The sequence below is a fragment of the Microplitis mediator genome, chromosome 9 (assembly GCF_029852145.1).
Source record: "Microplitis mediator isolate UGA2020A chromosome 9, iyMicMedi2.1, whole genome shotgun sequence".
Lineage (NCBI taxonomy): Eukaryota > Metazoa > Arthropoda > Insecta > Hymenoptera > Braconidae > Microplitis > Microplitis mediator.
In genome coordinates, this window is record NC_079977.1 from 13,595,923 (window position 1) to 13,713,854 (window position 117,932).

Sequence of the window (117,932 nt, forward strand, 5' to 3'; positions counted from 1 at the left end):
AAAATAACGTCAATGAGAGAAAAAAATTATTTTTTTTTAAAAAATAACAATTTCTTGGACGATAATCACTTGAAATTCTCCAATAAAATTTTATTTTTCACTTCTTGAGGTTTCACGAGGAAATAAAAAAAATTTCATAACAAAGTTATATAAAATCAGCAAAAATTCAACAAAAATTTTTTTATAATCAAGAAAAAAATTAGAAGCGATTGTCGTCACATCTTTTGATTAACGGGGATCATTGCAGAATTAGTTGAAGTATTTTTAGAGCAAAAAAAAAAAAAAAAAAACGGTCGGACTTTGAGAAAATTACGGTTTTTTCAAAAAAACGAAAATATTTCATATATCTGGGATTCTGAAAATTTTTTCATATTTTTTTTTTTTCGAAAATTACATTTTAAAACAAAAATTTTGAAAAAAAAAAGTTCCCAAACGGTCAATTTTTGAAAAAGTTCTGGCAATTTAAAAATAAAAGAGCGGTTTTTTTCAAAAATTCATAACTTTTTTTGAGTCGGGAAAAAAAATTTGAAAAAATTCTGAAAAATAACTTTCGGGGAGTAGAAAATGATAGAAAATTTTCAGCGAAATCAAAGGGGGTCAGGTAAAAAATTAGAAAAGATTAACATTAGTTATGATGACAATTTTCTCTATAACCACACGTGGTTTGATATTCTTATATGTTTTTTATTTCAAATATGAGTACTAATTTAAAGTATGACACTTTGATATATCACAATCAAATTTTAATCTTAGATTATTTTATTATTGGATTTCATTGAAAGCAAATTGTTGCTTTTGTCCTTATGGTAGAATTTTCGAGGACTAAAACCATAATCTATCATAATTCTTCGGATAGGATCCGAAATACCATTGGTCCGATGGTTTTAATATATGCATAGTGTTCAGTCACGAGCTTAGGCAATTTGAAAAGCTACGTGCATTTCCGCTACGATCGGGAGTAGCCGAACTCGCTACTGACTTGAATGTCATAATAATGCTGGGTCACTCGCTATTTGGGCCCGACACCCGATGAAAAAAGATTTTGTCTAATCATATATGATCATGCATAATTGTCTATGTATGATCAGATCCAAAAATTGGCCAGGTCTGATCATACATAACTTGATCTGTTTATACATGATCATATATGACTATATTTAATCATGCCTGAACGAATATAGTCATTTTTAGAATCTCATTTAGAATATCTGTAAATTATTAATAAAGTAGTTTAATTAGGATTTATTGTCTTCATCAATATCAATGTCGGTTAAAATTAAATAAAAAAAAAATTATTAACCATCGACAATTATTTTACTACGAGGTCACCCATCCAATTAATGTCCATCACCGATGCTGCTTAACTTTGGTTATCGATGGTTTGTAGTCTGATCCTCTAGTCTGTTATACACTTACAATTAAGGAACGTTTATGGCATTACTTAACTCAAATAATCAAATTGATACTTTATACTTTTAAATTGCTGCCGAAACCTTTGAACATATTTTAAGTATTGGGGATTTAAGTTTGATTGATAGTTGACAGAATAAAAATTTAATAACATTGATATTAAAAAATTGTCATATTATTTAATATATAAATATATATATATATATATATATATATATATATATATATATATATATATATATATATATATATATATATATATATATATATATATATAAATATATAGGTTTCGTATCAATGAAATCTGATCAGATTTAATCATACATAGACATATATAACTACATATAGGTTTATATCAGTCACGTCTGATCAGATCTAATTATATATAGGCCTATATCTAATTATATATGGGTTTGTATCAACCATGTCTGATCAGATCTAATCATGTATAGACTTATATATGATCATATATGGAGTTATAACAACTAGGTATGATTATATCTAATTATATATAGACTCATAGATGATCAGATCTGATCATATATAGACTTATATATAAATAGATCTGATCATATATAGACTTATGTATGGGCTTATAACAGCCAGATATGATCAGATCTAATTATGTATGGGGTCATATATAATTATATGTGACCCCATATATAATCATCCATGATTATATATAACTTCATATGTGATTATATATAATCATATATGAACATATATAATCATATATGATTAGACAAAATCTTTTTTCATCGGGCACATACAATTTCTTGCTCATGACCGTGTCACGGCGGCATGAGAACCCGCTACCAGCCGACCAATCAGAGAATTTGGCAGCTAACTATTTCCTGTTGGCGCGCTGTTAAGCCAATGGGAAAATTTGTTAGTGCAGCCATGCTGCCACGTCACCACCGAGCAGCCACGAAGGAAGAAGACGCCGTCTCAATATCGAATCTACATCTCGCAGTCTTACTAACCACCACGCGTTTTTAACCGCTTTACTTGTCGCATTCGCTATCGCTTATCTATCTTGTCGCATTCGCTATCTAATGTTAATTCTTACAATATTTAACTGTATAAAGTATAAATAAATAACCTAATTATTTATTGATAAAATCTGTGTAATTTTTATTTGTTAAAATTCCATCACACCTAGACCAGATCCTTTTTTGCGCATTCGCTCACTTTACACATAGGTATCTTTAAATAACGTCAAATCAAAACATATAATGCATTATCATCAAAAATTCTTCTGAAGCTCATTTAGTTAGCTTCGATTTTTGGCATTTTACTTATAATTTGTTGATATTTTTTGTTTTATCATCTTGAGAATTTTCAAGAAAATGTAAAAAAAAATTTAATTTCGTTATTAACTTTTATTTGAAAGGTGAAAAAAAACAAATAATGAGAAATCTACTTCCATTTCGGCTGCCGAATGGCCTTTTTTTTCAGGGTCAGGTCGTAGACCCTCTCTATCTAAAATAAAACCAAGAAATTTTACCTCAGATCTCGTAAATTTGCACTTAGTTGGATTTATTAATAAACCCGCCTCGCAAAATATTTCGAAAACGAGAGTTAAAATGGCTTTACGTCCGCTATAGGTCTCACTTATTATTACCCAGTCGTCCAGGTACGCGAAAACTTTATCTATCCAAGACGTCGGTAGATTTCTTTTAGGTACTCTATCTACAAACCTCTCGCGGAGCTTGTCCATTGCTTTTTGGAAAGTGGACGGCGCAACCGCGAGCCCATAAGCCATGCGGACCCATTAGAATTGCCCCCTACCTTCCACGGAGAAGGCAGTATAAGGGATGGACTCCGGTGCCATTAAGACTTAATGGAACGCCTCCTTGAGGTCCATCGTAGTTATATATTTCGCATTGTGTAAAGCACTTAAAATACGTAGCATATTTGGAAGAGGGTGAGCGGGTAAAATAGTGTATTTGTTGATTGGTCGGTAATCGACGCAAAACAACCAATCACCCGAGGCTTTGGTCACCATGACCGGAGAACATGACCAGAAACTGTTACTGGGTCTTATATAACCCTTCTCGAGCAGCTCGTCTATCTGTTTATTTAATTCCGCCGATATAACGGGACTACGCCGATACGACGGATTTGTATGGGTTTTATTCCCGGCTGAAAAACGATCGTATGCTGCACAAGGTCAGTTAGACCTTGGTTAGGTAACTCCGCGAATTTAGACATTTCCGATTTTAAAAATTCATCGAAATCTTTCTGTTGATCGGAAGTTAGTGTTTGACAACGAGTTTTATTATCATTACAATTTATTAACTGAAAAGGATGACTTTCATCAGTGCCTTTAAATTTCCAAGTTTTGGTTGCACAGTCAATCAATAACCCAAAATGAAGAGCGAAGTCCATACCCAGAACTACTGAATAACTCAGGTCCTCGAGAACACTCAAATATTGCTCTCCGGCTATTGTACTAATTTGAATAATAAATGTAGCCCCACCGATAGTTTTACATTCGGTGTGATTCGCGAGAAGAACTCCCCGACGGTTCGTATCGTCCGATTGTAATTGACCAGAGCTTAACTCACGTATTTGGTCATAAACTCGCCGATTGATATAGGACCTTTCACTTCCCGTATCAATTATACCGTTTACTTGCACCCCGAATATTCAAATAGACACAGGTATTCGTGCTGTAATCATAGGTGGTCCGGGACCAGAACCGGAATAAAATTTGGTCCGAGATGCAATCCGATTTGCGATACGTGAGGGTAATATTTTTTTTTAATCTTTTTTTTTGTCTTATTTTTTATTTTTATCTTTTCTTTTTCTTTTTTTTTTATCTTTATCTTTAATTTTATCTTTATCTTTAATTTTATCTTTAAATATGTCCGGTAGATACGACGCGCGCGGGGACGAAGGACAAGATGGTAGAGAGTCAGTCAGCGCGGGATCTTGTAACGGGGTGACCTGGTGTTCGACTGCCAGGTCAGCAAAAATTAAATTTCGCGCCCTTCTTTATCTGCGCAACCGCCCTCGCGTCGAATTTTGGTTTAACGGCGCGAAGGTAGGGGTAAACTGGACACCTCGTTGCCAGACGACACAACCGAAAATTAATTATCGTCCACTTGTCGAACCGAGCAGTCGCTCAAGTCTTTCAAGCACAATAAACATTTTCTACAGTCTATTATTCAGGCAGACGCCACTAATTTTGAGTATTATATCTTCAGTCTAAGTTCCACTTTAAGTGTTTTTCTCATTGGAAGGAAGAGATCCTGCTATTCTTGTCATCAAGATGTCCAGCATCCCGAAAACACCTGGGACAGGTCGACGTAAGTTCTTCTAGATAAAGGTTTTGAGATTTACCATTGTATATTTGTCAAACACGTGGAGGAGATCCCCTCATTTATTTTATCGTCTTTTTATTCTAAATTCTTTTATTAAATTTGTCAAAATTATTTTCTATTTTCTGTGCATGCGAAAATTTATTACCGGTTAATTTTAGTTGTCAGGATTTTCCCTCGACATCGTTGAATCTCTTTATTAGTCTAAATTAAATAAAAGACTCGGAAATATTATTATAATTAAACTGTTGAGAAAATTTATATTAATAAAGTTGGGACTGGTATCCCGGTGAAACGGAAGCGGCACATGCGCAATAAAACTATATTGCAAAACTCTTGATTATTAATTGTTCGTTATAATTAAATTTAGCATTAAGTGTATATATTAAACAATTAATTAATTATCTATAATAAAAGAGTCACAATTAAATTTAGAATCATTGTTACATTATTTTAACGACCTTTCCCCCTATTCCAAATCGAGCTGCGTACTCAGCTACGTCAGACATTTCAGAACCCGAAAATTTCGAACACTCAATTTTCTATCGGAGGATTGTCCGAACTTCCTGGTACGGGGAAGCAAGGGCAAACCCTTACAATCTTTAGATTCAAAACCTGGATCCAATTCTTCCTTCCACGTCTCTTCGGTCTCCTCATTATTTACAAGTGGCTCCAATCCACATAGATATGGCATTCCAGGAACATTAACAGAACCTGGTTCCTCAGATTCATCAGAACCAATTGACTTAATAAAATCACTAACTTCTAGAATTTCCAAAATGTTTAGGGGGATTTCATAAGAATTATTCCGATCAAGATTTTCACAAATATCTTCAATTAAATTATTCGACTCTAGTAAATTAGCCGTGGGCTGTGCTTCTTCCCTCAAGCCTTCCCATCGGTTAATTTCGTCAGTATTTATAACAAATAAATTATTTAAAATAGGGCAATCTTCATTTAAGACAGACAAGTTGTTAAAAACCGATAAACCGTTAATGTTATCGTATATATTACAAAATTCCATAAAAGTGTCCTTTTCGACACACAAATTCTCTACTCTATCACCACTACAAATATCGTCCTCATCATCGAAGCTAATTAGATTATCTACTTCTAGATCAAAATTATTTCCTACTGTAGCTGGGCCGCGTAGGTCGATTAAATCGACCTCAGTCTCAAAGTCATTATCATTAACTATATCGGAGCCAGTAGAATTCAACCCTTGATTTTCTAATATAATTTCACCTACTTGTTCACCACTGGTTAGAACAACCGGACCGACAGTACGCTCTACGCTGTCAGGTCTTACAATTAAATCTTTTTCAATTAAATTTACATCCACAAATTCTTCAAACGAACCGACAGTACGCGCCGAGCCGCCGTCAGGTTCTAAATTTAAATTTATTGAATCTTGTGAATCATTTTGTTTACTCGGATCGACAGTACGCACCAAGCCGCCATCTGATTCCGAATTTAAATTTATTAAATTTTCTGAATTAAACTGTTCAATCGGATCGACAGTACGCATTAAGCCTCCGTCTGATTCCGGATTTAAGTTTATTAAATTTTCTGGATTAAATTGAACATTTGGATCGACAGTACGCACCAAGCCGCCGCCTGATTCCGGATTTAACTTATTTTTATTATTAAATGCAGTGTTCTTAAATTTATTTGGTTTGTTTAACCAGTTCACGTGTGAATTAAAACTACTAGGACTCCGATTTCCCCATATTATTCGTTTTTTAGATCTTCTAGATTTCGCGCCCTTTTTCCTCGGGGAATAGGAGGGCGAAATTAGTTTTTTGACGACTGATTGTGACTGGGATCGCCAGCACTAGTCGACTGAACTTCGACGCAATAGGGGTGGTTGTTATTATAATTACTATTTACATTACTTTCAACATGAGGATTAAGAATTGAACGATTATTATTAAGAGACTGATTACCGCTATTATTACCCGGAGTAAAATTTGGGTTTTCTCTGTTAGTATTTATAAAATTAGATTGCCCACGATTCGAATTAAAATTATTTCTATTTACATTAGGATTATTATTATTATTATTTCTATTATTGTCATTAATTTGGGCAGGACCATTTGACCGACGGGAATTAAAATTTTGGTTAAACCCATTCTTGGGTGGACCACCATTAGCTTGAAAGCAATTTTGTCTAATATGTCCTGCTCTAAAACAAAAATTACAGACATCGACTCTAATATTATAACACTGCTCAAATGTGTGACCATTTTGTCCACAATTAAAACAGAAATTTTGGTCTAAATTACGACCAGCAGTAGTTTCACTACAGGAGCGCGGTGTAACGTTGGAATTGCCGTTATTACTCGCGTTATTGGAATTTCGTGCCCGATTATTTTGAGAACGATAGGATGAAAAATTCTGTTGAGGAGGTTGCACCGTTGCTGCCGACGCACAAACAATAAATTGACCGTCCTTACCCTCACGAATTTCTTCTATAATGAGTGGTTGTTTTCCATTCATCATATCAACTAAAATAGGGGTACGCGGTAACGTATGTACTACTGAAAAACGCGATTTATCTTTTGTTTTAGAGTGTGACTTCTCGGATGATTCAAACGTACGTTTATTCTCCTCTAATAATACAGCAGCTTCGTGTAATACTGCTAACAGGTCATCATAATTATTTACTGACCTAGAAAATACCAACGTTGATAAGCTTCTAGGTAGATGGTTGCGAATACACGTCACCTGTTCCGACTCGGGAGAGGGGTTGCGCATTTCACCGTATTTTTGCTGTACTCGGAATACGAAATCAATTGCAGATTCACCGGCTTCTGGTCTTAACTGAGCAATTTCCATAAATAGTTGTGTTTTTATTTCCATAAAAATTCCCGTTTAAAATGTTCATAATCTGTCCAATGCCTACTATACGTATCATACCATTTTGTGACTTTACCGACGAGAAGATAACCAAGAATTTTAATTAAATCTGTTATAAGCCAACCCTCACGAAACGCCATGGCTTCGAATGAAGCCAGAAAACTATTGGCTGATAAATCGCTATAACAGGGCTAAGCTGCTACTCTGGTCGTCTTTTTTAGGGGCGCCACTGGAAGTAATAACGGCCTCCCAGAGCCGGATCTTAGATCATCAGGGTCGGTGTAAATTAATTAATTTGTAAGAGAAGGAAGAGAAAGGATAATTTATAATTGTTAACACTTTATTTGAATAATACTTTTAACCTTTATTTATATGACTTTATAAACCTTTTGTCCTTATAACACTTATAAACCTTATTACTACCGTCAACTACCTTTGACGTTTTCTTTTAAAACTTATTCTCGTCAACTACCTTTGACGATTTCCTAAACCTTTATTAAGCCAACTACCTTTGGCATCACACACACACACTCACTCTGAGTCCCCTGGACTTATTATACACACACACGCGACTTAAATAAACCTTAACTTAATCTTCCCCGCGGTCACCAAGACCCTCTACGTGGCTAAAACCTTACATTTATTCCCGCGTGGTCCCCTGGACCCTCTACGCGACTTTTACCTTAACAATTAATTTATTCACGCGGTCCCCTAGACCCTCTACGTGATATAAAACCTTTACAATAAATTCACGCGGTCACCTTGACCCTCAACGTGATTTGAACACTAACAATTTTAATATCACTAACACTATTTTCACTTTTAACCCACACATTCTTTTAACAATTTTCCTTTTACCAATATTAAAATCCTTCGATTCAATTCACCGTTTAAAATTACAATCCAATTAAAATACAACCAATTAACCGTCCTTCATTAACAATAAAATTAATTAATCAAAATTTAGTTTGAAGATATTATTATTAATTAATTAATTTTTAATCAACTGTCTCACTATTCCTTTTATTAATTTCCCTTTTAGTAATTATCTGTAACCACAATGAATTTACGTCAGAAATTTTCAATACCACATTTACCCGATCCTCCAAAGTATGCGTCACTGACTACTTTTGACTTTCCTTGATTCTTTTCTGTTCTGTTCAGACACTTGATTTTCTTTTATTGTTATTAACTTTAATTACGATAATTTTTTAATTACTATTATTTGATAATTTTAATTATTGATTAATTAAATTTTATCTCAGACTTTTCGCGTCTGTTAACTTTGTCTTATTTAGTTATTTAACGGTCTCTTTATAAATTTCAATTTATTTATTCAATTAATTTTATTTAATTAATTTACTTAATTTTATTTATTTATATTAATTAATTACTTTTATTTAACGCGGACTCGACCACGAAATTTCTGACTTGTGTTGTCACACAATAGGCCTAGAATTTTCTACGACGCCATAATTCCGGCAATGGCCTAGAATTATCAACGACGCCCTATATCCGGCTAAAGGGCCTGGATCCGGTTAGACAAACGTCTGGCTTAAATTAATTTTAACAAAATTTACACTAATTAATTTATTACGGGCCTAGACGCGGATTTACCCCGACGAACGATTAAGGATTTTTATAGAATTGAATTAATATTCTGGCTTGGGCCTAGAAAATTAATTTCATTAATACCTGATTTTATTTTTGGTGTTTTCCGGTGGCTTTGTCTCCGTCTGGTGGTTCGTCTCGTCAGGTTCCTTTGTCTCTCCGTCTCATTCGTCAAAGATCCAAATTTACTTGTGCTCTCCTGCGTTAATTCAGCGTCTCAATCGTCGGTGGTCTATCCGGTTGTGTGTGTAGGTCTTGATGGTTACCCGGATCTGCCGGTTCTGTGTTTGTACGTCTTGATGGCTACCCAGCCCTGCCGGTTCTGTTTCCTCTCTGCTTCTGTCTTCCGTTTTTAATAATTTCACTCGAGTGTCTTCGGTTGCTATCGGAAAACCACTCCTCTACCAATTTATGATTGGGCCTAACGTAAGAGTATTTTCAATCAACGCGCCCGGTGACAAGTCGAAAAACTCATTAAATTGCTCGTTTGGGGTTGCGGGTAGGGTAAATGACCATCAGCGAAAAATCGCGATTTTGGTCGATAAAATAACTCATTTTTCCCTGTTACATCGCCTTGCGGATATCGTACAGGCCACTATCTCACGATTTCTCTTATATCCCGCCATTTACGTAACGAAACCGCCGCGACATCAGGTATCATTAAATTATTCGCTCTGGGTTGCTCGACAAACCCTTGGTATCTCTCACCGCCATTTTGAGTCAAATATCTATCACGATAGCCACTAGTTCCTAAATTTTTCCCCAATATATCGAAATTATCATCACCGTTGTTGCCATAATCATTCATCGGGTGATTATTATTCAAATTACTATTATTTATCACACCGAGATAATTATTATCGTTGGCATGATTGTTTTGGGATCCAATCGGGTAATTGTTGCTATTAAAATGGTTATTATCATTAATGTTATTATTTAAATTATTACTGTGGACATTATTGGTTCCACTGGTACAAGGTCGTTCATTAACCGGGAGGGCTGAAGATGTCATAGCCCCTGCGTCTTGCGTCAAGTGTCCTGTACTACACTCCCCGTCGCCAAAACTGTGAGTTATGGTGCGAACAGTTTGTGTATTAGATGGTATAGGCACTTGCGAAGTATTCTCCCGCTGCAAATTCAGAGCAAGGGTCAAATTCTGGATGCAACTCATAAGTTTGGTTATCGCGGTTTGAGTTACCCCTTGTTCAGCTTGTGCGGAAGCTAAAACAGTGCCAGGATTAAGAGCGAGTCCAGCATTAGGCTGAGTTTGATGTAATTGTACCGGTGGGGGGTTTTCAATCAATACCCCATCCACAGACGCTCGTAAATTATTATTATTTATTCTAGGATGTAATTGTTCATTTGGATTAATATTCGGTGGGTCACTCGTTTGGATAGACCCCGACACCGTTGCAACCGTGATCGGTGTAGCTGTAACGGTGACCGGTGTATTTGTTACCGTACTCGGTGTGGACGTAACGATAGTTGTGGTCATCGTAGTGACCATTGACGTGGTACTTGGTACCGTTGCTAGGTTGTTTCCTAGACTACGCCTAACTGGTGGTCTGTTCTGCAGTGGCGTACCTGCAGTAACAACCAGGCTTGGTATATTGGGTAACGTGGGGGGAAGACCCGACATCGTCGAGTTCGCAGACGCAACCGTAGTACTTGACGTTATCGTACTCGTCGTCGAGGGTGGCGAGTGCACTACCCTGGATTGGTTTCTTTGGTTCGATGAACCAACCCCATCAAAAATTACCTACCAGCTATCCGGCCTATTTAGTTGTTTGGAATTTTGACGCGTCAATGGTCGAGCGTTACTCATTATTTACTTTAAAATATTCAAATTAAAATTTTCAATTTTTTTCAATAATAGCTGGCAAGTTATCAGCTTACGAGCCCAAATAAGACTTAAATTTCAAATAAATTCTCGATATTTTATAAACATTATCAGAAATATTTATTTATTTCCGGATTAAAGTTATTTATTTTAGATGATGACTAATTCTTTAATCCCTAACAGTGACGGTATTATTTTATTTTATTTGTACTAAATTAAATTATTATTTTACCAGAAATAACTTCCGGAAACTGTTTATCCGATTACTTAGACAAATATTACAAACCCTACAGTGACAGTTTTGTTTTGTTTTATTTATTTATTTTGTACTAAATTTAATTATTCTACTAGAATGAATTTCCACAATCAAATTTCTTAACGAATGTTATTAACCGGTAATTACAGATTTCAATTTATAATGATTGAATGATTTATTTATGGTGACTCATCTACCAAATAAATTCATATTACCGGTCACACGAAAGATGGTTTATTTTAAACCAGTACAAACTAAATAAATACTAATTTGTTGATTTTAGGTCTTATTTTGGTTGAAATTCTCAACAAAATTTTATTTATTCATAATCTTATATTTATACTAGTGTATTTATCATTTACGTCTTAGTAACTGACACTGTTACAAAATGAAATTTTATTTTTAATCTCTTCATTTCTCTTCTACAAAGAGTAGCCGTTATTTCTATTTTCTTTTATTTTATTTTATTTTATTTTATTCTCCGGTATTTATTGTTTATATACGGATGATGCGTGCGACCAATGCGTAAGCCGGCGAGTTTATCTTTATCTACCCGGCGCCAATGGAATTTATCGATTTTTCTCGCACGCGTTAAATTTTAAATTTTTATCTCTTTTTATCTTTTCAATTATTTATTTAAATTTTATTAATATTTTATTTATAATTTAATAAATTTTTGGGCAACCAATGCAACCAGCACTGTTACGTTTTCGCTGCACGATGTTGATGTTGAGCTCAGCTAGTTCTGTAGTATTTCTAGGTATTGGGTTCTCGACAGCAAATCACTTCACGGTGACCTGAAATAACTGGTTGTATTTTAGATATAACAATAACTTTATTCACAATTGATAGTTATAGAATTTAGAAATTGAAAATATACACTTAATATATAAATGATGTATGTTCAATAGTCAAACTTACAGAAGGTATGACTATGGACTTGATAATTTAATAAGCTCTGATATCAAAGATCTGGTGTTCAGAGTCTAAGTCTAGAAGTGTCTAAGACTAAATGTGTCTAAATAATGATTGTTCCTGCTCTGAGAGCGAGAGTTTTTATAAGGTATTCTAATCACCAAAAATAGTGGGATCGAGAGTTATTAAGCGGGGTTGAATTGTTGATCAGAGTTCACACTCAGTGGTCATTGAACTCGTCATTGCTTATCAGCGCGAGGCGATTGGGCATGAGACCCATGCGTCGAGCGCGAGAAGGGATTTAATCCTCGGCTGATGTAATATCTGAGAAAATTTATTTATTTGAAAGTCAAAGTCCATTTTCATATCATCTGCGTTTGTTACAAATTATTACTAATAGTTTATACAGCTGTGTTTTAAAATGATTAAATTATCTCTAGTTGAATATACTTGAAGATTATTATGAAAAATGTTCTCATACGTGGGATTAAGTACATCCGGTGATAGTTTGTTATTTGATTATTGATTTGTAAAATACACGTATGTTAAAGATATTCTTATTTTATACAATTTAAATGATGGAGTAATTCTTATGATATATAATATTCTTACGTTATTATAATTATCTACTTAAGGTACTCTAATTGTTGGTAATTAGGGTGCCTTATTTTGGGAATAGACTATAGGTCGGTAAAATAATCAAGTGAGCTGAGAACGGGCCCTGCTTGACAGCCAGGATATAACAGCATAATTTTTGGTTGCATAAATTTCTCTCTTCAACGGTTATAGGGATATATTAATTTTAAAAACTTCTTTGTAATTTTTATAATTATTGGTCGATATTATTCAACCATTATCACCAGGTCTAAAAATTTTCAGAACGAGGAACACGAGTTGGGCGCCAAATATAACGGTGGGCCTTGGCTACTTCGTGTCCAGTAGCCACGAACCACAGTTAATTAATTTCCCCGAATTAATTCAATTTTATTCATTAATTATCTTAAATATAAATTTAGATGTTCTGCTTGCTGGTTCTGAAATCGGGAAAATTTGATGTAATCTCAGGAAGCAGGTACTCGTCCTGAGCCAGACACGCGATTAAAATAGACTTATATATATATAGGACTCTGGTGATAATTAAGGTTGAATGCTCGATAGAAGTTTAATTTACTAATTTTATTTAACCAAATCCCCGTATATACAGTTTCCCCTTTTTTACTTAAAATTATAATAAATTTACATATTTACAAGACGTCCGGCGAGTAATTTATCGATCCGGGACGCGTGGATTTATTCGTAATGAGCGGAAATAAAATTTAGCAACAAAATATTTAACCGCGTTGAAGAGAGAGAAAATATGCGTATGAAATCATTTAATTTTATATAGATATATGTCCATCAAAGTGTACGACTTACAATTAGCGGCGTGTATTCATACCGTACCTGGTTACAAGCCTGCCTTTTACTTTTCTACTTTTAGTACTCTACCAACATACAACTCTCTTAAATAGATTTCTATGCAAAAATATCAATACTAAATATATTTATGTTGCAAAATAATTCTATGTAAAATTATCTCTATGTAAACTTACTCTATTAAGTATAAATATATGCGAAAATAATTCATGTCCAAAATATCTCTATATTATATGTAAAATATTAACTTAAACTACATTAAATATTGAGTTTGCTGGATCGGGATGGTGAAAGAAATAAAGGTCACTTTTACAATGTATTGTCCATATTTAATAAAAATAAATCACAGATAATAGCATAGAGTACAAAAGTTGATCACGAGTTTATAACAGAGCACTTATTAAATATAATTCGATTGCGTTTAAGTTTCGTTGAGTTCAATATAAATTACACGGCACCGTACACATGAATTCATATAAATTTATAGAGCGCATTGACATGAAATTGGTTTCAGTAGAGTTTGTATAGAATAGAGTTGAATTTAAGTTACACGGCACCGTACACGTGCATTGAAAAATCATATAAAGAGCGCAGAATTGAACTAAATTATTAACAATTAACAATTCACCAACATAATAATTATTTATAGTATAAATGAAAGATCACAAGTATTTGTTCGATGCGAGTATGTCGAGTATAAGTTTGAACCGAGTACATGAATTTAACGATGTGTCGAGTATCGGGTTTTATCGGAAACTAGAAACTTGATTTGCAGTCACAAATAAAATGTGGTGTTGATTTTAGAGATTATGACTGGATGAATTAAAAGATGACATCAACCATACCAGTCATCACGAGCACAAGAGTAATCACTTAAGAGATAAGTAATAAGAAAACGATTCTAAATTATTTGAGCATGAGTTTGATATTAATTATTTGTGACTGCACGATCACGTGACTATATATTGATATAGCTTGCAGGTTAAATTAGCACGTGGTCAACATAACATGATCACAGAGTTTTATATAAATTTTAACAAGAGAATTGACAGATTAAGAATGACAGAATTTACCTGATGAATCAGCGAATGTTGATTGCGTTGATTTATATTGTGACGAATATTAATTAGTGAGATGTAAATGGATTTATATTATCGAATTAACTTTAACACGTAGTGTACGGGAACATGTGTTGCAGAATAGTGGCAGTTGCCGCGTAGCTGGCTATCGAGTTGACATTCCGAGTATTAGAGGGCGCGTCGATAGCAGCACCTCTGGAATAGTAGAGCGTAGAGTTATCAAGTGTTCTGGCGCGAACATTTGATATTTACGCAATATTATATATCTCTATGAAAATTAAGTCTCTACAAAATTTACTATAATATGACAGAATTAGATGTTAACATATTTATATCATGGAATTTCTCCATAACTATTCAACTCTCCTTAATATTTCTCTATTCTGCATATCTCTAGGACACAACAATTCTATGAAAAAATTTTTCTATTTAAAAATTTTTCTATGTTGACCAAAGTCAGTTTCAACATTTCTCTCATCATAAAAAAACTAAGTTTTATGAATGATTTTGTATCTTACCACCAGCAATCACGTGGCGCTACCATCCAATTCTTTTAATGTAAAATTTTTAAAAGTTTCTACAAATATTTTATGTTTTATCAAAATTAATGCATTTTTTTAATGCCTGCTATTTTCAGTATAATACTCATGCATTAGATAAATATTTTTATTTCTATTCTATTTAATTATAATAAAATACTGACAAAGTCACGGTTCAAATTTAATGACGCCATTTTCTTGTCATTGTTGTTTTTAATATCTCATTTTTAATGTATTGTTGTTGAAATTTAATGGTAGCGCCACGTGATTGCTGGTGGACAGATACAAAATCATTCATAAAACTTAATTTTTTTATGATGAGAGAAATGTTGAAACTTACTTTGGTCAACATAGAAAAATTTTTAAATAGAAAAATTTTTTCATAGAATTGTTGTGTCCTAGAGATATGCAGAATAGAGAAATATTAAGGAGAGTTGAATAGTTATGGAGAAATTCCATGATATAAATATGTTAACGCCTAATTCTGTCATATTATAGTAAATTTTGTAGAGACTTAATTTTCATAGAGATATATAATATAGAGATATTTTGGACATATATTATTTTCGCATATATTTATACTTAATAGAATAAGTTTATATAGATAATTTTACATAGAATTATTTTGCAACATAAATATATTTAGTATTGATATTTTTGCATAGAAATCTATTTAAGAGAGTTGTATGTTGGTAGAGTACTAAAAGTAGAAAAGTAAAAGGCACGCTTGTAACCAGGTACGGTATGAATACACGCCGCTGATTGTACTGGTGGTATTGGTCGTCTCTGCATGCTACCTTCCTTGATCTCCAGCGGCAGAGTCCTGGTGCTTGAAAATCCACGGCTGTGGTGATGACGAACGAAGTTGATGCTTCCTCGATGAGATCGCCTCACAGGACCACTAACACCCTTGGTTTAATAACTTTTACCACAAAATACTTAAACTCACTATATATATCTATACTGATAAGCCCGAACAGAATTATGTGTCGCAACAAGGGATTTAGAAATAACTGGAGAAATTTGACCGATCGGTTGAACCTTCTAAGGTATAAAAAAAATTCCCTCTAAAGCACAGCTTAATATTTCAATTCTCCACGAAGCTCAATAAACTTGTATTTTGCCATTTAAACAACACGTAAAAAATGTTTTTTTTACGTATTTATTCGGTAAAACTACGAAAAAAAATTTTTTCTGTATTTTCCATCAATTACTCTTGTAGGAAATTTAATTTTCTACAAAAAAGTATTGAATGAATTTTTTCGTAATCTTAACGGTTAAAAAGTAATTGAGCTTTAAGTCCTCGTTGCTAAGTAAATTTGAAGAACGATAGTTTTAGAGCAACTCATTAATGGCATTGTCACCATTACTGGATAATTTATTTAATTTTCATAGATTTGAAATAATTTTTAACTTTTTGAAAACTTTTTTAGTGACTACATGTATTTATTTTAATCAATTTAATCAACAAAATTTAGATTATTTCAGAAAATTTTCATTTAATTAAGCATAGCTTACGACCTATGAGAAATATCGAAAATTTTCTCTAAGATAAGTTGTAGGAAATAAAATGCTCTACAAAAAATTTCATCTAAAATTTTCGGATAAAGTTGATGGTTGTGTCAAAAATTTAAAAAAATTTGAAAATTTATCGTCAATCTAACTTGAACTTCGAATTACTTTTGAAGAAATAAAAATATCGAAAAATTATAAGAGACCTTTTTTGTGGAGCGTCAACTTTCCCATAAGAATATGTCTTGAACATTTAAAAGTATTGGTCCCACCGTGAGCTACAAAATTCCAAACTTAAAAAAATAAATTTTCCCATGTTATTTAAACGGGAAATAGAAAACTGCGATGCGGCAGTTGTTAATATTAATATTAAGAGCTCAAACTTTCACAGTATTTTTTTTTCGTTATTTCCAATAATATTTTCGATATAATGAAGAAAAAAAAAATTCGTCGATTTATTTGAATCAGTCTAATATATATATATATATATATATATATATATATATATATATATATATTTTTATATATATATATATACATATACTAGCCGTTACCTGCCCGCTTCGCTGGGCGTAAATTACAGTTAAGTGATGATTTTTTTATTTCATGATTAAGAATATTTCTATAACTATGGCTTTGACCGATGACTTCCTCGGCAATTGTATTGATATTATTGTAGTAAGCTATAAAGAACTAATGACAAAATGCAATTAGAAATAATTACACCACAATCATAACGATGAGACGAAAATGTTATTTGCTTTTTTTTTTTTTTGAGTTGAAAACATACGCGTCTCCTTTATCAGATCTCGGATAAAAGACGGAGTTTATAATATTTTGATTGAAATGTAATTATTTTTTGTTTTTTCTTTAACATAGATTCATTGAAGTAATTCAGTTAAAGGGTGTATAAAAAATTAATATCGTACCTTTGAAACCCATTTTACACTGAGAAAAAAAACTTTTTTCAAGTATATAAATGCTTGTATCATACCGAGTGAATATTTGTTTAATCTCAGTAAAAATGTACTCCGATCAAGTATATTTTCTTAAAATAAGTATAGAAATTCTTGAATCAAGAAAATATTACTCGGTTGAAGTACATATTTTCTATGATTAAGAATATTATTTGTTTGTATAGTGCCGAGTAAATATTTTTTTAAATGAAGTATTTATACTTGGGAACATTTTTTTTTTTCAGTATAGTACATAAGTAGACGATACAATTAATCGTCATACTTAATTTAAACTCTGTAACACATATATTTAAAAAACGGGAATACACTAACGTTTGACACTCCCCCAAACTCCTTTAGGAGTTGAATCTATTAAATCCGATTTATGAGAGATACTTACACAGAAACTAAAGTTATCTTAAATTAAGAAAATATTTTGGAAGCCAAATGTTTTCGGGAATCAAATCAAGATTTTCTTGAGCCAAGAGAATTTGTCTTGGTTAAAAAAAAATTTGCCTTGGTCGGAGAAGATTTCTACTTTATCTGAGAAAATTTAGGTTTCCAAAAAAATTTTCTTGAATCAAGAATATTTATCTTCAGTCGAGAATTTTTTTTTCTGTGTACATGACAAAGTTAACGTTCATGCCGAATTTAAGCTCTGTACCATATATATTCAATGAACGGAAGCATATTAACTTTTAACGCCCCACGAACCCTCTTAGGAGTTTTGATTTTATTAAAGTCGTTTCATGAGGGATCCCTAAATGACATAATAAACGTTCATGCCGAATTTCAACACTGTAACGTTTGTATTTGAAAAACGGAAGCATATTAACGCTTGAAGCCCACGCAAACCCTGTTAGGAGTAAATTTTATTAAAGCCCTTATGAAGAATACCTACATGACATCCCGGGAAAAAATGATTTTGCCTAATTATATATAATTATATATGATTATATATGGTTATATATAGACCTATATATAAGTATATATAGTCTTATATATAATTAGACCTAATTATACCGGGAAAAAAATGATTTCGCCTAATTATATATGATTATATATAGAATATGTATGGTTATATATAGACCTATATATAAGTATATATAGCCTTATATATAATTAGACCTAATTATACCGGGAAAAAAATGATTTTGCCTAATTATATATGATTATATATAAAATATATATGGTTATATATAGACCTATATATAAGTATATATAGCCTTATATATCATTAGATCTAATTATATCCCGGGACAAAATTATTTTGCCTAATTATATATGATTGTATATGGAATATATATAATAGTATATATAATAGTATATACCTATATATAGTTATACACAGGTCTATATATGATTAGATCTGATTAGACCTGACCTATATAGACCCATATATAGTAATTTTTATTATATTTTAGATCTTTAGATCTATATATAATCAAATATAAATTAATTATTTATATATATATATATATATATAAGTTAATATTTTATTTATAGAATATATTTAATTTCTTTAATATATTAGTAAAAATGACTCTAGTAATTTACGTTTGTAAGTACTAATAGTCTAATGACATGATTATATTATCTATCTATAAATACATAATAAAATGTTATATAACAAAAATAAATATATGTAGTAGCACAGTCGTTAATTATACTCTATATTTATATTTTGAGGGAAATATAATTTGTTATGAATAATTGCAAACGTATAATTAAAAAATAAACTTCCCTCTGAATTCTTCAATATTAATCGTACATGAACATACGTAATTGTATATAAATTACACATAATCATATATATGATTAAACCCGCCTAATTTTCGGATCTAATTATATATAAAATATGATATATATATGTATTATACATAATCATATCTAATTATATATGAGTATATATAACTTATATATGATTATATATAATTAGACCTGGCCAATTTTCAGATCTAATTATATATAACGTATTATATATAATCATATATAACCTATATATAATTATATATAAATTATATATAATTAGACCTGGCCAATTTTTAGATCTAATTATATATAAGGTCTTATATATAATTATATATAATTAGGCAAAATCATTTTTTCCCGGGATCACAAACGTTCACGCTGAATTTTAAATCCGTAAGCCTTATAGTTCCAGAGATACTATATTGAATAGATTTACATTCTTACTTAGTTACAAATAAGTCAGATTAGACTCTTTTATTTTGACTGTTTAATAAACTGTGATATACGATTCAGTTGACAGAAACAATTGATAAATGAAACAAAATCTAATCGATAAAAAAAATATAAAAAACAATTAACGCTAATGGAATAAAAACAATTGATGGCTGTAATTTAACTGTTTTTTTCTTATACTTTTAGAAAAATAATTTAAATACTCGAATCCTGAGTAACAATTGATTCAAAAAGTAGCCTATATTTTAAATGACAGCATCTTGTATATGTATAAAAAATTTCATCTCAATCAGATAAGTGGTTAATTAGTAATAAAGGTACAAACCGACAGAGAGACAGACAGACGAAAATTCCAAAATGGGTAGATAATGTATGAGTAGGTCATAAAAATGATATTTGACACATAATTCCAAATAAAAACACCATGTACAGACAGAGCCTATAGATTTATATATTAGTAAAGGTGCACAAAAACGGGTGATAAATAATATAAATGATTATTTATAGGTTATGATCTTCATTTATTTTACATATTGTGTAAGATATGTTATTTTGTCTTTTTAATCCCATATATCATACAACAAATTAAAAAAATTCAAGTAATAAATTAAATAGATTTACATTCTTACTTAGTTACAAATAAGTCAGATGAGACACTCTTATTTTGACGGTTTAATAAAGTTATTTAGTTCTTCAATAAGGCATTGGGATAACCTATCAATTTAATTGACAGAAACAATCGATAAATGAAACAAAATCTAATCTATGAAAAAAAAATATAAAAAACAATTGATATGCGTTATATAGAAACAATTGACGCTGATGGAATAAAAACAATTGATGGCTGTAATTTAACTGTTTTTTTATTGTACTTTTAGAAAAATAATTTATATACCCAAATTCTGATTTATAATTAATTTAAAAAGTAGCCTATATTCTAAGTGACAGCATCTTGTATATGCATAAAAAATTTCATCTCAATCAGATGAGTGGTTGATCAGTTATAAAGGTACAAACAGACAGAGAGACAGACAGACAAAAATTCCAAAAAGGGTAAATACAGTATTAGTAGGCCATAAAAATGATATTTGACGCATAATTCGAAATAAAAACACAATGTACAGACAGAGCCTATAGATTTATATATTAGTATAGATAAATTTTTTAACGAATGGTGTTTTCGAACCCTACTCAACTAATTATGATAGGTTGCGACTAAATTCCTTGAGAAATCGACCATGAGGACAAGTACAATAGTTAGATCCCACCAAAAACAGATTCTCTGTAAAAAATCGCGCCAAGTACACGTTCAACACTTTTTATGAATGGAAAAAATTTACTTTACAAAAAGCTATAAAATCTTGAAAACACCAAGTAACTGGTAGCATTGAAAATCATGAGAAAAATCTCAATCAAAATATATAATAAAAAAAAAATGATCCGAATGTACTTGGTGTGCGTCACGATTTGATTGAGTGAAGTAATTCACTGCAAATCCACTCTGTAAGTAAGTGTATTATTTTAACACACATGGTATGTATCCCATGTTTGTCATACGCTAACTATATTTTTTTTGTAGTCATTTGATACACGTTTAATGGCGTGTTAAATTTCTATAGCTTGCTCACCGCATTTCAATGTTTTTCGGTAAGTGTTTAAATTCTGACTACACGCTTGATTTTACAGTCAATTCCTGTGATCGATTCTGAATTTTAGTAAGCTGCAGACAAATAACGATAACAAGAAAATTTATTGTTTAAACGCACACCAAGTACATTCGGATCATTTTTTTTTTATTATATATTTTGATTGAGATTTTTCTCATGATTTTCAATGCTACCAGTTACTTGGTGTTTTCAAGATTTTATAGCTTTTTGTAAAGTAAATTTTTTCCATTCATAAAAAGTGTTGAACGTGTACTTGGCGCGATTTTTTACAGAGAATCTGTTTTTGGTGGGATTTCTCTCTTTTTTGTAGAGCAAAGCAACTTCATATATTGTCTGGGAGTTACATTGTTTTTTATATTTCTGAATAGAAACCTTTGATACAATAATTATAAATTTTTTAATATTACGAAACATTTACATGATATATATAATCTTAGCCACTAAGAAATACGACTTTCTTTTTCTTTTTGCCGTCCTATATCCACCGCAGATTGTGGGAAAATTGAATTCAGAGTTGCCAGAAAATTTTTGTCTAAGTCACCCCATCTATGATCAAAAGTAGCGAAATATTTTGTCGTCGTCCAATCATTTTTAAGTTCAAAATAGTTCTATTGGCTCTCAGTTTAATCTATATTAGCCGATAAGAGGACACTATAATTTACCGCATAAATTGAAATTAACTTTTCAAAAAGTATTATTGTAATAATTTTTTTTTGTAGTGAGAAATTATAGGATATTTTTAGGAAAAATTTGATGAAAAAAATTCTTAATCAATATTCCCCTTTATTTTTTTTGTAAAAAGAAAACATAAGCATTTTTAGCATTAGTTGGCCACCGTACTGGTTGTATGTTTTTATCATCTGCTTGGATCCATGCTGAGTTATCTTTCATCATAGCAACATAATGACAAGAGCTATCATCTTTTTCAGAATAAAATATTGCACTTACGACATTATACATTTCATTACACAAAGAAATCTTGGCTGTAGGCACTGATTTTATCAGTCCTTTTTTTTTATTGAAATTTTATTATTATCTTTTAAAGATGATTCTAACTTCACGACAATTATCTGCTGTACAGAGTTTATTACAATTTTAGTATGCGTTTCTTTGATCTCTTTACAATTATTGCAAAATTTCAATGTATTGAACCACTGTCTGATAAATCCGTAATAATGGCCGATATTCACGCAAAATTCTTTTTAACAACAATGACCACTATTGTTTTACTTTTAACCGCCACTTTTTTTTACATATGACACATTCCAACTTAAATAAACATCAATAAACTGATCAATCAAATTGTTGACTTGTATGGTAATTTTTAGTTATTATACCATTATCGAGTTTGACAAAACTGTAACTTCACACGAAATTATTTATATAGATTTTCTTATAAAAATTGCAATGTAAATAATTTACTGATATTTTCAGTTGATGGAATCAGTCATGATTATATTATTAATTTTGAAAATACTTTCGTGATCATAACTTATCATTTAGTCATGCAGTAGGATTAAAATCAAAGTTCAGTTGAGCGGGTAAATAACGATAATTCAAAATTACCACTTTGTGGTGGAAAATGTCACTTGCGTGTGACTAACAACATTGAAAACATAAAAATATTTTAGTTTGTTTCTGTTGGTCAAACTGAGTTCTTGGTAAACTTACCATATTATCAGATTCGCCGAACGAACTCCCTAATAGCACAGTTTGCTTTAGCAAAAGTTTACTTACAAAAGTTTCCTTGAATTTTTCGTCAAATATCCGTCAACTTCGGACTTTTCCGTTTTTTACGACTATTTGTATGCAACTTGATATTCAATTTGACGCCAATTTACTCTGCCCGATTTAGAATCCAAATTCACTTTAAAAGTTGACTAGAAAAAAGTTGTCGTCAATTTTTAAGCATATTTTTACTTCAATTCATGGTTAATTTGACTTAAAAAATTGTAAAGTATTTTTTTACCGTGAAATTGTAGAAAATTTGATTTATGATTTTGCTTACCTTCTGAAATGGTAAGAATTAACATTACCGACTTTTTTTTCTCCTAAAAAGTTACTTCTAAATTGAACGAAAATTAACCGAAAATTTTTCTTTCCAACTTCTGCTGTCAAATTGTCAGGAAATTCGGGCAACAAATTTCAGGCAATTTCAATCTCAAATTAGTGTCAATTTCAAGCTAAAGTCGCTATTAGGGAGTTTGCTAAACAAAAGTTTTCTTTATAAAAGTTTCCTGGATTTTTTTGTCAAATGACCGTCAATTTCGGGCTTTTTCGTTTTTGACGATAATTGGTGTACAACTTACCATACAATTTGACGTAAATTTACTTTCTGAGTTCAAATGCAAATTTACTTCAAAAGTTGTATACAAATTGTCGTCAAAAACAGAAAAGCTTAAAGTTGACCGACATTTGACGAAAAATTTAAGGATTTTTTCGTAAAGTTAAACTTTTGCTAGGCAAACTGCGCTAATTGGATTTTGTTTCGAGTAAAAAAAGTTACCTTTAAATTGAGGAAAAATTAATCGTAAATTTTTCGATTTAACCTTCGCTGTCAAACTGTCAGCAAATTCGGGCAGCAAATTTTAGGTAATTTCATTGTCAAATTATTGTCAATTTCAAGCTAAGTAGTCATTAGGGTAGTTAATAGTTAACCCAAACTCGCTCATTCATTCGTCATGGGTAAAATAATATTACGCATTAGGCCTCGTTGCTTGTGCATACAAGGCTGTGTCGGATAATGAAAGCGCTCTCTAGTGCTAAAACTCAAGACAGATTTTAAATACTTCGATGTTGAGTCAATCGTGCTCCTTCTTAAAACTATTTATTCTAAGACGGTAATAAATAAGCATAAATTATAGATGGAAAAAATTTCTCAAATCTCAAATTTTAAGGTACTATAGTATATGCTAACGTTTTTTATATTTTATGAGATAAATAATAATAAAATGTGATAACATTCAGTTAATAAAGTCTGAGTGAGACACAAATATTTATAAAAAACAGAAATAAGCCGTGTTTAAATTTTAATTAAAAAAAATGTAATACATAACCATAAAACACCACTCCGACTCGAGAAAAGAGACAGGTAGGCTCGCGCTACACACTCACACATATACATGTGTTGGACCGTGTACTTGGCGCGAGACACTACCGTGTCTCTGGATTTTAGAAAAATCTACCTAAAAATGAGCTAAATAGATAACAATCGGCATCTACAACTCGCACCTCTCGCAGTATCTCGTCCCTACACCTATTTCAATATATAACATTTCCAACATGTTACTTCCAACTCGGCGTCTTAGGTGGGGTATACGATAGACACACCTAACTGAGGAGTATCAGCTGTCGTATACTTAGACGAAACGCGTCTCTCTCCACAAATTCATTTTTCTATCTCTCCTCTTCTCATCCTCTCTCACAACATTTCACTCTTTGGTAGTTGGTGACTTAGGCAGTGATTATTGCAATCTAATCCTAAAATATCGTCGCCAAATATATATGTATATATTAACGACGTGTCACCAGGTGTCACGCTTATCGGAAAGACCTGAACATCTAATCCACCCTATGAAAGATAGAAGTCACTTTCTAGTACATTATATAGAAACAGTAAATAATGAAATTAGGCGGGATCCCGAGACTATCTCCAATAGATTCAACTCACATTTGACGAAACTTTTTATATATAAATAATTAAGCAAATCAATATAAAATTACATTATAGGTGTTCAAACAGAGGATTTATTTTTTATATTATTGCATTATACTATATTTAAGCATGTATAATATAACAATTATTGATACTTTCTAAAAGACATAATTTAAAAAAATAATTTTGCGATAAAAATATTAAAACCATAAATTGTCTTCCACAATTTACAGTGCTATGTTACGTTGGTTTATCTTTAATAATTATGGAATTTTTTTTTATTTGTCAGCCAGATATTTCATATTGTTGTGTTACCTCAGAACTTTTATCAGCCATCAAATCAGTATAAAAAAGATTAAAGTCCAATCTGTAAATATTTCATAATTTATTTTAGAACCGTCGAATACTATAACAATATTTCACACAAAAATTCAGTATGAACTATACCTGCATAAAACGTTGAGTAATTTTTCAAAGTCATTATTACATCCTAATGTAATAATACGATTTAATAAACGATGTAAGGCATCAGTAAATTGAACATCTAATAATTCAATTGTCTCTTTGAAACTTCCACTGACGATTGACTTTGTTTTATTCTCCTACAAGAAGAAAACCGAAATTTAAATGAATAGGAATTTTTGGTTCATAACAATACCATGAAAACTAAGGAGTAAGCAAAAAATTTTATCGTTTAATATGCAAAAAGTAAAACGTTAAATATAAATTGTGCCAATACTGAAATTGAGCCTGAAAATCATAAAGAAATAATAAAATAAGTAATAGTTTCATGCACTGAAATAAATAATGACAACAGTCGAAATAATGAAAACAGTTGACTGTGCAAGGCAATCTAGAAACCCTAATATTTCTGAGTTTACAGAATTCAAAAACTTCATTAGTTACACGTTTACGAGCTCAAACACTAATTGGTAATGACTGATGTTTATAATTGAGTAAGGAGAATAGTACTAACAATGGTTGGGAATGATAAAAATTAAATAAATAAAAAACTATTGCTTATTTCTTAAGCAGATCAATTGGAACCAATGAAGATAATTAAATCTGTCCATCGGTTGACCCTGCGAGCCAGCCCTAAAACTTCCCGCTGTTTTCGAGCTCAAGGAACTCTAAAACATTGTTGTGAATACATTTTCGAGCTCTTCGAGCTCGAAAAGATGTTTGTAATCCATTGTTTCCGAAAAAAACCGATTTTTACCATTTCTTCCTCCCACGATATCTCGCGAACGAATTAACCGATTTTGATGGTTGAGGCGGCAATTGACGTGTTTTCTTGAGTTCTAGAGCTAATCAGATTTTAGAATTGATCGGATGAGTCACCGTCTTCAAAAATAATCGAAAGAAACGGTTTTTTACCATTTTTTTCTCCAACGACATCTGCTCCGTCAAGAACGGAAGTCCTAAACTAATTGTTATCATAGTAATGTAAAGAATCTTAATAATTAGTAGAGTCACCATCTAGTGGTGCTCTAATTCAGTCCATCGTCAACTTGGACCGCACCACTAACGTGCGCGCTCTTTACAGCGTCGGTTATCGTTGTGCATCCTCGTTGCACTTACGCCTTCAGCGTATCTCTGTCACTCGGGTGTCTAATTTTCCGTTCCGTCGAAGCCGCACCCTGGCTTCGCCGCGTCTTTTCGTTAGTTGACCACGAGTCTTATTATCGAGAGCACACGCTTGAGCAATCCTTTTGCATCCACAAATACTTGCATTATTAAATATTCAATTAATTCGTTGAAATTAATTAATTATCGATGACGATTTCAAGTCATCGGGTAAAGATAAGTATCAATTAATACGGTACAATAATTTTTACTGATTATTTCATTGAGTTTCAATATTATTTCGTAACTCAAACATACCACCGGGTTATTGCGTCGCAATAAACAAGCCGGGACTTGTCACGCGTGGGTCTGACCCATTTAATTACCAGCTATCTATTCGTTTTCTCATTAAATATTGAATTTAATTGTGTTTGAGGTTTAATATTAATATTTCATATTAACATTAAATAATAATAACATCAATTGTATTTAATAGTTAATAAATATTCATATTGCTTGAAATGCATTCGATTTAACTAATATATTCAATTCTCATTGGATAAGTTAATTATTCATGTCGGATATTCTATATTGATATTTCATATAAATATTTGATGACAATCGCATGAATAATCTTTAATATTCAACATTTGTCCGCGGTTCATTACTATTAACTTGCTTTAACTGGATCGAGTACATCAAGGTTAACTTACATTCAAACAAAAGCCTTGTCACCGTCAATCATCTATCAATACAAATTGATTAGATTTCAAATTTAACTTCATTCAAACACAGGCCGCGTCGCCGTCAATAATCTATCAATATCAATTGATCAGATTTCAAACCTAACTGCAGTTAAACCATAGCCTCTGTCGCAATCAATACCAAATTGATTAAACATAATCTAACCTACGTTTCGAAAATGCCTAGTCGCACCATATTATCTCTGTACAATTGAAATAAGATTCATTATTTCTTGATCGAATCTCACTATCTTACTATGTCGCAAGATTCAAATCGTACAACCTACCCGATCGATCGGTAAACTCGCCTCTGCATACTCAACAATACAACCACTTGACGACACAAGTGCTAACAATCGATAGCCTTCAAACACGCATTCATTCTATAGTACCACGTACTATCCAATTGTTCCACAGTGGACAATTGGGCTCTCACTTACTCTATATACAGACGTGTATATTCTCTTACAATCGTTACGATCTAATATCGAACTGATTACGACGATCCAGCATCGCGTAATTTCTAACTAAGTGCGACGATCCAGCATCACGTACTCTCTAACTTATACAACGATCCAGCAGCGCGTAATCTCTAACTATATACGTTCTCACGTATACAGCACACATCTACATATCTACACATACACACACACACACACACACACACGTACATACATACATTCAATATCTTGTGATAATTGTTCAACGAGTTACTGTGACTCTGATTATCTCAATATTCTTATCTTTCTCAATGTAACTTCTTCAAAGGGTTTTATGCCGTAGCGCTTTCCCTAATTTTTTGGGTCAAAATACATTCTTCATTTTGTTACACCCAAACCACGACTTGCATTAAATTATACCTATCTTATTCTATCCGTCCTTATAATCAATTTAATTTAGATCATTAATTCAATATAATTTACAGGTAAATTTAGATTTGAATAAAAAATAAACAATAATAAAATAAAAGGAATATTTTCGTGCTAACAATATCTCTCGAACAAATTAACCGATTGAGATAGTTAAGGCGGCGATCGACGCGTTTGATAAAGTTCGAGAGCTGTTTAGATTTTGAAGTTGATCGTTCAACTCGTTTCTGAGAAATCTATAAAAAACTAAAAATAAAAATTTTTTTTTTCGTAATTCGCAAATATTTTTGAGTCTACTTGATCGAATGATCTGAAATTTTCAGGAAAGTTGACGGCTAACAAGCTCTTTCGATTGACACCTTAACCATCTAAATCGGTTCATTAGTTTAAAAGTTGTAAAAGCTTCACACACACACAGACACAGACACCACTCGGACATTATTGTGAAAATAGTCAGAATAGCTTCCTAGGACCTCAAGACGTTGACGTCTGATGAAAACTCGATTTTCGAAAATCGGGGTAAAAACAATAACTTCCCGAATTTTCGAAAATTTACAATTTTATGAGAGGGAAGTTAAAAAAAAGGAAAGTATATGTAGTTGAGATTTATAGAAAATCGACCCTCTAGTTAGCAAATTGTCTAATTCCATTTCAGAAAATCTTCCATTTATGCGAAAAAAAGTAATCTAACCCTTCGTCACACGCGCTAGAGCGTGGCGCCGTACTTTTTACATTTTCATGGTTTTTTGTTATTTTACCAAAAAGAAAATTCCCAAAAAATTTTAGTGCTCTTTTCAATCTTCTAGAAGAGATCAATATTGCACGACTCATGATGCGAAGCATCAGAGTGTGCTTTATGATCGAAAAATTTTTTTCGTAAGCGCCAGATCACAATTCAAATCGCGCTATTGCCAAGTCGTGTTCCCGCTCTTAATATACAGCTGTAAACAAGGTAACCTAACCTGTAATTGTTACTCACTGATTATTATAAAAAAAAAAAAAAATGACATTTTCTTAAAAATTCTCAAGATGATTAAACAAAAAAATCCAAAAATTAATAGTATAATGCCAAAAATTGGAGCTAACTAAATGAGCTTCAGAAGAACTTTTAATGATAATGCACTATATGTTTTGATTTGACGTTATTTAAAGATATCAATGCATATATTAAACTATCGGAACAATGGTACTTCGGATCCTATTCGAAGAATTATGATAGATTATGGTTTTATTCCTCGAAAATTCTACCATAAGGACAAAGGCAATTATTTGCTTTCAATAAAATCCACTAATAAAATAATCTAAGATTAAAATTTGATTGTGATATATCAAAGTGTCATACTTAAAATTACAACTAATATTTGAAATAAAAAGCCTATGAGAATATCAAACGATGATTAGATATAGAGAATATTATCATCATAACTAATGTTAATCTTGTGATTGATATATCATATCATTTATCCACTGTCGATAAAACAAAATTGTATATACCCACTGAATTAAGATGTTCGGATTTTATAAGTGTCACACTGAAATAATACAAATTTAAGTAGCTCCATGAATTTACTAAGAAGTAGGAGAACTAATGCAATAGCAAAATTTAATTAAATGAATGGTAAAATAAGTAATTTCATTGGTCTAGGGACATATATAGGCATAAAAATTAAAGCTTATTTGAAGAGCTTTCAGATGAATTTGATATAAAGTTGATAAGTTATCACATTCAAAAGATATTAAAGAAAGAAAAAGTAAAAATATGAATTTTGGACACTTTGAAAATTTTGAAATGCTATAACTTCTAAACTAATCGACCAATTGAGCTCATTTTTGAACTCGATCAGAGTAGTCACTTGCAGAATACGTATACCAAGTTTCAAAGGAATCGGTTTAAAATTGTGACTATAGTCGAAGTGACAAACTGCATAAAATTAGTTCTTAGAATATTTTGTAAATGTTCAAAACCATTTATCTATTAGAAAAAATGGTCAAATCGATGAGCTGTATAGTCAAAATTGTAGGCAATCGAACGAGCTTTCACATAGAACAAACAAAAAAAGCTATCTCTTTTCGTGTGAAAGTTACATCCAGTTGAATAAGTAAACAAATTTATTTTGGAAATTTGACAAAATTTCAATTAACCGTAACTTCTAAACTTATTGGCCGAATTGGCTCATCTTCGAACTCATCCAAAGTAACCGTCCATTGAATAAGTATAATAAGTTACATTAAGATCGGTGTAGAATTGCGGACGCTATCGTTGGAGAACGGCGCGTTATATTGTATATATACACTGATGCAAAAAATTAAAGGAGCAGAAAAATTTTATAAATTTTTTAGTGATTTTTGGAAGGCTGTAACTTGGTGAAAAATGATCGTATCGAGATTTTAAAAAAAGCATTTTACAGCTTGAAATCTCTAGTTTTGGTGCATTTTTTTCAAAATTGTTTAAAAGCTCCGGTTATTAATCATAATGGAAATGAAACAAATTTTTTTTTTCGACTTTTCTCTAATTTTGGCGTTGGTAACTCAGCAAATGCAAGGAAATGAAAAAAAAAATAAAAAATTTCCAAAAAATGTCAAAAAAAATCGAAGAAAAAAAATAATTGAAACTTGTTTTTTGTGTTCTAAATTTTTTTTTTTGACATTTTTTGGAAATTTTTTATTTTTTTTTTCATTTCCTTGCATTTGCTGAGTTACCAACGCCAAAATTAGAGAAAAGTCGAAAAAAAAAATTTTTTCATTTCCATTATGATTACACAATTAAAGGAACAAAACTTGCTCCTTTAATTGTTTAGCTAAACTTTGATCGATGATTCCTAAAAAACGGTTCGATAGATCAATTTAAAAATTTACAGGGGTCTTGGGGGTACATTGAGCTAAAAAATTCTCTGGCAACATTATTTTTTTTATCGATATTTGCAGAGTAGCGGTTGATTTACTAAAAAACCAAAAAAAGTCATTTTTTTGTACTTACTTCTCATGGATGTTGAAAATAAAAAAAAAATTTTTTTTCAAAAAATGATGACAGGGTCTTATAGGGAATTTATTCAAGTTTTTACCGCCGCCCTTAAACTTTCTGTGCGATCATTGGTACCTGAAATATCGATGATCAAAGCCAAAAGGATCATTTTCTGTTTGAAGGCTGATATCTCTGCGACAAATCGTCCTACGAGGTTAAAAAAAAAAACCAAATTGAAGCTGAATAAATTTGATAAACGAACTATGCATTCGTTTAGTTGAAAGAATTTTGTCGCGGTCCGTGGGCACTTCGGAAAAAAAAAAAAATTTAGAAATTTGTTGTCTCGCGGTATTTCTCATGTTTCCGTAATAACCGGAGCTTTTAAACAATTTTGAAAAAAATGCACCAAAACTAGAGATTTCAAGCTGTAAAATGCTTTTTTTAAAATCTCGATACGATCATTTTTCACCAAGTTACAGCCTTCCAAAAATCACTAAAAAATTTATAAAATTTTTCTGCTCCTTTAATTTTTTGCATTAGTGTATATATCTAAATACATATATAAACTTTTGAACCAAATGTATTTCCTGACTCAGCTCGTCGAGCCGAGTTGAGAGGTAGCAAAATTTTTCGAAAATTCAATCATGAGGACAAATACACTTACCCAAAAAATTAAAGGAACGAGAAAATTTTATAAATTTTTTAGTGATTTTTGGAAGGCTGTATTTTCGTGAAAAATGATCGTATCAAAAAAACAAAAAAAAAAACAAATTGAAGCTTGAAATTTCAAGTTCCAAGATCTTCCAGCAAAATATTTTTTTGAGCCACGGTTTTTGCGGAATCATAAGAAAAAGGTCGAGACAAAATTTTTCTAAATTTTTTAGTTTTGTTTTTAAGGTCTACGGGGCCGGAAAAATTTTTTGAAAAAAACGAATTCATGGTTCGCTTAGGAAATTTAATCAGCTACAATTTGCTTTATTTGTTTCTTTGAACGTCAATTCGCTGCTGAGATATCAGTCTTCAAATGAAAAAGGATCCTTTTGTCTTTGATTATTGATATCTCAGCAAATAATGGACGCACAATTTAAAGGGCAGTTTAAGAAACTTGAATAAATACTCTACAAGCACCATTTTCGATTTTTTCGTAAAAATAATTTTTTTCATCCTCGATATCGATTTGAAAAACCTATAAAAAATGGCCATTTTCGAAAAAAAAAAACTGAATAAAACGTAAAAAAAAAAGTAAAAAAAATTCTTGTTTTATCTCGTTTTTCGGAAATTTTTATTTTTTTATTCTCTTTACCTTACATTGACTGAGTAACTAACGCAAAAATGAAAGAAAATCCGAAAAAAATTGATTTTTTCATTTTGGTAATGATTACACAAATTAAGGAACAAAACTTGTTCCTTTAATTGTTTTGTAAAACTTTGAGCAATCGGCCCGGACAAACGGTTCAATGGATCAATCTGAAAATTTCCAGGGTTTTTGAGGGTACATTAAGCTGTAAAATTACCTGGCAAAATTATTTTTTTTATCAATATTTGCAGAGTAGCGATGAGTTGACTAAAAAACCAGAAAATGCCCATTTTTTAAGGGTTTTTCAAATGGATATCAATGATGAAAAAAAATTTTTTTTCGAAAAAATCGAAAATGGAGCTAGGAAGGAATTTATTCAAGTTTATTAAACTGCCCTTTAAATTACTTTGCAGCCAATATTTGCTGAGATATCAATAATCAAAGACAAAAGGATCCTTTTTCATTTGAAGGCTGATATCTCAGCAGCAAATTGACGTACAGAGAAACAAAAAAAAGTAAATTGTAGCTGAATAAATTTCCTAAGCGAGCCATGAATTTGTATTTTTGAAAAAATTTTTTCCGGCCCCGTAGACCTTAAAAACAAAGCCAAAAAATGCTACATTGCACATTGCTACATTGAACATAAAAATCCGTCTATTAGTTTAAAAGATATCGCCGATTAAGAGTTAAAAAAGTAACATTTTATGTCATTATCCCCGGATAAATCATGATATAATGAACTATTATGTGTTTGAGTTCGAAAAGCTCGTAAGAAACCATTGGCATCCAAGAGTATTTTCGAGCTAAAAGAGCTCGAAAATGTATTCACAACAATATTTTCGAGCTCTTTGAGCTTGGAAACAGCGGGAAGTTTTGGAGCTGGCCCGCAGGGTTAACCAATGTACAGATTTTTTTAGTAGATTTCATAGAAATCTATTAGTCAATTTCATAGAAATCTATCTTTTGCAATTGTCCTCATGGTGGAATTTTTAAAGAATTTTGCCGGTGTGCCAATTCTGGTGACACCTATGAGCAAAAATTTCGACTTCTACCGACCAATCGATCCAACGCATGGATTGAAGAGAGATCCGGGATAGACTCCGTACTGAACGGCCGCGTTTTTGTATTTTGAACAATTCGACTCCTACCAACTGAACAATTTTGATTCCGACTTGAACAATTCGATTTACACCTTTGAAGAAAAATCCGAGTTCTGATCAACGATTAATTAAACTGACCGACATTAAATAAATTCCGAGTGAACAATAAACCGGATTCTATGAACAAGCCGAAGCATCGGCGCAATACTGAACAAAGTGTACGATTTAATTTGTTAATGAACAAGTTCGCGTAATAATAACAATTAATTAATTAATTACGCGCAATAATTATATGATAGTAAAATTTAACGCGTTACCGAAATAAAATATTATTTTATATTTTATTTTATTTCATTCGAGCAATTCTGAGAATTAAGAATTATCTGTGTCTCATTCGCACCAGCAGTCTTGTCGCCTCGCCGTGTAAGAATACTCTGACGTCACTTGTCAAGTATTCCGTTAATACATATGCTGTATGTGTGTCTCCGGACAATAAAATAACTGATTTTTTTTTATTTCGTCAAACGACTATTTTTCTTTTGAGTAACGAACTGATTGTGTGTTTCGATCAAGTACGATTTCTACAAGCAATTTTTTATGATTATATCGAGTCAAGCCGACAACGACAATTTATATTTTGTTGTGACCGATAATTTTGTGATACCGATCAATTATTTTGTTTGTCTAATATAGACTAATTTTTTATAATTCTGATCAATCATTTATCGTTATCTTAAGAGCCTGACCTTTCCCCGATCCGCCACCCTGAACCGATTTTTGATGATTGTTTATTGGTGATTAAAAATTCACCTGGCTCCCAACTTTAAACATTTTGAACAAGGTTGCCAAATAGTACGTGTACTCGAACTTCACTCCGGTAGATCCCCGGTGGTGAGAAACTCGTTACAATATATATATGTCGTAGTCAAATAGTGAAAACCGTCAGATTGTGTAAAACCGCTCTGCCGGCAACTCGTGTATTTTATTTCACTTTTATTATATGACTTTAGTCATACTAATGACAAAGCACGAAGCAACTGACTGCCAGCAAATGATAAAACAGAGCGGTTTTACACAATCTGACGGTTTTCACTATTTGACTACGACATATATATTAGGGTGTGTCAAAACAAAATGATTTTTTTTTTTTTTTCAAGGTCTCATAGTCTCAAAAGTTTCTCTGAGACCTAAAAAAAATCCTCCTAAAGAATCAGCTCGATATCTCGAAAATTGAGCTGGCGGTTTACAAGTTCATTTTCCCGTTTAAAATACATGTAAAAAATTTTTTTTTTAGTTTTTCGAGGAAAAATCAAAGAAAAAAATTTTTTTCCAATCTTAAATTTCATACCCTTATAGTAAATGGAATTCCCTACAAAAATGTTCTTGATAGCCATGCTTGTAACTACAATATAAAAAAAGTTACAAGCCCCCGAAGTTAAAAGAAAAAATAATTTTTCTTTTATGTATAATTATTGTTTTTACTTTTTTGTTATTAATTGGTGGTATTTTTTTCTTCTACTTTTAATTTTCAATCTTCCATATAAAAGCTATTTTTATGCAAGAAATATTTATAAAATAATTTAAAACTGTGACGATTAACATTTTTTTGTATTATTTGTGTTAATCACTCGATAAAATAGATTTTTTTTATTATTATAAAGTTTTGTAGCAGTTGAGTGAGGTACTTAAACGTTTAAAATTTAAAAATTTTATTGAAGATTTTATATAGAAGATTGCAAATTAAAACAAGAAGAAAAAATACCACCAATTAATAACAAAAAAGTAAAAATAATAATTGTACATAAAAGAAAATTTTTTTTTTTTTTAACTTTGTGGGCTTGTAACTTCTTTTGTATTGTAGTTACGAGCATGACTATTCAAACCATTTTTATAGGGAATTTAATTTCCTATGAGGGTGTCAAATTCGACATTGGAAAAAAAAATTTTTTCTTTGATTTTTCCTCGAAAAACTAAAACAAAAACTATTACATGTATTTTAAATGGGAAAATGAACTTGTAAACCACCAGCTCAATTTTCGAGATATCGAGCTGATTCTTTAGGAGGATTTTTTTTTGATCCCAAAGAAACTTTAGAGACTATGAGACCTTGAAAAAAAACATCATTTTGTTTTGACACACCCTAATATATATATATATATATATATATATATATATATATCAGGGTGATTCATTTCCACAAAAGTTTTTTTTTAAATGCTCAAGCTAAATCTCAATCTACATCGAAAAAAAAAAATTCTCACCAAATATGAGCTCTTAATTCCAATGCTAAGTACTTGCCATTTGATTTCAAAGATTTCCCATTTTAAATACACGTAAATTAAATTACTTTTTTTTTTTAACTTTCTAATACTCAGCTGCGTTTCATGATATCAAGGCGGTTTTGATCGCAAATTGTAGGGCATTTGGTGTTCTTCAAAAGTGCCTATAGTTACTAAGCTGTAATTCCAGCTGTTTCACTTGTGTCCGTTGTGAAACTCATTTTTCCTATGAAATCGACATTTATTGGCTTGCAGAACATAAACCAATGAAAGTACACTAAAAATGTTGATAGAAATTTTATAGGAAATTTTATTCCCTTCAAAAAAAGTCCTATGAGTCAAGTCGCTAAAGTCTATAGTTTCCGAGTTATAATCATTCTAATAACTTGAAAAATATAATATAAAAAAAAATTAAAATTGATATTTTTTAAAAATTATCGGTTACAAACAAAATATAAGTTGCCGTTGTCGGCTTGACTCGATATAAACAAAAATATTGCTCGTAGAAATCGTACTTGATCGAAAACACTAAGTCAGTTCACTGCTCGGAGACACACATATACTATCATATAATTATTGCGCGTAATTAATTAATTAATTTGTAATTATTACACGAACGCATCTCACTTGTTCATTAACAAATTCACTCGTATACTTTGTTCAGTTTTCGCACCAAGGCTTCGGCTTGTTTACTTGTTCCGATGAGGCAGTTACTGTCGGTCGAAATTATTTCTCTGTCGATTAATTGTTCATTGGTCAAACGCGGAACGATCTTAAAAGTCGTAATTTAAATTGTTCAAACGTTGGAATCGCAATTGTTCGCTTGGTCGAAGTCGAATTGTTCTAATACAAAAACGCGGCCGTTCAGTACGGAGTCTATCCCGGATCTCTCGTTTCAATCCATGCGTTGGATCGATTGCTTGGTCAAAGTCGAAATTTTTAATCATAGATGGCTCTAGAATTTGCTCATCGGATAACGATTCATTATTTTTTTAAATAATATTGAACCACGGGTCGATGTCAAATTTCCTCATGTTACAATATATATATGTATTTATAGACAATATATATATATACACTAATGGAAAAAATTAAAGGATCAAAAAAAAATTCTAAATTTTTAGGCGATTTTCAACAGGCTCTAACTTTGAGAGAAATGGTCGTACAAGAAAAAAAAAAAAGGAAATTGTAGCTCCAAGTATCTACTTTTTGGATTAGAAGTTTAAAATTTTCTGGCGTCAGCAGTTTTTGAGTAATCTTAGAAAAACCAACGACAAAAAAATTTTCAAATTTTTTTAATTTTTTTTTTTTTTGGTCTCCGGGCGTGGAAAAAATTATTTTTGCTTAATCACTATGAGAATCGGATACCTTCATTATTCAGCTTTAATTTCTTTTTTTATGGACCTTGATACGTCCACTTCTCGCCGAGATATCGGTCTTCAAAGGGAAAAAAATCCTTTTGTCATTGATTATCGATATCTCAGAAACCAATGACCGCACAGAAAGTTAATGGTGGGTTTTAAAAACTTGAATAAATTCCCGTCAATAATTAGCCATTACTTTTTCGAAAAAAAAATTTTTTCCTATCGTCACATGAATTTAAAAATGCAACAAAAAAAGGGCTTTTTGTGGTTTTTTGGAAAATCAAGCGCTGAAACGAAAATATTGTGGAGATCGATAATGTTAACTGTGCATTTTACAGTTCAATATGTCCACAAAAACCCTGCAGAAAGCCAAATTAATCCAACTAGCCGTTTTTTTGTTTCACGCGATCAAATTTTTAAAAAATTAAAGGATCACGTTTTTTGCTCTGAAAAGCTCATAATCTTTAACAAGATGAAAACAAACATTTTTTCGGAGCTTTGTCCACAATTTTATTGCAGACAGTGCTTAAATTTCCAAAAAAGAAAAAACTTTGTTTTCGAAACAAAATTTTCAAAAAAAAAATTTTTTCAAAAAAATTTTTTTTTGGAATAACTTTAGGAAGTTTACAAAACCAACACCCAATAATTTTTAGCACGTTTACGTTGCTGCATTCCGTGATTTTACTGATCTCTCAGTCATTAAATTAAAAAAAAATTTTTTTTTTTTGAAAATCTTGTTTCGAAAAAAAAGTTTTTTCTTTTTTGAAAATTTAAGCACTGTCTGCAATAAAATTGTGGACAAAGCTCCGAAAAAATTTTTGTTTTCATCTTGTTAAAGATTATGAGCTTTTCAGAGCAAAAAACGTGATCCTTTAATTTTTTTAAAAATTTGATCGCGTGAAACAAAAAAACGGCTAGTTGGATTAATTTGGCTTTCTGCAGGGTTTTTGTGGACATATTGAACTGTAAAATGCACAGTTAACATTATCGATTTCCACAATATTTTCGTTTCAGCGCTTGATTTTCCAAAAAACCACAAAAAGCCCTTTTTTTGTTGCATTTTTAAATTCATGTGACGATAGGAAAAAATTTTTTTTTCGAAAAAGTAATGGCTAATCATTGACGGGAATTTATTCAAGTTTTTAAAACCCACCATTAACTTTCTGTGCGGTCATTGGTTTCTGAGATATCGATAATCAATGACAAAAGGATTTTTTCTCCTCGACGGGCGGAAAGCGTCAACTTTCGTCCCGCTGTGCAAAACGAAGTTGCCGCTTTCCGCCTCCGTCGAGGAGAAAAATAGCATACACTCCTCGGGAAGTAAACAAGAAAGCCTGAGATCACATGTTTGTTGACCTCGGCTTCGCCTCGGCCAACAATTACATGTGATCTGAGACATTTCTTACTTTACTTCCCTCGATGTGTAATATACTATTTTCCATTTGAAGACCGATATCTCGGCGAGAAGTGGACGTATCAAGGTCCATAAAAAAAGAAATTAAAGTTGAATAATGAAGGTATCCGATTCTCATAGTGATTAAGCAAAAATAATTTTTTCCACGCCCGGAGACCAAAAAAAAAAAAAATTAAAAAAATTTGAAAATTTTTTTGTCGTTGGTTTTTCTAAGATTACTCAAAAACTGCTGACGCCAGAAAATTTTAAACTTCTAATCCAAAAAGTAGATACTTGGAGCTACAATTTCCTTTTTTTTTTTCTTGTACGACCATTTCTCTCAAAGTTAGAGCCTGTTGAAAATCGCCTAAAAATTTAGAATTTTTTTTTGATCCTTTAATTTTTTCCATTAGTGTATATATATATATATTATATAAATACATATATAAATTTTTTTACGAATGGTATTTTTTAACTCTACTCAACTAATTATGATAGGTTATGACAAAATTCTTTGAAAAATCGACCATGAGGACAAATACAATACCTAGATTTTTAAAAAAATCTACCTAAAATCGTACTTTTTAAAATTTGGGGTTTGATGCAAATATTTTTTTTAACATGATTCAAAGTACAATGTGCACATAAAATTGGTAAAATAAATGAGACAAGAATTCGTGAAAAGGTGAAAATATCGTAATTTTTCTGTATAGTAAATAATATTCAAGACTAACAATAATGATGTCTAAATAATAATAATAGCAAAACTATGAGGATGGGAGTAATATCTAAAAAATTTCTACTACTTATGTTTGATTGATTTTCTTCGTTTAATAAATAATGAAATACCTCATAAATAAAACATTCACGGTGATGCTCTTCAATCATTGATGACAATTCAGCGTCAATGTAGTAACAACTCATACTCTTAATAGAAAAATTTTATTTAATTAAACTTAAATAATAAAACATGTATATATACTAGGGTGTGTCGAAAAAATCGACTATTTTTACTCGCTACACGAAAAAATGAGCTCTTAATTCCAATATCAAGGTCCTCCGCATTACAGTTTTTGATTTTTTCCTCAGTCCATTAGAAAAAATTTATATCTCACTCATTAATTGATCGTACCACTAAACATTGCCCGGGAAAAAATGTTTTTATTATGAAAAAACAAGAATCCTATGAAAAAATTCAGTTTAGCGGTCCGTACTACCCCACCCGTATGAGTCACGACTTCGCAACAATGGGCCCTTTTGTAGAGCATTTGATTCTAAAAAAATCCCGATGTTGGACGAGATGATATCATAAAATGCCGCGGAGTTATAGAAGTTTCAAAAATAAAAACCTAAGTTTACGTGTATTTTAAATGGGAAATCTTTACCTGCTCTGGGAAAGTACTTAATATTAATATTAAGGGCTCAAACTCTCAGGGAATTTTTCCGGGGGTACTTCCAACAAAATTTCGGAATGGGAGCGAAAAAAAAAATAGTCACAAAACAAAAGCACCCTAATATATATAAATATATATATATATATATATATATATATATATATATATATATATATATATATGTATATATATATATATATATGTATATATATATATATATATATATGTATATATATATATATATGTATATATATATATATATATTAGGGTGACCCAAAAAAACCGACTATTTTTTTTTCGAGTCTCTTATGAAAATTTGTTGGTTTACGATGTTTTAAAAAGCTTCTCAAAAAATCAGCTCGATAAAAAATTTTCAAGAGGTCGCTCACGAATTTTTAAAATATCAAAAATGATCAAAATTCGAATTTTTTACTTCAAATGTTTTTCTTTCTCGTGGCAGCAATAGTTTATATTTGTAAAATCATGACTACGCTGAAAATTCAAGCCCAAAATTTGAATATTTAAACGTCACTCAAGAATTTTGAATGTTTCCGAGTGCTGTCTTTTGGACGTTTTCGAGCGACCCTTGAATATTAATAATCAAGCTTTTCGATTTTTCCACCATCGATTTGCATCACAATGAATGAAAATATAACCCGAGAAATAGAAATAATAAGTTATTTACATACTTTTTTATTTTTTAATTCAATTTGTAGGTTTTTTCGCTTATTCAAAACTGACCGAATTTCATTGTTTAAGACTGTTCTGTATATTTTTGGGTATGCAAAAGTTATATTTAAGTGAAATGACAACAATTGAGTTATAAAAACTAATTCAAACTATTAATTACATATTATCAGTTAATATTCGAAATTCTTGAGCGCCGTTTAAATATTTATATTTTGGGCTGAAATTTTCAGCATAGTCATGATTTTACAAATATAAACTATTGCTGCCACGAGAGAGAAAAAATTTAGAAATAAGAAATCCGAATTTCGATCATTTTTGATATTTTCAAAATTCGTGAGCGACCTCTTAAAAATTTTTTATCGAGCTGATTTTTGGAGAGACCTCTTAAAACATTGTAAGCCACCAAATTTTCATGAGAGACTCGAAAAAAAAAATAGTCGGTTTTTTTGGGTCACCCTAATATATATATATACATATTGTTGTAATAATAATAAAATGAATGCATTTCGGGACTGGTTGGTGGTTAGGATGTTGGAAAAATACGCATATTTAAAAATTTAACAATATTTTTATTTGTCACAGCACAAAATATCACTGGGTTACAAATTAAATCGTTGATATAATTGATTAATACTTTCAATTGTCTGAGCTCATGAATACGGCATTTAAATGAATGCAAATTGTTAAATTGAGCTCGAGTAATTAATGTAAATAATTTAAGTAATTAATTCGAGTTTAGTTGAACACTGATTTGATTGTAGAAATGTCAGAATAATAAGTAACATGAAATCGGAGATTACCGAGCGAAGTTAATTATTGAACACGTTAATTACTATTTCTAATTAACACTAGATACATAATAATTTAATTATTGAGTTTTAACAATAATGATCACTGAAGTAAATGAATTTAATGAGCTCAGATTAAATTGCACTGAATTTAATTTATGTGTTGAACACGTGGTAGCATGATTGCAGAGGCTACTGAGCGAAATATAACTTTTTATTTATTTGAAAATATTGAGCATAATGATAAATAATTAATTGTAATATTGAGTCCTTTAATTATTTGAGCACTGGTAACAAGTAAATATTTATTAAAAAATGCACCAGTTGTTTCTCCCGAAGGAATTACCTCGTGGTCGATGATCGCTGATTTAGTTGAGTTCTTTGTTAATTTATAAATAAGTTTCTATGTTAGCAATTATAAAAATAATTATATTTTTATAAAGCTTACTGATCACTGATTGCTTTTAATTGAATACTTTTATTTAATTACTCGTGATGAGCGCAAAATGAATGGATTGAATATAACACGTGTTGTTACATGAATACGTAAACCGAAAAGATAATGGCATCAGTCTTCTCGACACGAGGCAAGAAAATTCGATGCGCATGCACCGCACTGCGCTAGTCAAGTTTGAATTGACAGACACTAAGCCCCAGTAGGTGCTGCCTCTGTTTGCCGGAAGTGCAACTACATTCAAATTTGAATGTAGTTGTGATTACGCAACATATATATATTGTAGTGATTGGTATCTTAAATTAATATCACTTATACATCACAATGATAACACACTTATATTAGAAATAATAACACCACAATTAACAGCAGTAAAAGAAAGCGAGAGCAATATATAGTTTATTGAGATACAATGTTTGCTGTTAAACTGTCAATATAAGACTGACTGACTTTTGTCGCGTATCTATAAAACAAGAGAAGAAGGCATTTGTTTTCTAGCTATTTAAATATTTAAAAGATCAGTTTCACATTCGTTACACTACCCCCTTCTCAATAAATTATCGTCCCGATAAAAATTGTGTTGGAAGAATCGAACTTAATTGAAATTAAAACCATTTGCAATCTTCGTTCGATTCCGCTATGGTCCTAACACACCCTATCTATCACCCCACAGGGAAAAAAACACCATAGCCAAAAAACAACCCTGTAGGCTAACGCAAAGATAATAAAAAAATTAAAAAATAGTCTATAGTTAAATTGAGCTAAGAATTGATAATAAAAAACAAAATATTCTGCTAAGAAGTTAATCAGTGCACGTGACTCTATTTTCCTATTCAACGAATCAAAATAAATAAAATTATGATGTAACCCTCCTCTTGATTGAATGGACCTTCAATGGGAATAGGATCAGGTACGGGATGGGAACAGGAACTCCTTCCTCTCCTCCTTGAAGGACTAGGAATTGATTCCTTCTTTCCTTCCCCAATGAAATTGGAAATATTATCTATACATAATAAACAAACCAAACGAGTATCTCCAACATTTTATTAAATTTTATACTTAAACATATTTTATCGTTACATTCCATTATTACCAATTGTTAATTTATAAACTTTCATTATCGTGATCAATTCAATAATTTCGATCTTAAATGCTCAATGTTCTACCGTTCGATTCATCCAGATCATTCTCCGATATGTCATCTATAGCTAACATATCAATGATACTGAATAACACACGTTGCAACGAATTTCATTTTTCTCCCTAAAAGCTCCTCGGAAACTCTCCAGGGCATCCATCTATCTCTCAGAAGTCATGGCCATCAACAAAAGAGAAATGTCGACTGTCTCAACTCCGGATGGATCCCAAAGCTCCAGTCAGGTTGCTCTTAGCCATTGATACGTCCTCAGAATCAAACTTTTGACCCTCGTTGAGCTCACTTAGATCAAAAGAAGTATCCAGACTCCGATCATTGACTGAGGAATCTCGGGAACCCCGCAACGATTAATCGTTCAAGGCCCACGGCCAGACTTCCCTTCAGCTAATATACTCAAACCCAGAACATTTCCAGTCCTTATAGAATCCCGGGAATCCCTTGAACAACGTTACCACCGAGATCGTTCAGAGCCCTCAGCCAGACTTCTTTCAGAATCTCGGGAACTCTTTAGCAACGTCTACACTGAGATTGTTCAGGGTCCCAGCCGGACTTCTCTTTTATTTTTTTTTATTGATATCACAATACGGCGCAAGACGATTTACATGTACGATTTTATATTTCCCGTTGGGAATTTTTCTGATTCTATAAACTACATTATTTAGCCTGTTTTCAATTTCATAAGGACCCTCCCAATCGCATTGAAGTTTTGGAGATTTTCCTTTGACTCTATGGGGGAAATAGAGCCAAACTAATTCTTTTTCCTTAAAAGTTAACATATTCATTTTTAAATCAAAATTTGATTTCGCTTTGTTTGATTTAATTTCAAATTTATTTCTTGTAATATTGTGAATAGAATTCATTTTCTCTTTCAATTGACTCACGAAATCAGACAGTGACTCAGATTCCCCTGAATTCTCCAGGTTTATCGGAGAACCTCGAAGAAGATCTAAAGGAATTCTGAGTTCACGTCCCATCATGACCATTGCAGGAGAAAATTCTATAGTTTCATGTTTAGAAGAGCGATAAGCTAAGAGGAAAAGTGGTAACCATTTACCCCAATCTTTTTGATTTTTCGAGATAAATTTTGAGAGGTATTGAAGAATTGTCCTATTCAATCTTTCTACCAAACCGTTTGATTGAAGGTGTAAAGGAGTTGTTCGAGTTTTCTTTATTCTCAAGTATTCCATCAATTCTTTAAAAATTAAAGATTCAAATTCTCTACCTTGATCTGAATGAATTTCTGAAGGAAGACCATGACGACAAATAATATGACAAACTAATGCTTCAACAATTGTGGATGTTTGGTGATTCGGAAAAGGAATCGCTTCTGGCCATCTAGTGAAATAATCTGTGACGACTAAAATAAAACGATTTCCCGAAGAAGATTTGGTAATTGGACCGAGAATGTCAATTGCAATCCTTTCAAATAGTGACCCTACATTATAAATCTGATATTCTGCTTTAGTTTTACGATGAGGACCTTTTTTCGAGAAACAGACTTTACAATTTTTACACCATAACTCAACGTCCTGTTTACAAGTTGCCCAATAGAATCTTTGACGAATTTTGTCAAGGGTCTTATTGATTCCAAAATGTCCACCAGATGAAGAGTTATGTGCTTCATGAAGAACATCGTTAATTTTACTTTTTGGAACAATAATTTGCCAAATGATTTTTGAGAGATTTGGAGATTCCCACTTTCTATAAAGTGTATCGTTTTTTAATTCTAAAGAATCCCAATAGAGTAGATAAACTTTAAAGGTGGAGTTAGGATGAGAAATAGACTGCCAATTTGGTACGAGATTTTTTTTTTTTTAAATCAATGATAACTTTCAATAATTCGTCTTCTTTTTGGAGTTTGTTTCAATTAATAGGATCTGCAATATCTAAATTTATTTGTTGGATATAGAGACAATCTTCTGAAATTTTCAAATTTAATTTTTGACATTTTTTACAATCACAAGGACGACGAGACAATGCATCAGCGTTTTGATGATTTTTACCAGGGCGATGAATAATCTCAAAATCATATTGAAATAGAACCTCTAACCAACGAGTCATTTGACCTTCAGGGTTTTTGAAAGATAATAACCATTTCAGTGCGGCATGATCTGTTCTAATGATAAATTTTCCCCCTATTAAATAATGACGAAAATGTTCAATTGATTTTACAACAGCTAATAATTCTTTCCTAGTTACACAGTAGTTTCTTTCCGCTTTGTTTAATATTTTGCTATAATAAGCTACTACTTTTTCAACCTCTTGTTCTTTACCATCAGGAGTTTTAATTCGATGAACTTGAGACAAAACTGCACCTAATTGGAAATAGGAAGCGTCAGTATCTAGAATGAAAAGAAGATTCGGATCTGGAGGTGTTAGAACAGGGGCAGTACTTAAAGCTTTCTTTAAGTTTTCGAAGGCTTGATGAGCTTTATCATCCCAAATAAATTGTATTTTCTCCTCAGTTAATTCATGACGATCCTTAGCGATTAAGGAAAAATTTTTTATAAATCTCCTATAGTACGAGCAGAGTCCTAAGAAACCTCGAAGATCGGTTTTATTTTTCGGAATAGGCCAATTGGTGATTGATTCAACTTTTTTTGGGTCGCATTTGATTTTATCTCTGGAAATTACATGACCTAAAAATGGAACTTTGTGTTGGAAGAATACACATTTTTTAGTATTGATCTTTAGGCCTGCTTGAAGAAGTCTATCAAATATGATTTCTAAATGTTCGAGGTGCTCTGAAAATGTTTTACTACGAATGATAATGTCATCAATATAAACTTCACAAATTTTTCCTATTAATCCTTCTAAAACAATATTCATTAATTCGATGAAAGTAGCTGGGGCATTACATAACCCGAACGGAAGAACTGAAAATTCCCAAAGTTGACCACCTATGCAAAATGCTGTCTTTTCTTTATCTTTTTCATTCATACGGATCTGCCAGTATCCGCTTTTGAAATCGACGACTGAAATCCAAACCGTACCTACTATAGAGTCGATAATTTCTAATTGATTAGTAATTGGAGTAGCCTTTTTCTTTGTCACGGAATTTAATTGTCGATAATCTACGCAAAATCTAAGAGTTCCATCCTTTTTCTTTTTAAATACGACTGGGGATGCCCATGGACTAGAACTAGGTTGAATAACACCCTGACTTTTCATGTCTTTTAATAATTCGGAAGCTTCTTTCCTGTAATGTAATGGAATACGCCTAGGTGATTGTTTAATGGGTTGAGCATTTCCTGTGTCAATATCATGTTCAATGTAATTACAAACGCCAATGTCATTTTTATTTTTTGCAAAGATATTTTTATATTTTATTAAAAAAATATTAAATTTTTTTTTTTTGTGAATCGTTTAAATTTTTAATTGATGAATCGTAAACTTCTTTTAAAAATTCTGGTAATAATAAATTTGTTGTAGTTTTTAATTGATTTACATAAATCTTTTTGTTTTTGTTAAATTTTTTATTTAAAAGTTTATTGAAATCTTTTATTAATTTTAATTATTTAGAAAGTCTTTACCCAGTTAACAATCCTCTCGAATTTCCGCAAAAACAATATCTAAATCGATGGAGAAATTCGAAATTTTAATCTGACTTTTATGAATAAATTTATATGGAAATTCTTCATTAGATGCCGTATAAATTTTATAAGGTTTGTAATTATTATTTTTTAGGTTATTAAATAAATTAACATTAGCAATAGTAATGTCAGCCGCAGTATCAATATTCATTTCGCAAGGAATATTATTAATAGTTCCGTGTAATTTAAAATTTATATCCGAATTGAAATTATCTAATTTAATTTTTCTAATAGAATAAGTTGATTCGTGCCCCGTCGAATCAACCCCATTTAGTTTCCCTGACGCTGGTTAGTTGTATTATTTTGGTTAAATCTAAACTTCTTAATTTGTTGAAAATTTTGTTGATTGTTAGTTTGTGGTTTTCTACAATCCTTCATAACATGACTTTGTTGATTACAATTCCAGCATTTACGAATATTATTATCAAATTCTAGTTTTCTTTTTAAATTAGCTTTATAATTATCTAATTGTTTAAAATTATTATTTGGATGAATTTTATTTCTTTCCTCACTGTCAATTAATTTTGAAATTGATTCTAATTCTAAAGCTCTTTCTAAAGCTTTATTTAACGTAAAAATTTTTTCGGATTTTGAAGAATATCGTAATTTTTTGTCTAGTAACCCGCTAATAAATTGTTGAGATTGACGTTCAATCACATCATCCGTTAGATCGGGATACGCGAGACGAGAGAGTTTGTCTATTGTTTCAGCAAAGCTGTCAAGAGACTCGTTAAATTTTTGTTTTTTATTTTGTAATTCATTTAAATAAACATAAGAAAATTTTCTTTCTCCGAATCACGATATTAAAATTTGTTTAATTTTGTCGTAATTTTTTAATTCATCTGACGATAATTTGTCTAAAATTGTTTGAGCTTTTCCTCTCAATGAAGCTCCTAAGTATGACGCTTTAATTTGTTCTGTCCATCCGTTGTGATTTGAAACGATTTCAAAATGTTTTAGATATCTATCAACAGACACAGAAGCATCAAATGTGTTTGGTTTAATTTAGTCAATCGGTTTAAAAACAAATGATGGGTTTGATGTCGCGATTATTTTCGGTTTGTTTTTATTAAATTTTTCGCCCGATTTATTTTCTAAGTTTTTATTTATTTCCGCGTCAACATGAATTTCTGCGTCAACATTAATGTTCCGAGGAGGAACCGCATCAAATGTTGTGTCGCGACTACTATTATTATTATTATTATTAGGAAGGGGTACATCACCGGACTTGTTTCCTTTTGATGTATCTTCTAATTTATTCATGATCCTGTTGAGGAAACCTTCCATCCTGGAGAATTTGGATTCCAGGCTGTCGAACCTCTTCTCATCCTCCTCTCTCTTCTTTTTATCTTCTTCACTCTTCTTTTCCAAATAACATGTAATTTGCTCGCGGAAATCTTCCAGTTTGTTGTCAAGCTCATTCCACAATTTATTGTCCCGAGCGTCTTCGATGATATCCGAGACATCATCGGAAATTGTTCGTCTTGTTTGTCGCGGCATAATTATTAATATTTTTTTTTTTTTTTTAAATATGTCACTTCACTCACTCACGCGCTTCTGACACCAAATTGTAGTGATTGGTATCATAAATTAATATCACTTATACACTACAATGATAACACACTTATATTAGAAATAATAACACCACAATTAACAGCAGTAAAAGAAAGCGAGAGCAATATATAGTTTATTGAGATACAATGTTTGCCGTTAAACTGTCAATATAAGACTGACTGACTTTTGTCGCGTATCTATAAAACAAGAGAAGAAGGCATTTGTTTTCTAGCTATTCAAATATTTAAAAGATCAGTTTCACATTCGTTACAATATATATATATATATGTATATATGTATTAGGGTGATTCGTTTTGAACGACTATTTTTTTTTCCACTCCCACTTGAAAATATTGTTATAGACATGGAAAAAAAAATTCCCTGCAAGTTTCAGCCCTCAATTTTAATTTCAAGTACTTTATAGTTGATTTTGAAGTTTTCCCATTTAAAATACATAGGAAAGTTGGGATTTTTTTTTTATGTCTTTATAACTCAGTCGCATTTCAAGTTATCGGGTCACCGTTTGCGGCATTTTGTAGGCAGTTTGATTCTCTTCAAAAGTCTTCTGAAGAGTTTTACTCGGACTCTAATTGTTTTTCCAGTATTGGTTCTGAAAATAATTTTTTTAATAATAATTTGGGATTTGGTTGATATTGACTAAATAACGAAATTTACAGAAAAAGTGCAGATAACGATTTTTTAGGAAATTTCATTCGCTACGAAAAGGTCCTCTTAGTTAAGTGGCTTAAGTTCTCCGTTCACGTGATATAGGGATTTCGATAATTTTGTAAATAAAATATTTGTCAAAAATTTTTCCCAAGTTCATCAATTTGACCCCTTCTGATTTCAATGACTGGATTAAATTAATGAAAGGAAAATTATTTACTGATTAAAAATTGAAATGAAATAGCATTGGGTGGAATTTTTTGACAAATATTTTATTTACAAAATTAATAAAATCCCTATATCACGTGAACAAAGAACTTGAGCCACTTAACTAGAAGGACCTTTTTTGTAGCGAATAAAATTTCCTAAAAAATCGTTATCTGCACTTTTTCTGTGGATTTCGTTATTTAATTAATATCATGTAAAAACCCAAATTATTATTAAAAAAATTATTTTCAGAACCGATACAGAAAAAACCATTACAGTCCGAGTAAAACTATCAATGAGACTTTTGAAGAGTATCAAATTGCCTAAAAAATGCCGCAAATGCCGACCCGATAACTTAAAATGCGACTGAGTTATAGAGAATTAAAAAAAAAATACCAACTTCCCTATGTATTTTAAATAGGAAAACTTCAAAATCGAATGTAAAGTACTTAAAATTAAAATTAAGGGCTGAAACTTGCAGGCAATTTTTTTTCCCATGTCTATAACAATATTTCCAAGTGGGAGTGAAAAAAAAATGGTCGTTCAAAACGAATCACCTTAATATGTATATATATATATATACTAGGGTGCACCGTTTGAAACGAAGTTTTTTTTTTCGTTCCCCATCAAAAATCTTGTTCTACACGTAAAAATAAAACTTCAGTAAAATTTTGAGCTCTTAATAACAATTTTGAGAACTGGAACAACGTCGTTGAAGTTTTCTCATGCTAAAAGCATGTAAATTTCGATTCTTTTCTTTTTCAGCGAATAAAACTCAGCTCCATTTTCACGTATCTTATTGGTTCAAAGTTTTTTTGGAAGAGAATTGTATGGTCTTTAAAAAAGCCTGTATGTGTTTAGCAGTACCTTCAACTACAGCCCTCGTGGAAGCCTTAAAAGTCTAATTTCCTACGAAATTAGTGGTTTTTTGTTGTTAACTTGTAAACGGTTGACTTTTGCAAAAAAAGCACAGGACATTTTTTGTAGGAAATTTAGTCTTCTACAATAATATATTACACAACTGGGGAAGTAAAGTAAGAAATGTCTCAGATCGCATGTAATTGTTGGCCGAGGCGAAGCCGAGAATATGAACTTTAAGTAATTAAAATTCAAAGTTTCAGCTAAATGTCGAGATTAACGGTTTTATAATTAAAAGCCATTACATAAAACATGTTTTTTCGAACATAATCCATCTGTTAGGTCCCAAGGAAATTGAAAATTCGAACGAGATTCTTCAAACCTGTGTTTTAATCATTCAATTTTTGAAAAGAATTGCAAATGAGGTTAGTACTAAAGAACAATTTCGATGAATAATTGCGGGCATTTTATTTTTTATATAAATGTATATTAATTGATACTTACCAAAAGTTAATAACTGAATATATTTTATAGTATTGAACATTGAAATTTTGAATTTTAATTACTTAAAGTTCGTATATCTTTTTAAATATTGATTTTAGAGATTTGACTTATGAAAATTTTTTCGTAGAACACTAAATTTTCTACAAAAAATGTCCTGTACTTTTTTTCCAAAAGTCAACCGTTAATAAGTTAACAACAAAAAACCACTAATTTCGTAGGAAATTAAACTTCCAAGGCTTCCAAGAGGGCTGTAGTTAAAGGTACTGCTAAACACATACAAGCTTTTTCAAAGAGCATACAATTTTGTTCCAAAAAAAACTTTGAACCAATAAGATACATGAAAATGGGATTGAGTTTTATTCGCTGAAAAAGAAAAGAATCGAAATTTACATGCTTTTAGCATGAGAAAACTTCAACGACGTTGTTCCGGTTCTCAAAATTGTTATTAAGAGCTCAAAATTTTACTGAATTTTTATTTTTACATGTAGAACAAGATTTTTGATGGGGAATGAAAAAAAAAACTTCGTTTCAAACGGAGCACCCTAATATATATGGGTCATTCCACCAAATAAAATTATTTTTACGGGGTGACCCTCGTCGATTTGGTTCAAACTTTGTGGAATCGTTCTATATATTAAAAAAAAAATTCTCTGAAAATTTGAGCCTTTTATATGCAGCTGTTTCAAAGTTATGATTTTTTGAATTTTTTAAAAATTTTTGTTTTCAACTTTTTCATTCATTTTTTTGAAGGAAAAAATTAAAAAAAAAAAATGAGCACATAACAGTTTTTCGTAGGAAAAATTCTCAGCTTCCCAATAAAAATATCCATTTTATATTTTATGTTACAGAAGACTTTTTAAAATTCGATTAAAGACGAAAAACGATTTTTATGACTGTGCGGCGCTTGATACATCTAATTTGATATTTTTTTTCGAAAGCTGAGACTTTTTCCCACAAAATATGTGATTTTCACGATGTGCATATTTTTTGTTTGAACAAAATCAATAATTATTTGAATGCAAGTCATTGATTTTATAGTTTTAACAAACTGTAATAGTTCATTGTGTGGCAAGAGATGAAACAAAACGATGTCAGACGAAAGTAGAGTAGGCTGCCCGAGCCGTAGGCAAAAGCTGACAATAACTGCAATCTGAAGTCGTGTTTCATCTAGTGTTATACACTATTTTTTTCATGATTACCTGCATTGAAAATTATTATCAGTGTCAGCAGCCAGTTAGAATCAAGTTATATTAAGGCCAATGCTGTGATCAACCATTAGTGTACGCCTAACTTATGATTTGCAATTTATAATTAAACAGAAACCATAAATACTATTTATTATGTATACAAATTTTTATAAAACTTGATTACAAAGTCAGAACTGTCATTAACGCAGATGACATCAATAGTCTGAAATCACTATTGAACAAAACACAAGAATCAAAGTTCAAATTATTAATTCCTAGACTTGAACCATTGATGCTGGTATCATGAAAAATAGTTTTAGAATTTTTGTTTTTAGAGCTTTACTGCAGATACATACCCGAAAATATATCCTCACACCGCAAAATTTATACACCCGGATATTCAAAATTTTACCAGCGTTGATTTCACTGTTATAAGCAACCCTTATTAAAAGAAACGACTTAAAAAGATTGGAAAAAAAATTTTAAATACTTTTTAATGCTTTTGAATACTTTTAATACTTTTGAATCACCCTTTTTATGGGCATTCAACGTTACAAATCGTTTCGAATCGTTTCGTTTAATCAGGAAATGATGACTTTTTATAGAAAATAAATGTTTTAGACGTACGATACTTGGAGTCAAAAACGGTGAAAGAAACACAAGCAGTGCACCCTATCTCACCTATTGTTGATAGCTTAGGATATATATGTGTTAAAAATGTATCAACATCCTCAAAAAAAATAAGAATTAACGTTTTTTAATCATGAAGAGTTTATATTTTATTTAATTTTGTTCAAACAAAAAATATGCACATCGTGAAAATCACATATTTTGTGGGAAAAAGTCTCAGCTTTTAGAAAAAAATATCAAATTAGATGTATCAAGCGCCGCACAGTCATAAAAATCGTTTTTTCGTCTTTAATCGAATTTTAAAAGATCTTCTGTAACATAAAATAAAAAATGGATATTTTTATTGGAAAGCTGAGAATTTTTCCTACGAAAAACTGTTATGTGCTCATTTTTTTTTTTTAATTTTTTCCTTCAAAAAAATGAATGAAAAAGTTGAAAACAAAAATTTTTAAAAAATTCAAAAAATCATAACTTTGAAACAGCTGCATATAAAAGGCTCAAATTTTCAGAGAATTTTTTTTTTTTTTATATAGAACGACTCCACAAAGTTTGAACCAAATCGACGAGGGTCACCCCGTAAAAATAATTTTATTTGGTGGAATGACCCATATATATATACATATTAGGTTGTATCACAAAAATCGGCTATTTTTTTTTCTTCATTATATCGAAAATGTTGTTGGAAATGACAAAAAAAAATACTTTGAAAGTTTGAGCTCTTAATATTAATATTAACAGCCGCCGTATCGCAATTTTCTATTTCCCGTTCAAATAACATGGGAAAATTTATTTTTTAAGCTTTGGAATTTTGTAGCTCACGGTGGGACCAATATTTTCAAATGTTCAAGACGTAATTTTATGGGAAATTTGACGCTCTACAAAAAAGGTCTCTTATAATTTTTCGATATTTTTATTTCTTCAAAAGTTATCTGAAGTTAAAGTTGGATTGACGATAAATTTCTACATATTTTAAATTTTTTGACGTCCAATAAATGTCCAATAAAATTTTCCGATAAAGTTGATGCACGGAAAAAAATAAATAGAACTGGCTACCATGTCAGATAGTAGTCAGTGCCATCTGTAGAAAAACAAAAATAGAGATAGCAGTGGGTCCTATCTACGTAGTACTGGCTACTCTCTACATTGTTCTCAGCGCTATGTCAGATGTTGCTCACTACTATCCTACATAGTACACTCTTACATATTGCTCAGTTCTATGTACATAGCAGCCAGTCGTATGTCAGATAGCATTGGTTACTTTTTAAACATATTACCCACTGCTATCTGCAGATAGCGCCTGCGTCTATGTCAAGATATTGCTGGTTACTGTGTAACATAGTAGAGAGTTCTATGTAAGATAGCAATGAGTACTATCTGAGATTTTTTTTCCGTAAGGACTTAAATAATTTTTTTCAGGGATGGTGCTAGTATTTATTATTGACAACGAACAAATAAAATTATTATCAAAACTAAATTAATTATGACTTATTTAACTACGTTTACGTATTTAAATATATAATTATTAATTATTATAATAATTATAATAATAAATAAATTATAATAATAATTATTATTATTATAAATTTACTACCGTAAATAAAAAAAACTTAATTTATAAAATAAAATTCAAAATTCAAGTGTTTATTAATTATAATTAATAATTGTAATTGTATAATAATTGTTGTTATAATAAATTTATTTTCATGAATGAAAAAAACTTATTTTATAAAATAAAATTTAAAATTTAAGTATTCAGCAATTAACGAACTCATATGATGTAATTATATTTTTTAATACGTAATATAAATAAATATAAACAAATAAAAAACAATATCATTTATAATTAATAATTATATATTTAAATACGTAAACGTAGTTGAATAAGTCATAATTAATTTAGTTTTGATAATAATTTTATTTGTTCGTTGTCAATAATAAATACTAGCGCCATCCCTAAAAAAAATTATTTAAGTCCTTACGGAAAAAAAATCTCAGATAGTACTCATTGCTATCTTACATAGAACTCTCTACTATGTTACACAGTAACCAGCAATATCTTGACATAGACGCAGGCGCTATCTGCAGATAGCAGTGGGTAATATGTTTAAAAAGTAACCAATGCTATCTGACATACGACTGGCTGCTATGTACATAGAACTGAGCAATATGTAAGAGTGTACTATGTAGGATAGTAGTGAGCAACATCTGACATAGCGCTGAGAACAATGTAGAGAGTAGCCAGTACTACGTAGATAGGACCCACTGCTATCTCTATTTTTGTTTTTCTACAGATGGCACTGACTACTATCTGACATGGTAGCCAGTTCTATTTATTTTTTTCCGTGCATCAACTTTATCGGAAAATTTAATTGGACATTTTTTGTAGAGCATTCCATTTTCTATAACTTATCTCAAAGAAAAATTCCGATATTTCTCACAAGTCGTAAGTTATTTGCAATTAAGTGAAAATTTTCTTAAATAATCTAAATTTTGTTGCTTAAAATTAATTATATTAAATTTTCAGTTAACTGCTAATAACTTACGACTTGTGAGAAATATCGAAATTTTTTTCAAAGATAAGTTATAGGAATTAAATGCTTTACAAAATATGTCCTATAAAATTTTCCGATAAAGTTGATGGTTGCGTCAAAAAATTTGAAAAATGTAAAAATTTATCGTCAGTCTAACTTCTACTTCGAATAACTTTTGAAGAAATAAAAATATCAAAAAATTATAAGATGCTTTTTTTGTAGAGCGTCAAATTTCCCATAAAATTGTGTCTTAAACATTTCAAAATATTGGTCTCACCGTGAGCTACAAAATTCCAAAGCTTAAAAAATTAATTTTCTCTTGTTATTTAAACGGGAAATAGAAAATTGCGATGCGGCAGCTGTTAATATTAATATCAAGAGCTCAAACTTTTATAGTATTTTTTTTTCGTCATTTCCAACAACATTTTCGATATAGTCAAGAAAAAAAATAGCCGATTTTTTTGATACAGCCTAATATATATACAAATTTGAATGGTCCTTATTAAATATGTTTTTGATTTTTTTTTTACTCCCAGGAGCATAAATTTAAGAAGCTTGAAAACATTATAATCATTACCTGTTCGAGCTCTTTGAGCCTTACAATACCTTCGAGTACATTAAAATTTACGAGCTCTTTGAGCTCACAAAAAGTTATGTTTCATATTAATCTCCTAGAATTCAAGAAATCGAAATTAATCAATAATGATCATTTTTCAAAGTTTTGCTCACGATTATCTGCTTGATAGATTCAATTTTTCTGGACAAAAATTATCCACTGAGAGAAAAGTACATGGTTGTGATAACTAGAAACGGATAAGTATGAAAAAGTAGTTATTTTAACTAATATTTATAGTTTCTTGTACTATATCATAGTGCCCAAGACTATTTGAAAGTAGTAATATCAACTGAGCATTACTAACATTTTAAACTTCCCGCTCAGAAAATTGAAAATTTTCAAAAATTCGGGAAGTTATTGGTTTCGGTCCGATTTGCAAAAATCGAATTTCTATCAGATTTTGACGTTTTGAGGTTCTAGGAAGCTATCCTGACTAATTTCACGATGATGTCCGAGTGTATGTATGTGTGTACGTAAGTACGTTCGTACGTACGTATGTATGTAAATATTCATGGCTCTTGAACGGATGAACCGATTTTGATCTTTGAGGTGTCATTCGATGCGGCTTGTTTGTTTTGTAATGGTAACTATATAATATTTTTTGTGACAGACACTTGAAATCTACGACATTTAGCGCCTATAGCCGGCAGCTAAAAATATTATATAAGATACAGCTGGTAAAAAAGATACCTCATCGTTCTAATAGTGACGTCATCATCGGATCAAAAAATATTTTTTGGTTACATGTGCGATAGCAAACGACCAAAAAATATCGAAGTAACTTAACGAGCCATCTTTTGACAAAATTTATCATCATTTTAATTCATCCACTTACCGACTTCTCTCTAATTTTCAACAAATACTCAAAACAATCTTACCAAATAAATAAACGCGTATTTATAACCTGCCATTTATAGGCACTAAATGTAGTAAATTTCAAATATCTGTCACAAAAACTAATGTATTTATCTAGTACAATCGAGTCTAAGACGCTCGTGTGTAGGTACCCTTGCCTTCGGCTCGGGCATCAATCTTGACACTTGCGTCTTAAACACGATCGCACTCAATAGATAAACTACTAATTTCTCAGAACTTATACTTTAGCAATAATAATAACAATACTTTTTTAGTTCACCCCTAAAAATAAAGAATGTATCAGTGACTATTTTAGTTTGTTTATCTTCGACAATGTAGTCACCATATTTAACTACGCATAAATAATTTCTCCAACTACAAACAAGGTAGATCGAATGAACTGTGAAACATTACTTTAATTAACATTAAAATAGCGATTAATAAATATTAATTATTAAATATTAAATAATTCGCCTAATGTATCAACGATTGTCAAATGTTTGAGGACAAACGTGTATATAGTTAAGAACACCAAGATAAAATTATTATATTGCAATATACAGAATTAAGCGATCATAATTTTTACTTATTTCAAGGAAAATTTCTGTATTTTCGGACCGTTTCAAGTTCGCCGCGGTGAAATAGTAATTTTATTTGAAAAATAACACATGTTATGAGATTTCATTCTCCTTGTTGCATATGTCGTATCCAATTTAATTATTTACATTAGACTATTGTCACTTGTAAAAGTTATTTAAAAAAATTATCGTGTAGGTACTGCCAAAATTGTTAAGATGGCATTATTGTCTCATTAATAAGTGTTGATAAACATGTCTCAACTAAAGTCAGTTGTATTTTGTTCATTGATATTTCTTTTCCGTTACATATAAATATGAATATATAAGATGAGTAAGTAATATTTATTTATTGTTAGTTAAACTATTAATATATCAATTATCGGTTGCATGTGTCTCACGTTTGTTGCTTTAGATCTAACAAGTATTTTCATAGCTATTCAAAACTCAGTCATAAATTTTCAGGACTATCTGTAAAAAGTTCGGAATCTGTATGTGGTTTTAAATCTTGATGAGCCTCAGAGATATTATTTCACAGTTGTGAGTCTGTTTTAAAAACATGGTATATTAAAAAGTTTATTTCTGCTTTTTAATATTACATGTGTAAAATTTTGAAAACGATTTCGAACACCTTGATAACACCTGACTATACCTAAAATAGGAAATCGTTATGTTTACCTACCAGTAATCTATCCAACTAGTTAATTGTTTTTTTTTTATGAAAAATAAAATTAAGAATTTATACTTAAAAATATCAAAATAAATAAAAGCCAGATCTTTTGTAGTTAAAAATTTTAAATACATCTGGAGGTCCTAGTTGTCGCATTCTATCCATTTCCTTCATTGAATCTTCATTAAACGGGGTTTTTTTTATCTGTCATTCAGTTGTGAGCTATATTCGAGAATTTAAGTCGTATCCAGAAGTTAGTTTTAGAATGATTATAAAAATTTTATACCGAGCAGACAAGCGAATAGATACGAATTTTTTTTTTAATTTTAATTTTTTTTTTTTTTATTTTCTTTAGTCCGGGAGCCAGCGACAGATTTATATAGGCAAGTTCCTCTCAAGCGATAATTAGAGGAATGCATCAGAGTGTTGGGTTATAAAGCTACGTGAACGTCAGCTTCGGTTCCGTGGGTGGGTTGAGCGGCGATAGCCTCCCACGCACGAAAAAAAAATATATATATTCAATCATTTCCTCCTACCTGAAAACACGTTAAATTGTCGCTAATCCAACATCTTGAAGAAAGATAACAATCAGCTGACTATAACACGGTGTATCATACGTCAGCTGATCGCTCGAACGCGAAAAAAAAATTTATACTTTCAATCATTTCCTCTCAACTAAAAATTTACCTGATGGTAGCTAATATACAACTATGAATAAATATATATGTCAGCTGGCTGTATCTCGATGGAAAAACCGTCAGCTGATACTTTGAAAGTTATAACGCAAGTGTTAGTTGGAAGCATCTAACGCCTATTTAAATGCATCAGCTGACGAGGTTTTCCTCGACTTACGGCCAGCTGATTTTTTTTATTCATTACAGCAGAGTATTAAAAATCAGCTCATAAATTTTTATCTGGGAGGAAATGACGTATCTTATTGTCTAAACATTTTTATTAGAATTTATTCTTAAAGATTGAAGCAACTCACGCTAGCATAGCGTAAAGTATCAAAAGGTATGCTTGGAAGGGATACGTTGTACCCATGATCTGGCTGCGAAGGCCCTTTTGTGAAGTGCGCTTGTAAAAGATTTTTGGGAGAAGTAGAAAAAAAGGGGAATAAACTGCGAGTAGAATAAAAGGGCTAACGTAGTCAGTCGAAAAGAGTGTTCAATAGTGTCTCAAAAAAATTGAAGATTTTATTTTTTTTTCAATGAACGTTGAGAAATCGTCAGAGTATCTCTAGAAGAAAATCATTTGAAAATATGAGCTCTTAATATTAATATTTAGAGGTGGCGTTTTGTAATTTTCTATTCCTCACTTAAATAACATAGAATAAATTTGTTTTTAACTTTGGAATCTTGTAACTTGACAACGAATCGCTGAAGAAGATTGATAAAAACATATTCTTTTAGGAAATTGAACGCTCTATAAAAAAGATCTGAATAAAGGTTTCCATAAGTTACGTCGTTTCGAAGATATCAAGCCTCAAATTTGGACCTATTCAAAATTTTTGAATTATTTTTTCAAATGTGACAAAATTAATTCATATCACTTAAATACCAAATGATTTTCTGATCAACTTATAATTAGAAATCTTTTAACAAAAATTACTAATATATCACTGATATACGGCAAAAATCATTATAAATTTATATATAACATATATAAATTATTTATTTCAAGTCATATTCGGTCTTTTGGGTAATTTATGAAACCATAAACAAAGTTTACTTTGTCTCTTTTATCCACTAATTTAGGAGTATTTTTTCATTTCAAATTCGATTATTCTATACTGCAAGTATAGAATAATCGAATTTGAAATGAATACTTAATGAATTTATGCGTGAATGAATGTACACTTAATGAATTTTTGAAATGACTATAGGTTTTATCTACACTTATCCAAAAAATTAAAGGAACAAGAAAATTTTATAAATTTTTTAGTGATTTTTGGAAGGCTGTATTTTCGTGAAAAATAATCGTATCGAAAAAATTAGAAAAGCAAATTGAAGCTTGAAATCTCTAGTTCAAAGATCTTCCAGCAAAATATTTTTTTGAGCCACGGTTCTTGCGAAATCATAAGAAAAAGGTCGAGACAAAATTTTTCTAAATTTTTTGGTTTTGTTTTTTAGGTCTACGGGGCCGGGAAAAATTTTTTCAAAAAGACGAATTTATGACTCGTTTAGGAAATTTATTCAGCTACAATTTGCTTTTTTTTGTTTCTCTGTACGACAATTTACTGCTGAGATATCAGCCTTCAAATGAAAAAGGATCCTGTTGTCTTTGATTATTGACATCTCAGCAAGTAATGGTCACACAGTAATTTAAAGGGCAGTTTAATAAACTTGAATAAATACCCTACAAGCTCCATTTTCGATTTTAAAAAAAAAAAATTTTCTTTCATCCTTGATATCCATTTGAAAAACCCACAAAAAATGGCCATTTTCTGGTTATTTAGTCATCTCATCGCTACTCTGCAAATATTGATGAAAAAAATAATGTTGACAGGTAATTTTACAGCTTAATGTACCCCCAAAAAAAATTTTGAGCAATCGGTCTGCACAAACGGTTCAATGGATCAATCCGAAAATTTCCAGAATTCGTTGTCAAGTTACAAGATTCCAAAGTTAAAAACAAATTTATTCTATGTTATTTGAGTGAGGAATAGAAAATTACAAAACGCCACCTCTAAATATTAATATTAAGAGCTCATATTTTCAAATGATTTTCTTCTAGAGATACTCTGACGATTTCTCAACGTTCATTGAAAAAAAAATAAAATCTTCAATTTTTTTGAGACACTATTGAACACTCTTTTCGACTGACTACGGTAGCCCTTTTATTCTACTCGCAGTTTATTCCCCTTTTTTTCTACTTCTCCCAAAAATCTTTTACAAGCGCACTTCACAAAAGGGCCTTTGCAGCCAGATCATGGGTACAACGTATCCCTTCCAAGCATACCTTTTGATACTTTACGCTATGCTAGCGTGAGTTGCTTCAATCTTTAAGAATAAATTCTAATAAAAATGTTTAGACAATAAGATACGTCATTTCCTCCCAGATAAAAATTTATGAGCTGATTTTTAATACTCTGCTGTAATGAATAAAAAAAATCAGCTGGCCGTAAGTCGAGGAAAACCTCGTCAGCTGATGCATTTAAATAGGCGTTAGATGCTTCCAACTAACGCTTGCGTTATAACTTTCAAAGTATCAGCTGACGGTTTTTCCATCGAGATACAGCCAGCTGACATATATATTTATTCATAGTTGTATATTAGCTACCATCAGGTAAATTTTTAGTTGAGAGGAAATGATTGAAAGTATAAATTTTTTTTTCGCGTTCGAGCGATCAGCTGACGTATGATACACCGTGTTATAGTCAGCTGATTGTTATCTTTCTTCAAGATGTTGGATTAGCGACAATTTAACGTGTTTTCAGGTAGGAGGAAATGATTGAATATGTATATTTTTTTTTCGTGCGTGGAAGGCTATCGCCGCTCAACCCACCCACGAAACCGAAGCTGACGTTCACGTAGCTTTATAACCCAACACTCCGATGCATTCCTCTAATTATCGCTTGAGAGGAAATAATTGACCAAATTTTCACCTCGCTCCCGGACTACTTGCACTGTCATCTAATTTTGAAATATGCTTCAAATTTCAAATCTCCAGTTTATCGGAAAGTTCGTTTAAAATCGATTACGAAATTCCGCCCGAACAGTTCATGAAAACGCTTTAATAAAAACGTGGTGAAATAATCTTTTTTATTCTCAAAATGGCATTTTTTTCTTAACTAGGGTAAATGCACCAATTATTGACAAATTAAGGTTTTTTTATTGTAATAAGCTATAAAATAAGTATTAAGCTATTAGCTGAATAATAATAATAATAATAATAATAATAATAATAATAATAATAATAATAATAATAATAATAATAATAATAATAATAATAATAATAATAATAATGCCTTGGGGTCAATCGTGATACAGTGGGATGCATACAGCGTACGATGCAACTTTGGCGAACACGGTTCCACATATCATGTGGCATCGACAAACGTGTGACCGAAGTTGTACAGTACAAGCGAGGTGTCTTCCAGGGAGATTCCCTAAGCCCTCTGCTGTTTTGCATCTCACTGCTGCCGATATCTGTTGCGCTACGCCGTACCCGTGGATACTCAGTGGGCCCACCAACTGATCGGAAATATTCGATCACCCACTTACTCTACATGGATGATCTGAAGGTATATGCTCCTGATGAGGAACACCTTCAGACAGCCTTAAATATCGTAGGGGAGTATACACGGGATGTCGGCATGGCTCTTGGGTTGGACAAGTGCGCGTTCGTTAATCTGGTGAAGGGTAAGTGCTCTGTTTTGCGCGAAGATATCGAGTTAGTAGATGGGAGCGTCATTGACCATCTTGACGCCGGAGAGTCGTACAAATATCTAGGGATTGACGGGAGTCCTATGCAGGATGTCTCGAAAATCAAAACGACTCTCTGCAGCGAGTATGGGCGGAGACTCCGGAAAATCTGGTCATCAGAACTTTCAGGGAAAAACAAATTCTCTGCAACTAACATGCTTGCTGTCCCAGTACTACTCTACTCTTTCGGTGTCCTTAAATGGACCCGAAAAGAGCTTAGAGATCTCGATATCAAGACACGCAAAGTCATGAATATCAATCGGAGCATGCACCCTAAGTCCTCAGTCACCAGATTATACCTTTCCCGGCACATCGGAGGGAGAGGTCTACAGAGCTTGGAGTGTCTACACGATCGTTTGGTTTTGGGTTTAACATACGAAGTTGTCAATTTCACTGCAGATGAGGACGACTTCCTTATGCAGATTGTTCATAGTCATGAGAATCTGCAGAAGGGAGCGTTCTTATATAAGGCAGCACGATACGCGGCAAAATCCCTCGGTCTCGGAAGAGTAAACCCTCTTATTAAACTCCCTAAGGAGGAATTTAAGAGTGTCGTCAGGAATGCTGAGCAGCAAAAACTGCTCAGTACACACATGGACAAGTCCATGCACAGCGTGTTCTTTAAACACGTGCGTGATCATGGCTTGTCCACCCAGCTGACGTTTTCCTTCCTTAGGTCAGCTGGCCTGATGTCCGAGACCGAAGGATATATTTTTGCCTGCCAAGATGGTGTAATCAATACCCTCGAATACCGTGCGAAAGTACTCCAGATGCAGCTACCCGACACATCGTGTAAGGTATGTAAGCAACATCCAGAGACGCTTATGCATCTCTTGTCAGCATGTCCTGTGCTGGCAAAAGGTGCATACATCCAGCGTCACAATGCTGCTCTGCGAGTACTTTATTACCACCTTAGACATACGCACGGTATCGATAAAACACCAGTGCTGCCTTATCTGCCAGGAGATATTCCGCAAGTTGTTGAGAATGACCGTTGCCGTATTTATTGGAACGTGCCATTCGCAACAACTCGGAAAATAGATCACAACAAACCTGATATTGTGCTCTTCGATAAAACCACTCGTGACATTTATGTCATCGAGTTCTCAGCACCTGCTGAGTATAACATAACGGTTAAAGAAGAGCACAAACACGAGATATATCAGGATCTCCTGTTCGAAATTGGCAACCTTTACCCAGGTTACCGTGTCAAACTTGTCGTCCTCATTGTTGGCGTCCTAGGAGGGATGAAACAGCCGTTTGTGTCTGCATCAGCTAGAATACCAACTTGTTCAGCGCAAGTTGAGTTTCTGGCATCGTGGATGCAAAAGGCTGTTATACTCGGGTCCCTCCGTCTCCTAAGGCAAAGAAACTTGGCCTGCTGCGCATGCCAAATTAGGAATATATAGGATAAACTATAATTAGGAAAATATACGGTGCCTTACTGAAATATTGAAAGAAACTAAATTAACTAACCAAAAAAAAAAAAATTTCAAATATCATTTAAAATACGAATATACTTTTTACATTTATAATATTTAGATTTACTACAACATTGAATGATTTAAGTAATTTGAGTACTTGACAGATCTACTTTCGAGGTTAGGACTCTTAATTATAAATATGCATTTATTGAATCTCGATAAAATCAGAAGTTTCAAGAAATGACCGAATGAGTTTTTGACTGAGTAAAAGATCTCTGACAGATCTAATTATTGACCCGTCTTGAAATAATATTAAAATTCATAATTTTACTTCAACTATTTATGAAAATTGATATCTGATCTTCAACTAACGTACTAACACACAAATATTTAATATTTAATCAATTAATGTCATTAAATTTATAATAAAGAGCACTCACCTTTCAAGTGTACGCTAGTTATTTTTGACCGGTTTATGGTTAGACTCGTTGTAAACAAACACATAACATTTATTTAATCGCGTTTGTAAAGGCGTAATGATCTGCACAATTTTTTATTGTGAAGATTAAATACTATATTTTATATTTAAATTACATCTAAAACCAAAATACCTTTGTAAGATATTAATAACTTATGTTGCGTAGTAACAACTACATTCAAATTTGAATGTAGTTGCACTTCCGGAAAATAGCGGCAGCACCTACTGGGGCCTATTGTCTAGTAATTAAAACTTGACTTGCGCAGTGCGACGCATGCGCGTATGAATTTCCTGCCTCGTGTCGAGAAGACCGACGCCATTATTCTTGCGTTCATACAATTTCAAGTGACACCACGTGTTTTTTATAATCAATTAAATTTGCACTCATCTTAAGTAAATAAATAAAAGTAACTAATTCATTATATTAAGGGGTAATAACTCTATAAAAATATAATTATTTTTATAATTGCGAGCACCGGAGCTCAGAAAATAAATAATAAAAACACCAAGCATTCCAGTGATCTACTACCTGTTCCTGAGGAGGTTAATTCAACGGAAATTCGTACAGGTGCTAAATTACTCTTTCATAAATTAATTCAAATGCTCATCAAAATAAAAGACTCAGTTTTATTATTTATTCAATTATCATTATGCTCAATTTCTCAATTAAATTAAACGTTATTTTTCGCTCAGTAGCCTCTGCAATCATGCTACCACGTGTTCAACAAATAAATTAAAATCAGTGTAATTTATTATGAGCTCATTAAATTCAATTAAATTAAGTGATCATTATTATTAAAACTTAACAACTAAATTAGTTATGCATTCAGTGCTATTAAAAATAGTAATTAATGTGTTTAATAATTAACTTCGCTCGGTAACCTCTGATTTCATGTTACTTTTCATTCTGACATTTGTGCCATCAACTCAGTGTTCAATTTAACTCAACTTAATTATTTTAATTCATTTATTTACTCGAGCTCAATTCAATAATTTGTATTTAATCATTTACGTATTCATGAGATCAGACATTTAACAGTATTGATAAATTAAATCAACGATTTAATTTGTAACCCAGTGATATTTTGTGCTGTGACAAATAAAAATATTGTTATATTTTTAAATATGCGTATTTTTCCAACATCCTAACCACCAACCAGTCCTGACATGCATTTATTTTATTATTATTACAACAACTTAACTTTTATACACATCGGTCAACTGATTGGTGTCCGGTCAACAATTGGTGCATTTACCCTATGCTAGACTCAGGGGTGAAAAAAAACAAAAATTTTTTTTTGCCAAAATTCAAAAATTCATAATTTTGAAACAAAGAAAAAATGCCTCTCTGAAATTTTCAGGATCTCTCAAGATTGTTTAAAGGTAGAGCAGTAAAAAATTTAAGTCCGAAATTTCGTGTCGCCACACAATTTTGACGGTTTTCGAAAATTCAAAATTGGAGAGCTTTCTCATTTTTCAAAATTTTTTTCCGATATATTTTTTTTTCAATAGCCCCAAGTGTCCCCTTCAAAACAAAACCAAGAACATTTCTGTATCTATCATCGTTTTCGAGATATTCAAATAATAAAGTTGAAAATTAGAAAAATAGTAAAATTTTGAATTTTGAATAACTCGCGCAAAAAATTTCTCTAATTTTTTTCCTTTGGCGAATCAAGGTTTTATGGTAAAAGAAAAGTTTTGACTAAATTTCGTCCAAATTGAAAGGGATCGATTTCAACTACTGGTCGATTTGACATGGAATGACCCATATATATTAGGGTGGTCCGTTTGGAACGACTATTTTTTTTTTTTCGCTCCCACTGAAAAATATTGTTGTAGACATTGAAAAAAAAATTCTCTGAAAGTTTTAGCTCTTAATTTTAATTCTAAGTACTTTACATTTGATTTTGAAATTTTCCCATTTAAAATACATGGGAAAGTTGGGATTTTTTTTTTAATTCTCTATAACTCAGTCGCATTTTAAGTTTTCGGGTCGCCGTTTGCGGCATTTTTTAGGTAATTTGATACTCTTCAAAAGTCTCCTTAATAGTTTTACTCGGACTCTAATTGTTTTTTCTGTATTGGTTCTGAAAATAATTTTTTTAATAATAATTTGGGTTTTTAGTTGATATCCCGGGAAAAAATCAGCATGCATGATCATGCCTGAGCAGGCTTAAATCTCATGCATGATCAGGCCTGAATTTTGGCCAGACATGAACAGGCATGATTTTGCCTGAGCAGTCATGATCATGCATGATTCTGCCTGAGAAGTCATGATCGTGCCCAGTCATGCATGATCAGACCTGGATTTTGGCCAGGCATGATCATGCATGACCATACATTATCATGCATGATCATACATTATCATGCATGACCTTCCCTGAGCAGGCATATGCTTTTATAATCTGTGATTCCTCTCGAGCACGTTTGGTCGTATTTAAATATCGGCTGCTTATGAAAAATACGATCAGGCATTCCCATACATGAGCACGCGTTGTTATGCATGAACATGCATTCCCATAGCTTATTTATTTGAAAGATGTTGCTGTAAGTATTAGAAACTAAGGTATATAATTAATCGTACTATACAAATGATAGAGAGTAATTTATCAATTTTCATTGGTTCTTTTATTTTGAACTTTCATTAAAAACTGTTTTTAACATATTATTCACTTAATGCATTAAACAATTAATATTTATGAATACAAATTGTTTTTTTATTTGTTTAACTATTAATATGTTTAGTTTTCCACTATATTTAAATGGTGTATTACCGTACGATGGACGGTGTGGCTCAATAAGTTATAGATCAAATTGAATGGAATATAGTATAGTGCCGGATAGCTCAACTGGTAGAGCACTCGGCGCGATACCAAATTGGTCTGGGTTCGATTCCCAGTTCGGGCTATCTATATTTTTCTCAATTTATCTATAAATTGTCTTATTGAGAGGTTTGCATGTTTAGGTTTTCACTATATTTAAATGGGTTTCCACTATATATAAAAAACTCGAGATACAATGATTTCTAACGTAAGTCATGAGCAAGGCTGATCTAGAATGAATCATGCATGATCATGCTTGATCACAAATGAGTTGTACATGATCAAGTATGAACCATGTATGGTCATGCATGACAGAGCATGCTCAATCATGACCTTTCCTGATAAATAATATCTCTGTAGACAATTATTCATAACGTAAGTTATGAGCAAGTCTAATCTAGAATGAGCCATGCATGATCATGCTTGATCACCAATGAGTCATGTCTGGCCATGAATGAGTTATGCATGATCAAGTATGAACCATGCATGGTTATGCATAATAGAGCATGCTCAAGCATGACCTTTCCTGATGGATAATATCTCTGGATACAATTATTTCAAACTTAATGCATGTGCAAGCTTGATCTAGAATGAGTCATGCATGATCATGCTTGATCAAGAATGATTCATGCCTGGCCATGAATGAGTCATGCAGGATCAAGCCTGAATTATGCATGAATCATGCACGATCAGGCACGAATCATGCATAAATCCTGCATGATCATACATGATCATGCATGGTGATTTTTTCCCGGGTATTAACTAAATAACGAAATTTACAGAAAAAGTGCAGATAACGATTTTTTAGGAAATTTTATTCGCTACAAAAAAGGTCCTTTTAGTTAAGTGGCTCAAGTTCTTCGTTCACGTGATATAGGGATTTCAGTAATTTTGTAAATAAAATATTTGTCCAAAAATTCCACCAAATACTATTTCATTTCAATTTTAAATCGGTAAATAATTTTCTTTTCATTAATTTAATCCAGTCATTAAAATCAAAAGGGGTCAAATTGATGAACTTCGGAAAAATTTTTGACAAATATTTTATTTACAAAATTACTAAAATCCCTATATCACGTGAACGGAGAACTTAAGCTACTTAACTAAGAGGACCTTTTTTGTAGCGAATAAAATTTCCTAAAAAATCGTTATCTGCACTTTTTCTGTAAATTTCGTTATTTAGTTAATATCAACTAAAAACCCAAATTATTATTAAAAAAATTATTTTCAGAACCAATACAGAAAAAACAATTAGAGTCCGAGTAAAACTATTAAGGAGACTTTTGAAGAGTATCAAATTACCTAAAAAATGCCGCAAACGGCGACCCGAAAACTTAAAATGCGGCTGAGTTATAGAGAATTAAAAAAAAAATCCCAACTTTCCCATGTATTTTAAATGGGATAATTTCAAAATCAAATGTAAAGTACTTAGAATTAAAATTAAGAGCTAAAACTTTCAGAGAATTTTTTTTTCAATGTCTACAACAATATTTTTCAGTGGGAGCGAAAAAAAAAAAATAGTCGTTCCAAACGGACCACCCTAATATATATATAATATATAATATATAAATAAATGTAAATATATAAGATAACAATTCAATGAGATCCTGGCGTACACTTTAAAAAGAGCGGTGTTAAACTGAAATTACACCAGTGTAGGAGGCGTAATTCGGCGATGTTAAACTGGTGTAAAAGCGGGGTAAACTGCGTCCGCTCAGAGTATTAGCTTTGGGAAGCTTATAAAACGCAAAAAATATCTTGACACACACACACACTCAAACTTACGAGCGCACACACGTTCACACACGAACGCACACACACGCAAGCGCACACACGCACACAAACACACATGCACACACCCTCACACGCACACATATGCACACAATTCCAAAGTAAAATATTTTAACACCGGAAAATTTCTTTTAATACCGGTAAAGAACATTTACACCGGCAGCGGCGTTATTTTCACACCGCTTTCGGGGTTAAAATTTAACACCGCCAATTTTAACACCTACACCACTTGGACTTACCCCGGTGATTCTGTACAGTGTAACAAAATTTTTCTTCAATGATCTTATTAGAAAAAATTTTTTTTTTTGATTCATAAACTCGTATCTGCAAAAAAGTTACCGGGATATTTGATATGAAAACGCGTATCTACACAAACTTATAAATAAAAAGAGAATATCGATGCGGCTGGTATAATTTATGTTCAATTCTATCAAAGTTATAAACAAAGAGTATAAATTTCTAATTTATTTTAACTACTTACAAAAGTTAAGCAATACTAGATGTTTTTATTGATTTCCCAAAAAATATGATTTTGCAGATGCGAGGCTTACGTAGAAAGGGGACGATATGTTCTAAAAATTATACGGGCTCTTTGCCTTCATAGGGTTGGATGATCGCTGAATAAATAACTGCAATCTATTCGTTAGTTTTAATAATATCATTATAAAAAATTACAAAAAAATACCAATTCCGACATTTTGTTCCGTATGGTTTTTATATCAACTCACTAGTTTTATTTCAAGTTCATGTAACTTTCCATCTTGATCATTCCTATTCATTTCTGACCAAAAATATTAAACTTATCAAGCTCAATCGTCAGCAATACTTTAGAAAACGACTCTCATTATTGATTATTTTAAATTTTTCGAATTCTCGGAGATTAATACGAAGCGTAACTTTAGTCGAGCTAGAAAATACCGATGCATCTAAATGTATTGTTGAACTCAAAGAGCCTGAACATGTATTTATAATCATGTTTTTGAGCTCTTCAAGCTCAAAAACAGCAGGAAGTTTCGATGCTGGTTCGCAGGGTCAACCGTTTTTCAGATTTTTTTATGTAGCGTTAATTGTTGGTTTTAATGTGCACTATTAGGAATCGACTTCTAAACTAAGCTCGAAAAACTCGTCCTTAAATAAAGTGCACTCATGATATATGACATGTGAGCGTATAGTGTTCGTAGTATTATTTTGTAGGCACAATAAAATGGCTTGTTAAAAATAGTATTTTATAAAATCTTTTCGTAGATTATAAAGATTCATCAAGTTTTAAGGAATTCATAAGAGTATAGAAAATCGGATCAAAATTTTATTTTGCTCGTCCACTAAAAATGTAGTCAATTAGATCAAATTTTGCATAAATACTATAATATTGCTACAAGCGAAAATTCTACGCAAATCATATAAATTTTAGAATTATTAAAGCTACCATAAAATTTCATTTAAAAATGATATAAGTGAACAAAATATAGCACAATTTTTGAAACCATAGCATAATATTTCACTCTAGCACAAATAATTTAGTTAAATCTTTAAGATATAAAATATAATTTTTGAATGAGGTTTAATCTTGTTTCTGACCGAAAATCGTAAATAATAGTCAATTATGAAGTCGTGAATTTATAATTTCTACTGCTATTCATTGGTATCTCAATGAATATACTATCCATTCCCGGAAAAAAATGTTCAAACATGACTATGCCTGTTCATGTATGACCATGCCTGATGTCAGATATGATCATGCCTGTCCATGCATGATTATGTCTGAAGCGTTAAATACTTCAGGCCTGATCATGCATGGCCACGTCTGACTAAGCATGAACAGACATGATCACATCTAAGGCGTTAAATACGTTCAGGCCTGATCATGCATGGTAATGCCTGTTCATACATGATCACATCTGACTAAACTTAAACAGACATGATCATGTCTGAAGCGTTAAATACGTTCAGGCCTGATCATGCATGACCATGCCTGTTCATGTCTGATCCAGTCTGATACATTGGTTTAAATTTAAAAAACTTAGTTATATAGCGATAATTGTAGATGAATTAACTCTACAATAAGTTTTCAATGATGGACAAAATAATTTTATAAATTGAATCATAAAATATATCCATCACTGTTATATATATATATATATATATATATATATATATATATATATATATAGATATATAATTTCTGATATACTAGCATGTGTACACGTACAGTATTTAAGTAGTTAAAAAATATGATGAGAAACGATTACCTGAATAAAATTACAGAATTGTTTGCAAATATTACATATTCCAGTGATAGATGATAATAACTCAGGATCGGTTAGCATACATTCTTTCAAATAACTGTCTTGTAAATCTTGATGAACAGTCAATACATCATCAACATTAGTTACCTAAAAAGAAAATTCATCAATGCTGATTAATATTTACCAATCATACGTAATGTCAATTTAACATTAATACACTAGGTTACAATAACCCTGTATTTTTCGACAGCCTGGTGTTTTGGGTTGAAATAGAGGAATCGAAGAGTTGAAATGATATAGAAAAGGAAGGCTTTGGTATCTCATCAACAATGTCTTGCTTCAAGAGATAATTGAGAGTAATTGTGAGTCAAGGGTTTTGGGCACTCACATAGAATAAAAAGTCATTAAAAATGCCACGATTTAGTAAATATTGAAATTCGTTTGTAGCAATATTTCATTTTGCCACTAGCAATGCTTCAGTCTGTATTTTTTTACCATACTTTCGTTGAGTTCTATCAAGTTTTTATAAAAAATCAAGTATCGATAGTTAAATTATCAATATCAGAATACGACTAACCAATTATTTTGTAGTATCGTCGGTAATATTCATTTAAAATTTCGAGTCTGTAGGTCTTTTTCCCTAAAAACGTGAAAATTTTTATTTCTTACGCCCCCACACATTCCTATAACAATGGATTTTACAGATACTGAGCCATCGATTTTCTCGTATCGTAGGTGGTTTTTATTTCAAATTAAAAATCTATAGGTCTCTTCTTCAAAAAACGCGAAAATTTTCATTTCTTACGCTCCCGCGAACACCTGTAACAATCGATTTTATAAAAAAAAAACTAGCTGTTACCCGCTCGCTTCGCTGGGCATTTCGTAATGTTGGATGACTCTTTATGTATTTTTTTTCAATATTGATATCGATAACTTAACGTTTACCGTTCAAACATTCGTAAATATACTTATTCTCTTGCACGTTTATATGAAAGAAAAAATGTTTATATGTAAGAAAAAAAGACATTTTAAAATACTCTGGCTAGCGCTATAACAGCTGAATTATAAAAAAAAGACTACTACTGATTCGAGAGTAAATTTTCAATCAAAAATATTTAATTGTATCGTTATTAATTTTCTTGTATCTTAACTAACATTCAATTCAAATTTCAAGACTGTAGGTATTTTGATCAAACCCGTTAAAATTTTCATTACTTACGCCCCTTCAAGGCCTCACCAGTGTCAATTTGAAAAAAAATTAAACCTTGTATTTTTTTGTATCCGAAGTAATTTTCATTTAGGATTCCAAGTTTGGAGGTCTTTTGGCCATAAAACAAAAAATTTTCATTTCTTACGCCCCCGCACAACCCAACCAGCGTCAATTGAAAAAATTGAATTCACACCATTTATTTTATGGTATTCTAGCCCAAGTCGAAATATGGAGTGTGATTCCAACGTCTCGAGCATTACAAACGTAACTCCAACGTCTCGGACGTTGCAAATGTAAAATCCATGTTTTAAAAGCATTACAAACGTGAATTTCATTTTGTAAATATAAAAAACGTATACTAAACATAAAATTTTCAGTACAGTGAAAATCCGAAATGGTTTCGAAAATCCAAAAATAGAGACAGAAAAAACGATTTACGTTAACCAAGCAAAGAATTTTCCTCAAACTTCTTTTCATGATCGAGGTAAATCACCATAAGCGAAGAGTTGAGGTAGTGCTTTACTCTCGACATGTCAAAAAAAGCAGTTTTCTTGAAACTGATATTGATTTTTTGTTAATTATATCGCACTTATAGGATGATATAAGTGCATTTATATAAAGTCAAATAATATGTCAAGCACATAAAATATATTTCAATAACAATTATTTTGTTTAACATGGTAAATAATAACATTAAAAATAATTTTTATCTGAACTTCCGTGTGTCTGTGTTTATGAATCCGTGTATGTGACAAGGAAATTGCTCGAAAAAATAATCCTACCGGAATAATTTTCTTTGATCATCTAAATTACACACACTAAGGATTTTCTCAATTAATATAAGCGTTCAATTCACTGTCGTTTAATTATTATTTATAAAAAAACTAAGATGCGACTGCGTATTTGTATCTATATATGGGGCATTCCACGCCAAATCGGACGGTGTCAAAAATTGATTTTTCCGATTTCCTTAATTTTTTTGTATTTTTTAGTACCCCTCAAAAGAGGTTCCCTGGTAAATTTTGAGATTTTTTTTATCAATGGTTCAAACAATATTAAATTTTCAAAAAAACCGCTCTTTTTATGGTTTTTTGATCATAACTTTCGTAATAATGGTAGAAATTCAATGATTTTTTTTTTTCAAAATTTTCGTTTTTAGATGGTCTTTATAGAAAAAAATACAAAACAAATATACGAAATGTTTTTAATCGAGATATTTGAATTTTAAGTTTTCAACCGTGTTTTTAAAAAAAGATGTATCCTTCGATTTTCTTGAAAATTTTCTATCTTAAACTTCTATCCATTTTGCAACTTTTAAGCCTGGTCCGGTAGTGGGCCTTCTATAATTACTATTTTATTTAGATTTTTGAAAATTGAAAAAATTTTTTTTTCGCTATAAAGTATTATCAATACCGATTTTTGACATTGTACACTTGTTTTTCTTGCATATTATAAATTGATTTCGATATTTTTTTGTTTTGAGTAGGGATTCAAAAGCAGTAAGTAAAAGTTAATGCTATTTATAAGCAGTTATAATAAATGTTTTTATTTATTACGAAGCAACTATTTCGAAGCAAAACAAACATTAGATTTGCTATACAATAAAGCTAAGACCATTACAGGAGCTCAAAAATTCCATATAATTATTCGAAAAAGCTACGAAACTGTATTACAAACGTTTTTAATTATTTTCGTGTTCTTTCGAAAATTTTACATTACCGATTGTTTTATAAACTAGAGTACTCATTAGCAAATATAGCTCCGTCGCTTTTTCGAATAATTATATGGAATTTTTGAGCTCCTGTAATGGTCTTAGCTTTATTGTATAGCAAATCTGATGTTTGTTTTGCTTCGAAATAGTTGCTTCTTAATAAATAAAAACATTTATTATAACTGCTTATAAATAGCATTAACTTTTACTTACTGCTTTTGAATCCCTACTCAAAACAAAAAAATATCGAAATCAATTTATAATATGCAAGAAAAACAAGTGTACAATGTCAAAAATCGGTATTGATAATACTTTATAGCGAAAAAAAAATTTTTTCAATTTTCAAAAATCTAAATAAAATAGTAATTATAGAAGGCCCACTACCGGACCGGGCTTAAAAGTTGCAAAATGGATAGAAGTTTAAGATAGAAAATTTTCAAGAAAATCGAAGGATACATCTTTTTTTAAAAACACGGTTGAAAACTTAAAATTCAAATATCTCGATTAAAAACATTTCGTATATTTGTTTTGTATTTTTTTCTATAAAGACCATCTAAAAACGAAAATTTTGAAAAAAAAAATCATTGAATTTCTACCATTATTACGAAAGTTATGATCAAAAAACCATAAAAAGAGCGGTTTTTTTGAAAATTTAATATTGTTTGAACCATTGATCAAAAAAATCTCAAAATTTACCAGGAAACCTCTTTTGAGGGGTACTAAAAAATACAAAAAAATTAAGGAAATCGGAAAAATCAATTTTTGACACCGTCCGATTTGGCGTGGAATGCCCCATATACATTATACTCGTGCTTCGTCCTCAAGATTAGTAACCTGAAATAATTTTACATGTAGTACCACGCAAGAGGTACCACAACACACTTAATTTGAGAGCATATAGTTTGAAAAAACTGACTGCTGCGCCCCTGCTTTCTGTTCCTCGGCGCCATATTCCTCATTCACGTTTTAGTGTTTTACCACAATACACGCATTCATCGCTATCATGGGAAAAAGCAAGAAAAGGAAGCATTCCAAGGATTCTCGATATTACATCCTTAAATAAATTAGGAAATTAGAGGAAAAAAAAAAGAGCAAATACGGAGATACATCATCATCGTCAGAATTCTGGGGCCGACCCACAATACCATATAATTAAGGTATATCTATGTGTACGTCTATTCACATGCCTTATATACCAACGACTATTTAGTCAAAGATAACTGAGAATTATCTCTAACAAAAATTAAAACATGAACAAAAATATATATATATATATATATACATATAATTATCGGTATTTAATTACGCAAAAAAAAAAAAAAAAAAAAAAAGTTTACATCGTTCGGCATTTACAGGGGGCCATATACCAGAGACGCCAAACGTCAGGTCTCCATCACTTCCGCCGATCACCAGGGAACCAATTTTACCGACTGACAAACCTTCGAACGAAAAGGACAGAGAGGGCACAACGACCGATGATCCGCCAAATTCAAATGACCAGTCAAACGTCTTTTCCGAAACACCTCCAGATATTATGAAGGAATCAGAGGTTGAAATCCCTGCTGTTGAGCAGGATATTTTGGAGATTCTTGAAGAAGATCCCTCGAAAATAGAAAAACATGGATCAGATTTCCACACGGAAATAGCCACACGATTTCAGTACTGGTCTACGTTGGGCATCAACAAGGAGAACCGAAAAGAAATAAATGAGAAATATTTAATTCCAAGAAACTGCCCTTGCATTAACGCTCCTTTAATTAACCCAGAAATTAAAGCAGCACTGTCAGATACCGTAGTGAAAAGAGACAAAGGCATCGAAGCCAAACAGAAACAACTCGCTTCAGCGATCTCTTGTGTCGGAGGAGCTATCTCTCACTTGATTAACTCAAAAGAGAAGGATAATGTATTACTAGGGCAACTTACGGACGCTGGACGTCTCTTGTGTGATCTTCAATACACAGAGTCAATTACACGCCGTAATTTCGTTTTTTATTCAGTTAAAAAAGAGTTTAAAGACCAACTATTGACTATAAAAATAGACAAACACCTATTTGGTGAAAACTTAGCGGATACGTTAAAAACAGCAAAAGCAGTTTCAAAATCCGCAGCTGAGATGAAAGACGATACCAGTCCTAGTATAAAAACCCAGAAAAAGACAGAAAACCCTCTCGCTTCCAGGGATTTAAACTCCAAAGCTCCGGTTCCGCTTCGCAGGCAATCGGGTCCAATGAGGAGCTCTGGGCCTGCTTCTCGACATCATCAACCAACAAACTCGTTCAAGAAATCATCGAGTCGTCAGAAGACATATCGACGTTAAATACGGTAAAATATGCTGGTCGTTCATCACTTTTTTATAAACAATGGACATTCCTCACAAATGATCAAACTATTCTATCCTGGATAAAAAGATATGAATTAAAATTTTCTCGGCCTGTAAGGCAAAATCTTATTCCTCAGACACCAGAGTTAACGGAGTCAGAGGAGTATTTTATGAAGGAAGCTATATGCAAGCTTCTAGCAATCGGAGCGATTTCCGAATGCACGCCCTGCAGCGATCAATTTGTGTCGAGTGTCTTTTTAACACCAAAACCGGGTGGAAAATTTAGATTTATTTTAAACCTAAAGGCTCTTAATAGATATATAGATACCGACCATTTCAAAATTGAAGACTTACGTACTGTTTTAAAGCTAATTTCTAGAGGCGACTTTATGTGCACTATAGATCTTAAGGACGCTTATTTCTTAATAAAAGTACACCCACAAAGTAGGAGGTTCTTAAGATTTATTTGGAAAAATAAACTATACGAATTTAACGCTCTTCCGTTTGGTTACAACCGGGCTCCACAGATTTTTACAAAACTAATTAAACCCGTAATAAGACTTTTATGGCTGGCAGGTTTTTTATCGTCAGTTTATTTAGACGACTTTTTCTTACTAGGCAGAAACAAAAAAGAATGTCTAGACAATGCCAATACTACCAAAAAATTACTCATTGCCCTGGGCTTCATTATTAATGATGAAAAAAGCAAATTAATACCCTCTATTTCTTGTAAATATTTAGGTTTCGTTATAAACTCTCAGGATTTTAAAATCACCTTGCCTTCAGACAAAAAAATAGCCATTAAGGCTGAATTACAAAAATTTATGAAAATAAATCGCTGTAAAATCAGAAAATTAGCACATCTTGTTGGTATTCTGGTTGCAGCTTGCCCCGCTGTAGAATATGGGTGGTTATATACGAAACAATTAGAGCGCTGTAAATTCCTAAGTCTTAAGATAGGTAACAATTATGAAAAATACATAAACATACCTAGTTCAGTCGTACCAGACCTTAAATGGTGGTTAGAAGTCATCGACAATACCTTCAGCAGTATTAAGGTTGATGAATATCAGATAGAGATTTTCACTGACGCTTCAACTACGGGTTGAGGAGCAGCTTGCGGACCTGATAAAACGGGAGGAAAGTGGTCAGAGGATGAACGAAAGCAACATATCAACTCTCTTGAATTACAGGCGGCATTCTTCGGCTTAAAGTGTTTCGCCAAAGACCTAAAAAATTGTCAAATTTTACTGCGTATTGATAATTCAACCGCTATATCATATATCAACCGTATGGGAGGTATCAAATATCCCCACCTCAATAAGATCGCTCGAGACATTTGGCAATGGTGCGAGGAACGCCAAATTTTTATTATAGCTTCGTACATAAAATCTTCAGACAATCAGGTAGCGGACGCGGAGTCGAGACGGATTCATCCGGATATTGAGTGGAGCCTAACAACAATGGCTTTCAATAAAATCGTATCAAAATTTGGACATCCTAAAATAGACTTATTTGCCGACAGACTAAATAAAAAATGTACCAAGTATGTAGCTTGGCAGCCAGATCCAGAGGCTTTTGAAATAAATGCGTTTACGATGAACTGGTCAAAGTTTTACTTTTACGCGTTTCCCCCTCTTTCAATAACATTAAAAGTCCTTAGAAAGATCATACTAGACAAAGCCAGAGGCATAGTTATAGTTCCAGTTTGGCCAAACCAACCATGGTTTCCGATCTTTAAGAGCCTTCTCGAATCAGATACAATAACTTTAATACCTAATGAAGACATTATTTCTAATTTCAGCAGCCGGAAAAAACACTCGACTCTTACCCTGGTTGCCGGAATATTATCCGGGAGGGATTATTGAAACGCCAAGTACCAGAGACATTAACTGAAATAATGCTGGCATCACTGGCCGATAGTTCAATAAAACAGTATGACATTTGCCTGAAAAAATGGTTTGTCTTTTGTCAAGAAAACTCAGTTGATATGTTCAAAGCATCAGTGTCATCAGTGATAGAATTTCTTACAAATATATTCAATGCGGGAAACCAGTACGGGTCCTTAAACAGCCACAGAGCAGCATTATCATCAATAAACCCAGATGTTTCAAAGGATGACAGAATTCAAAGATTCTTGAAGGGCGTATATAGGCTTCGACCCCCTTTGCCTAAGTATAATCTAACCTGGGATACATCTAACGTTCTGGATTTCCTCGCCACATGGTATCCAAATGAAAGTATCTCTTCAGAACAGCTTTCCAAGAAATGAATTACTCTACTAGCTCTCGTTACGGCACACAGAGTCCAAACACTCTCCAAAATTAATATTAAAAACATTGAAACTCAAGAGACACAAATCATTATAAAAATTCCGGACCCGATAAAAACTTCACGACGAAACTCTAAGCAACCAATCCTCGTGCTACCTTACTATCTAGAAAAACCAGAGATTTGCCCAGCAAAAACACTTAAGGATTACATGGAAAAGACCATGACCTTACGAAAGTGTGATAACTTAATGATAAGTTTCAAAAAGCCATATAAAGTTGTTTCTACGCAGACACTAAGCCGCTGGATAAAATCCAGCCTGAAAGACAGCGGAATAGACGTTACAACATTCACTGCACACAGTACCCGGCATGCGGCTACTTCCAAAGCCTATAAACAGGGTGTAAACTTGGACTTAATCCGTAAAACTGCGGGTTGGAGCGGTACTTCAGATACGTTTGGTAAATTCTATAACAGGACAATAGTTAACTCAGATATATCTTCATTAGCAAAATCAGTACTTGGCACATGATAAATATAAGAGATGTTAAACTTTATAAATTGAAAAGGAATAAAAGATAATTTATGTTATAAATCTAACGATTGGTGTCTTCCTATTGGATTAGGATATTTCCTGAACGCTCTAAAAATCTACATGTTGTAAAATTATTTCAGGTTACAAATCTTGAGGACGAAGCACGAGTATAATTAACGATTAAACGAACTTACCAAGTAAAGTTCTATCATAATTATACGGTGTGCTTCGTCCGAAAAGATTAGTAACTCCCACCCACCCCCATCAAGCGATTCCCAAAAAACCTCTGTTCAGGAAATATGTAGAAATAAAAATTATAAAACTTTGAACGAAATGAGGAATATGGCGCCGAGGAACGGAAAGCAGGGGCGCAGCAGTTTTTTCAAACTATATGCTCTCAAATTAAGTGTGTTGTGGTACCTCTTGCGTGGTACTACATGTTGTAAAAATATTTCAGGTTACTAATCTTTTCGGACGAAGCACATCGTTTAATTATGATAGAACTTCACTTGGTAAGTTCGTTTAATCGTTAATTTTATTATAGTATTTTTTTTCTTCACCTTAGAGTTATAGCACCACTAAACCATAGCAGAGTTTTCTGTTTTTTGTTACTTCGTTTTTTGTATTTTATTTTAATGACATAAATTTAGATGTCACTTTTTAATTTTTTAATTTTTTTTAACTACCATATTTGTTTTAAAAAATTGTATTTTTGATTTTGTTTAATTTTTACGTGTCAATTTTTTTTTCTAATTTTTTTTTTAAGAATTTAATTGTTACAAAAATTTTAAAAATTATCAAATATCTGCTAAATGAATTTTTATTTTATTTTAATCAATTTTATTGTGGAAAATGAGATTATGAGAAATGCACTTTTGAATTTTCCAAACCGTTTTTTTCTTTTTTTTTGTAATAAAAATTTTTTCTTTAATTTTCAAAATTAATTCACCCTGTTAAGAAAAAAAAATTGAGAACAATAAAAACGGTATCAAAAAGTATTGGTTGCATTAAAAAACCAAAACTTTTGAATCCTGCTTCCATTGTTCCGAAACTTTTTTTTAAACAGGGTTGAATCGCTGATTATATAAATATCATTTTTAACTTCACGCTTAGAAAAATTGAAAATTTATTAAAATTCGGGAAGTTATTGGTTTTACCCCGTTTTGCGAAAATCGAGTTTTCATCAGATCTAGACGTTTTGAGGTCCTAGGAAGCTGTCTTGACTATTCCCGCGATGGTGTCCGTGCGGCTATATGTATGTGTGTGTGTGTTACTAATCCGCTCTCAAACTTAAAAAACCACGTCGATTGCCACCAGTCCCGTCAAAATTGGTTGATTCGTTCGGAAGTTATCGAAAACAAAAAATTTCGAAAAAAGTGTTTTTTTAAACTTCTCGCTGAGAAAATCGACGATTTTCAAAAAATTCGGGAAGTAATTGGTTTCACCCCGATTTTCGAAAATCGGGTTTTTCTCATATGTCGACATTTGAAGGTGCTAGGATGCTATTCTGACATTTTCAGAGCGATGTATGTATGTATGTGTGTGTGTGTGTGTGTGTGTGTGTGTGTGTGTGTGTGTGTGTGTGTGTGTATGTGTGTGTGTGTGTGTGTACGGGTGTGTGTGTGTTGTTGTAAACCTCTCATATCTTTCTGATGAATGAACCGATTTAGATGGTTCTTGCGGCATTCAAAAGATATCTTCTGAACTTAGATTTTTAGAAAATTTCAGATCATTCAGTCAAATAGACTCTGAGATATTTAAGAAATACGAAAAAAAAAATTTTTTTTTAGTTTTTTTCAAATTTTTCAGAAACGGCTCGATCGATCAATTCCAAAATCTAATCAGCTCTAGAACTCGATGAAAGCTTTTGATTGCCGCCATGAACGCCTTAATTATATAATCCGTTCGAAAGATATCGTCGACGAAAGAATGAAAAAAAATCGTTTTTTTTTTTTTTTTCGTGAATATTTCGGAAACTATCGAATTGATCAATTCCAAAATCTAATCTGCTCGAGAACTCGACAAAATCATTCGATTGCTGCCAAGAACGTCCCAATCAGATAATCCGTTCGAGAGATATCGTCGACGGAATAATAAATGTTAAATCAATATCTGCTTTTTGCATTGAATAACATAATAACTACTGAACAAAATTACTCGAAACTAATATTTTCTTCTTTATATAAGTCATTAGAAGTGACTGTCTAAAAATCATCATATTCGCTCGCATTACGATATACTTACACGATATAGATACAACGTATCACGTAAATACTTATTTTTGAGCTAATAATTGAACATAATTGTGAAGAAATATAAAAAACGCTCATTTATGAATTATTTTAGATTCTAAATTTTTAAACTTTAACGTAACCCTTTTGAGCTTGAAAAGCTCATAAAAAAGGGAAACGAAAGTATTTTTTAGCTCGAAGAGCTCGAAAATGTATTTATACTAATGTTTTCAAGCTCTTAGAGATCGAAAACAGCGGGAAGTTTGGGGGCTGGCCTGCAGGCCAACCGATGCCCAGATTGTTTGCATAACTGCGACATTTCTTTTTGGATCGTTTTTGATTAAATAAAATAATTATTAGAGCCCAAAAAACCACGCCGATCGCCGCCAAGAATGTGAAAATCAGTTCATTGGTTCGTGAGTTATCGTTGTCGAAAAAATTCGGAAAAAGTGAATTTTTCAAATTTCTCTAAAATTCTCGGTTCGATCAGTTTGTGTTCAAAAGTATACTATAGAATTTGAAAAACTGCGTGGAACGCTGCCACCTGCGTGAAAATCGGTTCATTCATTCAGAAGTTATTGTGGTTTAAAAATTTAAATAATTCTGTTTTATTAAACTTTTATCAGATTTTTGAGCTCGAATAGCTTAAAAGCTTAGAACAGCTAACTTTTTGAGCTCGAAGAGCTCGAAAGCGTAATAAAAGTGCAATTTTAAGCGCTTAGATATGGAATTAGCGGAAAGTTGCAAGGATGGCCTTTAGATCAACCGTTTTCCAGATTTTTATTTATAGAAGCTTCAAAATTAAGTCATGTGATTCCAAATGTCTTTAAATATAATACACATGTATGCGTAGAAGCATGAGAAGCCAATATATGTTGGCTTTATAAAGTTGATTTGATTTCCAATTAACCTCGCGTAGCTTCGGAAGATTTCGTATTAATCAAGACAGTTATGCTTATACAATGCGTCATGGATAAACATTGTTATGAAATCAATTTCCTCGAATCAGGTGGTCCTAAATAGATGAAATTATCTATTGTGGTAGTAAATAATTATTAGTTTTGGTGTTTAATAAATGGTCGAGATCGAAACTACTCGTTGTATTAGACTTATCTACTTTTCGACTGATCGATTATATGAGGATCATTTGTGTATATTGTAGTATCGATTGTGTCCAATCGAATGTAATCAGCTGACAGGCTGACAGGCCTGATAATTGTTGTTAAAAGAAGAACACATATTCAAACTAAATGTTTATTATTTAAATGATTAAAATGATAAATTTCATTTTAAAATATTTGATTGAACATGATGATAAGCGATCAATAAATTTTCAGTTGCGTATTTTATATATGTATTTCATCTCCTAAGTTAGCCTGAAAAAAACTGTGTTTATTTTTTATTATTTATAATAAACAATTACAAAAAAGAAATTTTATGTTAATCCTAAAAAAGACTACCCGGAAAAAAATGATTAGATCTGACCATGCTTGTTCATGTATGATCAGGCTTGAAATTAGACATGATCATGCCTGTTCATGTCTGAAGCGTTTAATACGCTCAGGCCTGAGCATGCCTGATTATACCTGTTCATATCTGAAACATAATATTCCCGCAACATTCCAGCAATATTTTGAGCTCTTTCAGTTTATGACATCAGGCATGATCATGTCTGTTTATGCTTGCAGTCTAAATATGAACCAACGTATCAGGCCTGATCAGAGCTGCAGGTTTTGAACTTTGCAGGTAGGATCAGACATGAACAGACCTGGTCATGCATGATCAGATCTGGTGTATTTAAAATATTAGACCAGGGTTGCAAATTTTTTAATTAAAAAAATTATAATTATTATTGTTAAAAAAATTAATAATTGAAATGATTTGGATTATTAATTTTTTTGAAAATGGAAAATGAAAGTCATTTAAATTTTGATTTAAAAAAAAATGGTTAATGTAAATTATATTAATTAATTATTTTGTCCAAAATTGTTAATTGAAACGATTTAAATGATTAATTTTTCCAAAAATGGTTAATTAAAAGTATTTTTATTCGTCTTCCAACAAGTCTATAGGCTTCAATAAATTTTTTTGGATAATCTGACCTTATGACTCTTGTAGGAAATGCTATGCCCTTTAATTTGGCGGCCTCAAAAAGTATCTACGACGATTTGGCACCGAGTTATCATTGATCAAAGCAAAAAAGTCCATTTTGGCTTTGATAATCAATAACTCCGGACATATTAGTCGTACAGAGAATGGAAGTAGGGTTTGGAAAACTGCAAAACATTCTTCATAAGGCAAAATAAGTGGCTTTGGATGAAAAAATTTTTTTTGATGCGATAATGTTTATTAAAAAACAGGTAAAAATTCGCATATTTACACGGAAAGAATTTTTTGATAAAAATTGTTCTGTAATTTCGAGTAATCCTGGGCCGTTGCAAAAATTTGGTATTTTTTGTTTTAAATTTAATATTTTTTGTTTAAATATTAACGTTGCTAGACCATGTTTTACTCTACTACTGAGTAATTTTTCAAAAGTCTTATATATAATCGATTATTGTGAATATCTCATCTTAATCTATTCATTTTTACTCCATGCGATTAATTTTTACTCCCCAATATACCATTCTTTTAAACCCATTAACTTTTTGATGAAAAACTGCCTATAACTAAAATAAATTTTCTTATCTATGGAAGTAATTTTTACTCTAAACTGCAGAGTAATATTTCAGTAGTCTCCGTTAATCTTCGGTTAATATCGGCTTCAATTAAATGTCTTTTATTTTGCTCGCGACAACTTACATGTTAGGCACACAAACGTAGGGTTGGAAAAAAAGACGATCTCTGTATCTCTCTATAACTTAATATTTATTTTAAAATTAAAAAAAAATTTGCATCTTTTCTTTTTCAACACAAGAGAAATTTTTTTTTATTCTTTTTCAAAATATTTATTTTAAGTCATATTCAAAGCAATTAGATGATTTTTAGATTTTTTATGGAAATTTCAGCCTATTAATTGTAATTTTTATTGTAATTCAATATACATTTTATAAATTGAATCATCAACTTTTTATCACAACCTACGAGTAAAAATTGAATTAGAAAGAATTTATTTAGACAGCCGCTAGGTGTAATTTTTACTCGTAATTGTGAGTAAAAATTAATCTGATTGATTTTTACTCACTGAAAGGGTAAAATTTCGTTATTCGAAAGTAACAAGTCGTAATGGCCCAAGATTACTCGATTTAGAGTAATTTTTAGAATAAATAACATGGCAATATTCATACGAAAATTCTTTCCGTGTAGGGATATTCGGAAATCTTGGTATAACTTTGGATATAACAGATGAAGAAAGGATACCGTCGTTTTTTTTCAATCTCAAAGTGTCCTGAAAAAACTCTGAAAATTTCAAAGCGCTGGGATTTTTCTTTCTTAGTGTCCCGAAGCTTTAAATTTATCGATTTTGCCAATAATCACCATAATTGGTAGTTTCTCGGTTTTTGTTCATTTCTTCGATTTCAAAATGTTTTTTTCACCGATAATCTTAAATTCTTTTATCAAAGAGATTGATTATCGAAAGAAATTGAATGAAAAAAAGATTTTGTAAAAAAATTTTATTTTTTTTCAAATTTTTTTTTTTCAAAATTTTGTTTTTCGTTATATCTGCAATGATTCATGACTGTCAAAAAAAATTCCTCAATTTTTTTTTACCACCGGCATTAGCGTTAACTAAAGTGTACCACGTGGAGGTTGCTCAGTCGGATTTACGCTTGGCGGCGGTAAAAAAAAATTGAGGAATTTTGTTTGTTTTTAAATGAATTTTACAGAAGAATTATATGATAACTGAAAAAAATTTTTTCATACAAAATTTCCAACAAAAGCATCAAAAATATGTATTTTCGCACGTTATAAATTGAATTTGCTAATAATGAATTTTTAGATTTTTTATTGCCAAAAATAGGTGGAGCCGTGATTGTAAACAATTACCTAAATTTTATGTCATTACAATAAAATACAAAAAAACGAAGTAATAAAAAACAGAAAACTCTGCTATGGTTTAGTGGCGCTATAACTCTAAGGTGAAGAAAAAAAATAGTATAATAAAATGTATATATAGATACAAATACGCAGTCGTATCTTAGTTTTTTTATAAATAATAATTAAACGACAGTGAATTGAACGCTTATATTAATTGAGAAAATCCTTAGTGTGTGTAATTTAGATGATAAAAAAAAATTATTCCGGTGGGATTATTTTTTCGAGCAATTTCCCTGTCACATACACGGATTCATAAACACAGACACACGGAAGTTCAGAAAAAAATTATTTTTAATGTTATTATTTACCATGTTAAACAAAATAATTGGTATTGAAATATATTTTATGTGCTTGACATATTATTTGACTTTATATGAATGCACTTATATCATCCTATAAGTGCGATATAATTAACAAAAAATCAATATCAGTTTCAAGAAAACTGCTTTTTTTGACATGTCGAGAGTAAAGCACTATCTCAACTCTTCGCTTATGGTAATTTACCTCGATCATGAAAAGAAGTTTGAGTTCTCAAAATCGATTAGAAGACTACACAGAAAAAAAGAATATTTTGGCGCAAGAAATTTTTTCTTGCCACAAGAATATTTTTTGCAATTTTGAATGAAAACGAAAATTTTCTTGATTCAAGAACTAAATTTTCTTAAATTTAGTCATCTTGGCATAAGATTTTTTTTTTATTTAGCCGATATAATATATGTTTCTTGAAGTAAGAAATATTTTCTTCAAGAGAGAAAAATAAATATTTTGCCCCGATATATAATCAATTGTCCGAAAAGTAAAATATTCTTTCTCTAAGAATAATTTATTTTGAATCGCGATGATCTGTGATTCAAGTCAAGAATTAAAAGAACTCAACAGTAAAAAATATCTTGGTTTAAGTATTTTGTTGTGTTGCGGCAAGTAAGCGTAGACATTTGAACCAACAGCAACTGCGCTCACGACTGAATGCGAAAATTCTCTTGGGAAAGCTAAATGTACTATACTAAAGTGGCGGTAGTGTAGAATCTACATTGTACAGTGTGCTTACTGGATATGGGTAAAGTAAAAGAACGTTCAGAGAATGATCGGATAGCATAACTGGTAAAGCTCTCGCGTGATGCCGAATCGGTCTGGGTTCGATTCCTACCATGAGCAAACCATTTATTTTTCTTAAGTTCATAAACCATTAATCTAGGAAGTTTATTTCTTATCCCCTCTACTGCCGTATCGTGATATTCTGAATATACACATATAATTTCCTGCTTCACAACATTTAATATTTCTACTAGGTTAAATTCACTCAAAAATATAGGACAATATATATTTTTAAGTGAAGTCATTTATTTTCTTGAATCGAGACCACGTTTTTTACAAGTCAAAAATCATCAATTCAAAATATTATTTCTTCAATAAGGAAAGTAATTATATCCTTTTAAGAAGATATTTGTATTAAATGGAGGAAATTTTGTCTTCGGTTGAGAAAATATTTGCATGATTCAAGAAAAGTTATTTCATTAAATTAAGAATATAATTTATTTAAATCAAAATTAAAATTTTCTCATTCCAATAGACCGTTGTCTTGAGTCGATAATGTAGTTTTCTCAAACTGAGAGTAAATGTTCTTCTGCCACGCAAAAAAAGTTCTTGGTTTGAGATGTTGATATATATGCTGACAATTTACTATACTCACCAACCAAGACAGAAAAGTATCTTGTTTTGATAGTTTTTTTTACTTGGTTAAAAACAAAATAAATTTGATTTAAAATAAATATTCTTGAATCAAGATTATTTGACTTGAATTAAAATTTAAATATTCTTGACATAATATTTTTATAATATTAGTCGAAGAAAATGTTCTCGGATTAAAGAAACCCAATTACTCAGTCCAAGAATAAAAAAGTTTGATAAATCCAAAAGTGCACGACTCTTAATGCTCATTTGCAAAAAAAAAAGAAAAATGTACGATAAAAGTTTCAAGGACAATTGTTTTTTTCCTTTCTATTGCACTAGAATTTCAAATTTCGCTCCGAAAAATAGTTAGATGTATTTTTTCGCGCAGGCGCGACTGGTGTGACGAATGTATATGTAAAAAACGGTAACACGAATCGTTACCCGTGGACAATAGATCCGCGACGAAAAATCCGCGACATGAAATCCAAAGATATTTTATCTGATAGACAAAATGTCCTTGGACTAAATATTCAAAAGACAAAAAATCCGTGACAAAATATCCTGTCGATAAATCTCATTCAAAAAAACATGTTTTCAGTGAAAAAATAATTCATGGTTTTCGATAAACGGGTACTGTACCATTCCAAGCATATGTGTTGACCTATTTCCAAAATAATACTCACTCAAAATCTGTGAAAAAAGGGCATAGTACGATTTTAAGCATATGTGTTGATCTATTTTTAATATCACATACAAAATATTGTGTGAAAATATATTAAACATTTCTGATAAAAGGGTACCGTACTATTTATATTATAAGATATTTTGTCGGGGATGTTTTATTTATCTAGTATTTAGTCTGGGGATATTTTGTCTATCGGATAAAATGGCTTCGGATATTTTGTCGTGGATTTAATGTCTTCGGATTATGAGTGGCGGAACCGTAAAAAACATATATAGATATACAAAATTAGTTAAGTTCTTTTTAGGTAGATTTTTTTAAAAATCTAACTATTGTATTTGTCCTCATGGTCGATTTTTCAAGGGATTTCGTCGTAAACTATCATAATTAGTTGAGTAGAGTTCAAAAATACCATTCATTAAAAAATTTATATATGTATGTACACTTATCCAAAAAATTAAAGGACCAAAAAAATTTTATAAATTTTTTAGTAATTTTTGGAAGGCTGTATTTTCGTGAAAAATGATCGTACCGAAAAAACAAAAAAAAAAGCAAATTGAAGCTCGAAATCTCTAGTTCAAAGATCTTCCAGCAGAATATTTCTTCGAGCCACGGTTTTTGCGGAATAATAAGAAAAAGGTCGAGACAAAATTTTTCTAAATTTTTTGGTTTTGTTTTTAAGGTCTACGAGGCCGGGAAAAATTTTTTCAGAAAAACGAATTCATGGCTCGCTTAGAAAATTTATTCAGCTATAATTTGATTTTTTTTCTTTCTCTGTACGACAATTTGCTGCTGAGATATCAGCCTTCAAATAAAAAAGGGTCCTTTTGTCTTTGATTATTGATATCGCAGCAAATAATGGCCGCACAGTAATTTAAAGGGCAGTTTAAGAAACTTGAATAAATTCCTTCCTAGCTCCATTTTCGATTTTTTCGAAAAAAAATTTTTTTTCATCCTTGATATCCATTTGAAAAACCCTGAAAAATGGCCATTTTCAGATTTTTTAGTCGACTCATCGCTACTCTACAAATATTGATAAAAAAAATTATATTGCCAGGTAATTTTACAGCTTAATGAACCCTCAAAAACCCTGGAAATTTTTAGATTGATCCATTGAACCGTTTGTCCGGGCCGATTGCTCAAAGTTTTATAAAACAATTAAAGGAACAAGTTTTGTTCTTTAATTTGTGTAATCATTACCAAAATGGAAAAATCAATTTTTTTCGGATTTTTTTTCATTTTTGCGTTAGTTATTCAGTAAATGTAAGGTAAAGAGAAAAAAAAAAAAATTTCCGAAAAACGATAAAAAAAAAAACTAAATAAAACGTAAAAAAAAAAAAAGTAAAAAAATTCTAGTTTTATCTCGTCTTTCGGAAATTTTTTTTTCTTTCTCTTTACCTTACATTTACTGAATAACTAACGCAAAAATGAAAAAAAATCCGAAAAAAATTGATTTTTCCATTTTGGTAATGATTACACAAATTAAAGAACAAAACTTGTTCCTTTAATTGTTTTATAAAACTTTGAGCAATCGGCCCGGACAAACGGTTCAATGGATGAATCTAAAAATTTCCAGGGTTTTTGAGGGTTCATTAAGCTGTAAAATTACCTGGCAACATAATTTTTTTATCAATATTTGTAGAGTAGCGATGAGTCGACTAAAAAATCTGAAAATGGCCATTTTTCAGGGTTTTTCAAATGGATATCAAGGATGAAAAAAAATTTTTTTTCGAAAAAATCGAAAATGGAGCTAGGAAGGAATTTATTCAAGTTTCTTAAACTGCCCTTTAAATTACTGTGCGGCCATTATTTGCTGCGATATCAATAATCAAAGACAAAAGGACCCTTTTTTATTTGAAGGCTGATATCTCAGCAGCAAATTGTCGTACAGAGAAAGAAAAAAAATCAAATTATAGCTGAATAAATTTTCTAAGCGAGCCATGAATTCGTTTTTCTGAAAAAATTTTTCCCGGCCTCGTAGACCTTAAAAACAAAACCAAAAAATTTAGAAAAATTTTGTCTCGACCTTTTTCTTATTATTCCGCAAAAACCGTGGCTCGAAGAAATATTCTGCTGGAAGATCTTTGAACTAGAGATTTCGAGCTTCAATTTGCTTTTTTTTTTGTTTTTTCGGTACGATCATTTTTCACGAAAATACAGCCTTCCAAAAATTACTAAAAAATTTATAAAATTTTTTTGGTCCTTTAATTTTTTGGATAAGTATATATATATATATATTAATGTAATATAACGCACTTTTGAGGACACGATTGCGTCAACAATTTTGACCCGAACTTAATGAAATTTTCTCCACTTATTTTATGTGTAATTACCACGGTTAAGTTCGAAGATGGGCCGAATCAGTCGATTAGTTTAGAAGTTATGGCTGTTTGAAATTTTTACGATTTTCCGAAAAAATCAGTTTTTAATCACTTTTAAAGTCCATATAACTTTAAAACTAAAATTTATAGAGAATTTCTGTAAAAATTATTTTAAAGCTTGACTAATAAGCTTTAATTAATGACCTTAAACTTTACATTTTGACCATTTCTTCCAATAATTTGATAGCCTTGAAAATTTTAATGGAATCAAAAAATGTCGAAAGTATGGTTTTCATTTCACATAACTTGTGCTTGTCCCATTATAATCCAGTTTCGTCAGCTGTATTTTATTTTGCACAAAATAACCTGTAAATTTCACTGCTATTTTGTATTTTAAAAGTAGTTCTTTTATTATTTATGATGTATCAAATGTACCTCTAATCTCTATGATTATCACTGATCTTGTCATTACGATAGCACCCACAGTTCTTATCGGATCTTAATGAAATTTTTTACACTTATTCTATAGCAAATTATCTTGATCAAATTCGAAAATGAGCTAAATTAGTCAATTAGTTTTGAAGTAATAGTTGTTTGAAATTTTCACGATTTTTCGAAAAAATCAGTTTTTATTCACTGTTGAAGGTCATATATCATTAAAACTTAAACTGATAGACAATTTCAGTAAAAAGTATCATAAAGCTTGTTTAGTAAGCTTTAATATTTGACCTTAAACTTTATGTTTTAACCATTTCTTCCAATAATTTGATGGCCTTGAAAATTCCAATGGAATCAACAAATGTTGCAAATATGGTGTTAATTCTACATAACTTATGCATTTCCCATTATAATACAATTTTGTCAGTTGAATTTTATTGTGAACAAAATATCCTGTGAATTTCCGAATATTTTATATTTTAAAAGTATTTCTTTTATTATTTATGATGTATCAAATGTACCTCTAATCCCTATGATTATCACTGGTCTTGCCATCGTAATAGTGATTACAGTTATGATCTCATATTAATTAAATTTTCTATACTTTGTTTACGTGAAGGTTAGTTTAATACATTACCTATATAATGTTTTGTCAAATCAACTATCTGAAGTTCTCTATCGAAAATAGTCGTTGTCTTTTTTTACCCTCACTCTAAGAAAACGAGCCTAATATCATATCATCTCTATACACTAACATGTATCACAAGATATGTATGGATGTAACTTTTTATATAGATGAATTGGAAAATCTACCTTCCATTTCGGCTGCCAAATGGCCTTTTTTTAATAATTATAATTAAACGGGGCCGAATTCGATGGCCAATTTATGACACACTTCTTCTTCGGCCCTAAAATAATCTTTTTAAAAAAAAGGGATCCAAATAATGGCTTTTTTCTCGAGTTTTTGTGTTTACGGGTTACGGACACGTTTTCTACTGCTTGACGGGAAAATTTTTTTTTTACATTTTGATGTTTTCTTAGTAATTTAATACATCAAATTGGTCTTTATAAATAATAAACTTAATTCTTATTATATTATCTATCCGATAATGTGTAACTTGGTTAAGCTTTGCGGACTAACAAGAGTAAAACAGTAAAATCAGTAGCGAAAAAAAGGCAAACTGAATTTTTCGATCGTAAAGCACACTCTAATGCTTCCCATTAAGAGTCGTGCAATACATTATTTAGGTATCTTTATTGATTCGTTTATTTACTATTTGAATGGTATTAATCTTTTTCTTAGACTAGTAAGCCTTCTCTGTGCCTATTTAGACAGTCGATCTGAAGGAGTAAAATCCAATCGTGCGTCGGAGCTGACACACACACTTTTTTTTTTTATAATTTTCTAGCTCACAAATCAATCAACAGATTTTTATGTACAATAAATATTTTTGTAGGAAATTGAACGCTCTACAAAGAATGTCTCTTATCATTTTTTGATAAATCAATCTGTTCGAAAGTTATTTGAGCTTGAAATCAAATTAATAGTAAATTTTGAGATCTTTTTACTTTTCCGGTGAAACCATTAGACTTATCACAAAATGTCATCTTATAATATTTTCCTCTATGTCTTACTATACTCATTGTGTGGCCGTGACTACGTTTAATGAACAAATGTCACAGCGAGCCTAAGCCTCCCGCAATGAACATAATCTGTTTAAGTTGTAATCAACTAGAACTTAAATTTTATTATTAAATTACTACTATAAAAATTAGTCTCGACTAAGTATTGGGAATTTCCCGTCCCATTGAAAAAACCTCATTTTATTGTTTCATCTCCGACACATATATATATATATATATATATATATATATATATATATATATATATATATATATATATATATATTAGGGTGGCTCATTTGAAACGACTATTTTTTTTTTTTTGGTCCATTGACGGAATATTGTTCTAGACATAAAAAAAAAATTTTTCACAAAATTTGAGCCCTTAATTTTAATTTTAACAACTCGCTAATTGAATTTGAAATTTTCCCATTCATTTAGCATGTAAAGTGGAGGTTTTTTTTTTTAATTATCTATAGCTCTGCTGCATTTCACGTTTTTTTACTGTCCATAGGCAGAAGTTGTAGGGGAACCTTTATACTTCAAAAGTTCCTACAGTAAAATTTATGTGACGGGAACGGGGTCAGAGTTAAAAAATGTAAAAGTCGATTTTTAGCGATTTTTGCGTATTTTTTGAGTTTTTCGTAGAAAATATTGTAGTTACCGAAAAAAAGTAAATAACAAATTTGTAGGAAATGAAATTCGCTACAAAAAAGGTCCTGTAAGCCAAGGCTGTAAAATCTGTTGTTTCTGAAATAAATTGAATTATACATATGAAAATTCAAGATATCTTTGCAGTATATGATTTGTTAAATTAATAATTTAATTTTCATTTGTTAAATGTTTTTTTTGGACATCATATTATTTTTTCATGAAAATATAACAAAAAAAAATTTATCTATATGGGGCATTCCACGCCAAATTGGACGGTTTCAAAAATTGATTTTTCCGATTTTCTTCAATTTTTGGTATTTTTTACTACCCCTCAAAAGAGGCTTCCCGGTAAATTTTGAGATCATTTTGATTAATGGTTCGAAAAATATCGAATTTAAAAAAAAAAACCGCTCTTTTTATGGTTTTTTGATCATAACTTTCGTAATCTCGATCAAAAACATTTCGTATATTTGTTATGCATTTTTGTCTGTAGAGGCCAACTAAAAACGAAAATTTTGAATAAAATACATTGAATTTCGACCATTATTACGAAAGTTATGATCAAAAAACCATAAAAAGTGCGGTTTTTTTTTTAAATTCGATATTTTCCGAACCATTAATCAAAATAATCTCAAAATTTACCGGGAAGCCTCTTTTGAGGGGTAGTAAAAAATACCAAATATTGAAGAAAATCGGAAAAATCAATTTTTGAAACCGTCCAATTTGGCGTGGAATGCCCCATATAGATAAATTTTTTTTTGTTATATTTTCATGAAAAAATAATATGATGTCCAAAAAAAACATTTAATAAATGAAAATTAAATTATTAATTTAACAAATCATATACTGCAAAGATATCTTGAATTTTCATATGTATAATTCAATTTATTTCAGAAACAACAGATTTTACAGCCTTGGCTTACAGGACCTTTTTTGTAGCGAATTTCATTTCCTACAAATTTGTTATTTACTTTTTTTCGGTAACTACAATATTTTCTACGAAAAACTCAAAAAATACGCAAAAATCGCTAAAAATCGACTTTTACATTTTTTAACTCTGACCCCGTTCCTGTCACATAAATTTTACTGTAGGAACTTTTGAAGTATAAAGGTTCCCCTACAACTTCTGCCTATGGACAGTAAAAAAACGTGAAATGCAGCAGAGCTATAGATAATTAAAAAAAAAAACCTCCACTTTACATGCTAAATGAATGGGAAAATTTCAAATTCAATTAGCGAGTTGTTAAAATTAAAATTAAGGGCTCAAATTTTGTGGAAAATTTTTTTTTTATGTCTAGAACAATATTCCGTCAATGGACCAAAAAAAAAAAAATAGTCGTTTCAAATGAGCCACCCTAATATATATATATAATGATGTACTACCCCTGCAAAGTCACGTTATCCTAATCTATTTATAATGAAACTGTATAGTTCCAGGTAGACTAGGGTAGCTGCCCATCTAAACCTGCATTGTTTTCACAAAACAACTAAAGTATACATTTATTTTAACTACCGAAATTTATGGTAATTACTTATAATTAGCCCCGGACAATCTCATTAACATAATTCTTTTTAACTTAAGTCATTACATTTTCCAATACTTAAAATTATTCTTGATCAGTTTGAAGAGAAGGGGAATTGTTGACCATTAGTCCTATTGTTGATCGAGTATATAAAAGAACTGAAATAATTTTGTAACTCAGTTAAGTTTCAATTCTCAGTGCATCAAGTTGGTTTTCTGTGAATATAGTGACAGCTAAAAATGATTATAAAGTTACAATTTATAATAAATTCGTAAAAATGATTTCTGAGTTACACAAAATTTTGGAGCCTGTTATCAAAGAAGGTGACTTAGAACTTTTAAGGGGTCACTGATCTTTTATCAAAAAAACCTGACTGGACGGCTATAGGAGTGTGCATTCTCCATGTGGCAGCAGAAAATGAGCGCGAAGGAGTAATTAAATTTGTTGTTGACAAGTATCCAGAGTTACCAAAGAGTCCGGATCTAAGGTGCAAGTTACGGATTTTGCTAACGTTAATAATGAACTTGGACATCGATGCCGTCGAAATGGTTTTAAAAACTGGTTTTCCAATAGATAATTATATCAAATTTGATGCTATCCTTGGTATAGCTTACAATCTATACAACTCTCCAATGCTTAACGACGCGGATATCCAAAAAGTGAAAAAAATAATCAAGCTTTTAATAGAGTACAGTGATAATAATTTTAACAAGTATGATGTTACATTAAAAGTTAACGAGAAGACCTTAAATATTGAAGCGTTAATTAAACCTGAACGTGATATTAATACATTATATGGGACTCAAACTTTTATGGAAATAATTGTTCATTATTTGAGTTATTATAAATCTCTGGATGACCCTATTCGGCAACTAAGCTATTCAAAAGTTGTTGATATTTATCATTTTATTGGGAGATTGTTCATCAAGAAAATTGTTGTTCTGCTTGATTTGAACTTGCATGTGTCAGAAAATATTATAAACGCAATCAATAGTGATTGCCAACTTAAATGTTCCAAGGAGCAATGTGAAGAAGAACTGAAAAGGATGAAAAGTGATTTAATCGATAAAACGACGGTTACAGCTTATGGTATTTATAACAGGGCTAAGCTGCTACTCTGGTCGTCCTTACAAAGGGCGCCACTGGAAGTAATAACGGCCTCCCAGAGCCGGATCTTAGATCGTCAGGGTCGGTGTAAAATAGATTTGTAAGAGAAGGAAGAGGAAGGATAATTTATAATTAATTAATTTATTTCACAATTAACAATTTTAACCTTTATTTATTTAAACCTTGACAATATTTATTTAAACCTTTATTCTTATAACCTTTTATTACCTTATTAAACCTTATTACCTATAACTTTATCACCTAATGTCAACTACCTTTGACTATATCACACACACACTCACTCTGAGTCCCCTGGACTATAATACACACACAACTTTTCTTAACTATTTTCCACGCGGTCGACAAGGCCCTCTACGTGGCTAATATTTTCCCCGCGCGGTCCCCTAGACCCTCTACGCGATATAAAACCTTAACTAATTAATTCACGCGGTCCCCTGGACCCTCTACGTGATTACAAAACCTTAATAACTATTTCACGCGGTCACCTTGACCCTCTACGTGAATAAAACCTTATTTAATTAATTCACAAATTCCATAATTACACTATCCACTCCCACACACTTTACAATATAAAATTCCACTATTAAAATTTAACCATATTCAAATTCCTTATCAATTAATTTACCGTTTACAATTACCACATTATTATTTACCAAATTAAAATCACTAATCAATTACTAACAACTAATTTCTTATCAACGTTAAACTTTCTTTTAACAACCATTTTGTTAAGCCGGTTTTAGGATTTATTTTAGTTTACCGGTTAACATTTTATTCACTGACTCTATATCCAATACTCAAACTCGAACACGTTTTACTTAACGACACTTTTTAACGTTTATATATTATTTGATTTTGTTTAATTACTTAAATTAATTATAATTAATTTATCCTATTATTAGTGACTAGATAATTTTGACTAGATCGCAATTGCTTTTCCGGCGAATGCCTTACGCAACCTGCCTGGAAAATTCCAGAAGAATTTTCCGGCGATGCCTTATACAACCTGCCTGGAAATAACAAAGCTAATTATATTGAGACCAGTTTTCGATTGAATATTACACGAAAATAGACACGACAATACTTCGCGGACACGACGTATATCTGCGTAATTAATTAATAAATTATACTGGGAATATTTTGTAAAATACTTATTACGATTTATGCTGATTCTTACACCGTCGATTGTCCTGTATTAGTTGTCCTGGTCTGGTTATTGTCCTGGTCCATGTAATTGTCCTATTCCGTGTAGTTGTCCTGGTGGTTACTTGGTCCTCCCGGCTCGGTACTTCCCGGTTGTAACTTTGGGCGTCTGGATGTTTGCCCGATCCTACTGACTCTGTCCTGAACGTCTGTTCAGTCTGGTCGTTCCGGTCACTACTTCTCCTTTTCCACTACTGTCTTCTAGTTTTATTAATTCCTCTCGATTATTTTCAGCAATGATCGGAAAACCCCTCCCTGATTAATTATGATTGGGCCTAACGTGAGAGTATTTTCTATTAGCGCGCCCGGCGACAAGTCGAAAAACTTAATCGAATGCTTAATTGGGGTAGCAGGTAAGGTAGGTGGCCATCAGTGATAAATCACAATTTTGGTCAATAGAATGACCCAATTTACCCCGTTACATATTGCAACCGCTAGCATTAACACGTTGGTCAAGTTTACGTGCAATCAAAAATTAAAGGAATTTATTGTGTCAGAAGAAATTGTAGTAAACTATCCGATTTATGCCACTACTATCCAACATCGGTTTGAACGTTCACTGAAGAGACGAAAGGTGTTGAATATTTCGGAATCTGTATTCAAATCAACGTAGAAAAATTGTCCAAACCCTGGTGGAAATTTTTGGGAATTTTCTCTGAAAAAGTCTTCGGAACTTTGAAAAAGTCTTTAGAACTTTGGAACTGAGTTTTTCAGAGAAAATTCTCAAAAATTTCCACCAGGGAAGTTACCGCCAGAGTGCATTAGTATAATACTTGACAAATATAGTGATAATGATTTGATTAATTATATTGACCGTAATTGTAAGCATTAATTTTAACTTGTTTTTCTAGATTGAAATAAGTTGTTTAAAAATTTTAAAATAGAAATTTTTTTAGTTTCTAAAAATATAAATATTTAAAGTTAGTAATTTTTTTAAAATATGTAAAATAATTTGTATATATATTGAGACAAATCGCTTTTCGTCTTCGCGATTTTTACCAGCAGCCACCAGAATTCGCGGGTTGAACCCTGGCTTAGGCTGGCCTCTAACAAATTTTATTTTACTTGGACAGAGCAGTGGGCTGGGGTTCTTGCAAAGCAAAGACCCGCACTTATTCAAACTCGGCAACGTATGAGAAAACTTATCAACTTACCTCACGGCTTATAAAATTATAGAATATTCTTATTGATGGTCAAATTACTATTTGTAACTTAATTAATATTTATTTTATCAGACTATTCGATAAGCTTACCAGTAAAATAGGAAATAAATAGGATGAACAGATAAAAGATACAGTGAATGATTAACAAGTGCAATGATTGTTTATTGCCAATTATAATAATAAAAATTACTTACAAGAAAGTGCAAGCGCTGGATGTAATGTAGACAGATGCGTGGCACAGTATAATTTTGTATTGTGATTATATCGCCGGTAACGTACAGTAATATCTAATTGAACTAACTTTGTTTATAATAATCAGTAAACTTGGACAGTAAAGTATATCGCAAGAGAATTGCCAGTAATACAACCATAACGCAAGTTAATTTCCCGATTCACAAAGTAGTTATCCATATTAACAAAGTCGCAAATAAATTGCTAGTATATGACAGTAAAACTAAATTATACGTCTTATCGCTAATTGATCCAGGATCGAAGTGAAGTTCATTCACCGTAGGGTCTTAGGGCTGAGTTTTTAGGCTTGCTCCCCACTTCCCCTCACGGTCATGCGTTGAGGTGATAATTAGTCACGTGACCATGGCACTATGACTCTAGCTTTAGGTGGTTTCAGACGGCAACGAGACGGCGAAAAATGGGAACCGCAAGGCTGAGGGAGAAGATGACAATTCACATTGTCTCAATATATAGATTTTTTTTTTTCTTAGCACTAGTTTTATTAATAAATTTAAGTTGAGGATTTTTAGCAAAATTTTTTTCTAGTAAGTTTGTAATATTGCTTAGAGATTTAAGCAAACAAACTTAGATGTTTAAAAATATTAAAAAAAAAATTTTTTTTTTGTTGTAAATAATGTTTAAAATTATAAGTTTTTCTGTAAAATTAAAATATTTTAACTAAATAACTTTTAAAAATAGGTAAGATATTTTTTATGTACATGTGTTACTTTTAAAATACATGTTTGTTAAATTAATGACTTTTGTTTTTTTTATAACTATTTTTAAGTTACCGTTGAAAAAAAAAATTTTCATTTTCGTGGGCAAAATGGGGTACCCACTAAAAAAAAAAAAAAAATTCTGGATTTTAAATGAATTTGGTTAAATTTTTTTTTAAGTAAATTACATGAAGAAAAATTATATTTTACATGATTATTAGATACAAAACAAGAAAAACAAATTTTTAATAGTTTTCATAATAAAACAAAACTTACTATTGTTTTTCAAATGACCAATGATTTTTAAAAAAGTTTAACAAAAAAAAATCTAAATAACGATCAATTATATTTACAAAAGTGATTTTGAAATGTTTAAAAACCATTTAAAACATAAATTTTTTTTTTATAAAATTTTGGGGGTACCCCGTTTTGCCTACCCTACGCCCTTTTACCCCTCCTCCTTCTCCTATATGTGCGAGCATCACGTATCGTTTTATTTATTTAGTTTTATTTTTAATAAAAATAAGTTAAATAGATAAGTTAATAAGTTAATTAATTCATTTTATTACAATTGAGTAAAGATGGCTGATTGAAATGTAAGTATGTGAATATTTAAATAATAATTTTAGTAATCTAATAATTATATTCTAATAATCCCAGCATTACCCGAGGGAAAATGATGATATCCAACTATATATAATTATATCTAAACGGTTAGATATAATTACATCCAAACATTGACAGGATCCAACTATATCTCATTATATATAACCATATGTAATTATCAGGGCCCGAGACTTTGTGTGCTATACCACTACTTTTATTAGCATGAAATGTAATTTAGAAATTTGTTTTTTTATAATTCCGAAGTTTCGGAGAGCTTACCCACAAATAAAATGTTTTTATACCGATGAAAAATATTTAGTTATTATTATGAATTATTCAGGGTAAGATGAAAATTTTTTTGTTGATAAATAATCAGAGTTGCAAAAAATGCATTACTTTTTTTAGTGCATTACAATTTCATTACTCATTACCATTGTAATGAGAAGTGAATTCAATGTTCATTACTCAGTGATTTTTTTTTAATGAAAAATAAAATAATTTTCCAATACATTATTTTAATGAGTAATGTATTCCATCTTACAATACTCATTTTATTTTATAATGAATATTTTGAACTTGTCCATTAATATTTTATCTATTAATGAGTAATGTACTCCTCCCTCATTGCTCATTATTTTTTTATTTATTAATGGGTAATGCACTTGTTTCCCCATTGCTTAATTATAAAGGAGTTTTGCTTAATGACGAAGGAGTTTTTTAAAAATAGCTATAACCAGTATCATAAGAATAGACTTAAAATTATTCAAAAGCTGACTTAAAATAAAATCTGCGGGATATTTCTTTTATTGCTGACAGTTTGGTTGAAAATAAACCAAATAATAACAATTTTTTTCTCCTATTTTTTTCGTTTTTGAGTACAATTTTCGAATAAAAAATTCTAACTATTGTATTTGTCGCCATGACGAATATTTTGAAAAATTTACTATTTTCTGATTCTTAACTGAGATAATCGAACTGATTCAGAAAATATAGTTGGTTTAGAAGTTTATGTATGGTTATATTTATACACAATATAGAATTATAATAGAAATAAGAGCATTTTTAAATTTTCAAAATGTCAAAAAATTGTACTTCTTCCACTTTTTCTTGGACTAACTTTTGATTAGCATAAATTGTCGAGTTACTGTAAATCTCACTGAAAGCTTTTCGAATAAGCTTTGAGTTAAATACTCATCTATATCTCAAAACCGGAAAATTGTTCATCTTACTCTTTATTCAATGAAAGCTTACTCTAACATTCGTTATGGAATTGTTTTAAAAATCTTATTTTCAAACGTTTGTTTGTTTTAAGAGGTTCATGATTTTAAAGTAATCAGAACCCGGGAGAAAATTTTTCACGTCTACGTAGATCTACGCCTATCTCTCGCGCCATTTGTTAGATTTACGGAGATATACATAGATGTTCGTAGATAGAGTTGATCTAGGTACATCACGAGTTTCCTTTAGCCTAAAAAATTCGTTTTCATCTATGTAATCTATGTATATCTCAAACAATATTGTGCTTTATTTAGCGCCGAAATTCGTATGCACATTATATCTACCTTATGTAGATCTACTTTATTTTTTTCAACTTCTGACATTTTCATTGAACTTACGAAAATTGTTGGTTGAAAAAAAAAATTAAAAAATTATATTCAATTATAAAGTTTTTGTATTTTCTGCGGGCAAAATGGAGTACTTTCTGAAATGAGTGAAACATGATTTTTTTGGAAAATTACCATAACATTCTATAAAATTGCGTTTTTATCGACATTTGAACTGGAAAAAATTACTTCTTAACGAATAACTAAGAGCAAATTTAGAAATAGTACATTACACTCCTCGGGAAGTAAATAAGAAATGTCTCAGGTCACATGTAATTGTTGGCCGAGGCGAAGCCGAGGTCAACAAACATGTGACCTGAGACATTTCTTATTTACTTCCCGAGGAGTGTATACTATTTTTCTCTTCGACGGAGGCGGAAAGCGGCAACTTCGTTTTGCACAGCGGGACGAAAGTTGACGCTTTCCGCCCGGAGGTGAAAAAATAACTTTTTTTTTAAGTTATTCCATGCAAAAAAATTTTTTGATCGAATCAGTGTAAAGTTTTTGAATCTTTCACGAGAAATTATTTCCAATTGATAAGAAATTTAAAAAAAATTGGTAATATTTGTGCTTATTTAAGATGTGAACAGAACGATTTGATAGTGGAAAAAAAATTGTAATTATTTACAGTATATTCAAACAAATTGTTTTCTATATGTGATATACCTCAGTCTACACTGCTCGAAAATTCAATTTTATTCTCGATGAAAAATCTTAAACTAAGAAATGTATCATTATTTATTTATATACTTCTGGAAATTTGCCATCTGACCAGTAGGCTTGGCATACATGAAGTGAATTTAATCTAATCTAAACTAATCTAAGAAAACCATTTCAAATGAATTGATGTTCTTGAGTCAACAGAACGAATTCTTAAGTCACGAAATTATTCTAAATCTGAGTAAATTTTTCTTGGTTCAAGAATTTGTTCTCTTGACTCAAGAACAATAATTCATTTGAAATGGTTTTCTTAGTTTAAGATTCCTTCTAGTGGATCAAGTTGGATTTTTTAGCAGTGTAAATTAAACAGATAATAACTGACAAAAAATTTCACTTCGCAGAATTTATTTTATTAACAATTTTGAAGAAATTATGTCCAGAGTATATGTCACTGCAGGGAAGTTAAATTATGTGAAAATCATCAACTCAGCATCCACTCCGCATTCATTCCACAAATCACTTCTCAAATTTTTTACAACATGTGTAATTTTCAGGTATATAATGACCACCCGGGAAAAAATGATCAGACCTGACCATGCCTGTTCATGTATGATCAGGCCTGAAATTAGACCTGATCATGCCTGTTCATGTATGATTAGGCCTGAAATTAGACATGATCAGGCCTGATCATGCCTGTTCATGTCTGAAGCGTTAAATACAGTCAGGTCTGATCATGCCTGTTCATGCCTGGTCATGTCTGAAGCGTTAAATACGCTCATGCCTGATCATACCTGTCCATGCCTGTTCATGCCTAGTCATATATGTTCATGTCTGTTCATGGCTATTCATGTCTGCTCATAGATCTAAAATTTTGTTGACCAAGAATCTATCACGTATAAGATTTTTATTACTTGAAGTTCATACGAAACTTACTTTTCAACTAAATCTCTTAGGTCAGTGGGTAGCGAGTTACACTTTCGAGCGCAAGGTCCACGGTTCAAATCCTGCACACGCCCGAATTTATTATTTTTTGTATTTTTATAGCAATAATTATATACATGTATAATTGAATATAGTTATACATAATTACATATAATTATATAGGGCCATTTTTTATATATAATTTTTTTACCCGGGTGGGCATGAACAGACATGAACATACCTGATCAGGCTTGAACATGCCTGATCAGGCCTGGTCAGGCATGGTCATTTTTCATGTCTGATCAGGCCTAAAGACTCATGCCTGTTCATGTCTGATCAGGTCTGATCATTTTTTCCCGGGCATCTTGATCTGCTGAAAAGTTCTAGAGGTCCATGAATCTACACTTAAACTTTTTTATATTGATTAATGTGTAATTTTTCCCATTACACATTTATTTGTTAATGAATAATGTGTGGCCCATCAATACTCATTACTTATTATTTAATGAGTAAAGTATTTGTTTGCATTACCCATTAACTTTTTAATGAGTAATGTATTGCTCTACATTACTTATTCATTTTTTAACGAGCAATGAATAAAAACTCCATTACCATTAAAAATAAAAAAAAAAGGGGTTGCATTATTTTTTACATTAAGATTTTTGCAACACTGATAGGGAAGAGGTGCTGCAATTGTAACAAAAAATTCTAGTTTTTCTATTTCATTTATTTTTTTCAACTTCCCGCTGAGAAAATCGACGATTTTCAAAAAATTCGGGAAGTTATTGTGGTTTTACCCCGATTTTCAAAAACCGGATTTTAATCATATGTCGACATTTGAAGGTGCTAGGATGCTATTCTGACATTTTCAGAGCGATGTATGTATGTATGTGTGTGTGTGTGTGTGTGTGTGTGTGTGTGTGTGTGTGCGTGTGTGTGTGTGTGTGTGCGCGTGTGTGTGTGTGTGTGTGTGTGTGTGTGTGTGTGTGTGTGTGTGTGTGTGTGTGTGTGTGTGTGTCGATGTAAACCTCTCATAACTTTTTGATGAATGAACCGATTTAGATGGTTCTTGCAGGATTCGAAAGATATCTTCGAACCTTGGATTTTCAAAAAAATTTTAGACCATTTAGTCAAATAAACTCTGAGATATTTAGGAAATACGAAAAAAAAAAATTTGTTTTTTTTGTTTTTTTTTTTGGATATTGTGAAAACTGTTGGATCGATCAATTCCAAAATCTAATCAGCTCTAGAACTCGTTAAAAGCTTTCGATTGCCATCAAGAACGTCTCAATCAGATAATCCGTTCAAAAGATATCGTCGATGAAAGAAACAGTAGAAAACGGTTTTTTGCAAATATCGTCGAAACGACTAAACTAATCATTCTCAAAATTTTATCAGCTCTAGACCTCAATAAAACGCGCCAATTGCCACCTTACCTATCTTAATCGGATAATCCGTTTGAGAGATATCGTCGACGAAAGAATGAAAAAAAATCGTTTTTTTTCGTTTTTCGTGAATATTTCGGAAACTATCGAATCGATCAATTAAAAAATCTAATCAGCTCTAGAACTCGATAAAATTATTCGATTGCCGCCAAGAACGTCTCAATCAGATAATCCGTTCGAAAGATATTGTTGACGAAAGAAATAGTAAAAAACGGTTTTTTGCAAATATCGTCGAAACGACTGAACCAATCATTCACAAAATTTACTATAAATAACGAAAATTATCATATCACTGCACTGAGATTACAATTTATTTGAGCTAAATGAGATTTGTTTCAGGCAAATGAATTCCATATTTGAATGGACCCAATCAGTATCTATTTGAGACAAAGATATGGTTCATTTGAATAAAATAATGATTTGTTTATAGTTAACAAATCTGTATTTGGGTGGTAGCACTGTAGCGCAACCAGCCGGAGTAGAATTTTTTTCAACCAAGAGTTTTTAACTATAAACAAATATATATTTGAATGAAAAAAATCATTTTTTTCATTCAAATAAATCTATTTAGTTGGCTCAAATAAATTGTTCTTTCAGTGTGTTATATCAATCAATTCAAGTAATGAGGTTAAAAATGGTAACGAAACTAATAAACCCACTTTTACTGTCTCGGATGTTCCTGAAAACTATTTCAGAAAGTACCGACTACTATCTTAGATAGTATACAGTCCTGTCTTACCTAGTAACAGCTGACATCTACAGATCAACACACGTGCTATCTGCAGATAGTATCTTGTAATATCTTGGAAATGCACCTATACTTTCTGGCAGAGTACTCATTACTTTACAAATGCGACTGACTACTATCCAAGAGCGTACTATAAGAGATGTTATTGGTTACTGCCTGGGATAGTACTCAGTACTATCCAGAGAGTAGTGGATACAGTCTAAATAGCATACAATACTTTCTGAAATTCTTTCAACTTCCCGCTAAGAAAACTGTTAAATTTCAAAAATTCGGGAAGTTATTGGTTTCACCCCGATTTTTGAAAATCGAGTTTTCATCAGATGTCGACGTTTTGAGGTCCTAGGAAGCTATTTTGACTATTTTCAGAAGGATGCCCGAGTGTCTGCCTGTATGTATGTATATATATATATGTGTGTGTGTGTGTGTGTGTGTGTGTGTGTGTGTGTGTGTGTGTGTGTGTGTGTGTGTGTGTGTGTGTGTGTGTGTGTGTGTGTGTGTGTGTGTGTGTGTGTGTGTGTGTGTGTGTGTGTGTGTGTGTGTGTGTGTGTGTGTGTGAGTGTGTGTGTGTGAGTGTGTGTGTGTGTGTGTGTGTGTGTGTGTGTGTGTGTGTGTGTGTGTGTGTTTGTGTGTGTCACACAAATCCCAAATCAATAACTTAATTAATAATTTACAGATATTTTAAATGTATAACCGAGACCCCCAGTCCATGGTGTGACCCCCTGTCCAGGAAGCCAAGATTAGATTTAGTTGATAAATCAACTATTTTGTGTGACTAGCTCTTCTACAGGGTGGGGAATACCTGATCCTGGTCACAAGGAATATTTAGAAATCCTGGGAGTATAGGAAGCTTATAAAATAAGAGACATGTATAGGTGATATATATATAGAAATAAATGACAATTTTATTTAACCAATTTACCCAGACAACAGACCCCACTTTACAATAAATAATTAAATAAAACCACGACAATAATTAACGACACAAGCTAGTGAGAGTGAAGTTGATCTTGATGATTTACTGACGCCAAAATGGCGGGCACAGAACACTGACTTGACTTTACAATTTATCTTGAATTAACTTGATAATTTTTAGTTACAATATTGTAATAGATTTTCACTCTCGACTTTATAAAAACGTCCAATTTATTTTATGCTCTCCAACTGAGACTAATTATTTATAATAAATTTAATTTATATAATCCAAATAATAATATTCAATCTTACCAGAGTAAGAATTAATTTAGATAAAACTTTATTAATGGAAAACACCTACGTCTAGTGATTCAGCCATCTTTGCGCGTTTAGCGTCTAGATCAGCCCAGGACCACATCTCCAGGTTTCCGTTTGTGACAAAATTCCAATTTCCCAAATAAACTCCAACCAAACCAAAACTCCACTCAAACAAACTCCACAGGTTTTCCTGGACTCAAAATGACTTCCACCAGTTGTTGGATTGACGTAGACTGCTTCCCCAAGATTAATTAAAAGATATCGAGTAGAAAATGTATAGGCGTGATGGCAATTTCAATAATAGAAAGCGATGTGAGCTGTACTGCTGTTCACTCAGAATTGTCCGTTCTGCCCCTCGGCGAGTCAGTTACTACCTCGTACTCCAGACTAGCGCATGCGTCCTGCAACTTTGCCTCGTGGCAATTTCCAATTGGTGTAAGAAGATGTAAAATTATCCCTCGTTGTCCAGTTACCGTAGGCAGCCACCAGGTTCTAGTTATCTCCCGATCATGATGTTGTAATAATTACCAAATCCCGGTCACAAATGATTTTATGAATGACTATATGCGTCCATGCCTGATTATATCTAATTATATATAACTTATACATGATTATATAACTTATATATGATTGTATACAACTAGGCCTTGTCAATTTTTAGGTCTAATTATATGTAAGTTATTATATACACTGGTCGCAGAAAGTAAAGGGTATAAAAAAAATTGTAAATTTTTAAGCGATTTTCACCATGGTGTAACTCGGCGGAAAGTAGTCGTACAGAAAAATAAAAAAAGCAAATTGTAGCTTTAAGTTTCTAGTTTTCAGATCTAGACTTCGAATTTTTTTATCATGCACGGTTCCGGAGTAATCCTAAGAAAACCACAACAACAAAAAATTTCCAAATTTTTTCTCGTCTTCAAAATGACCTATGAGCTTTTAGAAACTCTTTTTAATAATGTAACCTTAGAGCTCTTTTACCCTTAAAAAGTCTCTACAACGATTTGGTGCGGGGTTATCATTGATCAAAGCAAAAAAGTTCATTTTGATTTTGACAATCAATAACTCGGGACATATTGGTAGTACAGGGAACGGAAGTAGGGGTATAAAAACTGCAAAACATCCTCTATATGATAAAAATAGTGGCTTTTGATGAAAAATATCGGTCTATCGGTTGACCCTGCGGGCCAGCCCTAAAATTTCCCGCTGTTTTCGAGCTCAAGAAGCTCGAAAATACTTTGGTATGCCATTGTTTTCGAAACAACCGTTTTTTAGCATTTCTTTCTCCCACGATATCTCACGAACGAATTGACCGATTTTTATGGTTGAGGCGGCAATCGATGCGTTTTATTGAATTCTAGAGCCACCTAGAGTTAGGAATCGATCGAATCAGTCACTTCAAAGATAAATGAAAAAAAACATTTTCCTCCATTTCTTTCGCCAACGACATCTCCTGAACGTATGAACCGATTGAGATGTTTGAGGTGACAATCGACGTGCTTTATTGTGCTCCAGAGCTGATTAGATTTTGAAATCGATCGATCGAGCCGTTTCTGAAAAATTTGAAAAAAACTAAAAAAAAATTTTTTTTTTTGTATTTCTTCAATATCTTAGAGTCTATCTTATCGATCGATCTAAAATTTTTAGGAAAGTTGACGGCCAACAAACTCTTTCGATTGCCACCTCAACCATCTCAATCGGTCAATTCATTAAAAAGATATGGAGAGCTTACATCCACACACACATATACACACACACACACACATACATACACACACTTGGACATCATTCTGAAAATAGTCAAAATAGCTTTCTAGGACTTCAAAACGTCGTCATCTAATGAAAACTCGATTTTCGAAAATCGGGGTGAAAAGATTAACTTCCCGAATTTTTGAAAATTTACAATTTTCTTAGTGGGAAGTTAAAAAAAAGGTAAAAATTTGCATATTTAGGGATATTTGGGAATCTTGGTACAACTTTGGATATAATGGTTGAACGAAGGAAACCAGCGGTTTTTTTTTCAACCTCTAAGTGTAACGAAGAAACCCTGAGAATTTCAAAGTGTTGCGATTTTTCTTTCTTAGTGTTCCGAAGCTTTGAATTTATCGTTCTCGCCAGAAGTCGCATAATGAGCGATTCTACGGATTTAAATCATTTCCTCGATTTCAAAAAGTTTTTTTTAGCGAAAAACCTTATTTCTTCAATTACAAACATTAGTTATTGGAAAGAATTAAAAAAAAAAATTAAAAAAAAAAAGAATTGATTTTTTCGATATTTTTTTTTCTCATCATCATCACAATGCTTTTGATGTTATGAAAATTAATGTTACGAAAATACGAAAGTTTGATTTGTTAATTAAATAATTCTAAAACTTTTCAAAAGAAAAAAGTTGAAAAAAATAAACAATGACATTAAAAATATAGAATGGTATTAATTATTTTTTATAGAGTATTCAACACCCCTGTTTAGAAAATCTTATAGAATCCAATAGATTATCATTAATTCCCATTGAGATTTTATAAGAATAAATGAGTTCTGTGAGATGTGCTATAGTTAAGTATAGGGCCTTGTACATACAGCTATAAGAATCTATTGGATTTTTTAAGCAGGAACACCACAAAATTTGTACAAACGTTTTTTCTAGAACGTCGATAGCTTGAGTAATAATAGCCATCAATTGTGATTTTTTAGTGCAAATAAAAGTTTTTCAAGTTTAAAGTCTTATAACTTTCGAATCGTTGAAAATGCATCCATATCACTTGAAGCAATTTTAAAGAAGACTTTGAGCATTATAAAACGAGCCTAAACGGAGTTGATTGCTCAAAAACTGCTGAGTAGGAATTTAAAAAGAAAAAATGTGATGTCATTCCCATGCTTTTTAAATGGGAAAACTTTGAAAATAGATCTCGACCTCTTAAAATTAAAATTAAGGGCTTAAATTTTCAAGATATTTTTTCTTTGTCGTTACAATAAAATTAGAATATAACTAAAAAGCTTTAATTTTCGTAGGCAGTGTATCAGAAAATCTTCATTATTTATGTAATTAAAATAAAATTTTGCAAGTTGTATTTTCATAAAATTTCGAAAAAATTCGCGACTATCCTAATTTTTAAATGCGTATAATTGAGGATTGTCGAAAAGTTCATGTACAAAAAGTTCATAAAAATTCTAATACATATTTGAATATACGAAATTTAAATTTAAATATTGATTGCACATAAAAGGACTTACTTTGCTCATTTTACTAATGAATGTTTGCCAGTTCGGTTCAATAACTTCAACCATCATATAATATTCTAAATGTTGAATGCAATCTAACATACGGTGTCGCAACGAAAACGCTTGCCGATAAGCCATTGCTGCAGTGTGGGTAAATGTTTTGGCTATTTTATTACTAATCCATACTCTGTCAATTTAAAATGAAAATATCTAAGTTGTTGCTGTTTAATAGTTTCAGTAATGAAAGTTACCTGCATAAAAGTCTTTCAATATGTTTGCAACTAAATAAATGACGGAATAACATTTGATAACATGCTATTGCTTTTCTATTAATCACTAAAGACACTGGCCACTTCACATCATAATTAAATGCAAACGCTTCAATACCATCCAATCGTTTTCCTGCTTGAAATGCGAATTCTAAAAGAGAAAAAATTAGTTTTTCTTACAAAACAAAGAAAAAGGACAAACCGATCAGGTATTATTTTAGTTTTTTTTACTATATTACCTTTTTCATCACTTGTTTGAATTGACAAAATACGAAACATCTGAAATTGCAAATCATAAGGTAAAAGTTCAGGCTTAAGATCATCTTTATAAGGATCTAAATCAGCCGTTGACGTTCTCAATGAAACTTCTAATAACGAAGCTAATCGATGAATGACAATATCATACATATTTTTACTCAATTCATTTTCACATAAATTCAAAAATTGTACTACGAAATCTCCTTGTGATAATAAAAAATAATTTTTAACACTTTTTAAACGGCCCATCAAATCATTTTCATGAATTAGTACTTCTAACAAGGTGCGGGCTGCTTCGTTATAGGCTTGATCAATAGTAAATATCAATTTCTGATCTCTATAATGATAAATTAGTGGTTCTTGCTTTATCCATTTTATCATTTTTCCACATTGACGAATAACATTGAAATACTTCCCAGTACGCAATATTGTATGAGCATGTTGATTAAGAAAACTAGGTATTCTTTCAGATTTCATTGTATAGCGCTTTTCCCAATAATCAGCAGAGTAATCCATTGGTAACTCTTCACGTTGGATTAATTCATTGTCCTCTACGAAAAACTAAATAACAAAAATATTTACTGTATCAATCCAGCAAAGAACACCGATGCTTGGATTTTGAAGGAAATTATTAGGGAGAAATTCAATTTTAATTCTGATTTAAATACCTCCTTAACGGATACGAATTACTGTAAATTACCGTATTTTATCGCTAAAAACGGTATGTTACTGCAAATTTGCCGCATTTTACGGTAATACGATTTCCATTATGATACGGCAAATCACGGTAGTTAACTGCTATTCGTAACATTTTTACCGTAATTTGCGGAATTCGAAAGAATTACGGTGAAATACCGCAATGTTACTGCAAATTTGCGGTACAATACCACACTTTTACCGTAAAATCCCACGAGATTGCCGCAAATTTACGGTGAATTAACCCACCTTTACGGCCAGATACTGCAAATTACGATATTTTACCGTAATTCTTCCAATTCTCGTAAATTACGATTATTTACCGTAATTAGGATCCGCAAGGGCCCCCAAAAAATCAATTCAAAAGAGATCCCCCTCTCCCAAAATATTTTTTTTGCCTTTGTAAAATTTTCGTAAAGAATCGATCCAGATCTGGTGATGGGCTAGTCCACAATAAATTGTTTACACGGAGTAAACAAAAAATTATCGTTATCTTCAATTTCAAGTTTTATCATTATTTTTTTTTTTTTTTGTTAATCAATTTTTATTATTACTTCTTAATATTTTCTGAAGTCAAAATATTCAATGAGAATAAAAACTTTCACTCATTCAGCGGCGTAAATCAAGCTAATTTGACACTATCACTCGTAGCCCAAGTACTTGATAAAAATATATATTACCTCTTGGTATGGATCACAAATGACTCCTTTGTAGACCCATTTTTCTAATATTTGCATGTATGGCAAACTTGCTGATTCAATTAAAAATAAGCCAAGCTCTTTACACTTTGCTTCACCACTCATATTGTTAATTTGCTCATAAAGTAAACTCAATACTTTGCCACCTTTAGCTTGAGCCTAAGAGAATGGATAGATATTAATTTAATAGTTGAAAGAATTGAATTTTAAGTTACCTTTGAAAGAATTGTTGTCATCTGGGCAAGTATCGACATCGTACTCATTATCGGTTGAATGTAAAACCATAAATTTTGTAAATTTAATTTATGTCGCAAATGTTCCATTTCCAACTGAACAATAAATAATAAATAATCCTTCAGTACATAATTCATCGCACCTCGCAGCGCATGGTTTACTTGACCATCGTTGGGTAGGATTTTATCTTCAACAAATCTGATAGTCGTTGAGTAACAAGAAGCAAGAGGTAAAATTTGTTGTACTAACTGCTTGTACGGTGTACTAACATCAGTTGAAATAGTAAATGTACGTCTATCATTAATATCACTTAATGGTTCTGATACGATATAGTTACCGTCAATTCCTTTTAAACAATTTAACAAATCCCAGATTAATATAGTTTCCTGAGAAACAGCCGGCACTACTCTTAGATAAGGATTCAGTTTTATATCTGAATAATAATCCCACGTTATTTTAGGGCGTTCAGAACACCAGTTGTATTTAATGACAGACGTTTCAGTTGGTCTGTTGAACCCATGCATTTTTTTTGTTGCTTGTTTCTCACGTTCATTCGCTGCTTTTAATATATTTTTATGTATTGTAGGTAAATCATCATTAGTTATTGTAAATGATGATGGAAGCTTTAAATTATTTTTAATTCTGTATTTTGCTAAATAATTTTTTAATGATTTGTCTAATGATATGTGATATAATACTTGAATAAATGAACCTAAGCCGTCAATTTTCTTTCCTTTCAATTCATTATATTTTTTCAAAAACAATTCATTAGTTACTGAATTTTTCTCTAAATAACAGATTGAATTTTTAGATGGAATATTTTCTAATGTAATAGCATTTAATGGAATGTTTTCAATAAATTTTTCTGGACTGTGTGAAGATTCTAATACTACAATTAAATCACTTATTAGCGTATGTAACTTAAATTCACTCATTGTATCAATTAAGATTATTTCAGATGAGGTTATTTGTGATTGTAAAATCTAATATACAAATTTTATGTCAGTGTTAATTATTAAAAAATTGTATTTATTTTCTTTGCCGACTTATCGCGATCTTTTACATTTACTTTTTAGGTTAGAATAAGCACAACATTCAAAAACCACAAGTAACCGATGATGTTATTTTTTTGGCGAATACTCAACTCTACTCAAAATTTCTTTACTCAAGCACAAAGACGACATCTATATTCAGTGACAACTATATTCAATGACAACTGTACTCCACTAAATTTTTGTAAACATCTCATCTACAATCAGCTGCGCGTATTCATACCGTACCCGGTTACAAGCGTGTCTTGCAGATCTCTACCATTATCACTCTACCAACATACAACTCTCTTAAATAGATTTCTATGCGAAAATATCAATACTAAATATATTTATGTTGCAAAATAATTCTATGTAAAATTATCTCTATGTAAACTTATTCTATTAAGTATAAATACATGCGAAAATAATTCATGTCCAAAATATCTCTATATTATATATCTCTATGAAAATTAAGTCTCTACAAAATTTACTATAATATGACAGAATTATGTGTTAACATATTTATATTATGGAATTTCTCCATAACTATACAACTCTCCTTAATATTTCTCTATTCTGCATATCTCTATGACACAAAAATTCTATGAAAAAATTTTTCTATTTAAAAATTTTTCTATGTTGACAAAAGTCAGTTTCATAACATCTCTCAGCAAAAAAAAAACTAAGTTTTACGAATGATTTTGTGTCTTACCACCAGCAATCGCGTGGCGCTACCATAAAATTCCAACAACAATACAATAATAATGATAATGATTTAAGTAATTATAATTTTTTCTTTTTAAATGTCATTAAATTTGAATCCTGACTTTGTCAGTATTTTATTATAATTTCATTTGAATCCTGACTTTGTCAATATTTTATTATAATTTCAAATTTAATGACATTTAAAAAGAAAAAATTATAATTACTTAAATCATTATCATTATTATTGTATTGTTGTTGGAAGTTTATGGTAGCGCCACGCGATTGCTGGTGGTAAGACACAAAATCATTCGTAAAACTTAGTTTTTTTTTTGCTGAGAGATGTTATGAAACTGACTTTTGTCAACATAGAAAAATTTTTAAATAGAAAAATTTTTTCATAGAATTTTTGTGTCATAGAGATATGCAGAATAGAGAAATATTAAGGAGAGTTGTATAGTTATGGAGAAATTCCATAATATAAATATGTTAACACATAATTCTGTCATATTATAGTAAATTTTGTAGAGACTTAATTTTCATAGAGATATATAATATAGAGATATTTTGGACATGAATTATTTTCGCATGTATTTATACTTAATAGAATAAGTTTACATAGAGATAATTTTACATAGAATTATTTTGCAACATAAATATATTTAGTATTGATATTTTCGCATAGAAATCTATTTAAGAGAGTTGTATGTTGGTAGAGTGATAATGGTAGAGATCTGCAAGACACGCTTGTAACCGGGTACGGTATGAATACCCGCAGCTGATTGTATATTATGTTTACTCAAAGTCCTCTATATTCAAAGACATCTTTACTCAATAATCCACAGATAAAAAAGACTGTCGATAATGAAGTAATTCATAGATAAGACCATTCGGAAATTCGATAACGAAGAAAATTAAAAAAGTATTTAAATATTAAATAAAGAAAAATTAATTTTTAAAAAGAGATTCGAAACTGACATAGTTATTGATAATCTTTGTAATGGTACCAATTTCTAGGGTAAAATATATGGACTGGGAGTATTTTTGTTCATCAGAAGCAATCCCAAGCAAATTTCACCGCTTTTATGAACATTTTAATTTTAATGATAGGATTAATAAGTTCAATTATTTATTTTTTTTTTTTTACTTTAAAAGTGATATAAAATTTTAATGACAGTAATAACGAATGTGTAAAAATTTGATTTTGCTTCTTGACCCAAATAAACTTTTTGATTCTTTGTTTTAAAAAAGAAACATTAAATTTTATCAATAAAGACTTAAAATATTTAATGTAACTGAGTATTAATTATTTATTTAATAAACCAAATTAAAAATTTATACGCCTTTTTGGCTTTAAATTTAATGACTAAAACAAATAAGACGAATAACTTGAATTATAAACCCTTTTGGTATTCAAAGTATTTTTTTTGATTTTTCACTTTACAATAAGTCTACACTATGATTGATAATAACAAAAAAAACATTGATAGACTCTTTTGGACTTTATGACTAAAGCCAAAAGGGCGTATAAGATAAATATGTCCTTTTGGAATTATTGACACGACATATTAGGTTTTATCTACATTAAAATACAAATTAAATAATGATAAGATAAAAAATAAAAAACCAAACTTCATAAATAATTAAAATTTGTTGTTCACATTTAATGTTTATTTCAGTTGCACGTACTAAGTAAAGCTATACAATCCAATGAAAGATGTAATCAATAAAACTTGAAAAAAATAAAAGTATCAAATAAAACCTCAAGAATTAAATAAAGTTATCAAAAATATAGTACAATTATGTTGTCAAAATTATTAATTAAACAACTGTTATATCTATTGTTATAAGTAAAGTCCTTCTTTATTGTCACATATATTTTTTTATAATTTTCCTTAATTAAGCAGCGACAATAAATAAATCTATTATTTTATAATTTAATAGTCACAATAATTTCGTTGAAAATTATTTTTTCACACCTGGTTGCATTTATATGATTTAAATTTAAATATTCGTCAATCAATGAGTTTATAGTGCTTCATTTGTTATTGACTATATAAGTTTGATACACTGATGCAAAAAATTAAAGGAGCAGAAAAATTTTATAAATTTTTTAGTGATTTTTGGAAGGCTGTAACTTGGTAAAAAATAATTGTATTGAGATTTAAAAAAAAGCATTTTATAGCTTCAAATCTCTAGTTTTAGTGCATTTTTTTCAAAATTGTTTAAAAGCTCCAGTTATTGCGCAAACATGAGAAATACCGCGAGACAAAAAATTTCTAAATTTTTTTTTTTTTTCCGAAGAGCCTACGGACCGCGGAAAAATTCTTTCAACTAAACGAATGCATATCTCGTTTAGCAAATTTATTCAGCTTCAATTTGGGTTTTTTTTTTAACCTCGTAGGACGATTTGTCGCAGAGATATCAGCCTTCAAACAGAAAATGATCTTTTGGCTTTGATCATCATCATGAATAAATTCCCTACAAGACCCTGTCATTATTTTTTGGAAAAAATTCACTAAATGGCAAATAAATAACTATTTTTGAATAATTAAAAAAAAAAATTAGCTGATTTGAAAGAAAAAAAATTTTAAATTGACTCTTGGGCCAAGGCTGGCAAACTTGGACGTTGGCGCTACGATATTCCAGGTGTAGTTCATCCGGATCAAGTGATAAATTTACTGAAGACTGAAGAATTATTTTTTACGCTATATTATTTACATTATTTATACTAAAGAATAAAAAATTAAGAAAATTAAATGTTAGTTTTTAAAATTTATAGAGAAAATAAAAAATATGCCTAGGCATCCGTTAACATAGATTCCTTTTACCCAGATTTCAAATTTTTCAAACCTTGGCTGGATATTACTTTCCTATCAGTTAGCTTCAGAATACGGCAGTAGCTTGAACGTAACTTGACAGAAAAACTTGCCGTCAATTTGAAGTGAAACTTTTAATCAACTTAGCGTCATTGTCTGACAGTAATACTTGTAGTCAAATTGAATTCAACTTAACAAACAATTTACTGTCAACTTAAAGGTAACCTGCTTGCTTTCCCCGCACAAAAAAATATATAAATAATATATATGTCCCATATAGCCGATACATTGATGCATATATGTCACATATATATTTTTTCGTGTGGGTCCAACACTTTCCTTTAAGTTACCTTTAGAATACTGCAGTAGCTTGTAGTTAACTTACGGTTAGGGTAGCTATCAGGATAAACGTAAAATTCTTTTTTCAACTTTTGCTGTCAAATTGTCTGCAAATTTTGGGCAGCAGATTTCAGGCAATTTCAACATAAAATTACTGGCAATTTCAAGCTAAAATGGCTATTAGGGACAGTTTGCTTTAGCAAAAATTTACTTACAAAAGTTTCTTTGAATTTCTCGTCAAATTTCCTTCAATTTCGGACTTTTCCGTTTTTGACGACAATTTATATACAACTTGCTATACAATTTGACTTAAATTTACTACCCGATTTAGAATGCAAATTCACTTCGAAATTTGACTAGAAAAAATTTGTCATCGATTTTCAGGCCAATTTTTATATCAATTTATTGTTAATTTGACGTGAAAAATTGTAAGGTATTTTTCACCGTCAAATTGTAGACATTTTCACGCATAAATTTGCTCCCAGGAAACCAGATTTTCTGCTCAGAAATTGAAATGAAACTTTTGACATTTTGATGACGTTAAGTTGATTGAAAGTTTCACTTCAAATTGACGGCAAGTTTTTCTGTCAAATTACATTCAAATGACGGCAATAGATTCGCATCAACTTGCGTGCATTATCCAGCCAAGGCTTACCAGAAACTTGTCATTAAGTTAGCCGAAAATGTTTCACTGCAGAACTTGCTATGCAATAATATTTAAAGTGTGGCTATCAGGGTAGTTTGCGACGATCTTGACGACAACTCTAGCTTTTGCAACTTTAGGCTACAGGTTACCGCCAACTTTCTAAGAAAGTTGGCGCCAGTGAGGAGCCGCAATTCGAAGGCAGGCTTCTGAAAAAATTAAAGGTAACTTTCCGTCAACTTATGGAATTGCCAACTTTCTCAGAAGGTGTCTAACAACTTTGGAAATTAGGAACTGACACGGAGGCGTGGCTTAAAAAACATGTCGGACAGTAGCTTACACTTTTAAATGCGTAACCCATGTAAGAGCCCTGAATAAAAAAAAATTAATTCATTCATTAAATTTGAAATTATAATAAAATACTGACAAAGTCAGGATTCAAATTTAATGTCATTTAAAAAGAAAAAATTATAAACACTTAAATCATTATCATTATTATTGTGTTGTTGTTGGAATTTTATGGTAGCGCCACGCGATTGCTGGTGGTAAGACACAAAATCATTCGTAAAACTTAGTTTTTTTTTTTATGAGAGAAATGTTGAAACTGACTTTGGTCAACATAGAAAAATTTTTAAATAGAAAAATTTTTTCATAGAATTGTTGTGTCATAGAGTGCATATGCAGAATATAGAAATATTACGAAGAGTTGTATAGTTATGGAGAAATTCCATAATATAAATATGTTAAGACCTAATTCTGTCATATTATAGTAAATTTTGTAGAGACTTAATTTTCATAGAGATATATAAGATAGAGATATTTTGGACATGAATTATTTTCGCATATATTTATACTTAATAGAATAAGTTTACATAGAATTATTTTGCAACATAAATATATTTAGTATTGATATTTTCGCATAGAAATCTATTTAAGAGAGTTGTATGTTGGTAGAGTGATAATGGTAGAGATCTGCAAGACACGCTTGTAACCGGGTACGGTATGAATACCTGCATCTGATTGTATCTCTATATCATATGTCTCAGTGAAAATTAAGTCTCTACAAAATTTACTTTATTATGATACAATTAGGTGTTAAAATATTTATATTATGGAATTTCTCCATAACAATACAACTCCCCTTAATATTTCTCTATTCTGAATATCTCTATGACACAACAATTCTATGAAAATTTTTCTACTTAAAAA

The 117,932-nt window shown here is 31.2% G+C and overlaps 1 protein-coding gene across 5 annotated transcripts; it reads right to left on the bottom strand.

The window, feature by feature from the left end:
* Nucleotides 1–25,316: 25,316 nt before the first annotated feature.
* LOC130674446 (gamma-tubulin complex component 2-like) lies at nucleotides 25,317–112,440 on the bottom strand. Of its 5 annotated transcripts, XM_057479771.1 has the most exons (9): nucleotides 111,171–112,436; nucleotides 110,938–111,114; nucleotides 109,543–110,122; nucleotides 109,286–109,454; nucleotides 109,047–109,221; nucleotides 70,939–71,082; nucleotides 39,669–39,746; nucleotides 25,694–25,848; nucleotides 25,317–25,613 (listed from the first exon to the last, which is right to left on the bottom strand). In XM_057479771.1, the coding sequence occupies exons 1-9, from the start codon at nucleotides 112,122–112,124 to the stop codon at nucleotides 25,532–25,534; spliced, it is 2,514 nt and encodes an 837-aa protein (XP_057335754.1). In that variant the 5' UTR covers nucleotides 112,125–112,436; the 3' UTR covers nucleotides 25,317–25,531. The 5 variants fall into 5 exon arrangements, with proteins under 5 accessions (XP_057335754.1, XP_057335755.1, XP_057335757.1 ...); XM_057479772.1 differs by lacking the exon at nucleotides 39,669–39,746 and having other exon boundaries at nucleotides 111,171–112,429; XM_057479774.1 differs by lacking the exons at nucleotides 39,669–39,746; nucleotides 70,939–71,082.
* Between the last annotated feature and the right edge of the window lie 5,492 nt (nucleotides 112,441–117,932).

Excerpts from the sequence above, each read along its gene's own strand:
- LOC130674446 (XM_057479771.1), bottom strand. The coding sequence starts at position 112,124 with ATGAGTGAATTTAAGTTACATACGCTAATAAGTGATTTAATTGTAGTA. Across the intron at positions 109,222-109,285 it reads ATTGAAAGACTTTTATGCAG|AGTATGGATTAGTAATAAAA; the intron begins GTAACTTTCATT and ends TTAAATTGACAG. Across the intron at positions 25,614-25,693 it reads TTACTCAACGTTTTATGCAG|ATTGGACTTTAATCTTTTTT; the intron begins GTATAGTTCATA and ends AAATATTTACAG.